General features: G+C 44.5%; 2 protein-coding genes across 2 annotated transcripts; one reads left to right on the top strand and one right to left on the bottom strand.

The window, feature by feature from the left end:
- The first annotated feature begins 17,096 nt into the window (after positions 1-17,096).
- Positions 17,097-62,345, top strand: GNB1L (G protein subunit beta 1 like). Its single transcript, XM_032230108.1, has 8 exons — positions 17,097-17,161; positions 38,359-38,465; positions 42,593-42,731; positions 44,560-44,688; positions 45,880-46,042; positions 50,262-50,360; positions 53,962-54,177; positions 62,010-62,345. The coding sequence occupies exons 3-8, from the start codon at positions 42,613-42,615 to the stop codon at positions 62,274-62,276; spliced, it is 993 nt and encodes a 330-aa protein (XP_032085999.1). The 5' UTR covers positions 17,097-17,161; positions 38,359-38,465; positions 42,593-42,612; the 3' UTR covers positions 62,277-62,345.
- A 15,213-nt stretch (positions 62,346-77,558) lies between these two features.
- Positions 77,559-120,938, bottom strand: TBX1 (T-box transcription factor 1). Its single transcript, XM_032229428.1, has 8 exons — positions 120,566-120,938; positions 120,349-120,487; positions 108,384-108,485; positions 102,158-102,329; positions 100,250-100,405; positions 90,991-91,058; positions 89,830-89,930; positions 77,559-78,630 (listed from the first exon to the last, which is right to left on the bottom strand). The coding sequence occupies exons 1-8, from the start codon at positions 120,936-120,938 to the stop codon at positions 78,188-78,190; spliced, it is 1,554 nt and encodes a 517-aa protein (XP_032085319.1). The 3' UTR covers positions 77,559-78,187.
- Between the last annotated feature and the right edge of the window lie 6,495 nt (positions 120,939-127,433).

Raw genomic sequence — 127,433 nt, 5'->3', positions numbered from 1 at the left:
AGCAACCAAGAGGATTAGGGGACTGGAGGCTAAACCATATGTAGAACGGTTGCAGGAACTGGGAATGTCTAGTTTAATGAAAAGAAGGACTAGGGGAGACATGATAGCAGTCTTCCACTATCACAGGGCTGCCATAAAGAAGAGGGAGTCAAGCTATTCTCCAAGGCACCTGAGGGCAGAACAAGAAGCAATGGGTGGAAACTAATCAAGGTGAGAAGCAACCTAAAACTAAGGAGAAATTTCCTGACAGTGAGAATTAAGCAGTGGAACGACTTGCCTCCAGAAGTTGTGAATGCTCCAACACTGGAAGTTTTAAAGAAGATGTTGGATAATCATGTGTCTGAAGTGGTATATGGTTTCCTGCCTAAACGGGCTGGACTAGAAGACCTCCAAAGTCCCTTCCGGCTCTGTTATTCTATTCTGTTTAATGCTTGTTCATCAACCTCCAGATTTATTTATTTCTTCAAGCATCTATTAGATAAGATATATAAGTATAAACATGTTTGAATACATGAAATGGACACGAATAAAAGAAAACATTGGGACAGGGACGGTAAGCATGTTTTTATGCACGTCCCTTACAGGCCTCTTAGGAATGGGGTGAGGTAGACAGTGTAAGGTTAAAGTTTTGGGGGCTTGGGGAAGAAACCACAGAGTCAGGTAGTTCATTCCAGGCATTGACCACTCTGTTGTTGAAGTCGTATTTTATGCAATCGAGTTTGGAGCGGTTTACCTTAAGTTTGTGTCTATTGTGTGCTGGTATGTTGCAGTTGAAGCTCAAGTAGTCATTGACAGGTAGGACAGTGTAGCAGGTAATTTTGTGTACTACACTTAGGTCAGACCGAAGGCGGTGTAATTCTAGGTTGTCTAAGCCCAAAATTTCGAGCCTTGTGACATAAGGGATTCTGTTGTGAGCTGAGGAATGGAGGACTCTTCTCATGAAATATCTCTGGACTCGCTCAATTGTATTAATGTCCGATATGCAGTGCGGACCAATGAGTTCAGGGGTGGGTTTCTCGCCCCGTTCCAACCAGATCGGTTGGAACAAGGCCGGCGGCGTCCTCACGCACGCACGCGGCGCGCGCGTGCATGCACGCGGCGTGCGCATGCGTATTAGCGTCTGCGCGATGCTCCAGCTGCTCCTGGAGGATCGCGCAGGCGTTCTGCGCATGCGTGGAAAGCGCGAAATTCAAAAAAACCGGGTAAGGAGCGGGCATGGGTGTGCGGGCGCGCGCGAGCGCGGGGGGGGCTTCGCCGTTCCCGGAAGTTACTTACTTCCGGGTTCGGCGACCAACCGGATCGCAGGGACCGGTGCGAACCGGTTGAAACCCAGCCCTGAATGAGTTGTATTCGAGAATTGGTCTAGCAAAGGTTTTGTATGCTCTGGTTAGCAGTACAGTGTTACCAAAGAAGAAACTACGCAAGATTAGGTTAACCACTCTTAGCTCCTTTTTGGCAATGTTGTTACAGTGGGCTCTGGCACTTAGATCGTGAGATATGAGTTGGGTTCCTCATCGTTTCCATGGTCATTTCGTTCCAACTTAGCAGAAGTCAGAACTCCCATGTTCCATAATCTCAGGAAGGAGCCCTCAAGCTTCCTTCCTTCCCTCAACTTCTTGTGGTGGGCTTTCCGAGCCACGCTAAAGGAAAAGTTTAGTTTAGTGGGTTTGGTTTGGCTCACAAAGTTCTCCAGATAAGTCATCCGTTGTTTCCAGGCAACTTCCGAATGTGGATGGTGTTATGGGGTTTGTGTGTGTGTGTGTGTGTGTGTGTGTGTGTGTGTGTGTGTGTTTTGGATCGGGCCAGCTGAGTCACTTCTTCCCAGCAATGGGACAATGGTTTGAAGCAACATGTTTTATGGTCCCGTGGTGCGTCATTTGTGCCTCTGGATGGAGAAACTTGCAATGAAGAAACTCTTCGTGTAGTTATGGAATCTGGGGTGGGGAAGAAAGGTTGGAGAACGAATTTGAAGGTTGAGGTATGTTAAGACAAAGCCAGGAACCGGAAAAATATTGTTGCTTGCGATGTTAGGGGGCCTTGCTTCAACCCATCACCGTTGCTAGTCTGTTCTCCTGATTTCTCTTAATTAGATGAAGAATTGACTACCCTAAGGGTGGTTTGGTTTGAGTTCAACTTTGGAAGCCATTGCCAGATACGCATCAAGACCTAAGCCAGTTTTTCTGCCTCTTACCTTGCGTCTTTGGCACACCCTACCTGCGCAGCACAAGAACAATTTAAAACATAAATTATGATTTTTAAGGCTTCCAAAGTATTGTGACAACAAATGGGAGGCTCAGGGATCTGACCACGGAGAGGGTGACATCTGGTGGTTTTGAAACGTTGCCCTAGCATTGCACCAGGGGCTCAGCTGAAGAATAGATCAATAGCACTTAAACTTATATACCGCTTCACAATGCTTTCCAGCCCTCTCTAAGCGGTTTACAGAGTCAGCATATTGCCCCCAACAATCTGGGTCCTCATTTTACCAAACTCAGAAGGACGGAAGGTTGAGTCAACCTTGAGCCGGTCGTGATCGAACCCCTGGCAGTGAGCGAGCCTGCAATGCTGTATTCTAACAGAGGGAGAGAGGGAGGGAGGGAGGGAGGGAAGGAAGGAAGGAAGGAATAGCAATAGCACTTAGATTTATAATACCGCTTTACAGTGCTTTTACAGCCCACTCTAAGCGGTTTACAGAGTCAGCCTCTTGCCCCCAACAATCTGGGTCCTCATTTTACCCACCTCGGAAGGATGGAAGGCTGAGTCAACCCTAAGCCCTGTCAGGATCAAACTCCTGGTGGTTGGCGAAATTAGCCTGCAGTACTGCGTTCTAATCACTATGCACCATGGATGGATGGATGGATGGATGGATGGATGGATGGATGGATGGATGGAATGGTGGGATTCAGCCAGTTCGCACCACTTTGGGAGAACTGATTGTTAACTTTCTGAGCAGTTTGGTGAACTGGTTGTTGGAAGAAATCATTAGGGCAGAAATGGTTGTTGAATTATTTGAATCCCACCATTGGATGGATGGATGGATGGATGGATGGATGGATGGATGGATGGATGGAAGAAAGGAAGGAGGGAGGGAGGGAGGGAAGGAAGGAAGGAATAGCAATAGCAGTTAAATTTGTATACCACTTCACAAGGCTTTACAGCCCTCTCTAAGTGGTTTTACAAAGTCAGCCTATTGCCCCCCAACAATCTGGATCCTCATTTTACCGACCTCAGATGAATGGAAGACTGAGTCAACCTTGATCCGGTGGGAATTGAACTGCCAAACTGCAGGCAACCGGCAAGCAGCAGAAGTAGCCTGCAGTCCTGTATTCTAACCACTGCACCACTGCGGATAACAAGAGTTTGGTGGGATTTTAGCCGGAAGCCCAAGTAGATTTTCTAAATAAAGAACAGACTTGTTGGTGATTTGTTCAGGGTCATTTTATAACCAAACCGATTCAATTGACTGGCTTTATTTGGATCTCCCCTGTCGTCGGCACTTCAACCCAAATGGAATCCGTTTAAATTGTTTGGCTGGAAAGATAATTGTAGCTCTGCGAGGCATTTTTCAGAGTTTGTACCCTTGGTTTGTATTCCGGATCTAAAAATACAGAGCTATTTTTCCATTCGAAGGGAGGGGGAAGGAAATGGCTATTGTTTTTTTCTCTCTCTCTCTCTCACCATCCGGGAGAAAAATATATCGATGTAATTCTCAGGAATGTGGTGCAGGATACTTTGCACTTATATTACAAGGTAGCTGGGGAGTTGTTAAAACATCTTGGACAACTTCTCTGCAGCTCTTCTGAAAAACTTCTGGCTTCTTGCACGGCTATGAAATCACAGGGGTAGGTTTGAATTTGCAATTGATAGGAAATTTCAGAAATATCTGGACAAGGCAAAGGGATCTGGCTGAAAACAGTGACACAACATTCAACAGAGTCGAATGCCTTGTTTTTTCACAGAGGGCAACGCAATCAAGAAGTTCTAGCAAGTTGTGCTAGAATCCTCATGCCCAAATCCTCAACAGTAATATTTCCAATTTATTTTGCGCTGGGGTCCTTGTTGCTCTCTGAGCTTAGTGGTTTTCTTTGCAGACGTTTCATTACCAGACTAGATAACATCGTCAGTGCCAGAAGGAAGTGGGGGTTAAAGGGCAAACCCCATTCTCTTCTAGCACTGATGATGTTACTTAGTTTGATGCTTTAGCCTGAAATCCCGGGTCCCGAGGAGTAAATTCATTGACTAAGGTGATTCCTTCCAACAGAGTGATTTTGTGATCCTTTTCTCTCTTTCTTTCCGTTCTTACCCGACCAAATGAGGGAGTCAGAAAACCTTGCTTAGCTCTTGTCTGAGTACTGATAGAGTTTTTTGAATTTAGTTGCAAGAGGTATGCAGAATTATTCCAAGGATTGGATGGAATCTAAAATCTTCCTTCCTTCTTTTTTTCCTTCCTTCTTTTGATCCTTCCTTCCACCTTCTATCTGTTCTTTTTCTTGATCCTTCCTTCCTTCTCAACTCTCCTTCCCTTGTTCCTTCCTCTGACAGTTCATCTTTTCTTTTTCTCCTTCCTTCCTTCCCTTCCTTCCTGCTGTTCTTTTCTCCTTCCTTCCTTCCATCCTTCTCTTCTTCTCTTGATCCTTCCTCTCACCGTCCGGCCTTCCTTTTTCTCCTTCCTTCCTTCCCTTCCTGCTGTTCTTTTCTCCTTCCTTCCATCCTTCTCTTCTTCTCTTGATCCGTCCTCTCACCATCCAGCCTTCCTTTTTTTCCTTCCTTTCCTTCCTTCCCTCTGTTATTTTCTTCTTCCTTCCTTCCAACCTTCTCTCCTCTTGATCCTTCGTCTGACCGTCCATCCTTTCTTTTTATAGCATAGCAATAGCAATAGCAGTAGACTTATATACCGCTTCATAGGCCTTTCAGGCCTCTCTAAGCGGTTTACAAAGAGTCAGCATATTGCCCCCAACAATCTGGGTCCTCATTTTACCCACCTCGGAAGGATGGAAGGCTGAGTCAACCCTGAGCCGGTGAGATTTGAACCGCTGACCTGCTGATCTAGCAGTAGCCTGCAGTGCTGCATTTAACCACTGCGCCACCTTGGCTCTTTTTTCCCCCTTCCTTTCCTCCCTCTGTTCTTTTCTCCTTCCTTCCATCCATCCTTCTTCCCTTGATCCTTCCTCTGATAGTCCATCTTTTCTTTTTCTCCTTCCTTCCCTCTGTTCTTTTCTCCTTCCTTCCATCCTTCTTTCCTTCCCTTGTTCCTTCTCTGACCATCCATCTTTTCTTTTTTCCCTCCCTCCCTCCCTTCCTGTCATGGTCTCTCTTGAATTAAATCAATTTTAATGAATAGAGTCCACTTTCCTAAAAATAGAACCCCATCAGGCCGAATTCAGCCCCTGTTGCCTTTATGACTAATATGTGTAGCCTATAATCAGGAGACCAATGGCTCCTTTCCCATCGAAAACATTTCATGAAAAGGCATAGGAGGTTTTTAATAAAGGTGCTGCCAATTTCCTTCTGATTTGTTTGCCATCATAGACTATTTCCTCCTAACTAAATTGCCATCTTTACCCCTACTTTCTTCCTACAATCCCTATCACAGTGGATCTTAAATTGAAGATAGTCACCTCCCAAGGGGATAATTTGACAATATCCTGGGGTTGATGGAGCAATTTGTAACTGCTTCTTTCTGAATTGATGTAAAGGCAGGTGTGAAAAACCCCTAAGGAGGCTGGGCGAAGACAGAGCCAAGGACCGGTCAGATAAGAGACAGAAGAGCCCACAGCTGCATAATGGGTGGGGCAAGAGAAGGGACCCTCCCTATTTCTCGGGATGTAAAGGAGAAAGCGTGAGAATTATACTTTCAAACTTGCAAGTTTCTGTCAATGTAGCTTCACAATCCAGTGGAATTAGCTTATCTGATCACGATTCCCATCTAGTTGACATCAGTCTTAACAAGTCTAAAAGTCTCGTGTTGTCTCTTATCTGACCGGTCCCTTGGCAATATCTCTTCTCCTCTGGTCTCCCAAAGTCTTTCTCACAGACCAATATAGTTGAAGATCTTGTTTGGGAGGGCTGGTGGTGTGTTAAGGCAACACATTCTGTGGGATTTTGGAGGATCAGGAGGGTGATAACATTATTCAACACAGGGAAAAGAGAGAAGTGGACCTAACAGTTGACAAATAGCTGCCCTGCATGTAAGTGGCTCAGTGGCTAAGATGCTGAGCTTGTCGATCAGAAAGGTCGGCAGTTCGGCGGGTCGAATCCCTAGCGCCGCATAATGGAGGGAGCTCCCGTGACTTGTCCCAGCTTCTGCCAACCTAGCAGTTGGAAAAGCATATGAAAAATGCAAGTAGAAAAATAGGGACCACTTTTGGTGGGAAGGGAACAGCATTCCGTGCGCCCTCTGAGTTTAGTCTTGCCGGCCACATGACCACAGAGACGTCTTCGGACAGCGCTGGCTCTTCGGCTTTGAAACGGAGACGAGCACTGCCCCCTAGATTCGGGAACGACTAGCACAGATGTGCGTGAGGGGCTAACCTGCATGTAATTTGCATGGCTCTTGGACAACTTGACGGGTACCTGGGTACTTGAGAGACCGCCTCCTGCCAATCACCTCCCAAAGACCTATTAGATCCCACAGACTAGGCCTCCTCCGAATCCCATCTGCCAGCCAATGTCGGCTGGCAACTCCCCGGGGGAGGGCCTTCTCTGTGGCTGCTCCGGCCCTCTGGAACGATCTCCCCGTTGAGATCCGGACCCTCACCTCCCTTCAGGCTTTCCGCAAAGCAACTAAGACCTGGCTGTTCTGGCAGACCTGGGGCTGTTGAATCTTCCAACCCCATCCGAGGTTACGACTGTTGCTGTATTTTTAAATTGTTTGTCTTTTTATTTTATTTTGTACCGCCCTTCCCCTTCAGATTGTTAGCCACCCTGAGTCTCTCGGGAATAGGGCGGCATACAAACTAAATAACCTTAAATAAACCTTAAACCATATTAAAATTGGCTTCCCACAATCCCTGCTTAATAGACATTTTGTGGGACACCTCAAACCTCTTGAAATATCAGAACAATTTCCCCTTGCTTTAGAGCAGGGTGTCCAACCTTCCAAACTTTAACATATGGGGGATTTTTAACTCTGGGAGTTGAACTCCACAAGTCTTAAAGCTGACAAGGTAGGCCATCCCTTCTTTAGGATATGTTTTGCTTGCTTAAACCCTTTGGTTTAAATGCAGCAAAACATTTCACTTAGAAAAGAAATTGCGTTGATCCCCCCTCCTTTGTTTACAAATTCGGAATCTTTAAGGGGGAAGAGGTGCTTAATTTGGGGCAACCTTGAGCTAGTATTGAGGCCCATTGCATGTTTTTCATTATAAGATCACAAAATTCACCAGATCATAAAAGACATTAAGCATTAAAAGAAGACAATAGCTACGTTTATTAGTGACTGGAAACCTTTCATAGACTTTTTGGATGAAATGAAAAAAAATTGAACGTATGATTTATGGTTCTGATGATTTGACAGATTGTGGAAAGAAAATAGTTACCTTGTAACCACAGAGTAAGAAGTAAATTATAATTGTGTTGATAGCTGCTGTAAATACTTATAACTTCTTGCATCTTTTTCCTTTCCTATTTTAATTATGTGTATTGTGCTTGTGTCCCCCTTTTCCCCTTCTGAGTTGTTCACCACCCTGAGTCCCTCCCGGAGAAGGGCGGCATACAATAAATTAAATCTTGAATCTTGAATCTTTCTTTGCTGTTTTCCTTTCTTGCTCTTTTAGCTTGTTCTTTGGTTGTTTTTCTTTTTCCTTTTCTTTTCTTCCTTTATATGGGTTTGAATAGAATAGAATAGAATAGAATAGAATAGGAATACACAGTTGGAAGGGACCTTGGGGTCTTCTAGTCCAATCCCCTGCTCAGGCAGGAAACCCTACACCACTTCAGACAATGGCAGTCCAATCTCTTCTTGAAAGACTCGTGATGCAGAAATTACCTACTTGGGCCATGAAACCCAAGAAAACCATGACAAGGAAAACCACCAAGCTCAGAGAGCACCAAGGACCCCACCATCCTCTTCTTCCTCCTCCCCCTTTTCCCCCTCCCCCTCTCTGCACACCTCACTCCCATTAGCGCTGATGATGTTCCCTAGTTGGGTTGTGAAACATCTGCAAGAAAACCACCAAGCTCAAAGAGCACCAAAGACCCCCTCATTTCAACCCTGAGCTGGGAATATTCTACTTTATGGGTGCCCTAAGCCTCTCTTCTCCATGTTCATGTCAAGAGCCACGAAAAACAGTTCGAAAACGCAATAAGGAAAAAACAGATGCTCTGAAGGTGACTAATTTGGCACCAGTTGCCAGATTCCGCCCTAATACCGGTATGAGAGAGGATGTGTTTTGTTACCTAAAGCTGTAATAATTTTAGTCTGCGAAAATGTCTGCCAATGTGTCACATAATGGCATTATTATTTCCTTGGCCATTGGCCAATAAACCGTATTATGATGTCTAGCTGAGATCAGCAGAATCTAGGCCAAAGATTAGCGGGGTCTCTACAAACACACACACACAAACACACACACACACACACAACACTAGAATAACAGCCTAATTAAAAGTCTATGGGTAAATGTTGCTTCTTCCGTTTATGCATGATCATCTCTGCCTTGCTGAAGGCTTGTAATTAAAGAGGAGAGAAAAAGACATTTGTTGTTGTTTTTTCACCCTAATCGTGCCGAAAGAATAAATGCCCTTAATGACAGATGAAGTGATTTTATTTTTTTAAATTTCTTTGCCATCTGTATTGTTCAGGATGTTATAAATATTGTCTTAGTCAAGTTGTTGAGGCTTTGTATCAAACTAAGGTACTACTTTCTCTCTTGTTCTAATGCTTAATTTATAGGTAGGTAGGTAGGTAGGTAGGTAGGTAGGTAGATAGATAGATAGATAGATAGATAGATAGATAGATAGATAGATAGATAGATAGATAGAATTATGTAGTTTTTTAAAAGGCAGATAAAAACTCATCCAAAGCCAACACAGTTCTAGGCTGCATAAACAGAGGGATAGAATCAAGATCACGTGAAGAGTTAATACCACTTTATAAGGCCTTGGTAAGGCCCCACTTGGAATACTGCATCCAGTTTTGGTCGCCACGATGTCAAAAAAGATGTGGAGACTCTAGAAAGAGTGCAGAGAAGAGCAAGAAAGAGGATTAGGGGACTGGAGGCTAAAACATACGAAGAACAGTTGCAGGAACTGGGTATGTCTAGTTTGATTAAAAGAAGGACTATGGAAAACATGATAGCAGTCTTCCAATATCTCAGGGGTTGCCCCAAAGAAGAGGAAGTCAAGCTATTCTCCAAAGCGCCTGAAGGCAGGACAAGAACCAATGGGTGGAAACTAATCAAGGAGAGAAGCAACTTAGAACTAAGGAGGAATTTCCTGACAGTGAGAATAATTAATCAGTGGAACAGCTTGCCCCCGGAAGTTGTGAATGCTCCAACACTGGAAGTTTTTAAGAAGAGATTGGACAACCATCTGTCTGAAGTGGTGTAGGGTTTCCTGCCTGAGCAGGGGATTGGGCTAGAAGACCCCCAAGGTCCCTTCCAATTGTGTCCCTTCTCCTGCTTGGGCTTGGACTAGATGACCTACAAGGTCTCTTCCAACTCTGTTAATCTGTCAATCAGTGGAAGAAGGAAGTGGGGTGTGTTGATAGGAGGAGGAAGGTGGAGGAGGAGGAGGAAGAAGATTGTGGAGTCCCTTGGTTCTATTTGAGCTTGGCTGTTTGCTTGTGGGCCTTTCATGACCCAAATAGGTAACATCATCAGTGCAAAACCCACTTCCCCCTAGCACTGATGATGCTACCTAGTTAGGTCATGAAACGTCTGCAGGAAAACAAGCAAGCTCAGAGAGTACCAAGGACCCCTCAAGCGTAGGGCAAACACTCAAAGCTCCAAATTCCATCCACATTTGCCTTTGACCATGATTCAAATGTAATCTCGCTCTTCTCGGGAATTAAACTGGGGTTTTGGAAGCTGAAAAAAAGTAAATAAATAGCACATACATAAGCACAACAGCGTGTCTTCCGTCCCTGTCCTACTGTCCCCATTTATTTGTACTCATTTCCTTTGTTCATGCCTATGTTTATACTTCTATCTGTTATCTTGTGCATGTTTGACAAACCAAATAAATAATAAATGAATAAAATAAATAGATAATGACCACACACCCAAAAATGCGGTACCTGAATCAGGACCCCAATTCAAATGAAGAAATATAACCTTGCTTTTCTCAGCAACTAAACTTTGGAAGGTGGAAAGAAGTAAGTACGGTACCTGGATCAAAGGGGGTTTGGGGCTCATTTTAGAAGCAGTGATGGATTTGCTACTAACGCTCCAGCTTTTTAATTTGAAGTTCAGCGTCCCCTTTCTTTCATGGCATATGGAGAAAACCTCCCACGTCCCTTTCTCAAATATTTCCATCCTTTCATGAGGATGGCCTTGAGGAAGCTGCTGATAGTGTTGTCTGCCTTTCCTCTTCTCCCATTAGGACATCAGACACTCCTTCTGCATGTGCTGAGATTCCACCATAAAAGGTCGTGTCACCTGCCTCTGCTCTCTTGTAAATCAAGGGCCTACGCCTGCTGTAAATCTTATCATCGCCTCCGTCTTATGAGCCGTCCTTCCGACTGGCAGTTCCAGTTTACGGCTCTCATGCTATGGCTGCAAAAATCAGGCCGGAAAAGGTTTGGAAGACACATTCATTTACTGCCTCTTGGAGATTGCTTATATAGGGGAGTCCTGTTCTGGTTCTCATATTAAGGATATTGTTTCCAACTCAGCATGTTGAAGACGTTTGTATTCTAAATCTGAGATAGATGGGTGGTTCAGAAATATAAGATTAGAAGATAGATAGATAGGTAGAGGGATAGGTAGGTAGGTAGGTAGATATATATGTAAATAGAGATTGATAAATAGATTAATAGAGATAGATAGATAAATAGATGATATTGATTAGATTAGATAGATAGATAGATAGATAGATAGATAGATAAATAGATGATATTGATTAGATTAGATAGATAGATAGATAGATAGATAGATAGATAAATAGATGATATTGATTAGATTAGATAGATAGATAGATAGATAGATAGATAGATATGGATGGATGGATGGATGGATAGATAGATAGATAGATAGATAGATAGATAGATAGATAGATAGATAGATAGATAGATATGTAGATAGAGATTGGTGGATAGATTAATAGAGATATAGATAGATCTAGATGATAGAGATAGATAGATGATAGATAGGTAGGTGGGTAGGTAGGTAGGTAGGTAGGTAGATAGATAGATAGATAGATAGATAGATAGATAGATAGATATGATGTAGATAGAGATTGGTGGGTAGATTAATAGAGATATAGATAGATCTAGATGATAGAGATAGATAGATGATAGGTAGGTAGGTAGGTAGGTAGGTAGGTAGGTAGGTAGACAGACAGATAGATAGATAGATGTATTAGGATAGATAGAGATGATGGATGGATGGTTGAATAGATAGAGGAATAGATAGATAGATAGATAGATAGATAGATAGATAGATAGATAGATAGATAGATATTGATGGATGGATGGATGGATGGATGGATGGATGGATGGATAGATAGATAGATATGATGTAGATAGAGATTGGTGGGTAGATTAATAGAGATATAGATAGATCTAGATGATAGAGATAGATAGATGATAGATAGGTAGGTAGGTAGATAGGTAGGTAGATAGGTAGACAGACAGACAGACAGACAGATAGATAGATGTATTAGGATAGATAGAGATGATGGATGGATGGTTGAATAGATAGAGGAATAGATAGATAGATGATAGATAGATAGATAGATAGATAGATAGATAGATAGATAGATAGATGATAGATAGATGGATAGGGAGAGAGATGATGTAGATAGAGATTGATTGATAAATAGAGATATAGATAGATATAGATGATAGGATAGATGATAGATGGATGGATGGATGGATGGATGGATGGATGGATGGATGGAGTGGATGGATGGATGATAGATGAATGGATGGATGGATAGATAGATGGATGGATGATGGATGAATGGATGGATGATAGAGGAATTAGGTTAGATGGATGGATGGATGGATGGATGATACAGTATTTAGACGTAATGATAGAGATGAATAAATAGAGATAGATTGATATAGATATACGGATATATAGATATTGATAGATGATACAGAGAGAGATTATATATACATATATACCGTTACATATAAACAGTATATACATACACGGAGGAGGGAGAGAGATGTTTTTCAAACTTGGCAATTTTAAAGATAGGTGAAGTCCACCTGCTAAGCTAAGGAATTCTGGGAGTGGAAGTCTACCTATTTTAAAGCCTGCTGGCTGAGGGATTCTAGGAGCGGAGGTCAACCCCATCTTGAAGTGGCCACGTTTGACGAACCGAAGTTAACTTTGGTTGTGTGAATCTCTTGTGTGAATGTTCCCACTGTGGTTTGAAGATCCATGAATTCATACTTCCTGCCCCATGTCAACTGTAGGTTATTCAGCTAAACAGACCATAATTTGGTACAGCAGGGAGTCCTGAGACTAGATTGGGGGGCAATTCCACAGCTTTGCCGGTGGCTGGCTTGGGAAACAAGCCATCACATTCCTCCACTTGTGACCTAACATTTGGGGTGTTGGCTGAAGATATTGGAAAATAAGCTGACCTATTTTCCAAAGCACCTGAGAACAGGACAAGAAGCAATGAAAGGAAACTAATCAAAGAGAGAAGCAACTGGAACTAAGTTGGAGCATCCACAACTCCTTCTTAGAAATAAGAAGAGATTGGACTCCCATTTGTCTGAAATGGTATAGGATTTCCTGGCTGAGCAGGGGGTTGGACTAGAAGACCTCCAAGGTCCCTCCCAATTCCGCTGTTCTGTTTTAGAGCAATATTCACTGCTAAAACCCCTCTACTTTTTTTGCAAACGGCGCATTCCTTCTTAGCCAGTGCTCATGTTTCAAAAACTTGCCCCTCCTGCATGCTCCTTCCTCCAGTGCTTCTGGTAAGGTTGTCCAATACTTGTGCCATTACAGAGCCACACAAATATGCTCGCTGTTTAATTTAGCTTTACCTGGGGAGTGGGCCTGAGCGAAGCTGTTTTAGGCTTGATGTAGCTTTAATCCTCACTCTCTAAAGAGGTTTAAGGCACTCCAGTTTCAGCTAATCCAGAAACCTAACCCCAAACTTTTGAAACCCTTCACGGGCCACCAGAGCAAGAGGCAAAGAGAAGAGCCTTTCCATGATTAAAATTATGAAAGGACACAGTGTGCTTTTCGGACCTAAAAGCTTTACTCCGTCCCCAATAAAGAAGATTTATTTTGCAGCCAGTCGGAGGATTTTGCTGACAATCTCTTGTCCGTGACGGATTGACTGTTTTGGAGTTGGGCAGGGGATGAGAAAAAGTTGCAAAAAAAAAAAAAAAAAAAAGAGAAAGAAAGAATATTTTTTTCTGAAAAGAGATCAGGATGGCAGGGGGGAAAAACCAAGCCAACAATGAAGTGAGTAGCATGTTCAGACCTTGTAAACAGTCTTTGCCAGCAAAACTGTGTTTTTTTTATATATTTATAAGGTAAAGGTTCCCCTTGTACATATATGCTAGTTGTTCCCGACTGTAGGGGGCAGTGCTCATCTCCATTTCAAAGCCGAAGAGCCAGCGCTGTCTGAAGATGTCTCCGTGGTTACGTGGCCGGCATGACTCAACACCGAAGGCGCACGGAACGCTGTTCCCTTCCCACCAAAGGTGGTCCCTATTTGTCTACTTGCATTTTTAACCTGCTTTTGAACTGCCAGGTTGGCAGAAGCTGGAACAAGTAACCGGAGCTCACTCAGTTATGCGGCACTAGGTATTCGAACTGCCAGACTGCCGACCTTTTGCTCAACAAACTCAGCATCTTAGCCACTGAGCCACCACATAGGTTTTTATAGATTCTTCCAATTGTCCACAAGGCCTCAGAGGCGTCTTTAGCCACGATTCTTAATCCTCGACGTACGGCCACCACTGAACCCACAGTATATGTTGCTAAACGAGACTGTTAAGTGAGGTTTGCCCCATTGTACAACCTTTCTTGCCACCGTTGTTAAGTGAATTGTTTTAATTTAGTAACGGCTGTAAAGTGACTCTGACTTCCCCATTGATTTTGCTTGTCAGAAGGTCGCAAAAAGACCCTAGGACACACCAACCGTCATAAAATGAGTCAGTTGCCAAGCATCTGAATTTTGTTCACATGTTCACAGGGATGCTGCAACCATTGTCCTTGGGAGAAGGGCGGCATATAAATCCAATAAACCTAAACCTAAACCATTGTAAGTGTGAAAAATGGTCATTAAGTCACTTTTTCCAGGGCTGTTACTTTGAAGGGTTGTTAAATGGTTGTAAGTCAAGAATCGGCTGTAATATTAATTTATGGGTGGGGGTGTGTGATGAAACAAAATGTCCTTCTGGGTTCGGTTCCAAGTGGGGAAAAAGACACTGGAGACATGGAGGCTGCTTGGAAAGATGGTTTATTGTTGGACAGGGCCACATGGCTTGAGCCCTGAACAGAAAAGGTGATCACATGCTTCAATGTTGGTGGAGAAGAAGAGAAGGGCTGAGGGAGGGGCTTGCTAGGCTTTTTATAACCTGTTCAGTCCCACCTCTCTGTTTCCTGTTCCTGTGTAAGAAATGTATTCTGATTGGTTGACAGACTCCCATGGGGCCATGCAGGGGCTACTCTCTAGGCTGTGTTTTGAATCCAGGTTTGGTTGAGTTCTCAGATGCCATATAGCGAGTTGGGTAAGGGGCCAATATTATCATGCTTTAATCCCATCCCCCCTGGAGCTGAAATGGAGAAGTCTTTATTATGTAAAGGGACTAGCTGGCCTTCTTAATAGCCCATTGACAAAGTGGGATGGGCAGGAAGCTACAGGAAGCTATTCTGTCTTTTAAAACATGTTTCTTTCTTTTCACATCCAGAGAATATTCTGACTTTTCAATATTTCCTAGGATATTTCATTTTTCTGGAGAGAGGGCTGGGTGATAACTTCCTACAGGGGAATGAGAAAAAATGACTAGTGATATATTGAAAATCCTGGCAGCAACTGGAAAAATAAAAAATGTAACTGGTTGCAATAATTTACTAAATATTTAGTAAATTTATTAAATTATTTAGTAAATTTACTAAATTATTTAGTAAATTATTTAGTGTGGGTCTTGCAAACAACCAAGACAAATAAACCAATGATCAATTCCATGAATGAGAGCAGAAATATGAAATTATTTGCAAGAAAGGAGTGTCTTTTGGGTTGTCATGAACCGGTGCTCTGAATACTATTCTTTATTCAGAAAAAAAAATAGCTTTGCTGAGGAGTTTGAATTAGGTTTTCCAGTGCTTGGCTTCTTTTCAGAACCAGCACAGAAGCCACAAATAGAACAGAATTCTTTATTGGCCAAGTGTGATTGGACACACAAGGAATTTGTCTTTGGTGCAGATGCTCTCAGTGTACATAAAAAGACAAGATACATTCGTCAAGAATCATCAGGTACCGCACTTAATGACAGTCATAGGGTACAAATAAGCAAGCAGGAAACAATCAATGTCAATATGAATGGAATGGAATAGAATAGAATAAGGAAAGAAGGAAGGAGAATAGAATGGAATGGAATAGAATATAAGAAGGAAAGAAGGAAAGAGAATAGAATGGAATAGAATAGACTTCTTTATTGACTAAGTATGTTTGGACGCAAGGAATTTGTCTTTGGTGCATAAGCTCTCAGTGTACATAAAAGAAAAAATACATTCATCAAGAATCATAAGGTACAATACTTAATGATAGTCATAAGGTACAATAAGCAGCCAGGAAACAATGTCAATATGAATAGAATAGAATAAGGAAGAAAGAAGGAGAATAGAATGGAATAGAATTCTTTATTGACAAGTATGTTTGGACACACAAGGAATTTGTCTTTGGTGCATATGTACATAAAAGACAAAATACATTCGTCAAGAATCATAAGGTACAGCATTTAATGAAAGTCATAGGGTACAGATAAGCAATCAGGAAACAATCAATATCAGTATAAATCATGAGGATAGAAGCAGCAAAGTTACAGTCCTGCAGTCATAAGTAGGAGATGGGTAATAGGAACGAAGACTAATAGTAATAGTAATGCAGCCTTAACTAATAGTTTGACAGTGTGGGAATTATTTGTTTAGCAGAGTGATGGCGTTTGGGGAAATACTGTCCTTGTGCCTAGTTGTTCTGTGCAGTGCTCTATAGTGTCTCATTCTGAGGGTGAGGGGTCTGTAGATATTTTCCCAGCCCTCTTTTTGACTCCTGCAGTGTGCAGGTCCTAAATGGAAGGCAGGTTGGTAGCCATTGTTTTTTTTCTGCAGTTCTAATTATCTTCTGAAGTCTATGTCTGTCTTGTTGGGTTGCAGAATATTGGCTGGGGATGATGGAAGATCATGGCTCGGCATATTTTGGAGAGGAACAGGTTAACCATATTGGAGATTGAACTCAGGAACATCTGGATGCAAAGCAATCCAAATCCAAACTCCTTAAGCCTGATGGGTTGGAAGTACTGCAGTTCCCAGTTCTCAGCTTGCACGTCAGTCCAGCACATGCAACGCTCTGCATCCGCTAGGGAACATCCTGGACTACAAATCCCATCAGTCTTCGACTGCTTTAAATCCCAAACCCCATGACCCGGAGGATACTATACATCAACTCTATGTATTTAATTGCAGCGGTCTTTGGGTTGATTTGCCTATCCCCAGCTAACCCCAGGGGTGGGGACGATGGGCAGTGTAGTAGCCCAGCGCCATAACGCAGGGCGCCGGGTTGGAGAACATCAAGGAGCGCATGCGCCGTAGAAGAAAAACGAAGCGCCGTGGATCCGCCGCTACCACGTGACGTGAGTTGGAGCTCTGGCACGCCATCGGCTCGGCGCTCGGCAAGCCATCCTGGCCGTTGGTACCGTACAAGCCTCTGCAAGCTGGGCAGACATCACTGGAGGAGTGCCGGAGAATCGATTCGCCCATGCTTGTTTGCCTCCAGTTTGCAAGGCAGGAAAGAGGCAGAATCTCAGGTTGGGGTGCTGTGGGGGGGCAATGGGGTCTGTTTTCTGCATACGGGGGTGCATTAAATGGGGGTGCATTAAATCAGCATTTCGCTGAAACATTTAAGGACTGGGCATAAGGACTCCAACGAGGGTGGGTGGGTGGAATAATGCAGTAATTTTTATTTCCCCCCCCCCCCAAAGATGCATTTTCTGCTACTCAGTCGGTTCAGAGTTCCTTTTGCACGAAGCAGGAGGTGTGGCGATGGAGTAGCTTGAAAACTCGTGTGAATCCTCCCTCCCTCTTTCTCTGTCTTCTTCCTTGGCCTCATTGTCCTTCCTCCTTTCCTCCCTCTCCCTTTTACCTCTTTCTCCTTCCTTCCCTCCTTCCTCTTTCTTTCCCCTCCCTCCCTACTTACTTATTTACTTCTTCCTTTTTCTCCCTTTTCTCCTTTCTTCCTCCCTTACCTATTTATTTCTTTCTTCCTCTCCCTTTCTCCTTCCTTCCTTCCTCTCCCCTTTCTCCTTTCTTCCTCCCTTAGTTATTTACTTCTTCCTTTCTCTTCCTTTTCCCTTCCTCTCCCTTTCCCCCTTTCTCTCTCCTTCCTTCCTTCTCCCCCTTTCCCCTTTTCTTTTTCTTTCTCCCTCCCTTTTCCCTTCTTTTCCCTTCCTTCTTTTCCCTTTCCTCTCTTCCTTTACTTATTCTCCTTCCTTTCCTATTTCTCCTTTCTTCTTCCCTCCCTCATTTACTTTTTTACTTCTTCCTTTCTCTCCCTTTTCTCTCTCTCTTCTTCCTTCCTTCTCTCCCTTTCTTTTCCTTTCCTTCCTTTTCCTTCCTACCTCCCTTCCTCTCCATTTCCCCCTTTTTCCTTTCTTTCTCCCTCCCTTACCCTATTTACTTCTCCTTCCTTTTTCTTCCTTTCCCCTTTTTCCTCCCTTCTTTCCTTGTTTTCTTCCTTCTTTCTTTTTCTTCTTTCCTTCTCTCTCTTCCCCCTTTTCTTCTCGCCTTCCCTCCCTTTTCCCTTTTCCCCTTTCCTTCCCTAATTCCTTTTCCCCTTTCTCTCTCCTTCCTGCCTCTCTCCCTTTCCCCCTTTCTTTTCCTCCCTCCCCTTTCCCTTTTCTCCTTCCTTCCTTCTTTCTTTTTCTTCTTTCCTTCCTTCTCTCCCTTCCTCCTTCCTTTCTTCCCTCCCTCCCATGTAGATTCAGGTCCTAATAGCAGAACTAACCTTTCTCACAGATGTAACAAGCTTGGCAAAACTTAATGCAGCCAAAATATTTTCCCAACCACATTCAAACAAACAATAATATTGGTAATTTGTATCCAGTACGTTGAGGCGTTTTACAGGACTGTGTTTATAAACCTGAAATTTGCTGCAGGGACTCTTGGTTAAACTTCCTTTTGGGTCCTCTCTGATTTTATTTGAATTTGGAAACATTTTAACCGATTCCTTTTGTGACTGGTTTTAAGTCTTGTTCTGAGGCCTAGCAGTCTCTCCTGTGCCATCCTCCTTTGCTCTTTGTGTAACTTCCCTTGTGTTTAGGAAAAAAAAACCATAGTTGCTAAATATGCAAAGAAGTTTCCAAATACAGGTAGTCCTCGGCTTACAACCATATTCGAGCACAAAAGTTCTGTTGTTAAGTGAGACATTTGTTAAGTGAGCTCTTCCTCATTTTACAACCTTTCTTGCCACAGCTGTTAAGTGAACCACTGCAGTTGATAAGTTAGTAACACGGATGTGAAATGAATCTGGCTTCCCCATTAACTTTGCTTGTCGGTGTTGTGGCCGGCCAGCAGGCCTGGTGGCAGATTCGGACAGCGAGGAGGTTGGGGCAGAGCATGGGCCAGTCCTGGAGTCTGGGGAAGGCTCTGATGAGGGCTCTGTGTCGGAGGCAGAGAGGGGGCCAGGGCCGTCTGACAGTTATCAGCTGCCTTCGGAGTCAGACATCAGTAAGGCAGATGAACAGCTGGAGCCTGTTCCCAGTGTGCGCATGCACAGAGTTGCTAGACGAAGGGAACAGCTAAAGAACAGGGATCGACTTGGGAGTAAGGCCACAGGTGGACGATGAATGGCCCCTCCCAGAGGAAATAAAAGAGGAGCGAAAGGGGTGTGGAGTTTGCAGGAGACCATTAGTTCACTTCATTGGTTTGTGACCCTCCAAGACTCCTTGCCAAGTTTTGCAGATCTCGGTCTGGCAGCTCTCCAAGCCAGAGAAGGTCTGTGACTGTCAATCCTCCCTCGAAAGACTTTGCTGGATGTGAATGAGGAGAATTCACAGTAAATTAATAAAAGGGGTTTTTGTCGGGACCAGGAGTTTGCTTCATTCTCTCAGGAAGCCTCGGTCAGAACAGTCAGAAGGTTGCAAAAGGAGATCACGTAACTTTGGGACACATTAATGGTCATAAGTATGAGCCCGTTGCCAAGCCTTTGAAGATAGATGGAGAGGCTACAAAAGTCATAAGGGGGGGGGAACGATCCTCAGTCCCTTTTTTTCAGTGGTGGGTAACTTCGAACATTTACCAAACAGACTGTTGTCAATCAAGGCCTACCTGGGATAATCCAGAGGTTGTGTACGAAATGTTCCGCCTTGCTGAAGCAGAGGGACTATTTTATTATCTTTTCTTATTTCCCTGTGTGAAAAGCATAACATAATCCAGAAAATGCCGGGATGCATCTACCAGCAAGAGCTGAAGGTTGGGGCTCCTCTCCCTCCGACTTCAACACGACTTATGAGTTATTTGTAACAAGATGGCACTGACGCATCCCAGAACAAATCCCTTTGAGGGATTCCCAGCGTAGCATAACCACCAAAAATGCCTTAAAAAGTTGTGTCCTTGAACTCCAGCCACGTCTCATAAAGATGTAATTCATCCACAAGCACTGTGAGAGCCCCCTCCTCTCCCTAGGCGCAAACACACCGACCACCAGAGTGATGACGGCTACTGAGGCAATTAACCATATGTGTAAAATAACCGACCTTATCTGAAAGAAAAAACAGGGCTTCTCCAGATCAAAACAATGCAAATTTCTCTTATTATTTTTTCCTTCCTGCTAAAGGAGTGAAGTTGCTACAGAATTAAGTTTTTTGGGGGGGGGGGGCGGGGAAGAATTTGCACGCCTAAGTGGAGCCACAGAGTGGGGACTGAGATTGACGTCTGTCACTTTGATGATAGATGAACATGGTGACTTTTAAGAATTAACAGGCTGGGTTAGAGCGGGAGTGATTTGAGTTTCAAATTCCCATTTGGCCATAAAATATGCTGGATATCCCTGGATCAGGTGTACTGGCCTGGCTTGGTCTTTGGGCCAGATGTATGATCTGGTTTGGTTCTTGGGCCAGAGGTATGATCTGGTTTGGTTCTTGGGCCAGATGTATGGCCTGGTTTGGTTCTTGGGCCAGATGTGTGGTGTTGTTCTTGGGCCAGATGTGTGGTGTTCTTGGGCCAGATGTGTGGTGTGGTTCTTGGGCCAGATGTGTGGTCTGGTCTGGTTCTTGAACCAGATGTGTGGTGTGGTTCTTGGGCCAGATGTGTGGTTCTTGGTCAGATGTGTGGGGTGGTCTGGTTCTTGGGCCAGATGTGTGGTCTAGTTTGGTTCTTGGGCCAAATGTATGGCCCAGCCTGGTTCTTTGCCCAGATGTATGGCCCAGTCTGGTTCTTGGGCCAGATGCGTGGTCTGGTGTGGTTCTTGAGCCAGATGTATGATCTGGTGTGGTTCTTGGGCCAGATGTGTGGTGTGGTTCTTGGGCCAGATGTTTGATCTGGTCTAGTTCTTGGGCCAGATGTATGGTCTGGGTCTTGGGCCAGATGTATGGTCTGGGTCTTGAACCAGATGTGTGATCTGGTTCTTGGGCCAAATGTGTGATCTGGTGTGGTTCTTGGGCCAAATGTGTGGTGTGATTCTTGGGCCAGATGTTTGATCTGGTGTGGTTCTTGGGCCTGATGTGTGGTGTGGTTCTTGAGCCAACTGTGTGATCTGGTTCTTGGGCAAGATGTGTGGTGTGGTTCTTGGGCTAGATGTGTGGTGTGGTCTGGTTCTTGGGCCAGATGTATGATCTGGTCTGGTTCTTGAGCCAGATGTGTGATCTGGTCAGGTTCTTGGCCAGATGTGTGATCTGCTACGGTTCTTGGGCCAGATTGTGGTTTGTTCTTGGGCCAGATGTGTGGTCTGGTTTGGTTCTTGGGCCAAATGTATGGCCCAGTCTGGTTCTTTGCCCAGATGTATGGCCCAGTCTGGTTCTTTGCCCAGATGTATGGCCCAGTCTGGTTCTTTGCCCAGATGTATGGCCCAGTCTGGTTCTTGGGCCAGATGTATGGCCCAGTCTGGCTCTTGGGCCAGATATGTGGTCTGGTGTGGTTCTTGGGCCAGATGTATGGACCGGTCTGTCCCAAGTCGAGGACTACCTGTATTTTTATATAGATATTATGGGGGGAGGGAATCTTTCTGTGACCTCATCCCTGAAGAATGTACAGCTTTAAGTGATCTAATTATACTTGGCAAAAAATATTAGTATAGGGAAGAATATATATTTGCTAGACTTTGTAGGAATGTTGTCATTCAGTGTATGTACTAGTTTTCATGGTTTTAATCTTGGAAAGCATTGAAAAAGCTGACTTTTTCCTCTTCCTCCTCTCCCTTTCTAATCCGATGATGTTACCTAGTTGGGCCACGAAATATCTGCAAGAAAACAGCCAAGCTCAGAGAGCACCAAGGATCCCTCATTTGAAAGTGTAATTATGCTTTGATTGAATTGGTATTTCCCAGGAACAACAATAAAATTTCGTCCTTTCCAGCATTAAGAACAAAGCAAAGAAAGTAATCACTCTTTGATCATTACTGAAGTAATGAAACATGCTACCATTACATGACAAACTTTTGATTAGGCTTAATTTTCGGACTGTAAGATGCACTTTTTTGTCTCCCAAAAGAGGGTGAAAATGTCTGTGCATCTTATAGACCGAATATTGCTGAAGCCCCGCCCACCCACTGGTCTTTTGGGACCTTCGCAGGCCCCGTTTTGGGGGCTTTTTCAGGCCTTTTTTCAGCCTGTTTTGGAGGGTTTTTTTTTTTTTAAACAAGCTGAAAGAAGTCTCAAAATCTGGCCAAAAATAGCCTAAAAATGGGCTGGAGAAAGCCTCAAAAACAGGGCAAAAAGCCCCCCAAATGGGGAAAAAGCCTCGAAAAGGGGGCAAAAAAAGGCTCAAAAATGGGTAGAAAAAAGCCCCCCCAAAAGGCCAAAAATGAAGCGTGCAGAGGCCAAAAACCTTTTTAAAATTGTTTTCCTTTCTAAATTTAGGTCCGTCTTATAGTCAGGTGCGTCTCATAATCCCAAAAATACGGTATGCATAATTTTTTTATTGTATTATTTTTGATGCCCATGATATCCTACTGCCAACAGATGGTACCCAAGATTGAACATTGGGCACTATCTAACAAAAGGAAATTCAATGGTGAAAAGAGTAAGGTTCTACATTTAGACAAGAAAAACAAAATGCACAGGTACAGTATAGGTGGTACCTTGCTCAATAGTAGTAACTGTGAGAGGAATCTTGGAGCCCTAGTGGAGAACCATTTAAATAGGAGCCAGCTGTGTGCAGCAGCAGCTGCCAAAAAAGCCAACGCAGTTCTAGGCTGCATCAACAGAGGGATAGAATCAAGATCACATCAAGTGTTAATACCAATGTATAATGCCTTGGTAAGGCCACACTTGGAATACAGCATCCAGTTTTGGTCACCACAATGTAGAAAAGATGTGGAGACTCTAGAAAGAGTGCAGAGAAGAGCAACAAAGAGGATTAGGGGACTGGAGGCTAAAACATGAAGAACGGTTGCAGGAACTGGGTATGTCTAGTTTAATGAAAAGAAGGACTAGGGGAGACATGATAGCAGTCTTCCAATATCTCAGGGGTTGCCACAAAGAAGAGGGAGTCAAACTATTCTCCAAAGCACCTGAGGGTAGAACAAGAAGCAATGGGTGGAAACTAATCAAGGAGAGAAGCAACTTAGAACTGAGGAGAAATTTCCTGACAGTTAGAGCAATTAATCAGTGGAACAACTTGCCTCCAGAAGTTGTGAATGCCTCAACACCAGAAGTCTTTAAGAAGATGTTGGATAGCCATTTGTCTGGAACGGTATAGGGTTTCCTGCCTAGTTGGACTAGAAGACCTCTAAGGTCCCTTCCAACTCTGCTATTGTATTGTATTGTAGTCTCAGACCCAGTTTGTTCCTCCTGTTGTTTTAGTTGTGGTTGCTTGAAGCCAGAAGAATAATTACAGTTGGCTAGGTTCAAACAATGACACCAGGAAAGAAAGAGGACCCCCATACTACGCAAACATCTATTTGTGCAGTGATCCAGAAAAAGAAATAACTAGCATACAGATAGACCTTGACTTATGACTATCATTGAGCCCAACATTTCTGTTGCTGTGAGATATTTGTTAAGTGAATTTTGTCCTATTTTACGACCAGAGGTGGGTTTCACAGAAGTTTACCACCAATTTGCCTCGGATGTGCACTCTCACCTTCTGTGCCTGTGCATGCCCTTCCGCACATCTGCTTTACTCTCTCTCTCTCTCTCTCTCGGTTTGCACAGCATGCGCACATCTTCGAAAATGTGGCTAAATAGGACGGCGGGAGGGCATCGCTACCAGTTCACCCGAACCAGTCCAAACCGGCTGAATGCCACCTCTGTTTATGACCTTTCCTGCCACAGTTCTTCAGTGAATCCCTGCAGGCGTGAAGTTAGTAATCTGGTCGTTAAATGAATCCGGCTTCCTCATTGACTTCGCTTGTCAGATGGTCCTAAAAAGTGGGATCGCAGGAGCCCAGGATCACGTGCAAACATGTGACCGTCATAAATAGGAGCCAGGTCCAAAGCGGCCGAATTTTGACCCACGTGACTAGGGGGATGCTGCAACAGTCCTAAATGAGGAAATGGTCATAAGTGTGTGCATTGGTCATAAGTGTGAGAAACAGTCCTATGTCCCTTTTTTCAGTGAGATTGTAACTTCAAACAGTCACTAAACAAACTCTTGTAAATCAAGGACTATCCTGTATTTGACAGTGGATGCAAACACAGTGTTTCCCCAAAAATAAGACAGGGTCTTATTTTCTTTTGACCCCCGAAATAAGCGTTTGACCTTATTTTCGGAGAGGTCTTATTATTTTTGAGGTGCGGGAAGCGGCGTGCGTGATTACCTCAAGGCTGCTGCTGTGTTGCAATATTTTAGCCCATGCGCTCAAAAGCCCAATTGGGCTTATTATCCTTGGAGGTCTTATTTTCGGGGAAATAGGATAGCTTTATCCAAAGGATTCCGTATTTTCTGTTTGATTTCCAACCACAAAGGCTTGCTCTCTTGACTCTTACTGGTATTACAACATTACAGTATTACAATATTATTATTATATACTTTATTCATTAAACATGAAACTCAGCCATCTGAACATTCAAAAATGCATCGCAAATGACAGTGACTGGTGCAAATGGTGGATACGGGTTGCTGCCAGTGTCCTAGGTATCAACCAAGCACCTTCTTAAAATATAAGATGTTCCAAGTAGCACAGTTTTTTGCAGTTCCGCTGGTGTTATTGCAGGAAGGTGCAATTTGTTGATGTATCTTATAAAATTCTTGGGCATGGTGCCAAGTGCCCCGATGACAATGGGTATCACTGTTACATGCTTCATCCATTATTATTATTGTACAATTGTATCACAGCGGCCAGTTGTTTCGCCGGATTTGGCATTGGTTACTAGTCGGGCCCCACCCAGGGGCCTAGGACGTCGTAACGTATTTTCGTAATATGCGTGCAGATCCAAGCAGTGCGGCTTTTTGCATTTGACTGATGGTGATTTTGTCAATTTTTAACTGTTTTAAATGTAATTCCAGTGCTTTTGGAATAGCACCCAGTGTGCCAATTACCACTGGAATTACCACTGCTGGTTTGTGCCATAGTCGTTGAATTTCGATTTTTAAGTCCTGGTATCTTGCGATTTTTTTCATGTTCCTTCTCGGCGACCCTGCTATCACCTGGTATTGCGATGTCTATGATTGTGACCTTATTTTTCTCAACCAGTGTGATGTCTGGTGTATTATGCGCCAGTATTTTGTCGGTTTGTATACGGAAATCCCACAAGATCTTGACCATCTGATTTTCGGTGACTTTTTCAGGCTGATGTTCCCACCAGTTTGTTGCTGTTTTAATATTATAATTTTTGCACAAATTCCAATGGATCATTTGTGCTACTGAATTGTGCCGCAATTTATAATCAGTCTGCGTGATTTTTTTACAGCAGCTGAGTATGTGATCAACAGTTTCATCAGCTTCTTTGCAAAGTCTGCATTTGGCATCATCAGAGGATTTTCGATTTTGGCCTTAATGGCATTTGTGCGGATAGCTTGTTCTTGCGCAGCCAGGATTAGTGACTCTGTTTCTTTCTTTAATGTACCTGTTTTTAACCATAACCAAGTTTGTTCACTGTCCACTTTATCTTTTATTTTTTCCAGAAATTGACCATGCAGTGCTTTGTTCTGCCAACTCTCCATTCTTGATTTTATCACATCTTTTCTGTATTCTTGTTTTGTCTGTTGGGCCTTCAGTAGATTTTTGTTCTTTACTTCGATTAATAGATGTTCTTGAGTGTCTTTTAAATAATCAGCCAGTGCATGTTTTTCTTCTTCAACTGTTTGCTTCACTTGTAATAATCCTCTGCCACCTGATTTTCGGGGCAGATATAGTCTATCAGTATCACCACGTGGGTGTAAACTGTAGTGTATTGTCATTAGTTTCCTGGTTTTTCGGTCCAAAAGGTCCAAATCAGCTTGTGTCCAGTTAACTATGCCAGCTGTGTATCTTATAACTGGTATTGCCCAGGTATTTATGGCCTTGATTGTATTTCCACCATTCAATTTAGATTTTAAAATTTTCCTAACTCTGTTGGTGTACTCTCGCCTGACAATAGTTTTTACTCCTCCATGCTTGATGTTATCCAACTGCAGAATGCCTAAGTATTTGTAGGCTTCATTTTCTTTGCATTTAATTAGTTGGCCATTGGGCATTTCAATTCCCTCAGATGCAGTGATTTTGCCCCTTTTTATGGATACAGTGGCGCATTTTTCCATGCCAAACTGCATTGAAATATCGGTGCTGAATACTCGGACTGTATTTGTCAATGATTGGATTTCTATTTCTGACTTTCCATAGAGTTTCAAATCATCCATATATAGTAAATGCGAAATTTTTTCAGCTTTTTTGGCTGTTTGGTAGCCTAATTTCATTTTTTTTAAGATTACTGATAGTGGGATCATTGCGATGATGAAGAGAAGAGGTGAAAGTGAATCACCCTGGAAAATTCCTCGCTTGATATTAACCATTCCGTAGCTCTCATTCCCTACTGCCAACTCAGTTCTCCATTGTTTCATTGCCTTTTCAGTAAAGGATGTAATATTTTTGCTAATGCCAGTTGTTTCTAAGCATTTTATGATCCAACTATGTGGCAGTGAGTCAAATGCCTTTTTGTAATCAATCCAGACCATATTCAAGTTCGTTTTTCTGTTCTTACAATTTTCTAATATCATTTTATCAATTAGAAGCTGATCTTTTGTGCCCCTGCTCCTTCTTTTGTTGCCTTTTTGCTCTACTGGCAAGTTGTTGTTTGTTTCCAAATAATCCATCATGTTATCTGCAATAATGCCTGTGAGTAATTTGAAGGTTGTTGGTAAGCATGTTATTGGTCTATAGTTTTCAGGTGTTGTTCCTTTAGTTGGATCTTTCTGAATCAAGTATGTTTTTCCAGTTGTCAACCATTCATCAATTTGGCCCTTTTGTAAAATTTCATTCAGTTGCCTGGCCAATATTGCATGTAAACTGGTCAGATATTTGAGCCAGAAACCATGTAATTGGTCCTTTCCAGGTGATGTCCAATTCTTTACCTTTTTAACTCGATTTTTGATCATCTCAGTTGTTATTTCTAATACTTGCATTTGTTTGTTGCCAATGCTTTTCTCAAAGTCATGTATCCACTTTGCTTCCTTGTTGTAGTCCTTTGCATTTTCCCACAATTCTTTCCAGAATTCAACTGTGGCCTGCTTTTCTGGTTTTTTCACTTTTGGTGACACCATTCACATTAAGACTTTGATAAAAACGCCGTTGGTCTGATCGAAATTGCTGATTTTGTTTATATTGGATGATTCGTGCCTCATATCTTTCAATTTTTCTAGCTGTTGCTGTTATCTGCTGTTTTACAATCTCTACAGCTTCATTGATGTTTCTTGTATCCAATCTATATCTTCTGATTAGCCGATCTATGATTTTGTTGTTTTTAAGCCGTTGCTCATGCATGTTCTTTAAGTTACTAGCATCTGCCCTTAATTTTTTTATTTTTTGTTCTAGACGGATTTTCCACTTTGGCTTTGATGCTTTTTCTGTTGTGTGACTAGGTACTTTAATTTTAATGCCTAGTTCGTTAGTGACTATTACAGCTGCGCTGTACATTAACTGGTTTGTTTCCAAGATGGATCCCGGTTCAATTGTTGAAAACACTGCATTAACCATTTTCATGATAGGGGCCAAAATTTTCTTAGGCACAGTTTTTAGTGATGGTAAACGTTGCCTTTCCTCATTAAGCAGAAAATGCTCCATGATCTTATCCTTCAATTCTTTTTGTTTTTGAGTTAGTTCATCAGTTGGTTCAGTGATAACTGGTTCTAGTGGTGGTGATGTTATTTCCTCCCTGAGAGCTTCTTCTGGGAGTTCTACTATAGTGTCTTTAGTTGTGTCTTGAATATCAGTTATTTCCGCTTGTGATATTGTTTTTTGGGTTTTGCAATTTGCCTGAATTTCCTCATGTTCAACTTCACTAAACACTTTATTCCGTATAATAAATCGCCTTTGATCTGCTAGTCGTTGTTCACTAACATTTGAATCTGGATATTGTTGTTTCCATAATTCATACATTCGCTTTAAATATCCTCTTTTTTCTGGCTCTGAGTTGTAGTAACAGGCCATTATGGCACGGTTTTCATCTGCACTATATTTTTGTCGTTTTGTTGGCTGGTCCACTTGTAGCCCACTTGTCGACAGATGTCCAGGGACCCCAACATCCGCCGCGGCCCTTGTTAACCCGCGCGACGACCGATGCGGTATGGAATTCTTATTTGTTTTTTTCACCATATTGTATGGGTTGGCGGGGGTTTTTTTACGGGACCAGATGCCAACCTGACCCCAACCCTCCTCCTTTCTCATCCGGGCTTGGGACCGGCAACGGCGGAGTTGTTATTATTATTATTATTATTATTATTATTATTATTATTATTATTATTCTAATGGGTCTTTGTACCCACAAACGTTATTCTCGCACAAAATGCTTTGTACAGTTTTTGTGTTTCTTCCGCCGTGAATACAATAACCGAGATTAATCTTGCGGCTTGCTTCTCCCGTTGCACAACTGTGGGCGTGGAGGTGAATCTCTCTCTGGAATTCCCGCGCCCGGATCCGTCACGTTTGAAGCCGATGCTACAATTAAGCTGCCCAGATCCTTTGAAAGGCGGATACAAGAGAGCGGATTCAATGAAATTGAAGGTCGTCTCGGCCTGGGGAAGCCGTTGAAAGATACCTCGCCATGATACTCTTCCTGATTTAATAATGCCAATGAGAAACTGGCCCTCCGCAATAATTAGGACTAATTACGGAAGAGGTGTTGACAGAAGGGCTAAGGAGAAACAAACTGCCTTTATCCCTGTAGCTTAGAGTCGGATTACCTGGGGCTGGCCGTTATCTCTTTCTCAGAAAATAGACACTTCAGTCATTTGTTGAGCCTTCAAAGGCGAAGAGAGCTCCTGACAATATTCAGGATTTTGGGGACAGAGCTATGAAATAAGTCTTTGATTCTAAAAGGACGCCATTAATCCCCCTTCCCATCAAATTGTCCTAACTTTCGGTTTGTTCACGTTTTTGTTGGGTTTTTGTTTTAAGTTTGAATTACAGATGGAGAATCTGATTTGGAATTTTTGGGGAGGTAGCTTCTGTCTTCGCTGGTGACAATAGACATTCTTGTCTTTCTTTTTGGCCTCGTACGGGGGCAGGCATTGCAAAAAGTGTGTGTGTGTGTGTGTGTGTATTGAGAACTTTGGGTGTCTTTCGTCGCATGGAGCGGAATGAGCTGTCTGCTAGCCATTCAGGGAAGATGGAGAATTTGAGGGTTAGAAGAATGCTTGCATGGCACAGAAACGCAAACCACAATTATTCATTTAGGGGGTGGGATTTAGGATCTAAGCATTCGTTTTAGCGAGGGGTCCTTAGGTGCTCTCTGAGCTTGCTTGTTTTCTTGAAGACGTTTCATGACCCATCTAGGGAACATCATCAGTGCTTGCTTGTTTTCTTGCAGACATTTCATTACCAAACTAGGTAACATCATCACCGCACTGCACCGATGATGATGTTCCCGAATTGGGTCATGGAAACGTGTGCAAGAAAACAAGCAACCTCAGAGTGTCAGGCCTGCAGCCATCTTTTCTTTTGGGTCTTTGGCCTGCCACCCTTTCTCTTATTCTATACATTTTCTATTGTGGGAAAATGGGAGGAGGGGATTGTACGGAGTTAGATGCTATGTAGCCATAACAAAATTCTTTCTAGAAAGCCAAGATCATCCTTCGTACTTGCACCCTTGCACCCGACCGGAACTGGATGGGTGGAACTGCCAGCATGGCAGTGGAAGATTGGACCATGTGTTGGGCTTGTGGGTGCAAAATCATTAACTTCCAACTGGATAGTGAAAACCTGGAAACCTTCAGATTCGGGTTTTCCCAGCTGTGCCAACATGGCTCTCTTAATAAATTGGAACTTTGAGGACCCTTTTAACTTGGACTGATTTATTTTTGGATGCTATTTGGAACCCTGACACACACAAAGGACCCCACAGTCTGTCTTCCTTCCTTCCTTCCTTCCTTCCTTCCTTCCTTCCTTCCTTCCTTCCTTCCTTCCTTCCTTTCCAAAAACATAAATATTGCAGAATATACAGCCTCATGCAACATAACTAAACTCTCTTTCACGCTGAATAAACTAAATTATTAATGTATCTTAAATAGAAAACTATCTTTAAGTAGATTTTTATTCCAAAACATGTTATTGAAATAAGTTTAATTTTTAAAAAATTAAAAAATCAATTTAAATTTTTAAAAATCAATTTAAATTTTTTTAAAAATCCTATTTTTATCCACCCTGCCATGTAGTATGGCTGTAATATTGTTATTATTTATCCTTATTATCTTACTTACTCTCCCCCTTATTGGTATTATGCTTTTCCAAAGCCACATGAAGGCAGGATGAGAAGCAATGGGTGGAAACTAGTCAAGGAGAGAAGCAACCTAGAACTAAGGAGAAATTTCCTGACAGTGAGAACAATTAATCAGTGGAACAACTGGCCTCCAGAAGCTGTGAGTTATCCAACATTTAAGAAGAGATTGGACAACCATTTGTTTGAAATGGTGTAGGGTTTCCCGCTTGAGCAGGGGGTTAGACTAGAAGTCCTCCGAGATCTCTTCCAACTCTGTTTGTTATGTTACTCTGTTATTCTTATCCTGTTGCTTTGCATGATACACTGAGGGCTTCTGTATTGGAGACAAATTCCTTCTGTGTGTGATCATACTTGGCCAAATAAAGCATTCAATTCAATTCAACCTTCCTCTTTCTTTTGCTTTCTAACAGGTCTATTCTCAAGCAAAGCATTAGGGTGACAAATATTGAAGAACTTCCTGGTGCCTAAAAGTATTTTTGAAAAGCAATTGGGACACGGTGGCTTAGTGGCTAAGACACTGAGCTTGTCAATCAGAAAGGCTGGCAGTTTGAATCCCTAGCGCCGCATAATGGAGTGAGCTCCCGTTACTTGTCCCAGCTTCTGTCAACCTAGCAGTTCGAAAGCACGTGAAAAATACAAGTAGAAAAATAGGAACCACCTTTGGTTGGGAAGGGAACAGCATTTTGTGCACCTTCAGCATTGAGTCATGCTGGCCACATGACCACCGAGATGACTTCGGACAGCCCTGGCTCTTTGGCTTTGAAATGGAGATGAGCACCACCCCCTAGAGTTGGGAATGACTAGCACTTATGTGCGAGCGGAACCTTTATCTTTTAGGCTGGTATATATGTTAGTGTTTTGCTTTGCACCAACATCATTCATATTAATTTCTAAATTAAAAGTAGATTTGAAAACTAGTCTGGTGTGGCAAGGAAGTTGCAGGAACTCATGGAGGTTGCCCAAGCCCTGCCAATGTTGCAGTCAATCAAGACCTGTATGCCCCTTGGTCTGCTTGAAATGATATTGAAACTGGGTTGGATGTTATGGTTAACGCTTGGTTAACTACCAAGAGGTCCCATGGCTCTAAGCTCAACTGTCAAGTAAAGCAAACATTTCAGAACAATTGTGTTATCGTCCAGAAAACTGCACAATGACCTAGAGTTCAACATAAGGAATTCTTTTTCTAGTTCTGTGCTGGTTCACTGACCATAATAAAGAATAGAGATGGGTTGGCTTGGGTTGAGTTGATTGGGTTGGGTTGGTGTAAGAGCCACGATGGCAGCATGATGCCAGCTACCAGGAGTTTGGCCAATCAGTTCTCACGAACTCAAGGTTGACTCAAGGTTGCATCTTTCCAAGGTTGGTAAAATGACTGTTAGGGGTTAATAGGCTGACTCTGTAAACTGCTTAGAGAGGGCTGTAAAAGCACTATGGAGTGGTATATAAGTCTTAAGTGTTATCCTTCCTTCCTTCCTTCTTCCCTCCCTCCCTCCCTTCTTTCCAAGATCTACAGTGGTTAGAATTCAGTATGGCCTACTAACTCACTGCCCATTGCCAGTGGCTCAATCCTGACTGGCTCAAGGTTGACTCAGCCTTCCATCATTCTGAGGTCGAATTGGTAAAATGAGGACTCGGATTGTTTGGTGGGGGGGGGGGGCAAGATGCTGACTCTGTAAACTGCTTAGAGAGGGCTGTAAAGCGCTGAAGCGGTACGTAAGTCTAGGTGCTATTGCTTTTGGGTTGAGTTGTATTGTGTTGAGTTGGCTGTGTTGGATTAAATTGGGTAGGGTTGAGTTGTATTGGTTGACTTGTGTTGGATTGAGTTGGGTAGGATTGAGTTGGGTTGAATTGAATTGGGTAGGCTTGAACTGAGTTGTATTGGTTGGCTTGGCTTGGGTAGGATTGAGTTGGGTTGAACTAAATTGAGTAGGGTTGAACTGAGTTGTATTGGTTGGCTTGGATTGAGTTGGGTAGGATTGAGTTGAGATGGGTAGGATTGAGTTGGGTTGGGTTGAATTGAATTGGTTAGGTTGAACTGAGTTTTATTGGTTGGGTTGGGTTGAGTTGGGTTGAGTTGAGTTGATCTAGTTGGCTCTTGCTTGGTTGCAACTTTTTAATGACATTCTTGCCTGGAGTGTGATCATTTTAATGCAAAATATGTTCTCATTTGAAGTTTTGAAATGCTTTTTTAAGGCATGCTTCAATTTAAAGCAGTGTGGAATGTCTGTCGTGGATCATGTTCGATGGCCCCAGGGAGAGGAAAGGAAAGTAACAGAACAGACAAATAAATAAATGAAGTGTTGAAATGCGGTGAGTTGAGTTGTTGTGCAACCGAACTGCAATCAGCTTACCGTTTTTCTGGTGGGATGCCAGCAACATTTCTATAAACTTAGACCAAGACTACATTAATTAAAGAGTAATTAGAAAGGAATAAATCGAGTAATCAGGGGGGGAAAAGAGTTTGTCATGAGAAAAATATTTGTCTAAGATTAATTAAGTTTCAGAAGAAGAGTAGCTTCAAATTGCCCCAGTTTGGTATAAAGGGAGCCAGCGAGAGAATCAACCTCTCAAATGAGTTTATTTCAGGAAACGTCTGCTAAAATGGCTGGAAGGGGTTTAATTAAATCTTTGCTGTCTAAAGATATTAGCCAGATCTCACTGTTGGATATACGAGGCTTCTTCCTAATATATTTTCACTCTTAATTAAGGGAGTTGAGCTTCCTGATTTCTAGCTGACAGAAGACTTCAACGGGGAAACTTTATTTTTAAAAAAAATAACTTTTTCAGTGTTTCTTGGCTTGTCAATTTTCTGGTAGATTGCCGTGTTTCTCAAGTATAAGGTAAAGCTTCCCCTCGCACATATGTGCTAGTCGTTCCCGACTCTAGGGGGCGGTGATCATCTCCGTTTCAAAGCCAAAGAGCCAGGGTTGTCTGAAGACTTCTCCGTGGTCATGCGGCTGGCATGACTCAATGCCAAAGGCGCACGGAACGCTTTTACCTTCCCACCAAAGGTGGTTCCTATTTTTCTACTTGCATTTTTTACCTGCTTTCGAACTGCTAGGTTGGCAGCAGCTGGGACAAGTCACGGGAGCTCACTCCATTACGGGGCGCTAAGGTTTCGAACCGCCAAACTGCCGACCTTTCTGATCGACAAGCTCAGCATCTTAGCCACTGACCCACTGAGCCCTTTCTCAAGTATACCCATACAAAATTCTTCCTAAATGTGGACGGCCGCGAAGGGATCCACACGCAACCTTCCCCTGTCTCAGTCTCTACTTGGTGCAAGATTGGAAAAGGACTGACGTGATTCCCATCGTCAAAAAAGGAAGGAGAAAAAAGAAAACAGACCCAAGAAACTACAGACCAATCAGCCTAACCTCAATGGGGAGATACTGGAAAATAATAATATTTAAAAAAACTACAGATCCATGAACTTATAGAAACAAATAAAGTTTTCTTGCAGACATTTCATGAACCTAACTAGGTAACATCATCAGTGCTGCTGGTAGAAGGAGTGCTGTTTGCTGTCAGTTTATATTCTGGTGACTTGTCTATCTGGGTGATGGGGGGGTGTCTTTGAGTTACTTTCGTTGGGTTGTTTACTGATGGTTTTTGGCAGTTTCCTGATCGGGGTATTGTTTACTTGATTGTTGGTCTAAAGTTAGCCTTGGAGTTAATCTGTGCTGGTCTGAATGTTGGTTACTAATGGAGAGGTGCTGGAGTCTTTTTGTTCTCTTTTGGGCTGGTGGATTGTCTCTTTCGCATAGTCTATAGATGCTGTTCATGTCCATGTGTCTATTGTCAGCTGTTTTGTCCGAGTGCCAGGCTTCTAGAAATTCCCTGGCGTTTTTGGATTAGGATGCTCACATTTTCCCAATTGAACCTATGATTAAACCTCTTTATATGAGCCATGGTGGCACAGTGGTTAGAATGCAGCATTGCTGGCTAATTCTGCCACTGCCAGCAGTTCGATCCTTGCCAGCTCAAGTTTGACCCAGGCTTCCATCCTTCCGAGGTGGGTAAAATGTGGACCCTGATTGTTGGGGGCAAGAGGCTGACCTGTAAACCACTAAGAGAGGGCTGTAAAGCACTGTGAAGAGGTATATAAGTCTAAGTGTTATTGCTATTCTTCTTCCTTTTCATCCTCCTTTCTTCCTTCCCATTCTTCCTTTCTTTCCTTCCTTCTTTTCTTCCTTTTCTTTCTTTCCTTCCTTCCTTCCTTTCTTCCTTCCTTCCTGTTAGAATGAAGTATTGCAGGCTATTTCTGCCAACTGCCAGCAGTTTGATCCTTGCCAGCTCAAGGTGGACCCATCCTTCCATCCTTCCGAGGTGGGTAAAATGAGGACCCAGATTGTTGGGGGCAAGAGGCTGACTCTGTAAACCACTTAGAGAGGGCTGTAAAGCACTGTGAAGTGGTATATAAATCTAAGTGCTATTTGCTATTGTTCTTCCTTTTCATCCACCTTTCTTCCTTCACATTTTTTCTTCCTTTCCTTCCTTCCTTCCCCTTCCTTCCTTCCTTCCTTCGTGCGCAGTGGTTAGAATGCAGGATTGCAGGCTAACTCTACCCACTGACAGCAGTTTAATCCTGACCAGCTCAAGATTAACTCAGCCTTTCAGCCATCTTTCCGAGTTCAGTAAAATGAGGACCCAGATTGTTGGGGGCAACGTGACGACGCTGTAAACCACAGAGAGGGCTGTAAACGCCCTGTGAAGCGGTATATAACTCCAAGTGCTGTTGCCATTGCTATAAGTTGTGAAATTAAAGAATCTTCTCACTGCTTTCATTTCAACCCTGAGCTACCAAGATTCTCCTTTATCGGTACAAAATAAAGTTATAGCTAGTAGTAGCCAGCACGGGTTTGTTAAAAACAGATCGTGCCAAACCAGTTTTATTTCATTCTTTGACGGAGTCATCATCTTTTAACCACCCCATCATCCCTTGCGGAGTGGAATCTGGGCAGCTGATTGGAGCTGAAGGTTTATTGGCCGGATGCCCTTCCTGTCACCAATGCGGAGTTTTTGTTCAGCAGATACATTCTCATTGTGCCCAGAGAGAGAAATATCTGCCTCTTACCTAGGATCGAACTCCTGATTGAGACCATTCATTCTTTTGACAGAGTGCCTTCAGGAAATACCTCCGCTATTTCAAACGGCCAGAGATAATGCGGTCATCTCTGGTTTTTCTAAGTTAGATCCTCCCCTGCTTCAAAAATGCCCAACTTCCATTAAGTTCAAACTGATGTGCATTCTTGGCGAACTGGGGAGAAAGGGGAGGACCATCCAGAGCTTTTGATGTTGGGTTTTAGGCCATCTTCGGTTTCATGCTAGTGTTTTATCGGAGGAATTTATCGTACAATAGGGCAGCTGTCGGTTCCTCCTTTCGGATTTTCTTTTTTTTGCAGAATTGAGCCAGTGGCGCGCTTGCAAAGAAATGTCTCTTTGGCTCCAGCTGTTTTTTCATGCCTCATTTTAATGTTTAATGTGTTTTAAAGCAAAAAAAAAAAGAGAGAGAGAGAGCAAATGTGGACTTTTTCCTTCCCCTCCATTCTTCCTTCACCACTTTTTTTTTTCTGAATAGCCTCTGTTTTTCACAGCCTGTATTTTTGGTTCCTTGCGCTGGGGAGGGTCACGGAGCTGAAAACTGAAGGCAACTGTGTCCGATGGCTGGAAGGAAAGGGGGAGAAACCCCCTATTTTTGACACCTTGAGAATATTAGAATGATGAATGTTTATGTTACTCCATGGGTTGTTCGTATTGATTAATAGCTGCTTTTTTTTTTTCTTCTTCATTCCCAGTGACTCGTCTATATAAATGGCAATGAGATCCATATGCTTTCTCTCGGTGTCCGAAAAAATAATTACCATCACTCTTAGTTTTTGCCCCTTTTGCTGAATACGAGTTTTCGGGTGGAAAAATAGTTCCAGCCAAAGTTCACGACGGCCAGATGGAAGTGTTTGGAAATGAGCCCTCAAGATGCTGGCTCAGATTCCAGGTTTCTCTGGAAAGTTACATTAGATACAGCAGAATTTTACTTATGCAGGGCATTATCATCTCCAAGGAAAATACTCCTGACTTTGGGGTTATGCCAATGGTGGGTTGAGTGTAGGAGTTTTTGCGAGAAAAAAACAGTTAATAAAAGTCACTTAAAAGTGCGACTAAACTTTTAGCCTCTTTTTGTTGAAAGAATGGATGAGGAACATTGTTATGGCTCTGGAGCGTCCTTGGGTATATGCATTTGGATGTAGACTTATATACCGCTTTACAGCCCTCTCTAAATGGTTTACAGAGTCAGCCTCTTGCCCCCAACCATCTAGGTCCTCATTTTACCAATCTTGGAAGGACGGAAGGCTGAGTCACCTTGAGCCGGTCAGGATCCAACTGCTGGCAGTGGGCAGAGTTAGCTTTCAATACTGTATTCTAACCACTGACACGATGGATGGATGGATGGATGGATGGATGGATGGATGGATGGAAGGAAGGAAGGAAGGAATAGCACTTAGACTTATATACCGCTTTACAGTGCTTTCCAGCCCTCTCTAAGCGGTTTACAGAGTCAGCATATTCCCAACAATCTGGATCCTCATTTTACCCACCTCGGAAGGATGGAAGGCTGACTCAACCTTGAGCTGGTCAGGATCAAACTCTAAGCTGTGGGCAGAGTTAGCCTGCAATATTGCATTCTATTCACTGCACCACCATGGAAGGGAAGGAGGTACAATAGCACTTAGCCTTATATACTGCTTCACAGAGCTTTACAGCCCTCTCTAAGTGGTTTACAGAGCCAGCCTCTTGCCCCAACAATCTGGGTCCTCATTTTACCCACCTTGGAAGGACAGAAGGCTGAGTCGACCGTGAGCCTGGTGGGATTCGAACTGCCAAATTGCAGGCCACAGAAATAGCCTGCAGTACTACACTCTAACCACTGCTCCACTGCGGCTCTTGAATGAATCATTGCCTCTCTCTCACAGGCTATGTGGGGTGGGTTAGGGTTAGGGTGTTGTGTTTGTGTGTCTGTATTGTGTGTGTATGTGTGGGGTTCTTGATGCTCTCTGAGCTTCGTTGGGTTGGTTGGTTGGTAGTGCATTGATGGTGTTACTTAGCTGGTTCATGAAACGTCTGCAAAGAAACTCCCAAGCTCAGAGAACACCAAAGTATACAGAATAGCAGAGTTGGAAGGGACCTTAGAGGTCTTCTAGTCCAACCCCTGTTTTAGACAGGAAACCTACGCCACTTCAGACAAATGGTTATTCAATCTGTTCTTAAAGACTTCCAGTGTTGGAGCATTCACAACTTCTGGAGGCCAGTTGTTCCATTGATTAATTGTTCTCACTGTCAGGAAATTCCTCCTTAGTTCTAAGTTGCTTCTCTCCTTGATTAGTTTTCATCCATTGCTTCTTGTTCTGCCTTCAGATGCTTTGGAGAATAGCTTGGCTCCCTCTTCTTTGTGGCAGCCTCTGAGATATTGGAAGACTGCTATCATGTCTCCCCTAGTCCTTCTTTTAATCAAACTAGACATACCCAGTTCCTGCAACCGTTCTTCATATGTTTATCTAATCATCTTTGTTGCTCTTCTCTGCACTCTTTCTAGAGTCTACACAAGACTCACAGTCTACTTCTTCCTCCTTCTCTTCCTCCTCTCTACAAATCCCACTCCTAGCACTGAGAATGTTACCTTGTTGGGTCATGAAACGCGTGCAGGAAAACCACCAAGTTCAGAGAGCACCAAGGAGCCCACAGTTCAACTCTTGAGCTGTATTGTTTAGTGTGATCTTAAAGGATTTATTCTTGCTACTTCTGCCTTCTGATGGTGTTTAAAGTGGATAGAAAAATAATATATTTTTAGTCTGGGCTTCGAACACTGAGCTTATCGAAGGAAGCAAGAGAGGGGGGGAAATTGCATGGTCCTTTAACCCGCAATTTTGTTTTCATTTCAGACGTGAGATTGAAACGCAAGTGACAGGACTGGGAACAAGGGAGTTGCTGAATTCTGCTGGAATTTTTCCTGTGGGAATCAGGGAGCATTTTCCAAAAACTCCGGGAGGTAAGATTATTATTATTGTTGTTGTTGTTATTCGCAAGGTGACCTATCTGATGTCTGCGTATTTGGAGGGGATATGATGAATTAGAAAACGGACCTTTTTGGAGACCGTGTGTTGAAATAAAATGAGCGTTGGAATTTTGAACATGTCAGAATAATTTTTTTTAAAGCTACCCTTAGTTGGAGACATCCTGGTGAAACGCTTCTGTTTTTTCTGCTGATGCTTGGAATTGGGATATACAAACTTGCCAGGTTCCAGAATGAAATCAAATCAAACTTTAATGTCAATGCACAACATGTGTACAATGAAATTGAATGAGGCTTCCTTGTTGCAGTGCCCACCCCCCCCAAAAAAAGACTACATCTCAGTAACTCAATAAATAAAAGAAAAAGAAATCCTTAAATTCAAATAAATAATTAGCACACATTCTCATACACACATATGTATATAACATTATCACAGTGGCTCAGTGACTAATGCTGAGCTTGTCGATCAGAAAGGTTGGCAGTTTGGCGGTTCGAATCCTTATTGCTCTGTAACGGAGCGAGCTCCTGTTACTTGTCCCAGCTTCTGCCAACTTAGCAGTTCGAAAGTAGATAAAAATTGCAAGTAGAAAAATAAGAACTACCTTTGGTGGGAAGGGAACAGTGTTCTGTGTGTCTTCCGCGTTTAGTCATGCCGGCCATGTGACCATGGAGATGTCTACCTCTACCATCCCCTGGAGTCCATTGAAGCTCACGCCGACTGCTTCGGTGACTCCATCCAGCCACCTCCTTCTCTGCCATCCCCTTCTTCTTTTGCCCTCAATCTTTCCCAGCATTGGGCTCTTCTCCAGAGAGTCCTTCTCATTAGGTGGTCAAAGTATTTGAGTTTCCTCTTCAGGATCTGGCCTTCTAAAGAGCAGTCAGGGTGGATCTCCTCTAGGACTGACCGGTTGGATGGTCTTGCAGTCCAAGGGACTCGCAGGAGTCTTCTCCAGCACCAGAGTTCAAAGGCCTCCATTCTTTGGCGCTCAGACTTTCTTATGATTCAACTTTCACAGCCATACATTGCAACTGGGAAAACCACAACCTTGACTATACACACTTTATATATTTATATAAAGTGTGTGTGTGTATATATATAAATATATTAAAAAATTCAGTATAAACATACATATTTTATGGACTGTGTCAAGCCTTTTTTAAGTCACTTCAACAATAGTAATACAAATACATATGTATACTTCAAATCTTCAACAATATTGGTCTCTTTCCCTAATCCTTTATCATTTTTCCAATAGTTCATTTAAACATAAATAACATTTCTTTTTGCCCTATATTTATTATCCTCTGCTAAATAATATCATTTAATAGTTTTAAGAATTACTCATAATTCCACCATAACTTCAATGTCTCGAATGTGTAGGGTTGTTAATAATGCCAATTATTAACAATATTTAATCAATCCCGGGAATATATTTCAAACTCCCCATAATTTCTATTCCTTACTATTTTAAATTCACATTATTTAACACATTATTAATGTTATTAATACAATTACATGATCTAATCCTAAATTCCCACCTACTAATCTTTACTTATTGGGGTTATAACAAATATATATTGTCTATAAATGTATATATTATTATGCTACTATACGCACTTTTGCTGGCAGGGTGATGTCTCTGCTTTTTAGTATGTGGCAAACCCTCAAATACGGGAATGCTGTTATAATGTCACCGCTAGACTAGCCGTACCGAATTCCTGCAACCGTTCTTCACATGTTTTAGTCTCTATCTTACTTGCTCTTCTCTGCCCTTTTCCCCCAAGTCTCAACCTCTTTGGGAAAAGGACAGAGAAGAGCAACTAAGATGATTTAACTGGACAGATTTGATGGAGGGTGGTAACTCCCTCTTTTCCTGTGCCAAGCTTGCACCTTAGATAAGATCTTGTTCTGTGCCAGCTAAAAGATCCTCCCCAAATTCACACACCGCAGGTCTTATCCTTCCATCAGCAAAACTTCAATCAATCATTTGGGGAAGGAAGAACAAGAGTGATTAAAATTTCCCTGATCCTTCCAGATTGCCTTTAGGGTGTCTCTGGTGTGTTTATTGTTCTGCTTAGCCTGGAAAATATATATACACATACATTTTCCAGAATTTCTCGTTGGCTTCCAGGATGATTCCCTGTGGCGTGTTTCTGAATTAAGTCAGGGCACCATAGGTAGGGAGGAATGCCAGCATTTGGAAGTTCTTGAGAAGTTTGGCCTTTGTCTTGGTGGAGTTTGCGCCGTCTGGTGAATTTTGTACCAAGAACGAGCCGCGCTGAAGATCCCGAGGAGTTGAAAGTTACCCGAAGCAAATCAATCTTGAAGATCGTTCATCAGCATTGACAGGTGACATTCGGAAAGCTAACAACCCCAAGGGTGACATCAAAGCACGTCGGAGGAGGAATTGCCTTCCTGCCTTGCATGCAAACAATAAACCGGCATGTCAAATTTGTTGCTTAATGAGCATCTAGATGGAGTCAAGAGATGCAATCTGTTAAAATTAAAACTTCAGCTAATTGTTGATCTCACCCATCAATTGTAACTCAGGTTTCTCAGTCTGGTTCAGATGTCAACCGCAGGTAGAATGGAATAGAGTGGAGTCGAGTCGAGTAGAATATGGAATAGAATAGTATAGAATAGAATAGAATAGAATTAATGGAGTGGAGTGGAATAGAGAGAAAGAGGAGGAAAAGAAGGAGAAGAATAAGAATGAGAGAAGTGGAAGCAAAAGGAATAGAATATAGAATAGAATAGAGAATGGAATAGAATAGAATTAATGGAATGGAATTAGAATATAATGGAATAGAATACAAATAGAATCGAATTAAATAGGAGAAGGAGAAGAATGAAAGAAGTAGAAGCAAAAGGAATAAGAATAGAATAGAAGACTTTATTGTCACTTTAACTGTACACTAATTAGCATACATTAAAAAGAATTTTCGTTGCATTCAGCTCTCAAAAGATAACCATTATGCATCCATTCACATACACCCACATATTTGACTCAGAGAAACTTATCACAGCCTAGTTGGGATGCATACATATATATGGCCGAAAAAAATAATCCTTTGAGTTTACAAAATGGATGGAATAAGGAACAAAGCTGTCACAGAATCTAGTTGTTCTGCTAGAAATATTTCAAAACCTCCTCCCAGAGCAGAGCAAGAGAAACAGACCATGGGTGTGTGGGTGGGGTGTCTAACAATGCTTCACACTCTCAGCACATAGTGCTTATAAGCAGCATCCTGACTAATGGGAAGCAAGCTTCCTACAATCTTCTCTGCTGTCCTCACCACTCTCTGTAGGGACTTTCTATCTGAGGCACTGCAGCCACCAAACCAAACAGTGATGCAATTTGTTAATCATGCCTCTGTAAAAAAAAAAAATGGCCAGGACAGGAGAAAGATGTGCTCTCCTCATCTGACGTAGGAAATGCAAATGCTGGTTTGCACGTTTCACAAAAGAGATGAAGAGATCCAGTCAGATTATTAACTATTGTTACACACTCCTCACTTGCTGTTTTATGACTGTTCGAAGTTACGGCAGCGATAGGACAGGTGCTTTCTGGCCCGAAAGCACGCGCACACACACACACACACACACACACACACACACACACAGTTTTCATAAATAGTCACTCCCAAAATGGTCACATGACAACTGGGGGTTGGGCCACAGCTTCCTATAATCATGTGACCAATGGTTCACCATTTTTTGATAGTTCCCAGCCTATTTCTCCAGTTTTCTGCAGTTTGCCGTCAAGAAAAGACAATTGAAATGAATGCTTTTGCTTAAAAAACAGCGCAAAAAATATATATTGGAAAACTACTTTCGATGACATGAGTTCTTCGCCTAATGACTGCAATGACTTATGACTATAATTCCGGGCTCGGTTACACTCGTAACTTGAGGATTGCCTGTAGCATTGTCCAAACCTGTGCATTTTGGAAGAAATGCAAACGAAGTTGGGGAGGTTTTTAACTGTTGCCTGTTGAGATTTTCTTTTTCAAAGTTTTATTTATTGCAAGGCCACTGCTTGGTCAAGCAGCCTGGTTGAAGCAGCCTGTGCTTCTTTCTTTCTTTTCTTTTTCTTTTTCAGGAAGTTCTAATTGTGTGATCATGGCAGCTGCTCCTGTGCCAGATCCTGTCTACGTTTTACGAGGAGCAAACAGTGCCATTAATACACTGTGTTTTCAATGTTCAAACCCAGATCCAGGTTTTCCTATTCTTTACTCAGGGTGAGTAAAGAAAGAGCATGCAATTATCTGGCACTGATGACGTTACCTACCATATTTTTCGGACTATAAGATGCTTTGGAGTATAAGACGCACCTAGCTTTTGGGGAGGAAAACAAGGGGAAAAAATCTGCCTCTGCCTCCCAGCAATTTTCCTCCTTGCAGCAAACAGCAAACAGTACAGAAGATATACACTGTTTGTGGTGTTACATTTCAGGCTATACTTGTACAGATGCTGTTAAAATTGGTGTGACTTTCTGGAAGTATACATTATTGTCTACTATTTCAAAGAAGATACAATAGCACCGGGCCTCTTCAGATCAAGCATTTATTCTAAAAAGCTTCTTCATTTTGTTAAGTTGTCTAGAACAATAATAAAACAGTCTTTAAAAAATAAGTCTAATAATTTGAACATTCTATAGGCATTTATAGTTATTGACTTACCTCCTTGCAGCAAACAGCCTGATTAGCACAAAAAAAAAAAATCTGCCTCCCAGCAATTTGCCTTGTGGAGCAAACAAGTTTCACTTTCAATTTCAGTGTGGGCCTCCCGATCATCAGCTGTTTCAGGCTGCAGGGATTGCTGTAGCCTATTGCAGCCTCTGTAAACCCCATTTTCTGTTTGTTGCAAGGAGGAAAATTGCTGAGAGGCAGAGGCCAAAGGGTGATGGGTGGTGGGTGGGTTGGACTACATTCGGGGTATAAGACACACCCAAATTTTCACCCTTTTTTAGGGAGGAAAACGGTGCATCTTGTACTCTGAAAAATACAGTAGTTAGGGTAATGAAACATCTGCAAGAAAACAAGCTCAGAGAGCACCAAGGACCCTTCTCCCAACTGACTGCAAATACAGGGGGAAGGGGGCGCTATGGCCTAATGGTTAAAGACACTGGGCTTGTCACCTGGAGAGCTGACAGGTTCGAGACCCGAGCTTCATGCAAAGGGAGAAGTTTCTGTTCCCTGCTCCTCCTCACCCAGCAATTCGAAAGCATGCAAATGTGGGTAGATAAATAGGTACCACTTTGGTGGGAAGGTAGCAGCGTTCTGTTTGTCTTTGGCATAGTGCCATGTTGGCCACATGACCACGGAAATTGTCTTCGGACAACGCTGACTCTCTCTCTGCCAAGAAACGGAGCTGAGCACTGTGCCATAGGGTTAGACATGACCGGAACAGGGAAAAATCTTACAAATACAAAAATATGATATTTATACCGCCACTTACTGGGTTTTATTTTACAAGTTATCTCATTTAAGTGGCTTAAAATCTGTAACAGACCCACGGAAAAAGCAAAGGAACTAGAGGAGATGTTTCATTTTAATAAGAGATGTCATTATGTCATCTTTTTAGCTTCTGGCTTTTTTACAGCTGTGTGCAACAACTGTTGTATTAAACCAGGGGTCAGCAACCTGCGGCTCTGGAGCTGCATGTGGCTCTTTCATCCCTCTGCTGCAGCTCCCTGTCGCCAGTCGGCGCCCCAATTTTGAGATGAGCTTCCGGTTAAGGTGGGGAGGGGAGGAAGAAGGGCGCGCTAGGAGGAGACTCTGTGGGAAGGGGCGGGTTTTCTGTCAGCGCCACAATTGATAGGGCTTTCGGTTAAGGAAAAAGGTAGAGGAAAGAGGATGCAGCGCTAGGAAAAGACTCTATGGTGGGGGGAACTGGACTTCCGGTTGGCTCCAGAATTGAAGGGGGGGTAGGGGGGCGTGCGCGCTTCCGGTTAGGACCTTTGTGGCTCTTTTGAGTGTTTAAGGTTGCCGACCCCTGCATTAAATGCTGAAACAGAATGTCACAATCATGGTTAATTCTCCTTTCCCTTTTTTGGTTTTAAAACAGATCTTCTAACGGGCTGATCCATATCTGGAATCTGAAGACGCACCGAGTCTGTGACAGCCTGAATGGCCACGGTGGAAATTCAGTGTACTATGTGCAAACATTATCCAATAGAAAAAATGGACTTCTTACGTGAGTCTTTAACATTTAACAAGGCGTAATTCAAGTTTGGTGCCGTGGATTGCAAGTATAATCCTCGACTTACGACCACAGTTGAGCCTAAAATTTCTGTAGCTAAGCGAGCCAGTTGTTAAGTGAATTTTGCCCCATTTTGCGACCTTTCTGGCCACAGTCGTTAAGCGAATCTCTGCAGTTGTTAGGGTGGAAGCACATTTGTCAAGTGAATTTGGCTGCCCCATTGACTTTGCTTGTCAGAAGGTTGCGAAAGGGATCACATGACCTCGGGACACAGTGACCGTCATAAATATGAAACAGTTGTCAAGCATCTGAATATAAATCAGGTGACCACGGGAATACTGCAGTCGTTATAATAGTGAAAAACGGTCACTTTTTTCAGTGCTGTTGTAATATTATGAACAGTCACTAAATGAACTATTGTAAGTCAAGCACCACTGTTGTCCCGTCAGTGGCCAGCAGGATTGGCAGCAGATTCAGACTCTGAGGAGATTGGGGAGGAACATGGGCCAGTCCTGGAGTCTGGGGAAGGCTCTAAGGAGGGTTCTGTGTCGGAGGCAGAGAGGGGGCCAGGGCCATCTGTCAGTTATCAGCTGCCTTCAGAGTCAGACATCAGTGAGGTAGAAGAACAGCTGGAGCCTGTTCCCAGTGTGCACATGCGCAGAGTCGCCAGACGAAGGGAACAACTAAAGAACGGGTCGATTTGAGAGTAAGGCCACAGATGGATGGTGAATGGCCCCTCCCAGAGGAAATAAAAGAGGAGCGAAAGGGGAGTGGAGTTTGCAGGAGATCATTAGTTCATGCCTGCATTCTTGCCAAGTATAGCGGCCGATATTGGCCTGTCCACTCTCCAAGCCTGATAAAGGTCAATAATTATGAACTACCTTGAAAGATTGTGGGAGAGGAAAGACTTTGCTGGAGAGGAATTCACTGTCAATTAAATAAAAGGGGTTTATCGGGACGAGGACTCGGCTGCACACTGCTGGGAAGCCTAGCTCAGAACAAAAACCTTAGGTCACTTGTTGAGCTGGACATTTAAGGCAGAGTTGACTGGGAACGTGGAGTTTCATCAAGGAACTGCCACGAAACCGAATGGCCCTGGAGACATACGCTAAACAACTAAATAAACCCCCGGGGAAGCGAATGAATATTCTCCCCAGTGACATGTAACCATTTTGATTGTCAAAGTCAGGGCCGTGACCAGAATATCTGCCTGTGGGACTTATCCGAAGGAAGGAACATCGTCACGGAAAGCCTTCTCACGGAGAATGTTGGATTCTGCCGATGTTCCCTTTCTGAGGTGACAGAGAAACGGTCGCTCCTGGCCACGGCGTGGAAAGAGTTAGAAGAGGTAAGTCATTTCTCTAACACAGGGGTGTCAAACTCACAGCCCACAGGGTGCTTAGATCTGGCCCCTGAGGCAAACAGCAAAGGACAGCCCCACGGTGCCCCTGCTAGCGAAGATGGAGCTACGTTTTTGCCGGCGGAGAGCTGCAGGAGGGCCGCCGTCAGTGGTGGGATTCAAATAATTTAGCAACCAGTTCTCTGCCCTAATGACCAGCTGGGTAGGTGAGGCTCAGTGGTCATGTGACTAAGCGGGTGTGGTCAACTCAATGTCACTCACGTCAATGGGCGCTTCGCCTTAGCTGTGACAATGTAATAAGGATTAACCAGAGAGGCAGTTTCTGAAAGCAGGGCAATAAAGATTAGGCTAGAAACAACACCAGAATGTTTCCTTTCTGCTTTCCTTACAGAATTAGCCCTGTAAAGTGGAAAGAAACAAAAGGAGATTTCTTCCAACAATCGGTTCTCCGAACTGCTTAAAAAGTCAACAACTGGTTCTTCCGAATAGGTGCGAACTGGCTGAATCCCAGCACAGGCCACCGTGACCGAAAATGGGGCCTCGAGCTCCGTTTCCGCTGGCGGAGGGCTATCAAAACGGAACTCAAAACGAAAGGAGAAACGTTTCCCCTTTTGCATTTGAGCATGCAAAAAGGGACAGGAAAGGAGAAAGGGAAAGACGAAGGAAAGATGGGAAGAGAGCAAGGAAGGAAAAAGAAGGAGAGAAAGGAAGGAAGAAGAAAGGAGAATGAAGAGGGGAGGAAATAGAAGAAAAAGAAGGAAGGACAACACTGCTACGTCACGTGATTTTGATTCTGTGCCTCTGTTTAAACAGCCAAGGATTGCATTGGCTTTTTTGGCTGCCGCCGCACACGGCTAGCTTATGTCTAAGTGATAAACTAATAAAAAAATTTGGAACACAAAGAAGCTCCATAAGACCTGGAAACCTCCTTAAACCCTGAGCCAAAGCACTTTGAGGCTTATGATTAACACGAAGACTTAATATGTGTTTACACTTGGCGGTTACCCAAAATAGATTTTTTTCTCCCTTGAAGCAGGTTCTGTCTATGAATAATATTCAAACAGGCATTTATTTGTTCCCGATTGCCCTAAAACAGAAACACGCATTTCTCTTGCCAATTTTCCAGAAACATGTTTAAAATGCCTTAGAAATGTGCAGGGAAAAAAGAACACATTTTCTTGGGGTGACCTGTAGCCAAAGAAGAACCTTATTAACCCCAGGCAAAAGTTTTAAAAAAAAACCCACTTTTTTCCCCGGGGAAACCTTCTCCTTCTGGTTTTAAATTACATGCTAAGTAGGATATTATTTTCCCAAGGCCCGACGGCTACATGGGGAAAGATTCTGTCAATCTAGCCAAAGATGTTCATGCCACAACTTGTCCAATCTTGGAACAAGCAATACTGGTGTGTCAGACTGGGACTGGGACCATGTTGGAGGCCAATCCCAGTGAAGAGAAGTCCAACAGAAGACAAGGACCATGAGAAGTCTATGAAAAGGCAAGGTTTATGTTTGAGGCCAATCTCAGCCAAAAGAAGTCTCAAGAGACTTTTTGGTGGGCTGCTCACTCTCTCGTCGTCCTCCCTAGCTCAACTTATGGGCAAAAGAAAGGGGAGATGGGAATGCTAAGCATGTAGGTTCTTCAGCAGTGGTCCTTAAGCATGGCCACTTTAAGATGGATGGACTTCCGCTCACAGAATCCCCCAATCAGCATGGCTGGCGGGAGAATTCTGTGTGTTAAAATCCAAAGATTGTAAAGTAGGCAGGGTTGAGAGTTATTGCTTTTTAAAGGAAAGGGAAGTGAAGAAGGAAAGGAAAGGAGGGGAGGGGAAAAAGGAAGGGAAGGAAGGAAGGAAGGAAGGAAGGAAGGAAGGAAGGAAAGAAAGGAGAGGGAAAGGAAGGGAAGTAGGAAAAGAGACTTAGGAAGGAAAGAAAGGGGAAGGAAGGGGAAAGGAGAGGGGAGAGGAAGGGGAAGGAGAGGAAAGGAAAAGGAGGGGAGAGGACAGGGGAAGGGACGGAAAGGGAAAGGAGAGGAGGGAAGGAAAGAAAAGGGAAGGAAAGGGAAAGGAAAGGAAGAAAGTGAAAAAAGGAAGGGAAGGTAGGAAGGAGGGGGAAAGGAGAGAAAGGAAAGGAAGGGAAGGAAGAGGGAAAGAGAGAAGAAAAGGAAAGAAAGGGAAGGAAAGGGGTAAGAGGAAGGAAGGAAGGAATGAAAGAAGGGGAAAGAAAAGGAGAGAAGAGGGAGGGGAAAGGAAAGAAGGAAAGGAAGAAAGAAAGAGACAAAGAGATTTAAATGGATAATAAAAATAAATAAGCCAGCTTCTTCCCATATTCTTCTTTTCCAAAAAAAAAAAAAATGTACAGCAGGATCAGACAGCGCACTTCACAGTTGGTGCATCTCATCCAAAGTCCTCTGAATTTCAGCACATGCCTGAACTCCGCTGACTCTCTTGGTGGTACCCCAAAGCAGAGCCAAGCATGACTTATCGTATCTCTCCCAAGACCCATTCAGGTGTTTTCCCTGATTCAGCCCAGCTTGCTGTCCTTCGCGTTGAAAAATGTGTCAGCGTAAATTATAGATGTCGTGCGTCCTCTCCCCTACTGTGTCCCGTTCCCCCCCCCCCACCATGTACACACACACACTGCAGGAATTGAAATACAATCCACAAACTGTTCAAACTGTCATTGGAACAGCTTGGTCTCGTTTTTTTGTTCTCCCCGGGGGAGAGCTTCGGCACAAAGGCGCAGGGTTAGTTTTGAAGGTTAATTTTTAAGTGGTGTGTTGAATGCAACATGCTGGGTCGGCAAGGCCACCCTCCAGCTACTCGGTGTGCAGCCTCAAAAATGGCATTTCAACAAGCAAATTCATTTAATTTAATTTTATTTTTTTGTACAAGTGCATGAAGCTGGGAAGGAGGCCAAGGAGGAGGAAGGGAAAATAAAATCCGGGAGGTAGGAAAATATTGAAAGACTATTGAAAGAAATTAAATTTATCAACCCCTCACCCGTGGAGCTCCTCCTGTTAGGGGTAGCAAATGGGTTGTGTCAACGCATGGAGTCTTGTCGATGTTTCATTACCCAAGTAGGTAACATCATTGGTGCTAGAAAGAAGTGGGGTTTGCAGAGCGGAAGACGAGGAGGACTGTGGTGGTGTGGGAGAATATATGTCAGCGTTCCAAATATCATGCAGAATTAAATCAGAGTCCAAGGCAGAGCTATCCTTAAAGTTCCAATTTAATAAGATAGACGTGTTGACAACAAACTGTGGAATCCCAAATCTAAAAGCTTCCTGGGATTCCACCCAGTTGAAAGTTCATGATCTTATCCCCACACCCATAAATCCATCACATGGTCCAATCTTCTTCAGCCACGCTGGCATCTCCACCTAGCTGGTTCCGATCAGGTGCAGAGACAAAAGATGACCTTGGGCTTCTAGAAAGGAATGACAACAACACATTCCACAATTCTACTCCTTTCTATTCCTCCTTCCAATTACTACATTAATGAAACAGCATAATGAAATAATAGAGAGTGTGGCAGGCCAAAGATCCATGTAGTAATTGGGAGGGGGAATAGAAAGGTGTGTGTGTACACATACATACATATACATACATACAATATATATATATTTAGAGTCTGCCTTAGAGGCAATACAGCACAGACTCGATTCCCAGTAAGGGTATGGCTAGCTGATGAGAGCTAAATAGCTTGAAATAGATCTATACTAGTCTCCCTTTATTTATTTATCAGCACAAATTAAAAAAAACACACACATATATACATACATACATACATATAAATATATGTATATATACATATATATATACATACATACATACACAATACACACACACACATATATATATATACATACACATACTATATATATATACATACACACACACACACACGGCTGTGTGTTTTTGTGTGTTCCAGCATAACTCTGGAACGTCTCAAGGTCATTGGCATATGTTAGAATGAACTTTCGTTGCATTCAGCTCTCAAAGGGTCACCACCACCACCACCAATATACACTAGATAAACATGGCAAAATAATACATTCATACATACAAAATTATGCATGTACCCATATATATTATACATGGGCTTGTTTGCCCCCAACCTCTTGCAAATCAGTGAAAAAGATTTCACTTGTGATTTGGTTCCTTGGTGTCGGGCTGGTGACCAATTCTACTTGTTTCTTCAATATCAGATTTGCGTTCTCGAGATGCCGTCTAAGACATCCGTCTGTACCTTGAAGCCGGAGCCCGATGCCAAGCTGGGCATGCCCATGTCTCTGAAGATGTGGCAGGTAAGCCAACAGGAGCTAATTAGGAAACACTTTCCCTGCACAACGACCGGAAACGCATGAATCATCCTTTCCTACAAGAGTTATTTCTTTCGGGATTGTCCAAAGCCATCGGCTGCATGCAGTCCTTCAGAAGTTGTGGGAGCTTCATCCCTGGAGGCTTTCAAGAAGAGACTGAGCTGCCATCTGTCAGAGATGGTGTAGGGTCTCCTGCTTGGCTGGGGGGGGAGGGGGTTGGACTAGATGATCTACAAAGTCCCTTCCAACTCTGTTAATCTGAATCTATCTAAGATGATCAAAGGCCTGGAGGCTAAAACATACGACAAACAGTTGAAGGAACTGGGCATGGCTAGTCTAGTGAAGAGAAGGACCAGGGGAGACAGGAGAGCAGTCTTCCAATATTTAAGGGGCTGCCACAAAGAGGAGGGGGTCAAGCTATTTCCCAAAGCACCTGAAAGCCAAACAAGGAATAATGGATGGAAACTGACCAAGGAGAGATTCAACCTAGAAGTAAGGTGGGATTTTCTGACAGTGAGAACAATCAACCCATGGAACAGAAGTTGCTTTCAGAAGTTGTGGGAGCTTCATCCCTGGAGGCTTTCAGGAAGAGACTGGACTGCCATCTGTCATAAACGGTTTAAGGTCTCCTGCTTGGGGGGATGGGGGGGTTAGGCTAGATGACCTACAGGCCCCACCAATTCTGTTAATCTGTTCCCAGTCTCCCGAGTGCAAATGATCTCCTTTTGCGACCTTCCGTCGAGGAAAACCCATGGGTGGGGTGGGGGTGGGGGATTCACTTCACAACCGTGGGACTAACTTAACAACTGCAGTGATTCCCTTAACAACCCCGGCAAGGGGAAGGTGGTAAAACGGGGAAGCCAGACTCACTTAACCGTGGAAATTTGGGGCTCAGTTGCGATCTGAAGTCGAGGACCCCCTGTGTATAAATCACATCCTTCGCTGGAAATGTTTGTACATGTGTTTTCTTAAGAACAATCTTGGTTGCACAATATCGCCGTTCCCACCCTGTGGGAAAAAGAAGGAAGAAGGGAAGACGTGTGTGTGTGTGTGTGTGTGTGTGTGTGTGTTGCTTGTGTGTCTGTGCGCCCGCGCATATGCAAATTGAACCTCGCCCAGTTGGCCGGGAAAATGTGTGACTTGCCTCCGAGGAGTTGATCGGTATCGAGACGATAATAAAACATCCTCATGTAAAGCAGGGAAAATATCAGCCTGCCTGGAGCCCAAACAAACTGACAGAGCAGGCTACCCGAGGTGCTGCACAAGCCGTAAATCCATACACAAATGAAACAATTGCGCAATCGCACACCCATCAGCATGTTCTATAGCAATTAGGACCACCCAATCCAATCTGGGTCACTCACTGGGACCAGAGGTTTAGTCTTCCGAGCTTTTGGATTGGTGCTGGAGCCCATCCTCAGGGAATGTCCCTCTAGCAGAATGTGTGCTTTGGGCTATGCATCGTCTTGCTATTGTTGGCTGAGCAGGGACAAAAATAGCCAGGGAAAGGATTGAAGCGTGGGAAACGGGCCCAATGTCAATCTGGGAGTGCTGATCTACCAACAACTTATCAGGTGCTTAAGAGACTGAGGAGTTGGCCATCAACCCCCCAATCAACAAAAAGCCACAGACAACAAAGGTAAATATTCCCTTCGCACATATGTGCTGGTCGTTCCCGACTCTAGGGGGCAGTGCTCATCTCTGTTTCAAAGTTGAAGAGCCAGCGCTGTCCGAAGACATCTCTGTGGTCATGTGGCCGGCATGACTCAATGCCGAAGGCGCATGAAACGTTGTTACCTTCCCACCAAAGGTGGTTCCTCTATTTTTCTACTTGCATTTTTTACTTGCTTTTGAACTGCTAGGTTGGCAGAAGCTGGGACAAGTAACGGGAGCTCCCTCTGTTATGTGGCGCTAGGGATTCGACCCGCCGAACTTACGACCTTTTTGTTGGAAAAGCTCAGCGTCTTAGTCAGTGAGCCACTGCGTCTCTTTTACACACAACCAAGCACCACATAAATACTACACATGGAGTAACACAGCTCTGCTAGAGAGAAGTTCTCCGAGGATGGGCTCCGGCACGAGTCCGAAAGCTCGGAAGACTAAACCTCTGGTCCCGGTAACCGACCCAGATTGGCTCCTGCCATATTATCCTGGGATATGTATAGAGGTAGTCCTCGACTTATGACCACTATTGAGCCCCAAATGTGTCACTAAGTGAGACATTTATTAAGTGATTTTCCCTCCCTCCAGTTTTATGACTTTTCTTGCCAACATTCGTTAAGTAAATCCCTGCAGCTGTTAAATTAGAAAGACGGTTGTTAAGTGAATCTGGGCTCCCCCCCCCATTGACTTGGCTTGTCAGAAGGTCGCAAAAGAGGAACACATGACCCCTGGACATGCAACCGTCATAAATATGAAACAGTTGCCAAGTGCCTGAATTTTGATCACGTGCCATGGTTATAAGTATGAAATATGGTTGCGTGCCGGAACCCAGAAGAGCAATGGGCGACAGCTCGCGTAGCCGGAGAGATGTCTCTGTGTGGCACTTCTGTTCCGGATTCTGTTACTGCCTGACATGCTTTGGGCACGTGTGCGCTTAGCATGCGCATGTACAGTAGTAAAAAAATTGCTTCTGCACTGTCAGGGTTCCAAATAGCATCCAAAAGTAAATCAGAGTCCGAGGTAAAGTATTGCTCAAAGTTTTGATTTATTAAGAGAGCCATGTTGACACATCTGGGAAAACCTGAATCTGAAAGCTTCCCGGTTTTCCCCGCCCTGTTGAAAGTTCAAGATCTTGCCCCCACCCCACAAGCCCATCACATGGTCCAATCTCCCACTGCCACAATGACAGATTCCTCCCATCCAGTTCGGTCAGGTGCAGAGACAAAGGATGACCTTGGCTTTCTAGATGGAATTTTGTTTTGACTATACAGCATCTAACTCTGGACAATCCCCCCTCCCATTTTCCCACAATAGAAAAGGCATAGTGGAATAATAGACAGCATGGCAGGCCAAAGATCCAAGAGGAATATGGCTGCAGGCGCAGAAGCAAAAAACAAGATGGCGCTACCATAGGCTCCGCCAATAGAACCAGTTCAGGGGCATGGCCATCCGAGTTACTACCTACTAGTCCGAACCGGTAGGAAGCCACCTCTGGTGCCGTAGGTTTGCCCTCACAGTGCTAAACCATTAATTGTTCTGTTTAGTTTTACCGAATGCAGACTGGCCGAGTTGGAAGGGACCTCAGAGGTCTTCTAGTCTAACCCCTTGCTCAAGGAACAGACCATATACCATTCCATGGACAAATGGCTGTCCAATCTCTTCTTGAAAGCCTCCAGTGCCGTGGTAACTTTCAATTGTCACTAACCAAACCATTGTAAGTCAAGAACTATCTGTAGTCTGGGGGTCACCTCTTTAGCTGGACATTTAAGGCAAGAGTTGCGTTCAAGGAAAGCTCGACTAGGAACATGAAGTGTGAAAAACGGTCCTTGGTCAACTTTTTTCAAGTTGGTCACTAAAGGAACGGTCGTAAGTCGAGGATTGCCTGGAATTGCCTTCATTCTCTGTTTGCTGTCTCTTCTCTCAGCCCAACACCGGCTCGCATCCTCACCTCCTGGCCGGCTACGAGGACGGATCAGTGGTTCTGTGGAATGTGTCCATGGGGCGAATGCTGAGTCGGCTCATATGTCATAAGGAGCCTGTCATGAGTCTTGACTTCGATGCAGAGAAGACCAAGGGAGTGTCGGGCTCCTCGGAGAACAAGCTTTGCGTCTGGAGCCACACCAGACCGGAGAAGCTGGAGGTCAGTCTCATCGACCCTCCCTAAACCCGTCTCTTCATTATTATTATTTTTGCACGAACAGTTTCATAGACTTGCAAAAATATTTAGGCCCTGCCTAATTGCATTTGCCCAAAATTGGAAATCAAATAAGTTACCAACAGATGAAGAGAGAATTAAAAAAAAAATAGATTAGACTATGCAGAGATGAACAGGTTGACTTTGAAAATAAAGGATAAAGAAGAATCGGAGTACTTCAAGACATGGAGAAGATTTTATGACTAGAAAAAAGAAACTTAGAAAAGAAAGTAAGGGGAAGATACAGAACCCAGACAAAGCGGGGGGGGGGAAATAGGGGGGAAACAGAAAAGAAAATACTACATATACAAGTATATATTCAAGAGTGAGATGTAAAGGGGGAAAAACATAGGATAGATTAGCGAAGGTAAGGGAATAAGAAATGATACTAAATTATATTTGGGTTTGCGGAAATACCATCCCCAAGAAAACATAAACTGATATTTGAAAGAGAGACCTATAACAACAGAAAAAGAAAGGGAAAGAGGAGGGGAGGAAAAGGAGGGATGGAAGGAAGAGGTAAGGAGAGGAGGGTGGAAGGGAGAAAAAGAGAAGGAGAAAGGGTAGGAAGGGGAAGAGGAAGAGTAGGAGTAGGGGAGAGGTAAAGGAAGAAGGAAGGGGAAGGAGAGGAGGAAGGAAGGAAGTAGAGAAGAGAGGGAGGGAGAAAAGAAAGGGAAAATAAAGTGGTGTTACAACAGGAGGAAGGGATGGTAAATAAAGCAACCCAAATTGTATATTATAACCTTTTAAATGGAATAACAAATGTATAAGGATGACAAATGTAAAGAAGAAGAATAACTGTGAATGTATATCTATAATTGTATGTAAGAAAGGCCATCAGATAGGAGAAAACCCACTTAACGAATGTCTCGCTTAGCAACATAAATGTTGGGCTCAAATGCGGTCATAAGTCGAGGACTTGCCATTGCAATTGGCAATTTAATAAATTTGTATGCTGCCCAATCCCGTAGGACTCAGGGCGGCTTACAGAAGATAAAGGTAAAAGTTAAAAAGTAACGAGATACCCAGATAGCCTGCATATGATTCCCATTTTTGTCTGTGAAAGAAAAGGCCCAATATTTGAACTGTGAACAGTATATGGCTGTATATCGTGGGAAGCGGTGGCTCAGCAGCTAAGACGCTGAGCTTGTCGATCAGAGAGGTCAGCAGTTTGTAAGTTCGAATCCCTAGCGCCGCGTAACGGAGTGAGCTCCCGTGACTTGTCCCAGCTTCTGCCAACCTAGCAGTTGGAAAGCACATAAAAAATGCAAATAGAAAAACAGGAACCACCTTTGGTGGGAAGGGAATGGCGTTCCGTGCGCCTTCGGCGTTGAGTCATACCGGCCACATGACCACGGAGATGTCTTCGGACAGTGCTGGCTCTTCGGCTTTGAAACGGAGATGAGCAGCGCCCCCTAGATTCGGGAATGACTAGCACATATGTGCGAGGGGAACCTTTAGCTTTACAGTACATGACTGCTACATTTCTGGCTTGGGAGCCAGCCGGAGATTGAAACGGAAGAAAATGCACGCTCTTTTTAGCAAGCGCAATGCTCCTCCAGGGAGCAACATATTTAACTAGGGCTGTGCAGCTTCGAAAATAATTTAGGAAAAGATGTCGGAAAACTCATCCAAGTCTAGCGAGAACGCTGGAGAAGAGAAGGAAAAAAGATTTTGAGTTGTGATACCTAGCAAGGCCGTAAATAGAAAAGAGCATTGGGAACTGGGGTGATGGAAGGGAAGTTAGAAGATACGATTTACGATCATTCTTGAGTTCTAGGTTGGCTCCCAGTTCTCAAAAAAAATCTCTCCAAGTGGAAACGGCGTTTGTGTTTGGTGTCCCACGCAATTGAAAATCGGGAATCTGCTAATTTTGACAAGCCCCGCATGTCATCACCTTTCCTAATAATAAATTTGGGGTCGCATGCCAATCAAATTGCAGACAAAACAGGTTCTTGAGAAAGGCCAGGCGTTATTCTACTTGCAGCCATGTCTAGCCTTGCCAAAATATGGGGGGGAAATGAAAATTTGAGGGCCATAAAGATAAATCTATCCCATTTTCCAATTAGCCAATTGGAAACAGTAGCCAATTAGGATGGATTAAGGTTAACAAATTAAAGTCTTCTCCTCCTCTTTCTTCCTTCTCCTCCTCCTCCTTTTCTTCTTCTCTCTTCCTCCTCTTCCTCTCCTTTCTTTCTCTCCTCCTTTTCCTCCTCCTCCTTTTCCTTTTCTTTTCCTCCTTCTCCACTTCCCCCTCCTCTCTCTCTCCTCTTCTTCCTCTTCCTTCTTCTCTGCCTTGTCTTTCTCTCCTCCTCTTCCTCCTCTTCCTCTTTCTCATCCTTTCCTTCTTCTCTCTTATCCTCTTTCTCTCTTCCTCTTCTTCTCTGCCTTGTCTTTCTCTTCTCTTCCTCTTCTTTTCTTCCTCCTCTTCTTCCCCCTCTTTTTCCTCCTCCTTTTTCTCCTTTTCTCTTCTTCCTCTTCTCTTCTCCTCTTCCTCCTCTTTCTCTTCTTCTCTCCTCTTCCTCCTCTTCTCTTCCTTCTTCTCTGCCTTGTCTTTCTCTCCTCCTCTTCCTCCTCTTCCTCTTTCTCCTGCTTTCCTTCTCTCTTATCCTCTTTCTCTCTTCCTCTTCTTCTCTGCCTTGTCTTTCTCTTCTCTTCCTCTCCTTTTCTTCCTCCTCTTCCTCCCCCTCTTTTTCCTCCTCCTTTTTCTCCTTTTCTCTTCCTCCTCTTCTCTTCTCCTCTTCCTCCTCTTTCTCTTCTTCTCTCCTCTTCCTCCTCTTCTCTTCCTTCTTCTCTGCCTTGTCTTTCTCTCCTCCTCTTCCTCCTCTTCCTCTTTCTCCTCCTTCTCTCTTATCCTCTTTCTCTCTTCCTCTTCTTCTCTGCCTTGTCTTTCTCTTCTCTTCCTCTCCTTTTCTTCCTCCTCTTCCTCCCGCTCTTTTTCCTCCTTTTTCTCCTTTTCTCTTCCTCCTATTTTCTCCTCTTTCTCCTCTTTCTCTTCTTCTCTCCTCTTCTTCCTCTCCTCTTCCTTCTTCTCTGCCTTGTCTTTCTCTCCTCCTCTTCTTTCTCCCCCTTTCCTTCTCTCTTCTCCTCTTCCTCCTCTTCCTCTCCTCATCCTCTCTTTCTCTCCTCCTCCTCTTCTCCCTCTCCTCCTCCTCCTTCTCTGCCTTGTCTTTCTCTCCTCCTCTTCCTCCTCCTCCTCCTCCTCCTCCTCCTCCTCTTTGTCCAGACTATTATAAACCCCCATTAAATTCTTCCCTTCTATCCTTTTGAATTAATAATATAAACCAGATGGGACATTATGTGGACATTCCAAGCTCCTGAGATAACTATGGCACTCCACTGTCACTCCACTGCTTCTATAGCAGAATTTGTTTTCAGACGCTCTCATTCTATAATGAGCCATTTCAGGATGGCATGATGGAAGAGTGCTTGAGGTGGCCCAGTTCCATTGGGTAGATCAGGGATGTCTAACCTTTACAGCTTTAAGACCTCTGGACCTCAGTTCCCAGAATTCCCCAACCGGCCATTCTACGAGTTGAAGTCCACACATCTTACAGTGGCCAAGGTTGAGAAACGCTACTCTAGAGTTGGAAGAGATCTTGGAGGTCACCCTATCTTTCATACACTTGGCTGTCCAGGCTCCTCTGAAAAACCTCCAGTGATGAAGGATGCACAACTTCTGAAGACAACTTCTGTTCCACTGGTTAATTGTCCTCCCTGTTAGGGAGTTTCTCTTCAATTCCAGGCTGCTTCTCTCCTTGATTAGTTTCCATCCATTGTTTCTTGACATGGCTTCTGCTGCTTTGGAGAAGAATTTAATCCTCTTCTTTGTGGCAGCCCCTCAAATATTGGAACAGTGATATCATGTCCCTCTAGTCCTTTTTTTATTAAAGTTTTTTTTCCCATTTTCATAACTTATTATCACATGTATGCTATTGCATAACCAACATCATCTTGTATTATTAAATGTTTACATCCATTCATCCTACCAACAATTCCCCAAAACCAATTATTGGCTCTTCTGCTCTCCATAAACCATATTTGTACTTTATCATTTTCTTCTCCCTCTCTCCTCCCCCTCCTTACCTCCTTTCTTCCCTCTGCCCTTCCTCTCTCCTTCTCCTCCCTCCCCTTACCATTCCTTATTTCTCCTCCTCTTCCCCCCCCCTTGCTCTTTCTCCTATCCCTCTCTTCTTCCCTTTCTCCTCTACTTCCCACTCTTCATCTCATTTACTTGGTGTATTTGAGCTTCTAAGCAAGCTCCCTTTCATGTTGATGGTATTTATAATTCTTTTTCAATATGCATATTTAATTCTTCTCCTCTTTTTAGTGTAAAAAAAAAGTGATATAACAGAAAATTATACATATATAGTCATTGTACTTTTAACCCCCCCCCCCTCCCACACACACTCACAAACCTAATTTTGGTCGAGCTGTAGACCTGGTTACAATTCCCAGCTTTTCTCATCATTATCTTTATATAGTTATACATCCTTACATGCCCCCAATTTGTGATTCTGTCTTTTTATCACAATAGTTTCCCATTGTAGGTATATTTCATATTCCCTCTCCATTTTTCTATACCTTGAATTCAGTGGTGGGATTCAGCCAGTCCGCACCTATTCGGGAGAACCGGCTGGTAACTTTCTAAGCAGTTCAGAGAACCGATTGTTGGAAGAAATCTCCTTTTGTTTTTTTCCACTTTACAGGGCTAATCCTGTAAGGCAGGCAGGAAGGAAACATTCTAGTGTTGTTTCTAGCCTAATCTTTATTGATCTGCTTACAGAAACTGCCTCTTCGGTTAACCCTTATTCCATTGTCACAGCTACGGCGAAGCGCCCATCCACCTGAGTGACCTTGAGTTGGCCAAGCCCACCCAGTCACATGACCACCGAGCCCCACCTACCCAGATAGTCATTAGGACAGAGAACCGGTTGCTAAATTATTTGAATCCTACCACTGCTTGAATTAGATTACCCTTAGTTATCTCTAGATGACAATCTTTGTTCTTCAGTGTTCATTACACTTCCCTTAATGTATTATATAAAGTAACAGGCGGTAAACATCTCACTTTGTTCATCATCTTAAAGGTTCTATATATGTACATGTTTCATAGATTTTTGACCCATGCTTAATTGCCCTTCTATTTCATATTCACTCAATTCGCAACTCAATTTAATTATCATGCTTAAAAGGTAAATCACAAACCTCTGCTTTACAAGCTCCCCATATCAATTTCATATTTATCCATACTCCATATATTTTAACTTCTATTTAGTTATCTTTCCATTATTATGTTCAACCGGAGAGCAACTCCATTTTATTATCATATTTAGGAATAAAACCCTTATCTTAACTTTATATTTTCCCATATAGTAGTTTCTAATTATCTGACTTTTTTCCTGGTAAGTCTTTTGTCCCACTTCTCTGTTCCCGTCTTCTCCCTTTTCTTTATTTTAACACATCCACTCCCTTCAATTTTCCCCAGGTGACCAAAGGAATAATTTATATTCCCCTTTGTTGGGGGATAACCTCCTGCTTCAATTTTCCTTATACCACTAACAGCCTCCGAGACTACTTTTGTCAGCTTTCTTTTCCCTTTTGTTAGGACGCCTCCCCTTTTCACAATTTTCCCTACACCATTGCCGGGACCAAAGGAGTTTTTTGTCTGCTTTTTATTTTCCTCCGCTTCTATCCCTTCAATGTCTCGCTCCCCTTCTTTTTTGAGTTCTTCTATAGCTATCTGCTTCTCTGGATTAAAAATTCTAATTAGGCTTGATTTTACTGATTTATGTATATTCTTTAAAATCCGACATAGTTCTTCAAATTCCCAGTTTTCCATGATGTCCAGTTCCAAAGTTACACTTAATTATACAGGTATGCAGTTCTTGTTTCAGAGTTCTGTTCCACCTTAAGTTTGTCAGCTTCAATTGCTGTGGGGAGAAACGATGGCAGCCATCTTTGTCTTTTGTTCTACCTTAATGTCCAGATCAAAATTTCAGTTAGTTATACAAATCCCATTTCGAGACTCTGGACCACCTTAAATTCAAACCGGAAGAGAAGCTGGGGCCATCTTACTCTTTTGCCAAGCGAAAAGAAGGAAGAAGAAGAAGAAGAAGAAAGCAAAACAAAACAAAAACCCTTCGTATTTCCCAGTTTGGATTCCATTATTATTCTATTGTTATTCTTTCCCTTACCGGGTCCGGTCTCTTGTAGTTGCTCACAATATATCACTTGAAACAGGCTTGCAATCAACTAGATTTCAGTATTTTCCTTTGCCTCCTACTTTTCAAGGTTCTGATTTATGGCAGTTGGTTAATTAAAACTTCCCGCACAGTCAAAATTAGGTTATCAGTTATGAGTAAGAAGAAGTGCTTCTTTCTTTTTCTTTTTCGGAGTTAAGATTTATCAATTGGAAAAAGTTCAAACAGAATAAATCTTCCAAAGTGTTTCTTTTTCAAATCCAAAACCAAGTTTAAACTTTATGTTTGAGTGGGTTTATCATTTCTCTGCTTTCTCCTTGTTGTCCAAAATCGTTTCGAGTAAATAACTTTTGGAGGGGCTGGTGTTTCAACCCTCCATTTTCCCTTTCTTTCGTTCTTTCTTTCTTTTTGGAAAAGTCCCAATATTGACCACCAATATTATTTACGTTCTCAAGATTTCTTTGCCTTTTCCAGATTTGATTTATGGCTGTGGTTAGATAAAACTATCTTACCGGCCGTTCATCTCTCCGAACCCTCCTGTTCCTTTTGCTTTGACAAGAAGTTCAGCCGTCTTGTCAGCCATATTTATAGTCTGTCGCCCCGACTCCAATTCAAAAGACAAATCTCCGACCTGCGAGGGATCTGTTGCCTCCCCCTGGGTCTAATGAGATGCTGTCCTTTTCGCCCCCCCCCCCCTCTCCAGGGGAGGTTCTGGTCCAAATGGACCTTGGTTGGTTTGTCATACAGGGTTCATGTGGGGCTCTTGAGAGCCCACACACCCTAACTGTCCAGCTGAAGAACTTCCTGTTGACTCCTAGTCCTTCTTTTCTATAGACTAGCCAAACCCAAATCCTGCAACTGTTCTTCGCTGACTGTAAACCGCTTAGAGAGGGCTGGAAAGCACTGTGAAGCGATATATAAAACACTAGTTATTGCTAGTGTCCTTCCTTCCATCCCTCCTCCTCTCCATCCTTCCTTCCATTCTTCCTTCCCTCCCTCCCTCCCTCTATGGTGCCCAGTAGTTAGATTGCAGTACTGCAGGCTGACTCGGCCCACTGCCAGCAGTTCGATCCTGACTGGCTCAAGGTTGACTCAGCCTTTCCATCCTTCCTGGGTGGGTAAAAGGAGGACCCAGATTGTTTGGGGGCAATAGGCAGACACTGTAAAATGCTATAAATTGGAACAGTGCTATCATGTCTCCCCTAGTTCTTCTTTTCTCTAGACCAGCCCTATCCAATTCCTGCAACCATCCTTCATATGTTTTATTCTCCAGGCCCTTCATCATCTTAGCTGCTCTTCTAAACCACAGGTAGAATTTGGGTCATTAAACGCAGAAGACAATTGCAAGAAGCCTCTCTAAGTATGTTTGTAGCTTACAAGTCATGTCATAGTGTCAAAATATTGATAGGGAGGGAAATGTCAGGAAGTGGAGGATAAACATGACCTCATTTCTCCATTATTTGGGGAGAAATGAGGTCATCTTTATCTGAGTGTTTCTTTTGTTTTTCCTTTGACCGCAGAAATAAACTTTTGCCATGCTCAACTTTCCACATCTGATTTTTTTTCACCCCACAGCTTCAACAAACGTACCAGCTGACCAACCCAGGGATCTCCGAGGTGAGACTACGTCAAGACAAGAAGATCTTGGCAACAGCCGGTTGGGATCACCGCATCCGTCTCTTTGGCTGGAAGAAGCTTAAGCCGTTAGCTGTCTTAGACTACCACACATCAACCGTCCATTGTGTAGCCTTCTCAGATCACAACCAGCCCGGTGAGAGGCTAATGGCAGCTGGCTCTAAGGATCACCGTATCAGTGTCTGGTCATTATATAATCAGACATGAAAGGAGGACTGGAGAAGACCGACATTTGTGGAGCTCCAAAATGAGAGAGAACCAGTGACTGTCCTACAGGATGGAAGGAGAACATCAATCAATCATTGTCCTAAAGAATAGAAGAAGAACAGTTGATGCCCTACAGGATGGAAGGAGAACATCAACCAGTTGATGTCCTACAGGATGGAAGGAGAACATCAACCAGTTGATGTCCTACAGGATGGAAGGAGAACATCAACCAGTCGATGTCCTACGGGATGGAAGGAGAACATCAACCAGTCGATGTCCTACGGGATGGAAGGAGAACATCAACCAGTCGATGTCCTACAGGATGGAAGGAGAACATCAACCAGTCAATGAAAAAAAAGAAAAGGAATGAAAAGGGACTTAATAGCTGCCAGAAAGGATCCAGAAGGAAAGCTGATGACAGCTCAGTTGCCGGATAATAAAACTTCCCTCCTGCTTGGGCCGGGGGTTGGACTACATGACCTCCAAGGTCCCTTCCAATTCTATTAATCTGCAAACTCTGATGCCACAATTAGAGGAGACCCACCCAGTTTCCAAATTGTCTGGCAATTATCCGGGATATTTATCAGGATGAAAAGGATAGGTTATCTCAAACTCTTCTGATATTTCCTTCTCCTTTCGTGGCCCATTCCTCTTCATTTGTGACCGACAATTAGTTGCATCCAAAATCTCCTTTCTCCATCCACCCAGCCCCCTCCCTCCTTCCACTCCACTTAGAACAACACTGAAAAAAGTGACTTTCACACTTAACAATCATTGCAACATCCGTGTGGTCACATCAAATCGACACAACGGCATGGAATTGTTAAGGCAACATGTTGTGCATGGAATTAGCCTGAATTTTTAAAAATATCAAGGCGAAGCTGAACAGGGTTGTAAAGAAAGCATTTATTTAACCCCCTCCCAGAAACCGAAAGGTTAAAAAAAAACACAGTTTCAGCATTTCTGTTGAGAGAAACCTCAAATGCAGGCAAGTTTGAAACCGTCTGAGCAAGTATTCCCTGCTTTTAAAATATGCTCTGTTGACCGTTCACTGTGAATGGGTATGTTCTTATTTGATCATTGTCTGTTGGGGGGGGGGCGTACAGGGAGTCCTCGACTTAACGACCGCAGTTGAGCCCAAAATTGCTGAGACCCAGGGCCGGATTTAGATGAAAAGAGGCCCTAGGCTATTCCACTTATGAGGCCCTTTCACTTCCCATTTTTAAGTTTGTAAATTACATGAGAGACAATAAAATACATCATTACTGTGATATATCAATATATATCAATATATATCAATATATATCAATATATATAGCTGGACTCCCGATGGAGGGCGGCTCTCCTCTGCGGCAAAGGCAGCGAGGTTAGCCGCCTCCCCTGCTGTGCTCAGCTGCCCAGCTCGGCCCCCTCGCCCTCACCTGCTGGGCCACTGGTGGGCTCCGCGTCGACAGGGCGGCTACTGGGAGCGGCCGCGCCTCTCGCCCGACCGCCGGTGCCGGGAACGTGGGCGGATTCCCCAACTGCCGCGGCGCTGGAACGATCTTAACCAATACATTTTTATGTTTGTTTATTAGTCATATGCGTAGAATTTCTCCTTATTTTCGGTTCAGTGTTTTAGTGTTCACTGTTTTTAGAATAGTGTAATTTTAATTTTGCTAACAATTTGAATGTAGGCCCCTCTTGATCTTGAGGCCCTAGGCTGAAGCCTAGTTAGCCTATAGGAAAATCCAGCCCTGGTGAGACCATTGTTGTGTGAATTTTGCCCCCTTTCTACGACCTTTCTTGCCACCGTGGTTAAGCGGTTAATTAAATCTCTGCAGTTGTTAAGTTAGTGCAGGGGTCAGCAACCTGTGGCTCTTTCATCCCTCTGCTGCGGCTCCGTCTCCCAAAATATGTGTCACAACCGCCAATATGCAACACTTGCCAGCAGGCAATTTACTGAGTATTTTGACCCCCCAGTAGGCCAACCATGGATAAATCCAAGAAAGGAAAAGTTTCAGAAGAAAACATAACCTTTAATTCAACTACATATGCTAGTTTTGTGGCCGCTCAGGAAATAGTCAGGCACGAGAATACTGAATCCAGTTTTGGTCGCCACGATGTAGAAAAGATGTGGAGACTCTAGAAAGAGTGCAGAGAAGAGCAACAAAGATGATTAGGGGACTGGAGGCTAAAACATATGAAGAACGGTTGCAGGAACAGGGTATGTCTAGTCTAATGAAAAGAAGGACTAGGGGAGACATGATAGCAGTCTTCCAATATCTCAGGGGTTGCCCCAAAGAAGAGGGAGTCAAGCTATTCTCCAAAGCACCTGAGGGTAGAACAAGAAGCAATGGGTGGAAACTAATCAAGGAGAGAAGCAACTTAGAACTGAGGAGAAATTTCCTGACAGTTAGAACAATTAATCAGTGGAACAGAATTTGCCTCCAGAAGTTGTGAATGCCCCAACACTGGAAGTCTTTAAGAAGATGTTGGATAACCATTTGTCTGAAATGGTGTCTAGGCAGGGGGTTGGACTAGATGACCTCCAAGATCCCTTCCAACTGTCATTCTGCACTAGCTGACCATATCTTTCCTCCATCTGGAGATTTATCTAGATCAGGATAATTTCACCCACAATTTGGCCCTTCAAAGTCTTCAAAGTAAACATTGAAACCAATACATTCATACAGTCTCTCTTGACACACACACACACACACACACACACACACACAAACAGAAAAAGAGACAGAGAGAGAGAGAGAGAGAAAGAGAGGAAAAGTCTTTAAGAAGATGTTGGGTAGCCATTTGTCTGAAACAGTATAGGGTATCCTGCCTAGGCAGGGGGTTGGACTAGAAGACCTCCAAGGTCCCTTCCAACTCTGCTATTGCATTTGTATTGTATTGAGAAGGGTTTTTGTGGCTCCCGGTGTTTTCTTTTCTGTGGGAAACGGATCCAAATGGTTCTTTGAGTGTTTAACGGTTTCCGACCTCTCAGTTAGTGACACAGTTGTTAAGTGAATCTGGCTTCCTCATTGACTTCACTGGTCGTAAAAGGGACATGACACCCCCCCCCCCCCCGGACTCTGCCACCATCACAAACATGAATCAGTTGGCAAGCTTCTGAATTTTGATGGCTTGACCATGAGGCATGCTGCAACAATCATAAATGTGAAAAACTAAGACATTTTTTAGAGTGCCACCATAACTTCAAACGGTGAGTAAGTGAATAGCCGTAAGTGGAGGACTACCTGTCGTAGAGTCGTGGCTTGCAGTTTCAAGGAAGATCTCCCATCCTGTGGCTCATTGGGGTTTATGAGATTCCTAACGGATCACCCAGTCACCCACCGAGCTGAACCCTCTAGGAAAACTGGAGTAAAGCAGCCGCCTTCGAAGCCAGCCAGATCTATTTCACCCCCCATCAATCACACGAGTAAAAATTGAAATTAGGTTGCTACCATCCCAACTGTGAGATTTTCCGTACATTACAATGCCAAATTCCCCCCTAATGAATGGCACCATCAGGGATCAAGCCCAGACGGCCTCACACAGCAGCCTAGATTTGAAGAACGGGGGTGAATTTTCAGTGCATTTGCAGAGGGTGAACTTCGATAAATCTCGCTATCTAAAAGGATCTTCTAAAAAGGGGCATTTATTAACTGGATGAAGAAAAAAAGAATATTTATCTATATCATCTATCTACGGTATGTATCATCTATCTAATTAGCTAGCTCTCTCTCTATCTGACTATCCGTGTCTTATCAACGAGTGGAAACTAATCAAAGAGAGAAGCAACTTAGAACTGAGGAGGAATTTCCTGACAGTGAGAACAATTAATCGGTGGAACAGAAGTTGCCTCCAGAAATTGTGAACGCCCCAACACTGGAAATCTTTAAGAAGATGTTGGATAGCCATTTGTCTGGAACGGTATAGGGTTTCCTGCCTAGGCAGGGGGTTGGACTAGAAGACCTCCAAGGTCCCTTCCAACTCTGTTATTCTATCTACCTACCTACATACCTCTATCTCTGTCTATCTGTGTGTCTGTCTCCCCCCCTTTCATCTATCTTATCTATTTTATCTTATCTATCCATCAATCCGTCTATCTACCTACTTACCTTTATCTCTGTCTGTGTGTCTGTCTCCCTCTCATCTATCTATCTTATCTATTTTATCTTATCTATCTATCTATCCATCTGTCTGTCTGTCTTTCCAACTATCTCATCTATCTACCTCTATCTGTCTGTGTGTCTGTCTCCCCCACTCTCATCTATCTTATCTATTTTATCTTATCTATCCATCAATCCGTCCGTCTGTCTATCTATCTACCTACCTACTTACCTCTATCTCTGTCTTTCTGTGCATCTGTATCTATCTGTCTTATCTATTTTATCTATCCATCTGTCTGTCTGTCTCCAACTATCTCATCTATCTACCTACCTCTGTCTGTGTGTCTGTCTCTCTCCCCACTCTCATCTATCTGTCTTATCTATTTTATCTTATCCATTCATCTATCTGTCTCTCCAACTCTCGTCTGTCTGTCTCTCCCAACTACCTCATCTATCTATCCTATTCTATCATCTATCTCGATCCATCCCTACCTAAAACCAGGGAAAGAGCAGCAGAAGAAAAAAAAGAATATGATCTTTTAACATTCATGCTCTTTACATGCTCTTTTCCTGTTTTTGGCGTGTGCTTTTCAGGCAGGGATGGATGGATAGAGACATTAGGTGAATTGCACCACCCAGAACCTATGAGTGGCTACAACAAATGGGCATAAATAACTGTCTGGCGTCTTAACAGCTTGAATGCCACCAAATAAACCTTGATATTTCGATCATGCATTGAAACGGCTCCCTATTTTTTTTCAGCCAAGCATGTTATAAAAACGTTCGGGGGGGGGGGATAAAGGTTCAGGCATGTTAAAGACAGGAATGCTGTCACACTGGTCTCTTACAGAGGGTGCAAACACCACCACCTGCCCCAAGAAACAAAAGAAACACCATCGGTCCTTTTGCAAGACGGAAGAAGAAGAAGGAGGCACACTTCTATTCTGCGGTTGCAGGGGGAAAAACCAACAACTTCTGGATTGTGAGTGTATATCTCAGCGCCAATCATTTAGCTCAGTGCATTGTGGTAAACCAATTATTATTATTATTAACAATTAGCGCTAACAAATCTGGCTTCCCTCTGATGAGGGAGAGTATTGTAAAGCGGCTTTGAAATAATAAAATTAGGGCTCGGTAGAAAACAGAGCCAAGTCAGCTGAATGCAAAGATTCAAAGAACTGTGTTTCTACTGAACCATTAGGACTATAAGTCAGTGATGGGGAACCTTTTTGGCACCCAGTGCTTCCCAAACCGGAACGCCCGTGCGCATGTGTGCGCGCAGAAGCAAGACTAGTTGGCCAGCATGCGCATGCCTGGTTTTTTTGGCCATTTCCAACAGGTTTTTTGGGCGGTTTTCAGGCTGTGTGTCAGCATTTTTGGACTGTGTTTCAGGCTGTTTTGGGGGCCATTTTCAGGCCGTTTTCTGAGGCATTTCGGGTCCATTTTCAGGCCGTTTTTTCAGGCCGTTTTCCAGACATTTTGGGCTGTTTTCAGGCCGGTTTTTGGACCATTTTCAGGCTGTTTTGGGGGGCATTTTTCAGTCCATTTTTCAGCCATTTGTGGGCCATTTTTAGGCCGTTTTCAGGTGTTTTGGGGGGGCATTTTTCAGCCATTTGTGGGCTGTTTTCAGGCCATTTTTTGGCCATTTGGGGGCGTTTTCAGGCTGTTTTCTGGACCATTTTCAGGCCATTTTGGGGCCATTTTCTGAGCCTTTTTGAGTCCATTTTCAGGCCATTTTCCAGGCATTTTGGGCTGTTTTCAGGACATTTTTGGACCATTTTCAGGCTGTTGGGGGGGGGGCATTTTTTGAGCCATTTTCAGGGCATTTTTCAGACATTTGTGGGCTGTTTTCAGGTGGTTTTCTGGGCTATTTTTCAGCCATTTTTGGGCTGTTTTCAGGCCATTTTTGGCCATTTGGGGGGCATTTCTAGGCCGTTTTTCAGGCTGTTTTCTGGGCCGTTTTCAGGCCATTTTCCAGCCATTTTGGGTGTGTTTTAGGCTGTTTTTCAGGCTGTTTTCTGGGCCGTTTTCTGAGGCTTTTTTGGTCCATTTTCAGGCCATTTTGTGGGCCATTTTCCAGCCATTTTGGGCTGTTTTCAGGCCATTTTTGGGCCATTTTCAGGATGTTTGGGGGGGCATTTTTCGAGCTGTTTTCAGGCCATTTTCCAGCCATTTTGGGGGTGTTTTAGGCTGTTTTCAGACTGTTTTCAGGTTGTTTGGGGGTCATTTTCTGGCGTTCCGGTGCCCGCAAAGACCAGCTGGTGACGGGGTACATGCCCACAGAGAAGGCTCCGCATTCCACAGGTTTGCCATCACGGATAGAGGTAATCCTTCACTTACGGCCACAATTGGGCCCAAAATTTCCCTTGCTGAGACATTTGTGAATTTTGAATTTTGCCTCGTGACCTTTCCTCAGTTTTTAAGGGAGTCACTGCAGTGGTTGAGTCAGCAACATGGTCGTTAAGTGAGTCTGGCTTCCCCATTGATTTTTTTGCTTGTCAGGAGGTTGCAAAAGGGGGTCAAATGACCCCGGGGCGCTGCGAGCATCACAAATAGAAACGGTTGTAAGTCACGATTTCATACCAGCTGCAGTGCGTCATTTGATCTTGTTTGGATTGCCCCGAAGACAGGTGAATCCTGAAGAGGAGGGGCACCAGCCAAATTAAAAACTCAAGACATTGGGGCCTGGTTTTCAAAGCCCCCCCTCCCTCCCCCATTGGCATTTTTAAGGCTTGTTGAAACTTCTCTGCTTTCCTTCTCATTGGGCCTTTTTGGAAGAAGGAAGGAAGAGAATCCGTGACTTGAAATAATGAACTTGACTCTCATTTCACACCTCGTGCTGATCCAGGGCTTGTAAACCATGATTGAGTGGATGGACAATTGGGTGAGCTCATACAGCACCATCAAGCTAAGCCAGGAGTCTCCAAACCTGGCAGCTTTAAGGCTTGTAGGCTTCAACTCCCAGAGTTCTTCAGCCAGTTGTGGACTCCAACTCCCAGAATTCCTCAGGGGTCTCCAAACCTGGCAATTTTAAGACTTCTGGACTTCAACTCCCAGAATTCTTCAGCCAGTTGTGGACTCCAACACCCAGAATTCCTCAGGGGTCTCCAAACCTGGCAATTTTAAGACTTCTGGACTTCAACTCCCAGAATTCTTCAGCCAGTTGTGGACTCCAACTCCCAGAATTCCTCAGGGGTCTCCAAACCTAGCAACTTTAAGACTTGTGGACTTCAACATGGCTAGCTGAGGAATTCTAGGAGTTGAAGTCCACAAGTCTTAAACGTTGCCAGGTTTTGAGACTCCTGATGTCAACCCTAGTTGGCCTGCAATGCTTGGCTGGGACACCACAGCAATCCTCCAAGGCCTACAAACAGGATGGTGCAACTTATACAACACCCAAGCTAAGTCTCAACCACATACTAAGATACATAAATCTACCCTACATCCCTTCCTTCCTACCTACCTACCTATTTACCTACAATCCCATCTATCAACTTATCAACTGGTCTCCATCACCTCCTACCTCCATGTTCTGCTCAGCTTGGACTCCTGCAGCTCAATCAAAGAGTTGGTCTCCTAAAACTGAAAACCTTTCAACCTAGATTCTTAAGCCACCACCCTGAGCAGATTGTTAGAGATCTTGTAGCGATTGCTCTACTCTTGAGACTCTTACTCCCTAGTAGGCTTTTATTTTTGAGGAGTCCTGCTCTTGGTTCCTTAAATAGGTAATTTCTATGGTCAGTAGATGGCAGCATCTACCTCCCCGTGTTGGATTCTCAAACTAACTGGACTTCATATTGATGGATACTTAGATGGAAGACTACCACCTCTGGAGTTTAATTGTGACCGCAGCTAGCTAACCTTGGTTGAACTCAGAAGGTAAGTGTGTCCAGTCCTGGCTGATGTTTTGGATGGAGGACAACTAAGAAATCTTTTGAGTCGCAGATCCGAATGCAAAGTTGGAAAAAGGCAGTAGAAATCCATGTTTATATTCCAATCAAGAATATTTACACCGTAGTTGGATGTCCCCAGGATATCACCTGCAGTTTAGGAAGACTTCATCTTATATGGTTGATAGTTGGCCGCGGTTCTAATTTTGGCACTAGACCTGCGCAGGCAGTCTGCTCCCTTGGACAACATAGGTTGTCCTCAGTTTCCATTGCTAAGGTGGTTGTTGAGTGAGTCATGCCTGATTTTATGAATTTTCCCCCATGGTTATTAAGTGAACCACCACAGTTAAGTAACTCATGCAATTGTTAAACGAATCCAGCTTCCTTCGTTGACATTGTCAGAAGGCAGCTGGGAAAATCATCCATGGCAATCACATGTCCTCGGGATACAACAATTAACACAGTTGGAAGGGACCTTGTAGCTCCTGCCCAAGCAGGAGACCTACACCATTTCTGACAAATGGCAGTCCAGTCTCTTCTTGAAAGCCTCCAGTGATGAAGCTCCCACAACTTCTGAAGGCAACTTCTGTTCCATCGGTTGATGGTTCTCACTGTCAGAAAATGTCTCCTTATTTCCAGGTTGAATCTCTTGGTCAGGTTCCATCCATTATTCCTTGTCTGGCCTTGGAAAATAGCTTGACCCACCCCCCTATCTCTAGCAGCCCCTCAAATATTGGAAGATTGCTATCATGTCTCCCCTGGTCCTTCTCTTCACTAGACTAGCCCAGTTCATCACATATTTTAGCATTCATCCCCCTAATCATCCTGGTTGCTCTCCTCTGCCCTCTTTCTAGAGTGTCAACATATTTTTCGTAGTGTGGTGACCAAAACTGGATGCAGTACTCTAGGTGTGGTCTTACTAAGGCTTTACAAAGTGGTATTAGTATCTCCCTTGATCTTGATTGAATCCCTCTGTTAATGCAACTCTATCTATGCTGCAATCATCATAAATTCATATTGGTTGCCAAGCACCCAGATTTTCCTTATGTAACCTTAGGGATGTTGTGATAGCTATGAATACGAGGACCGGTTGAAAATAGCTTTTTCCAGGGCCGTCGTAATTTGGAAGAGTCACTAAGCGAATTGTAATCAGTCCAGGGCTTCCTGCAGGTGTGCATGCATGTAACCAACATGCTTCTTGGAAAACATTGCGTGTTTGCCTATTTTACAGCTGCCCTTCACGTCAAGAGCTTTTATATTTAATATCTGGTCTGCCTTCATCTCCCTGGAACACTTAAATAAATAAATAAATAAACAAACAAACAAACAAACCTCCCCTGGATCATTTTCACAACAGACTTGTAGAGTTTGGCTGAGAATTTTATTTTCCCCATCATTTTGCTATTTCTTTCCTTTTTTTTTTAAGCCAGAACACTTTTTACAGTTTGATCTGATCCCTTTAAGATCAAGTTGCTTTCAAGCATGAAACGTCCTTGCTGGGAAAAACTTCTGTCTGGTATACAGATTAGGCAGGGAGATTTCTCTCTCTCGCTCTCTGTCTTTCTCTTTCTCTCACTTTCTCACTCTCTTTCTCTCTCTCTTTCTCTGTTTCTGATTCTCTTTTTCTTTCTCTCTGTCTCTCTTTCTCTCAATTTCTCTTTGTGTCTCTTTCAATTTCTCTCTCTGTTTCTTTTTTTCCGTTCTCTCTCTCTGTCTCTTTGTCTCTTTTTCTCTTTCTCTCTCACTGTCTCTCTCTGTCTGTCTCTCTCTCTCTGCCTTTCTCTGTGTCTCTTTCTCAATTTCTCTTTCTCTCTGTTTCTCTCTGAGTTTCTCTCTGTCTCTTTCTTTGTTTTTCTTTCTCTTTTTCTCTCCTCTGTCTCTTTCTCTCTCTGTCTCTTTCTCACTCACTGTCTTTCTGTCTGTCTCTTTCTCTCTGTCTTTCTCTCTCAATTTCTCTTTCTCTCTTTCTGTCTTTCTCTCTTTCATTTCTTTGTTTCTCTCTCTCTCTCCGTCTCTCTCTCTGTCTGTTTTGAAGAATGTACGATTCCATTTTTTCTCTCTCTCTCTTTTGGTTTCTGTGCATACAGTCATCAGGAAATCCTGTACCTAGAATATGGGGGCTTGTCATACATTTTTTTAAAAAACCCGGGTCCTTATCCACAGCTAATCTCTTCAAAGTATGCATTTAATGGGAAAAATGTGCACTCTGCATTGTCCTCCTTTTAATGTGAGTCTTTCTTTGCAAAGCTCGCCTCTCATTTCCCATGTGGGTAAGGAAAAGGCGCCCATTTATCTTCATTTAGTCACAGATCGCTCAGCCAAGCCCGGTGCTGTCTGTGCCAAACAAATGTGACATATACAAACCATTGGGATGTCATAGGCTAGGAGATGAAATCCCAGAGGTTTATTTCCCAAACATCTGTGTCTTGTTTCGTACCCCCACTTCAAGGCTTGTGCAGGTTCTCACTGGCTGCGTGCTCAGGTTGTTTCTCCATGTACGTGAAACCATCAAGAGAATATAGACTACGAAAAGGAGACTTCATGAATTGTTTACCCCCAGCATTTTAGTTTTTTCTTGTCTCTCTCTTTCTCTCTTTCTCTCTCTCTCCCACACACTCTCTGTCTGTCCCTCTCTCTCCCTCTTTCTCTCTCTCTCTCACACACTCTCTCTCTTTCTCTCACTCTATCTCCCTCTCTTTCTCTCACTCTCTGTCTATCTTTCTCTTTCTCTCTCTTTCTCTCTTTCTGAGCCGAGGTGGCGCAGTGGTTAGAGTGCAGTACTGCAGCCACTTCAGCTGACTGTTATCTGCAGTTCGGCAGTTCAAATCTCACCGGCTCAGGGTTGACTCAGCCTTCCATCCTTCCGAGGTGGGTAAAATGAGGACCCAGACTGTGGGGGCAATATGTTGACTCTGTAAACCGCTTAAAGAGGGCTGAAAGCCCTATGAAGCGGTATATAAGTCTAACTGCTATTGCTATTGCTATTTCTCACTCACTCTGTCTATCTTTCTTTTTCTCTCTCTTTCTCTCCCTCCCTCTCTCTCTCTCGCTCTCTCTCTCGCTCTGTATCAAGAGAGACTGTATGAATGTATTGGTTTCAATGTTTACTTTGAAGACTTTGAAGGGCCAAATTGTGGGAGAAATTATCCCGATCTAGATAAATCTCCAGATGGAGGAAAGATATGGTCAGCTAGTGCAGAATGACAGAGTTGGGACCTTTGAGATCTTCTAGTCCAACCCCCTGCCTAGGCAGGAAACCCTATACCGTTCCAGACAAATGGTTGTCCACTCTCTTCTTAAAGACTTCCAGTGTTAGGGCATTCACAACTTCTGGAGGCAAGCTTGTTCCACTGATTAATTGTTCTCACCGTCAGGAAATTCCTCCTCAGTTCTAAGTTGCTTCTCTCCTTGATTAGTTGCCACCCATTGCTTCTTGTTCTGCCTTCAGGTGCTTTGGAGAATAGCTTGCCTCCCTCTTCTTTGTGGCAGCCCCTGAGATATTGGTAGACTGCTATCATGTCACCCCTGGTCCTTCTTTTCATTAAACTAGACATACCCAGTTCCTGCAACCGTTCTTCATATGTTTTAGTCTCCAGTCCCCTAATCATCTTGGTGGCTCTTCTCTGCACTTTTTCTCTAAAGCAAAGGATCACTTGGAATGTGATAGGCAGTCTCAATTCGTTCTATAAAATATAAAATAAATTACAAGAACTCCAGGCTGATTTTTGCGCCCAGAAACCCCCACGTGGACAAAAGAAAAACGAGATAAATCAAAACAAAACTCAGAGAAATACTGTTTATAAATGTTACTGCCTGCCATCTTCCCTCCTCCCGCTCCCCCAGTGTTATCTACACATATCTACAAATATCTACAAATTATCTACACATTTTGCAGATATGATTCTTTGGTTTGCCCCCCTGGTTTTCCCACTCTTTCTCTTTACACAGCAACTATAAAAGCAAAAAAAAAAAGAACCATCAGGAACTGCATACGTAATCACTTTGGGGCAGAGGGGGAAAGGGAATAATATAATATCAATAAATATACCAATGTCACAATAGGTTTTTGACTCAAATCTTTGGCACTGATCCGTTCCGAGAGACAGAAATGCTTCCACAATGTTTGAGATCACAAAGCAGAACACCCCCCTCGCAAGAAAAACCCAAGAGAAAAGATTTCTCAACTTTTCTCAAAGTTACAATGCACGCAAGGCAGCCGAATTCTTCCCAATGGATTTTACATACATTTTTCCAAGAATCCTACAGCGAAATTTGTTTTAAAAAAAAAAACACCAAATTTTTCATTTTGTACCGTACGGTTTTTTTTTGGGGGGGGGGGGGGATGGCATGAAGTTTGACGGGCACTGCGTTTTTCTGCTTTTTGCCACTAGCTAAACCGAATAAAACAATGCAAAAAAATGTACAAAGGCTACAGCTGGTTTGTGCCCGCACCTGTCCTGAAGTCTACCCAAAATATATCACGCCTGGCTGCTGATATTATCCTGGGATTTTAAGCTTCTCCGTTTGGGGGGGGGGGGGGTTGGAGGCAAGAAATAGCGAGGTGAACAAGAAGCTGCAGACTCTGGAATTAAAAGCCCAGAGAAAGGAAGTTGGATTTTTCCAGAGCTGGGTAAGTTTAGTCTGGGGTGTCAGCATGGCAAGAGGAAGGCATGCAAAACGAACGCCTTGTTTAAAAAGAAAAAGCAGAAGGATTCACCCACAGGAAGAATCGGGTTGATTTGTGGCAGTGTCGTGAGGACGGAGATAATGGAAGTGGTGGGCAGCTTTGGCCTTCGGTGGCTCCAACCACCAACCCATCTTGGAAGTGGGATTTCTCGTCCTGTGGTTTCTGCACCAAGACAAAAGACTGAACAGGGAGTGTGTGTGTGTGTGTGTGTGTGTGTGTGTGTGAGTGATGAGCGGTTTGGATTGTGATGCCTCTTCCCACCCACCCAACTGCCCCTAACTTGGCCAACTTTCCCTTAAGAGGACAATTCTGCTCATCCTTGTGAATGGAAGATAGTCCTGGAAAAATCCAAAGAAAACATCAAGATAAAAGACTGAACAGTGTGTGTGTGTGTGTGTGTGTGTGTGTGTGTGTGTGTTTGTGTGTGTCTGTAGGATGAGCAGTTTGGATTGTGACCCCCCCTCCCTCTTCCCACCCAAGATCTCAGTTCCAGTCCAAAGACTCATTCCAAAAAATGACATCGCTTTTATTCCAGCTTGTGGATAGCGGGGGCTGGACTAGAAGACCTCCAAGGTCGCCTTGTCCCAACACTTCTGTAGAGGGCGAGGAGGGGGGGGGCGCTTACGGATTCTAAACGGCGCGTCTCAAGCCTCCTGCCGAAAAATAAATAAATAAATAAAGACCCCTGCCTGGACCTTCTCAAAGGCTCTCCTGCTGTGACCCCCCCCTTTCTCTCTGCCGTCTGTCAGAAATGGGCGTAGGGTCTCCTGCTTGGGGGTGCGGGTTGGACTAGATGACCTCCAAGGTCCCTTCTAAATCTGTTCATCTGTAAATCTGCTTCTGGGGGAGAGGGATGTTGTTGGGGAAGGGAGATTTAATTTCATTTTTTTTCCATCGTCCCTAATGCACTCTTGGGATGGGGGAATACAGATAGTCCTCGGCTTACAGCCACTATTGGGCCCCAAATTTCTGTCGCCAAGTGAGGCAGTTGCAAAGTGAGGTTTCCCCCCACCCCCATTTTATGCCCTTCCTTGCCACAGTGGTTGGGTAAGCGAATCGCGGCAATTGTTATGCTAGGGATATGGTTGTTAAGTGAATCTGGCAACCGCATTGATTGTCCTCGTCAAAAAGGTCCCAAAAAGGGATCACGGGTCACTGCAAACCGTCATTAATACGAGTCCATTCCGAGCATCTGAATTTTGATCGCTTGACCGTGGGGATGATGCAACGGTCATAGGTGTGAAAAACGGCCACAAGCAGGGGTGGGATTGTACCGGTAGCTCTGACAATCAGCTGGGCCCGGCCCTCTGCCCACCTCTGTGCTTTACTGACACACCCTGTTTCCCCGAAAATAAGACCTCCCCGTATAATAAGCCCAATCGAGCTTTTCAGCGCATGCGCTAAAATAGGCTCCTCCCCTGAAAATAAGCCCTCCCTGAAAATATCGCAACATAGCAGCCACCATGAGGTGATGACACTGGTGCCTCCTGCACCTCAAAAATAATAAGACCTCCCCGAAAATAAGGCCAAGCACTTATTTCGGGGGTCAAAAGAAAATAAGATCCTGTCTTATTTTCGGGGAAACACGGTAGATCTTCCCACCTGATTCACGGCGAAACATGCAATCTCCAGACTGGTTTTTTAACCGGTAGGATCCCATCACTGGACTCACAAGCCACTTTTTTCCACTACGAATGGGGACTTAACAAACAGTTGTTAAGCCGAGGACTACCTGTCTTCGTGAAACCCATGATCCTGGGTAGGTGGAGTTGGCCGGGCTTCCCAGATGCCTTGTTAGTGACAATGAGAATTCCAGAACTCAAGGACACGGTTGGCTTGGCACCGGCCCGAAACAGAGGCATGGATCAGGAGAGGTGGTGTGGCAGGGGACCAAGAGATACCACTGTCGGCATCTCAGTGCCCACCCTGCCCAATGCCAGTCATGTGCTAAGCACACATGCTTGTGTGTGACAACTGGGTTAAAGTCAGGAGACACCGCATGCTCTGACAATCGTCAGCTGTGCCCGTCACTCAGAAAGGCCGAAGAAACTCTTCCCAGGATTGTCGACTTGGTCGGGGGGTTAAGGAGACATGCAGGAAGCTGCCTTGTCCCAGCACACAGGTAGTCCTCAACTTACAACCAGAAATGAGCCCCAGATTTCTGTTGCTAAGTGAGATCGTTGTTAAATGGAACGGCTTTTGCCTTCGGAAGTTGTGGGAGCTTCATCATTGGAAGCTTTCAAGGAGAGACTGGGCTGCCCTCTGTGGGAAATGGTGTTGTGGTCTCCTGCGTGGGTGGGGGTGGGGTTGGACTAGATGACCTCCAAGGTCCCTTCCAACTCTGTTAATTTGCAAATCATGCTTCCCCTCCATTAACTTTGCTTGTTAGAAGCTGCCTGGGAAGGGTAAAAGTTCCCCTCGCACACATGTGCTAGTCATTCCCGACTCTCTGTTTCTAAGCCGAAGAGCCAGCACTGTCCGAAGACGTCTCCGTGGTCATGTGCACCACTTGCATTTTTACGTGATTTTGAACTGCTTGGTTGGCAGAAGCTGGGAGCTCACTCCATTAAGCAGCGCTAGGGATTCGAACCACCAATCTGCTGACCTTTCTGATCGACAAGCTCAGCATTTTAACCACTAAGCCACCGCAGGTTACCAATGCCCATCCCTTGACAATGCAATGGTCACAAATACGTGCCAGTTGCCATGCGGCCAAATTTTGACCCCCGTGACTACGGGGTTGTTAGATGGCCGGAAGTCACCTTTTTCTCAGGGCCGTAGCAACTTTGAAAAGTCACCAAGGGAGAATGGTTGTAAGTCAAGGACTACCTGTATATATGCATCAGTGCCAGGAAATGACACCAGGACACTAGGTGGGTTACACAACGGAGACAGGAGCTGCCCCTTTGGTGGGTCAAGGGGAAGGCTGAGGAGAGGAGAAACTACCCTTCCAGCCCCACAGCCGGCGACGTAAAACAAGTCCCATCCCTTTACCAAAAGGGCCCAAACGCCAGCTGAAGATCACATCCCTGGATGGAAAGAGACAACATGAATCTTGAACGGCATGTCAACCTGGCGGAAGGATGGTGCGAGGAAGAAAACCGTGTGCACAAGGGACGATGGCGGGTTCACCCCACCCCACCCCGAATTCGACACAAACAGGAACACTCTTCCCAAACGTTACTGAGCAATTCACACCATGCAAAGAGTCGGTCCGAGCTCGGCGAGGAGCTTGCGTCAGAGGCGTTATCTCGGTCCGTAGTCATAGGTTGCGGGAGCACCGGCGGTGGAGTACATGTTGGCAGCTGCGGCGGCTGCAGCGGCAGCAGCCGCAGCAGCTGGATTCATGTGGTGATGGTGGTGATGGTGATAACTGTGTCCTCGGATACCGGGCAAGGGGTAGGGGGCTGGCCGGCTCTTGGCCCCTAGGTAATGGTCGTAAGCGGAGACGGGATGTTTGTACGGATGGTGATGGAGAGGTTCCGAAGCAGAGGGATCCAGCCGTAACTCGTGATGGGGGGGACTAGGCCGACTTCCAGCTGGAGTAGGGAGTGGGACCAATCCGCCTCCACCGGGAACCGGGAGTGCCGGACTTAACACCCGAGACATGAGCTGCTGATGAGTTGGATCGGCGTGGAGGGGTGTCCCAGTCGCCGTTTCCCGTTCGTATTCCCGTCGACTGTCCATATCTGCAGGACATGATAGAACAGGAAAGATGAGCAGGGGAGAAAGTATAAGAAGGGATCAGCTCAGTGTGACATCTCCAATAGCAATAGCAATAGCAGTTAGACTTATATACCGCTTCATAGGGCTTCCAGCCCTCTCTAAGCGGTTTACAGAGTCAGCATATTGCCCCCAACAACAATCCGGGTCCTCATTTTACCCACCTCGGAAGGATGGAAGGCTGAGTCAACCCTGAGCCGGTGAGATTTGAACAGCCGAACTGCCGAACTAGCAGTCAGCTGAAGTAGCCTGCAGTACTGCACTTTAACCACTGCGCCACCTCATCTCCAGGACTCTAGGTAGTGGCCTCTGCAGTATAAATGTGTAGGACAGGGGCTCTGGCAACTTGGTGGGTTTAAGACTTGTGGACTTCAACTCCCAGAATTCCCCAGCTTTGCTGAAATATCTTCGAATAAAATAACAGTTGGAAGGGACCTTGGAGGTCTTCTAGTCCAACCTCCTGCTTAGTCAGGAAACCCTACACCACTTCAGACAAATGGTTATCCAACATCTTCTTAAAAACCTCCTGTGTTGGAGCATTCACAACTTCTGGAGGCCAGTTATTCCATTGATTAATTATTCTGTCAGGAAATTTCTCCTTAGTTTTAAGTTGGTTCTCCCCTTGATTAGTTTCCACCCATTGCCTTGTGGTCTTTTGGAGAATAGCTTGGCTCCCTCTTCTTTGTGGCAACCCCTGAGATTTTGGACCACTGCTATCATGTCTCCCCTAGTCCTTCTTTTCATCAAACTAGACATACCCAATTTTGTTGTATAATGACAATAAAGGCTATATTACCCAGTTCCAGCAACCGTTCTTTATATGTTTTAGCCTCCAGTCCCCTAATCATCTTTGTTGCTCTTCTCTGCACTCTTTTTAGAGTCTCCACATATATTTTTTTTACTCTAATTGGCCATCTTTGGCCTGATCCAGCAAGGATGATTCTTAATGATAATTTTGGGCATTGTGTTAAGCCATAATCCAAATTCATTCCGCATGTTGTGTAAATCCAGGTAATGATCTGAAATAGGCTATTCCGTTCTATATCCTATTTTGTTTGTCGGATATTACTTTAATGCATTGTTTCATAACCTCAGCAAATTTAAGATATGTGAACTTCAAGTGCCAGAATTCTTCTCCACACAGTGTGGCTGACTGGGGAATTCTGGGAGTTGATGTCTACATGTCTTAAAGTTGCTAGATTTGGAGGCCCCTGGTGTAGGAAGATGAGCAGGCTGAGATGGAGGGTAGGGTTAAATGCCTCATTAGTTTGGAATCATTGTGCAGTCACAAGAGACTCAAGTAAGATTCTACATTTAGGCAAGAAAAACCAAATGCACAGGTACGGTATAGGTGGTACTTGGCTCAATAGTAGTAACTGTGAGAGGGATCTTGGAGGCCTAGTGGACAACCATTTAAATATGAGCCACCCATGTGCAGCAGCTGCCAAAAAACCCAACACCGTTCTAGGCTGCATTAACAGAGGGATAGAATCAAGATCACGTAAAGTGTTAATACCACTTTATAATGTCTTGGTAAGGCCACCCTTGGAATACGGCATTCAGTTTTGGTCTCCCTGATGTAAAAAAGATGTGGAGACTCTAGAAAGAGTGCAGAGAAGAGCAACAAAGAGGATTAGGGAACTGGAGGCTAAACATACGAAGAACGGTTGCAGGAACTGAGTATGTCTAGTTTAATGAAAATAAGGACTAGGGGAGACAGGATAGCAGTTTTCCGATATCTCAGGGGCTGCCCCAAAGAAGAGGGAGTCAAGCTATTCTCCAAGGCACCTGAGGGTAGGATAAGAAGCAATGGGTGGCAACTAATCAAGGAGAGAAGCAACTTAGAACTGAGGATAAATTTCCTGACAGTTAGAACAATTCATCAGTGAAAAAACTGGCCTCCAGAAATTGTGAATGCTCCAACACTGGAGGTTTTTAAGAAGAGATTGGACAGTTATTTATCTGAAGTGGTGTAGGGTTTCCTGCCTAAGCAGGGAGTTGGACTAGAAGACCTCCAAGGTCCCTTCCAACTCTGCTATTCTATTCTATTCTATTCTATTCTATTCTACTCTACTCTACTCTACTCTACTCTACTCTACTCTACTCTACTCTACTCTACTCTACTCTACTCTGTTCTATTAAGTCCAGCATCCTGTGGATTTCACCCACTCTTATATACCACCAGTTTAGCTTGACCATTAGTAGACCAGACTCTTGTGTATAGGTGTCAAGAATAAACTTCTAGTATTTTGAACTCAACTTCTGTTTCTGGTTATTTGTGCTTGACAAAATATGAAACGCTACAAAGCTGGATGGTGCACACTGACAAATAGGGCTACAGAGAGAACTGGTTCCATCTACTCATCTGAAACTCCATTTTAAAAATGCACACACCACCCCAATATTTTGGTTCCTTTGCTCCTTTGGAAGAGAGTACAAACAAGTTGGTCTTCCAGATGTTGCTAGAGAGGACACCATTCATGTTGACAACGGCTGTTCTTCACTTGTTCTTCAGCTACATCTAAATGTTCGCCCTTCGAGGAAGGCAAGAAACACAACCAAGTGTATTAGCTCTATACTGGTAGTCCTCGACTTACAACACTTGATTTAGTGACTGTTCAGAGTTACAACAGCACTGAAAAAAGTGACTTATGACCATTTATCACCCTTACGACCATTGCAATATCCCCGTGGTCACGGTTTTACATTCAGACGCTTTGGCAACTGGTTCATATTTATGACAGTGATCCCCTTTTGCAACCTTCTCGCCAGCGAAATCAAAGGGGAATCCAGATTCACTTAACAACCGTATTGCTCACTTAACAACTGCAGTGATTCAGTTAACAACTGTGGCCAGAAAGGTCGTGACATGGCGCAAAACTCACTTGGCCACCGTCTCAATAGCATCAGAAATTTTGTGCTCAGTTGTAGCCCTTATTGCAACACTAACAGAACCTTGTAAGATTGAAAATATCCCCCCCCCCAAGTCTCCTTCTCTTCTACTCTCCGGGAAACTAGGGAGGGTCCCTTCTGAATTTTTTTCCCACACCCTCTCTCCTTCTGTGGGCTAGGAAATCTTGTCCATGCTGTTTGTTCAGTCTGCCGCTCTTCCTCCTCCCTCAAGGTCATTCTCACATACCATTCTCTCTAGATAGCTGCAAGTTCCCCTTCACCTAAGCTTAGGAATTTCTTGGCGTGTTTCCAGACTTCCCCGGGTAAACCAGACAGGAAACTTGTCTCGATGAACTTAAAACTTCCATTTGATGGTAAAGTTACATTAACGGCATCGCTCAGGGCCCAGAGGTACAAATTGCCTGAGCAATGAAGGTGGGTCCTTCCTCAATTTCTTCCTCGGGTTGTTAATCCACTGCGGTGGGGGTGGGGACTGTTGCTCTTGTCTGATTGTGTCCTAGGCAGCATCTTTTCCCTTTCGTCCCCCAAGGTCACCCACATATTCCATTACATCATAGCAGTGGTGGGATTCAAATAATTTAACAACCGGTTCTCTGCCTTAATGATTTCTTCCAACAACCAGTTCACCAAACTGCTCAGAAAGTTAAGAACCAGTTTTCTTGAAGTGGTGCGAACTGGCTGAATTCCACTACTGCATCATAGCCATAGATCATTTTCATTCTCGCCCCATTCCTGCTCTCCTGATGCTGCAGAGTGAAAGCACGAAACATACTTTCCAACAGAAGTGTAAAGGTGTAGGGATCGGGATCCCTATGCGAGGACAGGTGCAGTGCCCAGGTGTTTCCCTTCATTAGGTCCAGCATCTCTGGCTACACCGCAGAGAACAGGATCAAACTACACAACTTAGGGCTAACGTTCTACCTTCTGGATTGGGGACAGGGGTGGGATTGAAAAATGTTAGCAACCGGTTCCCTGCCGAGTTGCTGGGTGGGCGTGGCCTACTTGGCCTTCTGCACCATGGGAGGGGGACATTCTCACCCTCCGCAGGCTCCGGAGACTTTCCCTGAGCCTCTGGGAGGGTGAAAACCGCCTCCCCTGGGCTCCAGAGGCCAGAAACAGGCCCATTTTTGGACTTACGGTACTTATGGTTGACGTGTTTTTCACCCTCCCCAGGCTCCAGAGGATTTCCCTGAGCCTCTAGGGGGGCAAAAACTGCAGGCCTTCTGGAGGTCGTAAACCGGCCCATTTCTGTACTTCCAGGAGGCCCGTTTTTCGCCCTCCAAGAGCCTCCGCATGGGCTCTGCACTTACTTGGCATAATGAATGGGCCACGTGGAGATTCCTGGGTGGGGTGGGCAGGGCCAGCCGGTGTTTGCAACAACCGGTTCGGCGAACCGCATGCAAAATTAACCTCCGGTTCACCCAAACCTGTGCAAACTGGCTGAATCCCACCCCTGATTGTAGAATTCTACATTCAATGTAGAACTGAGTGTTGACACCAATTGTGTTAGGAATATAATCTAATGGTTGGGTTGGCAATATATAAATCATGTAACAATACTATACCTGTTTCTTTAAATCATACTGTAAAATGTGATTGGTTGCTGTTTTCCTCAATCGGCCATAAGAGGGAGCCAGAATGATGTTAGCTCTCTGTTAGATGCTGGGCTGATCTGATCTCAGTGTTTTTGGAAACTGGCTGTTAGAAAGTGCCGTGAGCTATTGTAAGTTTTGCAACTGCTAGCAAACTTTGAGTACTGAACTGATTATATGATACTGGACTATGTTATTTGGATTGTCCCTTAACTGAAAGACGTGGATGACTGACTGTCTTATCCGTGTGTGACTTGGACTGTTTGATGGACTCTGATACCTCTATTTCCACAAAAGTAAAAGCCTATTTAAACTGCAGTGTCTCTGTATGCTGATTTGTGTCTTCTCCAACAACACTCTCACAACGCTTCTCTGAATGCACTCGCTCTCCCAATGAGGAGCTTACCTAACAAATTCTACCTTCTATATTCTACATTGACCAAGATCTACTCTTTGGTCCCCCCCCCCCCTTCTGTCATTCGATTTGTTTTGTGGATGGTTCTGGGAGATAGATTCCAGTCTTTAAAAGGCTTCTAGGTTGTCCTCACCGTAGAAATTCAGAAAGGGGGGGGGAATAAGTGGCAGGCCAAAGATCCAAAAGGAATATTCCTTTTGAAAAACTCCTTTCTAGAAAGCCAAGGTCATCCTTTGTTCTCTGCACCTCTGCACCTGACCGGAACTGGAGGGGTGGAAACTGCCAGCATGGCAATGGAAGATTGGACCATGGGATGGGCTTGTGGTGTGGACTTTCAACTGGGTGGAGAAACCCGGGAAGCTTTCAGATTCGGGTTTTCCCAGATGTACCAACACGGCTCTCTTAATAAATTGGAACTTTGAGCAATACTTTGCCTTGGACTCTGATTTAATTTTGGATGCTATTTGGAACCCCGACATGATTTTTTACCACCACGAGGACGAGGTTCAAAGGACCGTCTGACCCTATTTCACCAAGATGGGAATTGCTAACCTAAGTAACTGTAGCCCTTCGGTGTTTTTTGGCCATGGAGCTATCTTTGTCTTTTGATGCAAAGATGGAACTATCTCAGATGCTTTAATTCAGATGCAAGACCTTCTGATGGGTGGTGATCCATAAAGGGGGAGCTTAAGATATTAAACTGCTTGGTTTTTAAGCTGCCTCAGGACACTTCGGAGTTATAATGTCCCAACAAATCAAGAGAATATTGGATCTGATCTTTTTGCTGAAATTTAAAATTTAATGAAAAGAAGGACTAGAGGGACATGATAGCAGTGTTCCAATATTTGAGGGGCTGCCACAGAGGTGGGTATTCAGCAGGTTCTGACCAGTTCTGGAGAACTGGTAGCGAAAATTTTGAGTAGTTCGGAGAACCGGTAAATACCACTTCTGGCTGGCCCCGCCCCCATGTATTCTCTGCCTCCCGAGTCCCAGCTGATGGGGAGGAAATGGGGATTTTGCAGGAACCTTCCCCTGCCACGCCCGCCAAGCCATGACACGCCCACAGAACAAGTAGTAAAACATTTTGAATCCCACCACTGGGCAGCCCAGTGGTGGGATTCAAGCTATTCTCCAAAGCACTTCAAGAGGGAGTCAAGCTATTCTCCAAAGCACTTGAGGGCAGGACAAGAAGCAATGGATGGAAACTAATCAAGGAGAGAAGCAACCTGGAACTAAGGAGAAATTTCCTGACAGTCAGAACAATTAATGAGTGGAACAGAAGTTGCCTCCAGAAGTTGTGAATGCTCCAACACTGGAGGTCTTTAAGAAGATGTTGGCTAGCCATTTGTCTGAAGTGGTGTAGGGTTTCCTGCCTAAGCAGGGGGTTGGACTAGAAGACTTCCAAGGTCCCTTCCAACTCTGTCATTGACCATATCTTTCCTCCATCTGGAGATTTATCTAGATCAAGATAATTTCACCCACATTTTGGCCCTTCAAAGTCTTCAAAGTAAACCTTGAAACCAATACATTCATACAGTCTCTCTTGATAAGAGAGAGAGACAGAGAGAGTGAGAGAGAGAAAGAGAGAGAGCAGAGATTGGACAACGATTTGTTTGAAATGGTATAGGGCTTCCTGCCTGAGCCAGGGGTTGGACTAGAAGACCTCCAAGGTCCCTTCCAACTCTGTTGTTCTTTTTTTTTAAATGTCTTCTGCTGTGAAGTCACCTGGAGATTTAGAAATACGTTTTCTCCCCCACCTCCACAAGAAGACTATTCCATGAAAAGCCACCGCAATGTTTTCTCCAGAAGAAGGAAACAAAAGGAGACTTCTAGGTTTGTGTGTGTGTGTGTTTGTGAGTGCCTGTGTAGGTGTGTACAATGTGACTACTTTTCTAACCGACTGTCTGACGTGAACCGAGAAGAGAGGAAGAATGCAGAAATATCCCAAAGTTTAGGTTTCCTTCCTTCCTTCTTTCTTTCTTTCTTTCTTTCTTTCTTTCTTTCTTTCTTTCTTTCTTTCTTTCTTTCTTTTCTTTCTTTTTTTTCCCTTTTCTTTTTTTTAAAAAAGACGAAGTGTTTAACATTCTGTTCAGCAAAAGATCTCAGCTCCTGAGACAAGGCATTTTGACTTTGATAAATCGAGTGGAGTTGAGTGACACGTTTGCACACGCCTGAAATTTTTGCAATTGTATAACACTAAACAAATACAGGCTACTCCCCCCCCCATTTTTCTTCTTTATTTTAATAGGCTCGGAGTGCGCTTTTTAGAAAGGGCCTCTCGTTCTTTTTCTTCTCCTGCCCAAACTGTTTATTCTGCGTAATGGAAATGGAATCAGTGAGAAAGCTTAAATAGGTATCTGGGACAGGTTTTGGAGGAGGTTAAAGGCAATTACTGGGTATTGTGGGTTCTTTCTTTCTTTCTTTCTTTCTTTCTTTCTTTCTTTCTTTCTTTTCTTCCTTCCTTCCCTTTTTTCCTTCCTTCCTACTTCCTTCCTTTTTGCAACTACTCCTATTTCTCTTTTTGTTGGCTTGTTCAAGAAAACTGCTTATGTTATATAGCTCTCGAAGTTGTTTACAGGGCAAATTAACAATAAAAAGATACATGAGGGAAAAATGAGTCATATTTAATGTGAAGTGGTTGTAAGTTTACACAGGAGGCCAAAAAAAAAATTAAATCCTTCAGCGGGTTGCATCAAAGCCCCAAACATTTAATTCAATTAAAGTTCGGATTGAAATTCCAACTATACTTGTATATACATTGGAATATCAAGTTAATTTTCCTTTTAGGATTAATGGGGGGAAATAGATCTGGCTGGGTTCAAAGCTGGCTGCTTTATTCCTTGACGTACAACTATTCACTTAAGGACCGTTTGAAGTTACAACAGCACTCTAAAAAGTGACTGGGATCCGTTTTCCACACTTATGACCGTTGCCGCATGCCTGAGGCCAAAATTGTGATCAAAACTGGCAACTGGCTCATATTTATGATAGCTGCAGTGTCCCAGGATGATATGGTCCCTGTTTTGTGGGTCAATTGATATATTTATTAACTTAACAACTGCAGGGATTCGATCAACAACTTTGGCACAAAAGGCTGCAATGTGGGGGGGGGGGGAACCCACTTAGCATCCGTGTCACTTAGCAGAAGAAATGATGGGCTCATATGTCATCATAAGTTGAGGACTACCTGTATTATTAAATTGTAGCTTAATAGCTTTATAGCTTAATAAAGGTTCCCCTTGCACATACAGTGCTAGTGGTTCCCGACTCAAGGGGGCGGTGCTCATCTCCGTTTCAAAGCCAAAGAGCCAGCGCTGTCAGAAGGTGTCTCTGTGGTCATGTGGCCGGCATGACTCAATACCAAAGGCGCATGGAATGTTATCTTCCCACCAAAGATGGTTCCTATTTTTCTACTTGCATTTTTACATGCTTTCGAACTGCTAGATTTGCAGAAGCTGGGACAAGTAACAGGAGCGCATTCCGTTACGTGGAGCAAGGGATTCGAACTGCCGACCTTTCTGATCAACAAGCTCAGCGTCTGAGCCACTGAGCCCCCGCGTCACTTGGCAAATAGTACAGGACAATAAAAACGAGGACAAATAGGCTGAAAAACAGCTTCTATCCCAGAGCAGTAACTATATTGAATTCTACTGTATAGTGCAATATTAATGCAACGTCAGGGGTTTTCAATTCAATTGTGTAGTATGTGATAGGTGTGTGTGTGTCTGTGTGTGTGTGTGTGTTTTAATGTATAAAGTACATTGAAGATGGCATTTAATTTCGTTGTCTGAGATGCAATGACAATAAACTTCCTGACAGTGAGAACAGCCAATTGATGGAACAGAAGCTGCCTTCGGAAGTTTGTAGGAGCTTCATCACTGGAGGCTTTTAAGAAGAGACTGGACTGCCATTTGTCAGAAATGGTGTAGGGTCTCCTGCTTGATTCAGATTCAGATTAACAGAGTTGGAAGGGACCGTGAAGGCCATCTAGTCCAACCCCACTGCCCAAGCAGGAGACCCTGCACCATTTCTGACAGAGGGCAGTCCATTCTCTTCTTTAAAGCAGGGGGGGTTGGACTAGATGACTTACAAGGTCCCTTCCGACTGTTAATCTGTTAAACTCTATTTCCCGAACGACACTATTAAAAATTCTGCCTTTTCCCAAAAATAAACAAGATCCAGAATGTTTCAGCGGACGAGCCGAACAGCCCCTGTTCAATTTCACGCTCTTATTCCTCCAAAACTTTATTCTTTATACCAGGGACAACAATGTTTGCTTGTAGGGACCTGTTTTTTTGTGGGGGTTTTTTCCAGGTAGACTCAGAGTTACTAGATGGAGATACAGCTAGTAGTTGGATCAATGTTGCTCTCCCCACCCCCACCCTCCACCCCGCAAGTCAAACCTCCTATTTACAAAGCTGCCTGTCTGGGGAATTAAGTCCTTTTGATGGGTTTGCAAGGGGATGCATTAAGAGCAAACTTCCCCCACCTCCCCGAAAGAATAACCAGATCGGCCAGGGAAAGCACAATACAAGAAGATCAGCCACTAAGAGCCCCATAAAGAAGAGCGAACTTCCATCTCTAAATCCTGGTTAGACGTCCCACTCTTTGTGAGCAAAATGTTTTTCTTGTAATCCTCTAAAGCAGGCTGGCCAATTGCCAAGCGCTGTGTCTTAACTAGTTAGCAGATCTGGCGTCACACCATTAAGCCCCAAGGGCGCAATGGCGGAGGCCGAGAATGGAGAGCGAAATCCTGCAGGGGAGGGCTGAGGTGGACTCTACAGGGGTCAGTCTTATGGCTCCATCCACACCACGGATGGGGCTGGTTTCGTAGAACTGAGGGCACCATAATGCCGCTGTCAAGGTCAAGGAGCGTGGCCTGAAATCCAGGTGAACGTTGGCATGGGTTGAGTTTGATAGTTTTAAAATGATGGTATGGGGCTTTTAGTTTTTGATTGGGAGCTGCCCAGAGTTGGATGGGCAGATATATACATGTTTTAAATAAATGGATAGATGATAGATGATAGATAGATAGATAGATAGATAGATAGATAGATAGATAGATAGATAGATAGATAGGAGATAGATGATAGATAGGTAGATGATAGATAGATAGATAGATAGATAGATAGATAGATAGATAGATAGATAGATAGATAGGAGAAATAAGAGATAAGAGAGATATGAGATGATAGATAGAGATGATTGATAGATAGATAGATAGATAGATAGATAGATAGATAGATAGATAGATAGATAGATAGACAGACAGACAGACAGACAGACATAGAAATAGAGATAGATATATAGATAAGAGATAGATATAAGATGATAGATAAATAGATAGATGATGATGATGATAGAAAGATAGATAGAAAGATAGATAGATAGATGATGATTGATAGATAGATAACTACAGAAATAAAAGATAAGAGAGATATAAGATGATATAGATAGATAGATAGATAGATAGATAGATAGATAGATAGATAGATAAGAGAAAGATATGATGATAAAGATAGATGATAGATGAGATAGATAGATAGATAACTAGAGAAATAAGAGAAATAAGAGATATAAAATGATAGAGATAGATAGATAGATAGATAGATAGATAGATAGATAGATAGATAGATAGATAGATAGATAGATAGATAGATAGATGATAGATAGACAGACAGATACATAGAGATAGAAATAGAGATAGATATATAGATAGATAAGAGATAGATATAAGATGATAGATAAATAGATAGATGATGATGATAATAGAAAGATAGATAGATAGATAGATAGATAGATAGAAGATAGATAGATAGATAGATAGATAGATAGATAGATAGATAGATAGATAGATAGGAGATAGATATAAGATGATAAATAAATAAAGATAGATAGATAGATAGATAGATAGATAGATAGATAGATAGATAGACAGACAGACAGACAGACAGACAGACAGGCAGATAGACAGACAGACAGACGGATGAGATGGATATAAGATGATAGATAAAGATAGATGAGATAGTTAGATGGATGGATGGATGGATGGATGGATGGATGGATGGATGGATGGATGGATGGATGGATAGATATAGAGATAAACCATTAGATGATTGGGGGGGGGTGATGAACAGGAAATTAGCCATAAGGAAATGACAATGCTCCCCCTTTGGGGCTACTGTTTTCCTGTACAGCTGGGACTATCACAGGCTCAGAGCTCAGGTGAGAAATTATGGACTTACCTTTGTCAGTTCCATTTTGGTGCACTGGGGAAGACACAGGATTTCTCGACCGGGCGAAGGCGCTCATAAGAGGTAGGGCTCCTGGTCGGTGATTCCTAGGCCTGTTATCGGATGGGGAGAAAAATCAGAACACTGTTCTACTCTGATTGAACAAAGGGAAGATATCTACTCATCTCTCACTTCAAGCTTGTTGGAAAAGGATGCGCTAGTTTTGTATGAATTGTATTTTTGTAGGAGCAGATTAAGTCATATTTGAGTCAAGCCTGGGATGGACCAATTAATTAATTTATTAGTTAATTAATTGGAGGACAATTGATCAGTGGGCAGCTTCTCTTTAGTTGTGGGTGCTCCTTCACTGGAGGTTTTTAAGAAGAAATTGGACAGCCATTTGTCTGGAATTGTATAGGGTCTCCTACTTGAGCAGCGGGGTAAACTAGAAGAGCTCTGTTGTGGCCCACCAGTGGCCAGTGGAGCTGGCAGCAGAGTCGGACAGTGAGGAGGTTGGGGAGGAACATGGGCCAGTCCTGGAGTCTGGAAAAGGCTCTGATGCGGGCTCTGTGTCGGAGGCAGAGTGGGGGCCAAGGCCGTCTGGCAATTCTCAGCTGCCTTCGGAGCTAGACAGCAGTGAGGCAGAGGAACAATGGGAGCCTGTTCCCAGTGTGCGCATGTGCAGAGCTGCCAGAAGAAAAGAACAGCTCAGAAAGCAGAGTCAACTTGGGAGTAAAGTCACAGGTGGAAGGTGAATGGCCCCTCCCAGAGGAAATAAAAGAGGAACGAAAGGGGAGGGGGCTTTTGCAGGAAACAACTCGTTCGTTCATTCGTTTCAGGAGTGTGAAGATCTGTCCGTGAATCTCAGAGACTCTGTGCCCAGTCTTTCCTTGCACAGCGCCTTATTTGGAAAATATTGTCAGGGCAGCTTTCCAAGCTAGATAAGGTCTGTGGTCATAAATCCACCTTTGAAGGACTGTTTGCCAGGCCTTTGCTGAATGGGAATGAGGGGAATTCACATTCGTTTAATAAAAGGGCTTTTGTTGAGACCAGGAATCTGCTTCGTGCTTTTTGGGGAGGCCGAGGTCAGAACAACCTCCAAGGTCCCTTCCATTTGCCATTCTTTATTCTATTCAACATTGTACAAGGGAAAAACAAATTAAACAAGCTTACCAGTCTTCAGGATCGCAATCCCGGAATCCTTTTGCAAATGGATTGCTGGCAATCTTAAGCTGGGTTATCTGAAGGAGAGAATTGGGAAAATGGATTTAGAGTCATTTTACGACTTCCGCGCCGCATGTTGTGAAGTGAATCCCTGCGGTTGTGAAGTTAGCAACACTGTCGTTAAGTGAATCTGGCTTCCCCCATTGATTTTGCTTGTCGGAAGGTCACAAAAGGAAATTACGTGACCCAGGGCACCGCAACCATCATAAACATGAGTCAATTGCCAAGAGTCTGAATTTTGACCACATGACCACTGGGAGGTCGTAAGTGTGGGAAATGGTCCTAAGTCACTTTTTTCAGTGCTATTGCTATTCCTTCCATCTTTCCTTCCTTCCTTCCACCTATCCACCCACCCACCCATGATGCACAGTGGTTAGAATACAGTATTGCAAACTAACTCTGCCCACAGCCAGGAGTTTGATCCTGACCAGCTCAAAGGTTGTTTCACCCTTCCCTCCTTCCAAGGTTGGTAAAATGAGGACCCAAATTGTTGGGGGCAAGAGGTTGACTTTGTAAACCCCTTAGAGAGGGCTGTAAAGCAAAGTGAAGAGGTATATAAGTTTGCTATTGCTCTTCCTTCCCCCTTCCTTCCTTCCATCCATCCATCCATCATCCATCCATCCATTCATCCATCCATCTATCCATCCATCCATGGTGCACAGTGGTTAGAATTCAGTATTTCAGGCTAACTCTGCCCACAGCCAGGAGTTCGATCCTGACCAGCTCAAAGGTTGTTTCCGCCTTCCCTCCTTCCAAGGTTGGTAAAATGAGGACCCAGATTGTTGGGGGCAAGAGGCTGACTCTGTAAACTCCTTAGAGAGGGCCGTAAAGCACTGTAAAGCAGTATATAAGTCTAAGTGCTATTGCTATTGCTCTTTTAAGTCTAACTCTCAGCACCCGGACAGAGGCATTTTTAAAGCTTCAGATCCGTTTTGAAAAGCACATATTATCTGCAAAAATATCCCCAGACCATCCCTGCGGAGAATTTATTTCATGCACGGGGAGGTGGGGGAAGAGTGAAGGGGGAAAGGGACATCCCCTCCCCCCTTCCCTCTTCCTTTATAACCCCTTTATATTTAAACAAATCCAGGGACAAAGTATCATGATTGTGAGTTTCCGGAATGGGTTGAAAAACAAACTTTAAGCCCCTCGGTGACAGTTCAACCTTTCGAGGTCAAAGTGATAGAAAGCAGAAGAGAAAATAAGCAGCTGTTCTAAGCGATCAGGGAGATGCCAGCCTGGAAAAGGCTTCTTAAAGGCACAGCTGCCCTCGAGCCTTGATTCCATCGTTCCCCGTTTTCTTTGTGTTCTATCACGGCTCCTTCCCTCCTCCTCCTCCTCCTCCTCTTCCCCCTCCTTCACCGATTATGTGGGGGAGGAATTCTCCTCTTCCACCTCCATTGTTGCAATACAATCTTCTCCTTTATGAAAAGAAATATCCTTCTCCTCTTCCTTCTCCATTATTCTGAAAACATCTTCTTCTCCTTCTCTTCCTCCTCCTTCTCCTTCTCCTCTTCCTCTCCTTCTCTTCCTCCTCTTCCTCCTCCTCTTCCTCTTCTTGCTTCTCCTCTGCCTTCTCCTCCTCCATTATTATAAAAATATCTCCTCCTCCTCTTTGTCCATTATTATGAAAACATCTTCTCATCTGTCTCTTCCTCCTCCTCCTCCTCCTCTACCTCCTCCCTCCTCCTTCTTCTATACCTCTCCTTCTCCTTTCCTCCCTCTCTTCCTTCTCCTTCTCCCCCCTCTTCTCCTTCTCCTCCTCCATTATTCTGAAGTCTCCTCCTTTTCCTTCTCATTCTCTCCTCCTCTTTCTCCTTTAATATGAAAACATCTCCTCCTCCTCCGTCTCTTCCTCCTCCTTCTTCATCCTTTTCTTCCTTTTCCTCTTCCTCTTCCTTCTCCTCATTGTCCATTATTTTGAAAACATCTCCTTCTCTTCCTCCTTCTCCTCCTTTTCAAAAAACATGGCTACCAGTTTTCTTATATTTAGCAGGAAAAGGCACACCTTCCTTCACTTGGAAATGGTATGTTGGAGGTGTCCTCCTACAGATCGGATTCAAGGAGAGTATGCTCCCACCGAAGCAAGAGACTTGTGGTCTACCAGGAGGAAGCAGGGGATTAGTGGCAATCTCCCCCTCCCCACGAGGCGCTTCTGAACACATTAACTCCCTACCTCTCCCCCAGGCATCTTCCAAATCAAGCACAGCCCCCAAGATTTCTTTTCTATTTCTTCTGGGTAATGTTCTGAGTGTGTTTTTGCATTTCCACCCTAATGGGCAGCTCTGGGATTTATTGGTGGTCTCCCATCCTACTTCATCCCTGCTTTTGAACAACCCACTGCAAGTCAGGTCAGTGCTGCCCCCTCCTGGGAGGATTTTGACATGCAGGGCTAATTGGGGGGCCATCATTGGTTCTTTATAAGAGGGGGGGGGAATCTGAAGGGACCTTTGATTCCATAGACACTTAGGAGATTTAAGATTCCAGCTGACCAATTTGAATTGATGTCTTTTCAGCCTCCTGCATACAAAACATCATAATTTGTGACCTAAGAAAACATTTACATAGCTCAGAGCCTAGTGGTTAAAGCATCAGCCTAGAAACCAGGAGCCAGTGAGTTCTAGTCCTGCCTTAGGCATGAAAGCTAAATGAGTGACTTTGAGCCAGTCACCAAGAGATGGTGAGTTCTAGTCCTGCCTTAGGCATGAAAGCTGATTGTGTCAGGCCTGCAGCCATCTTTTCTGTTGAATCTTTGGCCTGCCACACTTTCTGTTATTCTGCTATGCATTTTCTATGGTGGGAAAATGGGAGAGGGGATTGTATGGAGTTAGGTGCTATGTAGTCAAAACAAAATTCCTTTCTAGAAAACCAAGGTCATCCTTTGTCTTTACACCTCTGCACCTGACCGGAACTGGATAGGTGGAACTGCCAGCATGGCAGTGGAAGATTGGACCATATGATGGACTTGTGGATATGGGGGCAAGATCATGAACTCTCAACTGGGTGGGGAAAACCCAGGAACCTCAGATTTGGGTTTCCCCAGATGTGCCAACATGTCTCTCTCAATAAATTGGAATTTTGACCAATACTTTGCCTGGACTCTGATATACTTTTGGATGCTATTTGGATCCCTGACAGATTGAGTGACTCTGAGCCAATCACGAGGAGTTGGTGAGTTCTAGTTCCACCTTAGGCATGAAAGCTGACTGGGTGACTTTCGGGCCAGTCCCTCTCTTTCAGTCCAATCCACCTCGCAGGGCTATTCTGGTGGGGAAAATAGGAGGAGGAAAGTCTGCTGCTGTGGCCTAGAGGTGAAGCTCTTGCCTCACAATCAAGAGTTCAATCCTAGGGAGAGGCAGATGTAGGGTCTCCTGCTTGGGCAGGGGGCTGGACTAGATGACCTCTGTTAATCTCTGTGTTGGATATGTTCATCACCTTGAGTTATTTGTGAAACTAATAAAGGCAGGATACAAATAAAATAAAGCAGAATAAATAATACCCCTCTATTCCATGCACACACCACCAAAGCAAAAATATTCTGGTCCATCATTCAGAAATGAAGTGGACTTTGGCCCATCGGCAAAACAATATTGGGCAAAGGTATAAGGGTGGCTAGAAGAGATGACAACACAACATCTAAAACCAGAACGGTATACTATCAGGGAAATACAATAAAAGAATCATATAGTTAATGTTACATGTAATAACAGCAACTAGGATTACATAGGCACAAAATTGGAAAAAGGGAAGTATACCTACAGATGAAATGGTAATAAAGAAAATATTATGTGCTGGACAGGTTAAGGATGGAACTTAAAGATAAAGGGGAAACAGAATATTACTCAACGTGTGACTTATTGTATAAATGGCTAGATAACAGGTGCAGAGTTTAGAAACTTAATAATGAAAGAAGATCAACAAACTAGAAATACACACACACACACACACACACACACACACACACACACACATATATATATATATATATATATATATATATATATATATGAATATATACTGTAAACAATGTTAATATCAGACGGTAAGTGACTTGATTAAAATGTATAGAATGTGAAATAAGTAGAACATTATTGTAAACTATGAAAATAAGGGATATAACTATGATGTACAATATTATGTACTTAAAAGAGATTATGCTGTAGGACTATGACTATAATGGTTATGATCAGGGTGTTTAATACTATGTATATTTAAACAGGCAGTGCACTGCTGTTGCAAAACTGGAAATGTGATGTAGAATAAAGGAAAACGCACAATATTTTTTTTTTAAAGCAATGAAGTGGACTTTTCAATATTATTCTAACACAGTCTGCTCACACAAACCAATCTCCAACGTTATTAACATTATCCAACGTTATTTTTTTCCCCTCTTGGTGTGTGTGAATTGTGTCGGTGAGGAAGGAGAAGGGATGGGAGCTGCCTACGGTTCCACCGATAATACGGGAAGATCAGTTTAACCCAAGTCGTGCTGTTTTGCCAATTTTGAGGAGGGGGGAGCAGGGAAAGTAGAGATCTGTACTTCACTAGAATCAGGCCTCCCAGGGTGATCAAATTCCTTCAGAAAGCCATCAACGGATTTAGCAGATGAAATGCTTAAGGAGAAGCAGAGGAAGCAGATAATTCTTCAGACAGTCTGCGGGACTTGCTGGAGATGCAAAAAATGTACATTATTTGGCTACAGAATAGCTGTGCAGAAAAGAGCGAGTCTCCTTAACAAGCCTCCCAGAAGGGACTTTCAGAGTTGTGAACATGGTTTCTCAGCAATGGTGACGTTAAGAGGTGTGGAATTCAACTCTCAGGATTCCTCAGATGGGTGGACTTCAACTCCCAGAGTTCCCCAGCCAGATTGCTTTAAGATATATAGACTTCAAGTCCCAGAACTCTTAATCCAGCAAATTTTAAAATATATGGACTTCAACTCCCAGAATATACTAATCCAGCAACCATTAAAATATATGGGCTTCAACTCCCAGAATTTTTAATCCATCATGCCTTAAGATATTATATGGACTTCAGCTCCCAGAATTCCCTAGCCAACATGCTTTAAGATATATGGACTTCAACTCCCAGAACTATTAATCCAGCAAGTTTTAAAATATATGGACTTCAACTCCCAGAATGTTTAATCCAGCATGCTTTAAAATATACAGGCTTCAACTCCCAGAATATCTTAATCCAACAAGCATTAAGATATATGGGCTTCAACTCCCAGAATTTTTAATCCAGCATGCTTTAAAATATTATATGACTTCAGCTCCCAGAATTGCCCAGCCAGCAAGTTTTAAAATATATGGACATCAACTCCCAGAATTTTTAATCCAGCATGCTTTAAAATATATGGGCTTCAACTCCCAGAATTTTTAATCCAGCATGCTTTAAGATATTATATGGACTTCAGCTCCCAGAATTGCCCAGTCAGCAAGTTTTAAAATATGTGGATTTCAAGTCCCAGAATATCTTAATTCAGCAAGCATTAAAATATATTGACTTCAACTCCTAGAATTTTTAATCCAGCATGCTTTAAAATATATGACTTCAACTCCCAGAATATCTTAATTCAGCAAGCATTAAAATATATGGGCTTCAACTTCCAGAATTTTTAATCCAGTATGCTTTAAGATATTATATGGATTTCAGAATTCCCCAGCCAGCATGCTTTAAGATATATGGACCTCAGCTCCCAGAATTCATAATCCAGCGTGATGGACTTCAATTCCCAGAATTCCCCAGTCAGCCTGCTTTAAAATGTGCGAACGTCAACTCCCAGAATTCCCCAGCTGTCAGCATCAGTAGGAAACTCTGAGAGCTGGCTGGGAAAATTCCTCCTGCTCACTGAGGAATTCTGGGATTTGAAGTACATACACCTTAACATCACCAAGGTTGAGGACCCCTGGTTTAGAAACTGGCCTTCTTTACACCAGGCTAACTCCAATCCAGTTCAAGCTGAGACTCAACAATGGAAATCAAAGTTTAGTGGGTGCACTGAGAATTCAAACCCTCCCAGACATGACTGTGGGCAGCTATGTTTCTTTGCAATCTATTCTTCCATGGACAAGCCATTTGAAGATAAGAATTTTAATGCTGTGTGTTTCAGGATTGAATTCAAGGCTTTACCCGAAACAGAAATCTTGGGAACTAGGCAGTGGAGAAGGGTAGAGGTGGGAGAAATGCTCAGATTGAACAGCCAAGAAGCAGATGTAGAAAGAGATAAAGAGATCTTAGAGAGGAATATGGGAGACAAGTCAAAAAGAAAAAAAAAGCATAGCAATTAAAGTATTGAAGTGGACAAGAGATGATGGATAGATGGCTTTACGTTTTTCAGGTTGTTTTGATTTTTTTCTTCTCTCTCTTCTTTCTTTTTTGCAGGTAGGTGAAATGATTAGAAGTTCAATAGGATAGAAAGAAAATGTTTTTTTAACGAAAGATGACCCGATTAAAAGTTAGAAAAAGAGATAGAAATAAGAGAAAAGGGGAATATTAGCGTATATACTTTTATGTAATGAAATAAGAGCATTAATCAAATAGTGACAGATTGCAACTGTATATAAATATGTATTACTATTAGAAATCCATAAGGTGGTTGAAAGTAATAACTGTGACTAATGCAATTAGTTTCATTTGTATTGGAATGCAAACCCAGGTGCCACACTGTTCTCTCATTTGTACGTTTGTAAAAAATAAAGTAAAATAAAAAGGTTTTGTTTTTTTAAAAGGTAGCAAAAGTGGATCACAAAACCTCACAACATTGCGACCGTCATAAATAGGAGGCCGTTGCCAAGCGTTTGAATTTTGATCACGTGACCACGGGGAGGTGCCGATGGTTGTAAGCGTGTAAAACGGTCCTAAGTCACTTTTTTCCCAGCGGCGTTTGTCGCTTTGAATCGTCACTAAGCGAACTGTGGTAACTTGGGAACTATCTGTACCCTACTTGGCTTCAAGAGAAGGGGGAGATCTCCAAAGCCTCCAAAAATGTTTTGTTTTACACCAAAGAAGCCCCCCCTTCTCTCCCCCCCTTTCTGATTGATTTGAAGCATTCAAAGTCGCCTCCGAATTGGGCTTTGCCAATTTCATGGGGTCTTCTCTGTAGAGACGCATTTCCCATCTAGTCTCCTGGCACAGATAATATGGGGTGGGGTCTCTTTTTTTGCCCCATTAGACACAAGCAATCCATAACCTTTGGAGCCTGGTGATAAAAGGACTTCCAGGCTCCATGGGCACATTCTGGGCACAGAGATCTCCCAGATGTATAAACAGATGCAGTGAAGGGGTGTTTTTATCCCCAGCTGCAACTTCACACAATTTCTTCTCTGTTGGGGCACTGTAATTGTGTGCCTGGGAAGCTGGTAATAGCAAAACTGTTCACACACACACACCTGGTTTCTGGGTCACCAGCTGCATAGGAATCCCATGTAATGGTGAGGGGCAGTGATGGTTTTTATTTTCCTGGATCACCGCAGATGGGAACCGCAGCCAAGAAAGTAAAAGATGCTTGCTCCTGGGGAGGAAAGCGATGGCAACTCTAGACAGCAGACTAAAAAGAAGAGATATCACCCTGCCAACAAAAGTGCATCTAGTCAAGGCTGTGGTTTTCCCAGTTGCAATGGATGGCTTTGAAGGTTGGACCATAAGGAAGGCTGAGTGCCAAAGAATGGAGACCTTTCAACTCTGGTGCTGGAGAAGACTCCTGCATTGAGTCCCTTGGACTGCAAGGCCATCCAACCGGTCAGTCCTAGAGGAGATCAACCCTGACTCCTCTTTGGAAGGCCAGATCCTGAAGAGGAAACTCAAAGACTTTGGCCGTCTAATGAGAAGGAAGAAAGACTCCCTGGAGAAGAGCCTCATGCTGGGAACGATGGAGGGCAAAAGAAGAAGGGGACAACAGAGAAGGAGGTGGCTGGATGGAGTCACTGTAGCAGTTGAAGTGAGCTTAAATGGACCAGAGGATGGTAGAGGACAGGAAGGCCCGGAGGAATGTTGTCCAAGGGGTCGTGATGGGTTGGACACGACTTCGCAACTAAGAACAACACCACAAAGAAGAGGGGGGTCAATTTATTTTCCAAATCACCAGAAAGCAAGATGAGAAACAACGGATGGAAACTAATCAAGGAGAGAAGCAACCTGGAATTAAGGAGAAATTTCCTAACAGTGAGAATAGCAATAGCAATAGCAGTTAGACTTATATACTGCTTCATAGGGCTTTCAGCCCTCTCTAAGCGGTTTACAGAGTCAGCATATTGCCCCCAACAACAATCCGGGTCCTCAATAACTAACTATGGAATGGGTTGCCTTTAGAAGTTGTGGGTGCTTCCATCCCTGGAAGTTTTTAAGAAGAGACTGGACTTGTCTGAAATTGTATAGGATCTCCTGCTTGAGCAGGGGGTTGGACTAGAAGACCTCCCAGGTCCCTTCCAGCTCTCTTCTTATTGATTGAACTAAGGGCTAGTTTGCTATATATTTTTTCACAAATGCAATAAAAGGAAGGATCATCAATTGTGGATCTCGCTAACATATTTTGCGGCGACCTTTCCTACTTCTCTCTAGCTCTCCAAGTGCCTTCAAACAATGCAGATGTAATGTATTCCGGTGGCTGGATGGAGTCACCGAAGCAGTCGGCGTGAGCTTCAATGGACTCCAGAGGATGGTAGAGGACAGGAAGGCCTGGAGGAACGTTGTCCCTGAGGTCGCGATGGGTTGGACATGACTTCGCAACTAACAACAATGAGGATATTTGCAAATAAAACTACTTATTTTCCCGCCTGACATCTTTGGCATCCTAAACTTGTGTCTTTCTTTCCTCTGCCAAGATGGGGGAACGAACCCCATCTAAACCCCGCAGAGTTGCTAAAACCGGAGCCTGATTTGAATCTGCAAGTTTTTGCATCGCAAACTACCTTCATTCTTCCCTCCAGGCCTTCAAATGTGAGACTAAATCGCCTCCTTTAAGAGCTGTTGCACCAATTTTTCTCCCCCACCAAAACAAGCAAAAGTTGGTTGATTGACTGCACCCAACCACCTCCTTACCTTCTCTTTTCCGGCTCTTCATCCATCATGTCACTAGATGGAGATGTGTGCTGGACAGGAGAAGGTGACTTTTTAAGGGGAGGGGGAGGGGCGGGGGGTTAGTTGGTTGGTTGATAAATGACGCCTGGGAAAGCCTGGGTCTCCTTAATGAATTCCAGATACTCACCCGATGGTTTTGATAGGCCGTGACGGCGGTGAATCGGGTCTCCTCGAAGACAAAGGTCTTAAAGTTCTCCTCGGCGTACTTCTCGCTGTCTTTTCGTGGGTCCACGTAGACCACGTGGAAACGGGGCTGGTATCTGTGCATGGAGTTCAAAATGATCTGAATGACAAAACGAGCAAGGGGAAATCGTATAACTGGTCCGTTCGGCCACACCGAGGTGGTAGCGACAAGAGAGAGAGAAAAAAAAGAAAGAGACGGAGACAGAGACATATATATATATAGAGAGAGAGAGATGGAGAGAGACAGAGTGAGACACAGAGAGAGACACAGAGAGAAAGAGAGAGAGAGAGACAGACAGTGATGGAGAGAGACAGAGTGAGACAGACAGAGAGAGAGAGAGACAGAGACAGAGGCGGAGAGAGAGATGGAGAGAGACAGAGAGAGAGACAAAGAGAGAGAGACAGAGGCAGAGAGAGAGATGAGACAGAGTGAGACACAGAGACAGAGAGAGAGGTGGAGAGAGACACAGAGTGAGACAGAGAGAGAAAGAGAGAGACAGACAGCGATGGAAAGAGACAGAATGAGACAGACAGACAGAGAGAGACAGAGGCAGAGAGAGAGAGAGAGACGGAGACGCACAGAGTGAGACAGAGACAAACAGAGAGAGGCAGGCGGAGAGAGATGAAGTGAGACAGACAGAGAGAGAGAGAGAGAGAGAGACAGAGACAGAGAAAGACAGAGGCAGACAGAGAGACAGAGAGAGAGGGTGAAACAGAGGCAGAGAGAGAGAGACAGAGGCGGAGAGAGACGGAGAGAGACAGAGAAAGAGACAGAGAGAGAGAGACAGAGAGTGAGACAGAGAGTGAGACAGAGACAGACAGAGAGATACAGAGTGAGTCAGAAACAGAGATAGAGAGACAGGCGGAGAGAGACAGAGGCGGAGAGAGACAGAGAGAGACAGAGTGAGACAGAGACAGGTAGAGAGATAGAGACACAGAGAGATACAGAGAGAGAGACAGACAGACAGAGACAGACAGACGGAAAGAGACAGACGGAAAGAGAGAAAACACCCCACACAATGTTCAGGTTAAAAGAGGCCACTTCAAAGGCAGTTCTTTCTCCCCTCAACTTGGCAAGAAGGTGATGGCTGAGTTGTCCACCATGTTGGCTGGGGATGATGGGGGTTGTTGTGTCCCGCAGCTGTCGAGTAGGGTTTCTCAGCCTTGATGGCTTGAAGATGTATGGATTTCAGCTCACAGAATTCTGGAAGCTGACCTCCACGCCTCTTAATGACACCAAGGTTAGAAAATCCCACTCAAGAACTTTGCAGCTGCATGACACCACAAGCCCAGGGGTGGGATTGCACCTGTTTGGGCAAACAGGATGTTAATTTTGCATCCGGTTTGCCGAACCGGTTGTTGCAAGGACAGGCTGGTTAATATCTTGTCCTGCCTTCAGGGGCTTTGGAGAATAGCTTGACTCCCTCTTCTTTGTGGCACCCCTGAGATATTGGAAGGCTGCTATCATGCCTCCCCTAGTCCTTCTTTTCATTGAACTAGACATACCCAGTTCCTGCAACTGTTCTTCATATGTTTTAGCCTCCAGTTCCCTAATCATCTTTGTTGCTCTTCTCTGCACTCTTTCTAGAGTCTCCGCATCTTTTCTACATCGTGGCGACCAAAACTGAATGCAGGATTCCAAGTGTGGGCTTACCAAGGCCTTATAAAGTGGTATTAACACTTCACGTGATATTAATTCTATCCCTCTGCAGCCGAGAACCGTGTTGGCTTTTAAATTAATTAAATTAAATAAATAAATGGAGATGGTGGTAGGTGTTAATGATGATATTCACCTCCTCACCCCCTCCTCCCTAGCTGCCCCTGGTTCTCCCTTCCCCAGAGAACCACTTACATGCCCGTTGTCATCCAATAAATTGTTCGTCAGCTTCAATTTATCAAAGGACACGATTTGCTTCATCCACTGAGCTCCCCTTGCCGGGGAATCCGGGTGGTAGTGCACTCTCCCAGGCGTGGCAGGGTCGGCTTTGCCAGCGACGAGCCAGGAGGAGCTGTGAAAGGCATACCTGCAAGGAGCAAGAAAAGCCAGGAATTGATTTGACTCACAATGCTTGGAAAGGAGACCACCAGGAAATCCCAGATTTGCTTGGGAGAGGGGCGGGGAACCCCAAACATTTGGCAGATGTAGGAGATGCCCAGGCTCATCTCTTATCCCCTGCTCATTCTTCCTCCCGGCAAGAATTCACTTAGCAACCATGTTACTAACTTTTTTTTAGTGCTGTTGTTAACTTTGGACAGTCACTAAATGAACTGTTGTAAGCCAAGGACTACCTGTATAAAGATTTACTGGAAGATTAAGCTCTCTAGAAGAATCTGGCTTCAAAATCAAAATTCAAAAAAATGGCTTCAAAATCTAAGGGACTTGTTTGGGCAAAACTCAGGAGTACTTTTTCGTGCGGCTGTTGATAAAAATAGGATTGCCAACATGATTGCCAGCATCCAATAACAGATATGGGGAGGAAGAGAAAGAGGAGGAAGAGGAGGAGGAGGGGGAGAGGAGGAAGAGGAGGAGGAGGAGAGAAGGAGGAGGGGGGAGAAGGAGGAGAGGAGGAGGAAGAGGAGGAGGAGAAGAGAAGGAGGAGGAGGGGAGGAGGAGGAGGGGAGGAGGAGGAGGAGGAGAAGAAGAAGAAGAAGAAGAAGAAGAACAACAACAACAACAACAGAAATTGAGTTGTGAGTCACAAAGCAATATTCCCTTTGAATTAAGGATGTAATATTTTCTCTTTTCCCCCCTTTTCTCTAAAGCATAAGGGGGGAGGGGGGAGGAGGAGGAGGAGGAGAAGAAGAAGAAGAACAACAACAACAACAATAACAACAACAACAACAACAACAGAAATTGAGTTGTGAGTAACAAAGCAATATTCCCTTTGAATTAAGAAGAAGAAGAATCTGGCCAACTGGCCATTAAGGGAAATGAGTGGGGGATAAGAGAAACATTCGAAGTGAGCTGCAGTTAGATCTCTAGTGGGCGCCCAGAGACTCGTGACTTATGACGCGTTTGACCCCTCCCTTGGGCTCAGCCTGGTCATTTCCTACAGCAGCCCAGATATGACGTAAACCCAAACGCTGGGTTAAAAAGGCCGCACTGTGGTTATTGCATGAAGAAGCCACCACGGGACAGCTGCCTCGGCATCCCGGGGTTGGACGCCAAGGAGATCCTGGACTTCTCCATCAAGGGTGTCTTGAAAAAGCAGGTTTCGGATGAAGGGTGGTGGCTCCCAATGAAGGCTGAACAGAAACAAACGCAGAATCGAGCAAGAAGGGAGGTGGGGCGCCTGGGGCAAAAATCCTCCTTCTTGCATGCAATAGATCCCGTTTCTTTTGGCAAGCAAACATTTTTGAAGCCCTCCGGGAAGCTGCTGAGATATTTACCTCCTTGCCGGCGTGCAAGCAAGGAGCTTGGAGGGGACTGTAAAGGGAAGGGGGGCAGAGGAAGGGGAGAGTAACATCCTAACGGGGGTCCTCCGGGCGATGAGGTCATTACGGTACCCATGAGATCATTAGGGATGATCTTTTTATCCATCCCCCCCTAATGTTGAGTGGTCAAGGTGGGTGGTGGGAAACAGACAGTAATTACCTGTGCTCTTGGTTTATAATTCATTTAAGGTAAAGGTAAAGGTAAAAGTTCTCCTCGCAGATATGTGCTAGTCATTCCCGACTCTAGGGGGCGGGAATGAGCCAAGGTGGCGCAGTGGTTAAATGCAGCACTGCAGGCTACTGCTAGATCAGCAGGTCAGCGGTTCATATCTCACCGGCTCAGGGTTGACTCAGCCTTCCATCCTTCCGAGGTGGGTAAAATGAGGACCCAGATTGTTGGGGGCAATATGCTGACTCTCTGTAAACCGCTTAGAGAGGCCTGAAAGGCCTATGAAGCGGTATATAAGTCTACTGCTATTACTGCTATTGCTCATCTCCGTTCCAAAACTGAAGAGCCAGCACTGTCTGAAGACGTCTCCGTGGTCATGTGGTTGGCATGACTCAATGCCGAAGGTGCACAGAACGCTGTTCCCTTCCCACCAAAGGTGGTCCCTATTTTTCTACTTGCATTTTTTTACATGCTTTCGAACTGCTAGGTTGGCAGAAGCTGGGACAAGTCACGGGAGCTCACTCAGTTATGCAGCACTAGGGATTAGAACCGTTGAACTGCTGACCTTTCTGATCGACAAGCTCAGCATCTTAACCACTGAGCCACCGCGTCCCTTTTAATTCATTTAAGTTCATTTAATTGTTGTTCATCTTCATAAGGCTTTTCATGGTTTTATATTGATGCTTTTAAACTACTGTAAGCAGCTCGGAGTCACTTTGGAGAGTGAGATGGACGACATACAATGCTTAATCCAGCTGCACTGGCTGCCTATTGGACTCTGGACGAGTTTCAAGGTGCTAGTCGTTACTTTTAAAGCCCTACATGGTATCGGACCTGGGTACTTGAGAGACCGCCTCCTGCCAATTACCTCCCTACGACCAATTAGATCCCACGGATTAGGCCTCCTCCGGATACCATCAGCTAGCCAGTGTCGACTGGCGACTCCCCGGGGGAGGGCCCTTTCTGCGGCTGCTCCGGCCCTCTGGAACGATCTCCCCATGGAGATTCGGACCCTCACCACCCTTCAGGCTTTCCGCAAAGCCGCCAAGACCTGGCTGTTCCGGCAGGCCTGGGGCTGATGAGTTCCCAGCCCCACTTGAATTGCTGCGTCTGTTGGATAGTTTTAAATTGTCTCTGTTTTCTGTTTTTGTCTTGTGTGTTTTGTATGGCCCCTTCCCCATGTGTTTGTTCGCCGCCCTGAGTCCCTCCGGGAATAGGGTGGCATAGAAGTTCAATAAATTGAATTGAATTGAATTAATCAATAAACAAACATACAAATGCTAGCATTGTTCCAGAGAGAATTGTATATGTGTGTGCACACATGTGTGTGTGTATTTGAGCAAGGAAGGTGGGAGGTGGTCTCCTGGTTGTACAAGAAGCGATACCGACAGATTTCCCCAAACAACTGGGGGGGGGGGGATTCTACCCGCAGGACAATTCTATGAATATTCTCCTCTTTTCATATAGATTTTGGCTGGAGTTCTCAGTCAAGCAGGTCAGTGAAAGAGGTGATGGATGTCTTCACAGGACACATGAAACCCAAATGACATTTGACAGTCTGGGGGTCGTGTGAAACCTGCATGTTTGGCGAGCTTAAGGAATGAGATATGCCCGAAAAAGTAGTTGAAGTTCATAGCTAGGATAAGAATGATGTGTGAATGTGAATATGAATGAACATTCCCCAACTGAATACTCCCACATAATGCTGGGAATTATGGGAACTGGAGTCCAGCACATGTGGAGAGTGTATAGTTGGTAGGTAAAGTGGGAGGAAGGGAAAGAGGGAGGGAGGAGAGAAAGAAAGAAAAAGGAAGGAAGGAAGGAAGGAAGGAGAAAAAGGAAGGAAGGAGAAAGAAAAAGAGAGAGAGAGAAAGAAATAAAAAAGAGAGAAACTAGAAAGGCAGAGAAATAAAGTAACAAGAAAGAAAAAGAAAGAGAAGGAGGGAGGGAGGAGGGGGAGAGAGAAAGAAAGTTAGAAAGAGAAAGAAATAAGAAAGAGAGAAACAAGAAGGAAAAAGAAACAGAAGGAGGGAGGGAGGAGGGGGAGAGAGAAAGAAAGTTAGAAAGAAAGAAATAAGAGAGAAAGAAATAAGAAAGAGAGAAACAAGAAAGAAAAAGAAAGAGAAATGGAGGGAAGCAGGGAGGGAGGGAGGAGGGAGAGAAAGAGAGAAAGAAATAAAAAAGAGAGAAGGAAAGAAAGAAAGAAAAACAAGAAAGAAAAAAGAAAGAGAAGGAGGGAGGGAAGGACGGAGGGAGGAGAGAAAAGAAAGAAAAGAAATAAGAAAGACAGAAAGAGAGAAAGAAAGAGAGAAACAAGAAAAAAAGAGAGAAAGAGATAATCTCTTTCTCTTAAGGAAGAGAAAGGAAAGATTTCTACTAAACCTGTTTTAAAAATGGCTCAAAGGCATTCTTGCTTTTAAACCGAGAACAAAATTGGAGATAATCACTGACAAATGACTGAAGCCTCAAAGCAAAATAATGATTCACATAAAAAAGCAACAAATTTGAGATTTAGCTCCCTGCTCCTAAATTGCAGCTTCTTGGCAAGAAGGAAAAGGGCAAGCAAGACAGTTTGTTTTAGACTAGCTTCTAGCTTTGGAGAGAGAAAGAGAGGGGGGGGGAGAGGGAGAGACAGAAATGCCTGGGAGGAGCTGAGCATGGAAGAACAAAGTAGGGGACCAGGTGGGGGTTGGGGGGTGGAGGGATGAGAGGGAGGAGGGCCACTGGGGGAGGATTATGCCACCCCGTGAAGCCCCCTCCCCACTGAAAAGCATAATTAATCAACCCTTCCCATGCTTGTCTGCTAGAAATGAATTTTCCTCTTGTTTCCCAAAAGTCAATTTTTGCTCCTCCCCCTATGTAAAGGTAAAGGTTCTTCTCGCACATATGTGCTAGTCGTTCCCAACTCTAGTGGGCGGTGCTCATCTCCGTTTTAAAGAGCTTGTTAGGAATATAATCTAACGGTTGGGTTGGCAATATATAAATCATGTAACAATGTTGTACCTGTTTCTTTAAATCATACTGTAAAATGTGATTGGTTGCTGTTTTCCTCAATCGGCCATAAGAGGGAGCCAGAATGACTGTTAGCTCTCTGTTTTGTTAGATGCTGGGCTGATCTGATCTGAGTGTTTTAGAAGCTGGCTTTTAGAAAGTAAGCCGTAAGCTATTGTAAGTTTTGCAACTGCTAGCAAACTTTGAGTACCGGACTGTTCGTATGATACTGGACTATGTTATTTGGATTGTCCCTTAACTGAAAGACGTTGATGATTGACTGTCTTATCCGTGTATGACTTGGACTGTTTGATGGACTCTGATATCTCTATTTCCACGAAAGTAAAAGCCTATTTAAACTGCAGTGTCTCTGTATGCTGGTTTGTGTGTTCTCCAACACAACTCTCACAATGTTTCTCTGAACGCACTCATTCTCCCAACGGGAAGCTTACCTAACAGAGCCAGTGCTGTCCGAAGATGTCTCCATGGTCATGTAGCTGGCATAACTAAACGCCGAAGGCGCACGGAACGTTGTTCCCTTCCCACGAAAGGTGGTTCCTATTTTTCTACTTGCATTTTTTACATGCTTTTGAACTGCTAGGTTGGCAGAAATTGGGACAAGTAATGGGAGCTCCCTCCGTTACGCGGCACTAAGGATTCGAACCGCTGAACTGCTGACCTTTCTGATCGACAAGCTCAGCGTCTGAGCCACTGAGCCATTGCGTCCCTATCCTGTATTAGTTTTTGCAAATAAGTCCAAGGCAGTGAACATAATCAACACACCTTCTCCCTCCTATTTTCCCTACGAACCCTGTAAGGGGGGTTTTGCTGAGAGAGAGGGACTGGCCCCAAGTCATCCAGTTAGCTTTCATGCCTAAAATAGGACTGGAACTCACCATCACCTGGTGATTGGCCCCAAGTCACCCAGTTGGTTTTCATGCCTATGGCAGGACTAGAATTCACTATTGCCTAGTGATTGGCCCAAAGTCACCCAGTTGGCTTTCACGCCTGAGGCAGGACTAGAACTCATCATCGCCTGGTGATTGGCTCAAAGTCACCTAGCTGGCTTTCATGCCTGAGGCAGGACTAGAACTCACCATCTCCTTTTGATTGGCCCAAAAGGCATCTAGCTGGCTTTCATGCCTAAGTTGAAACTAGAACTCCCAGCCTCCAAGTTTCTGGCCCGCTGCCGTAACCACTTAGAACAAACTGTCCTTCACAATTCTGTAAAATCAATACTGAATCCTCCAAGGAAAATTCTGCCTTGGTGGGGAATTTGCACACACTCACACACTCCCAGCAATAGCAGAAAGGTCTCACAGCCCAGGAATCTAGTTGCAACTTGTGATTTCCATCCTCCTTCTGTTCCTTACAAGATACTCAGCTGCCTACTAGGAGGTCAACTTCATTCAAGGCATGGCAGCAACCTCTGGAGAGCTCTTCGCGCCCCAGAGAAGACATTTGAAACAGGACTAATACTTGCCGATAGCGTTTGTCGTCCACTGGGACAAAGTCCATCAGGAGCATATAGTCTGCCATGGGATCCATCCCAAAAATTTTCACCTGGAATGTGGGGAACATTCTCCTGTGGAAGAAAAAGAAGGAGACAGCTGAGAAGGATGGGTGAACATCTGGCAAAGCCCCATCCTGACCTCTGCCTGAGGACAGATTTCCAAAGAAAAGGGAATTGAGGTGGCATTGAGCAATTGGAAAACCCTCTAGCAAGATGGTTAGATTAACAGATTAACAGAGTTGGAAGGGACCTTGTAGGTCATCTAGTCCAACCCCAACCCCTACCCAAGCTCCGTTTCAAAGCCCAAGAGCCAGCGCTGTCCGAAGACGTCTCTGTGGTCATGTGGCCAGCATGACTAAACACCAAAGGTGGACAGAACAGTTACCTTCCCACCAAAGGTGGTCCCTATTTTTCTACTTGCATTTTTTATGTCCTTTCCAACTGCTAGGTTGGCAGAAGCTGGGACAAGTCACGGGAGCTCACTCCGTTATGCGTCGCTGGGGATTCAAACCACCCAACTGCCGACCTTTCTGATCGACAAGCTCAGCAAGAGCCAGACCCACTCCCTTCTAGCACTGATGATGTTACTTAGTTGGGTAATGAAATGTTTGCAAGAAAACCACCAAGTTCAGACAGCACCAAGGCCCCCACAATTCTCTCACTGCTTAATTCTGCACGTAATATCTTTGGGGAAAGAATTCCGGCCAGAATCTGGTCAGGATCTGCATTGCAGACCAGGATAAAGGCTGCAGTACAAAATGTGGTTGCCCACCACCGATAAAGAACCAACTTTAAGTTCCCAAGTTTAAACTCTTGGCTTCATCCTCCTGGCCTTCTGAGTTAGCGAATCTCCTTTTGACATTTTTGGAAGGAGCTAAAATAAATCCATAAAGGCATTCTCACTAACAGCATGGCAATCCCTGTTGCTCATCCCTTCCCACCGACAAAGAGAAAAGCAGTGTTGGAAAATGAACCCCGCTGAAAAAATCCACACAATGGTATTAGTAAAGTTGCTCATCACAATTCAACGCAAGGCCAAACTTGGTCTGATTTGCTTTTTGCATTTCTTTGGTGCATCTGAAGTTTGAAAATTCTGGAATGCTTTTTTTTTTTTAAAGGCAACGAGCTCAGTTTTGCAAAGCCAGAACAACTTCCCAGGTAGCATATATGTTCACGAATGAATAAATTCCATCATTAAACCCATGGGACTCCTTCCACAGAAACCCTCTCTCTCCCTCCCTCCCTCTTAGACAGATTCAGATTTACGGAGTTGGACGGGACCTTGTAGGTCATCTAGTCCAACCCCTCATCCAAGCAGGAGACCCTACACCATTTCTGACCGATGGCAGTCCAGTCTCTTCTTGAAAGCCTCCAGGGATGAAGCTCCCACAACTTCCAAAGGCAACTTCTGTTCTACTGGTTGATTGTTCTCACTCGCTCTCAATGGAAGAATTTAAAGCGGGAGAGAGTTACCAAGTCAGCCTGTCTAGGCCTGGCAATCATTCCCCCACCCCCCACCCCAACTGGGGCAAGGGGACAGGTGGTTTTGGGGGAGAGGAATGCCTGTGCGAGTCAAATAAATAATATAACATTTTCTCATCCCCTTAAAAGCGAGGTTGATGCAAAGGCATTCAGGTAGGTTAGATTAATTCATTTCCCAATAGACCAGTTATCATTAAAACATACATGTAGGCCTGGCCTTACGACAGCTAATTTAGTGACTGTTGGAAGTTACAACACACTGAAAAATATGACCATATTTCCGTAGTTGCAACCTTTGCCGCATTCCCATCCAAATTCAGCTGCTTGGCAACGGGTGTCTTAATTTACAGATGCCTTCAACACTTTCCCTGCTCCGGGTTTATGTTAACGTAAGTGTAAAATCATGGCACACGCCCTACAAACGTTTCCTTCCAAACACGAGGTGTGTTGCCATATTCTGAGGCTCCTGGCAAGCCGATATTGAAAGCTGGATGGAAAAAAGAAAGGCAGTTTTTTTAAAAGAACTTTCCTTTCCAAATTCAACAAGACAATTTGTGGGCAAGATTCCATGCAGGGAAGAAATATTTTTGTTTCCCCTGAAACTCAGCTGAAGGAGAAGTGAAAGCATGCTGAACTGGATGCATGCAACTTTTAACCGGTTCCAAAGAGCGAAAGGAGTTGCAATCACACTGGTGTCACCACAAACAAACAAACACACAAACACACACACACATACACACACAAACCCAGGATCATTTGAGGTCACTTTGAATAGACTTCTTGGAACACTTTCTCTCCCCCCCCCCCCCAATGCTCTCTCACAATTGCCCAAACTCCAACCCTCAGCCAGGCGGGGAGGATGGGTGTTGTAGTCCAAGCATTGTGCAGACCACCAGAATTGGTCTTCCCTCTTTCCCTGCTGCTGTTCTCCCTGGTCTGGATCAACTTGAGAGAGAGGAAAGGTGGGTGAGAGGGAGAGAAACAAAGGTGGGGGGGATTTTAGTACCTGTGTCCTGTGTCCTTTCTGAACACATTGTCTTCCCCTAATTATTTGTGCACTTATTCTGATGTAATGATAATGAAAATAATCTAGGTGGCTACTGCAAATTTATAGGATGGGGAGAAGGAGGAAGAGACGAAGAAGAAAAAGAAGAGGAGGAGGAGAGTAGGAGGAGGAGAAAAAGAAAAAGAGGAGGAGGAAAAGGAGGAGAGGAGGGGGAGGAGAAAAAGAAAAAGAAGAAAAGGAGGAGGAGGAGAAATTGAGTTGTGACTCACAAAGCAACATTCCCTTTGAATTAAGGATGTAATATTTTCTCTTCCCCCCCCCCTTTTCTCTAAAGGATAAGGGAGGAGGAGGAGGAGGAGGAGGAGGAGGAGGAGGAGAAGAAGAAGAAGAAGAAGAAGAAGAAGAAGAAGAAGAAGAAGAAGAAGAAGAAGAAGAAGAAATAATTGAGTTGTAACTCACAAAGCAATATTCCCTTTGAATTAAGGGTGTAATCTTTTCTCTTTCCCCCCCCTTTTCTCTAAAGGATAAGGGAGGAGGAGGAGGAGGAGGAGGAGGAGGAGGAGGAGGAGGAGGAGGAGGAGGATTTTAAGATCCACCACCCACATGATATATTTACATTTTGCTCTTAATTTTACCGCCAGGAGGGAGCAGGGCCGGCTCCTAGGCCAAGCCCCCTCAGATCAACCCGAGGGCTTCTATTGACAAAGGAACCCGAGAAGACGAGGCCGTTTAAAAATTCATCGGCGCGTCCTTCTTCCAGCCCGCAGCGAAAGCGATCTGAATTTGTTTCCATTCCGACGCTCCCTTTTTCGCAGCTTTCTGACTCCCGTCTTGAGGCGGATGGTCCAATTCTCTTTTTGTTGCGTTTTTCTTCTAAACGAGAGTCCCCTCCTTTCCTCCCCGAGGTTAAATCAGGGGTTTAAAACCCCAAACTTTTTAATTAGCTCGTCCTGACCCCTCTTCGGGACGGTTCACTGGCCCGCAAACATGGACGATATGAAAATAATTTCATAAATACGATTTGAACTAATAAGGCTGAGGATAATAAAGGGGGAAATAAGAGGAGGAAGGCGTAGTAGGCGAGTGATTGATAAAAAGGAATAAAGTCGGGATATGACTATATAAAATAAGTAATCTAAACATTCTGGCTTGCTGTACAATCACCAATAAGGATACTAATAAGTCGAGTCCTTAGACTTCAATTATTTTTATTTTAAAATATTTATTTGTTTGCTTTATTTGCTAATTTATTTATTTGCTTATTTATTTATTTGCTTATTTATTTATTCGCTTATTTATTTATTTGCTGGTGCAATGAGAGAGAGCTTATGCACCGGAGACAAATTCCTTGTGTGTTCAACCACATTTGGCCAATGATGAATTCTATTCTATTCTATTTAAAATATTTATTTTTTAAAAACAGTTTTCACCAGCCTTTCTCTGTAATTCTAATCGTAGATTGCCCATCATAATAATAAATACGACAGCGTAATAACACAATGCAAAGTAATATCATACAACAGAATACCTGACGATATAATTTGGTAATATAATATTTGATAACAATGACATCTGATAATGTAATATTTGATCATGAAAGATCCAGCAAAAGGGATTTTGAAACAGCTGACTTCCTGCAAGACCTTTAACACCCTCAATCAGCCACAGGTACCTATCACAGGTCCTTAGGAAGCCAAACCTAGTCTGAACATCTGGCCGACTGTTTTTCACCCCTCAAGGATCAACAATGAGCATTTTGAAGGATTCTGTTTTAAAGACAGCAACAGTTTGGCCTGGTTTGCTTTTGTGTGTCTGTGTGTGTCTGTCTGTCTGTTTAAAGAATTTGATCCATTTTTTGAACCGGGCCTTTGGCAAAATTTGTCAACTACTACTGACTTCTTCAGCTTCAACCTCAATAACACACGGGCAAACAATAGATACAAAACTCAAGGTCAACCGCTCCAAACCCGATTGCAGAAAATACAACTTCAGCAACAACGGCTGGAATGCTCTACCTGACTCCGTTGTTACATCCCCAAACCCCCACAGCTTCAACCTTAAACTGTCTACCGTTGACCTCACCCCATTTCTAAGAGGTCCATAAAGGGGGTGTGCATAAGCGCACCAGTGTGCCTTCCATCCCTGTCCTACCATCCTCATTTATTTGTACTCATTTCCTGTGTTCATGTCCATGTTTATATTTATACCTGTTATCTTTTGCATGTTTGGGAAACTAAATAAAATAAAATAAATAAAAGGAATCACTTGAACGTGTGATCAGTTAGGAAGCACCCTTACGCAGAGCTGTCTTAATGCATGGGTCTGATGGGCCCTAGCCAGTGGGTCCCACGAGCATAGGGGCCCCATGCTAATCTGTGTATGTTAACCCTTTAATGCACCCAGTGTCATATAAATACAGCAACATATTTATTACATTTCACTGCATTTTTAAAAAAAAAAATACTAACATGCAAGTTATCTGTTTCATTTTATCTACCGTTTACATTTTTTAATTCCCTTGTCTGGGTGGGGGCAGTACAGTGATTTGCTGGGGGAGGGCATAATGTTGTTAAGAAGATGGCCCTGCCTTTAAGAAATTGCAAACGGTAATTTAAAAAAAATTAGACTGTGCAGAAATGAACAGATTAACGTTGGCAATTAAAGAGAAGGAAGAACCAGAGCATTATAAGATATGGGGATGTTTTTAATCACTGGATAGAAAACGAATATAGACAAAAAGAAACAGAAAATTGCATAATTTGGAAAAGAAGGTAGAATTATAGGGGAGGAGTTGAATTAAAAGGCAATTGGAATGTAAAGGTAAAGGTAAGATAAAAACAGATTAAAAATGATTTAGCTGTTAAATACGATGACTCGAAGATTGTACCTAGGTGACACACTGTAAGATTAACGATGTAAAAGTGGTTATGGAAAAATAAAAATAAAAAATTCACCCCAAAGAAAAGAAATCGCAAACGACACAATCAGTTTGAAATCAACCTTACAAATTTTGCGGAGTCTCTCTCCCCCACTCCCCGAAGCTGGGAAAAAAAAACCCGCGAGGAGGTCTTGGGAAACGCCCCTCCCCGCTCGAAAGGGCAAAGAGCGCTTGGAGTTCGTTTCCCCGCAAAAGTCTGCGAGGGGAGACTGACGATTTAAGAAACACGAACTATATAAAATGCAATAAATAAACGGGCTGGGCCTTCTTGCGAGAAAATGACACTTTTTTTCGGCGAGATTTTTATATTGTTATTATTATTCTCTTGGGGTGACTTTGAAAGCGCTTTTGTGAGACAGACGGTTACCCACGTAGGATAAATTAATAGAAACAAATAAATAAATAAACCTCCTGCATATTTTAAACCGGGGGTTGGGCTCCAAGATCGCCCCCGCCCCAAGATTTATTTATCAGAAAAGGGGGTGCACGGTTAAAACAAGGGAAGATCATTCCAGGGGAGACGTATAGTTAATGTTTTAGTTTAAATAACGACCCGACGATTCGTGTTCATTTCCTGACCGTTCATGAATATTGATCCTGTCGAGAATCGGGTTTCTGATAAAGCGAAGCCCAGCATCGCTTTAGGATTTGCACCCGTGACCGAATCGCTTCTCGTCCTTTTGCGAAAAGAGACTCCCGCCCCGACCCCTTTTTTAATGCATGCAGAAAATTTTAGAGCATCGTTTTCAAAATTCTGAGCCCCCTTCCCGAGCGGGGCTGAGGGGACGGGACGGAGAAAGAGAGCACTGGGTTCCCCCTTTAGCTTTGAAAATCCTCCAAAGACGAATTCCTGTGGAAGAGCTTCAAGCTATTCCGTGGGTTTAGAAGGCGAGACAGAAGAAAAAAATTCTATCGGGGAAATGACTTATTTGACGCCGGTGGATCAGGCCCATTGGTGTTCCTTCCAACTGACTTGTCTCTCCCTCTCCCTCCCCCCTCTCTTTCTCTGTCTCTCTATCTCTGTGTGTCTCTCTCCCTCTCCCCCATCCTCTCTCACACATAACCCAGCCGGGGAAAACCTTGAGAAGATGGGGAGGAGGGAGGCAGCAGGAGATGTGGAAATGTTGCCCAACTCTTAAAAAGTTCTTACAAGCTGGAGTAACTGTATTCCAGCTTACTGTGGCCTCTAAAGCTGAAATGAAATGAAACAGTTGCCTTATCTATTTATTATTAAACAAATTTATATACCGCCCAACTTACACATAGTTGACACCAGGCTGATTCATAGAAAATTCACATAAACACTGTCTATTTCTGTCTCTATACTTTTCTTTGTCTTTCTCTCTTTGTGTGTGTCTCTGTGTCTTTGTATGTCTTTGTCTCGCTCCGCTCCGTCTCTATCTGTCTGTCTGTCTGTCTGTCTGTCTGTCGCTCACTCGCTCTCGTACACAGACACATGGAAATGTTCCTCTTGTGAATCTAGGGTAAAACCTGAAATAATTCCTCCTTGGTGTCTCACCAATACATTGTGAGATTGAATGTTACAAATTGCAGGGCCCCAAATTTGGGGCATTAGGGGTGTTGGAATGTATAGTCTGCCAGGTTGGAAGAAAGCTGGAAATGGGAAGGGAGGGAGGCATTGTACCAAGCCAGGGTTACTTTTTAACCTTGGTCTCTTCACTAAGATGAATTGGGTACAGCTAGCGTGTGTGTCGTCCAGCCAGCAAAAAAAGAGAAAAATTATTGCTTACCGCAATCGTGGCTGCAAAAATCAGAACACCTTCTAGAGGGCAGCAGGATGGATCCAATGGGTCCGGTCTGTGCTGCCCTCTAGGGATGGTCCCTTGTGTTGCTAGAGTCAGAAATGGGGAAATTGTAACCCTGGGGTGCCCGTGGCTTTGCATGTTGGGTAATCCAAATCCTTATTGTTGGTAAATTTTAGTTTATGACTGGGTACATCCATCCACCCCAACTCTGATTTATTCCAGAAACCATATTTTTAAGGACACCTTAAATCCATGCAGCACCCCTACCCAGGCTTCCTTTTGGGGTTTCTGTAAAGAACAGTAGTGAAATAACCCCCTTTAAAAAAAATCCAAGGAAGACCCATGTGGAAGCAGAAATAGAGAATTTATCTAGACGCGCCTCTCCTCCTAAAATAAAATAAAAGAACAAATTCTAAAATATGTGGAAAATTCCCTGATTGGGGGCTTCGCCTACTGGTAGATCTCCATCGTTGAATCAGCCGGAAAACTACATCCAAAAAAGCTGACTTTGGGAAGCCAGGAAAACATTTTATTTTGCGCTCCTTTTTCACCGAGACCAACGAAAAAAAACTTTTTAACCGAGACCAACGAATAAAAAAACACACCGCAAAGAAAGCGCCCCGGCGCGCTTCAGTTGCAATCCTTCCTTTCCAACCCCAGAAAAAAAAGGCCACGCGTATTCTTCCACACGTTTCATTCATTGCCCAAACCAGGTTAGTTTGGGTCATTAAACGTCTGCAAGAAAACCAGCAAGCTCCGAGGGCACCAAGGAGCCCTCGCGTCAATCCTTGAGCTACAAATGTTATCCTTTATTTTAGTACAAGCCCACGCGGCCACAAAACCATTAGGCGTAAAAGAATCGGCCCGGATCTCCACTTTAATTCCAGATTGATCAGATTTTTCCCCCTTCAAATGAAGGGAAAATAAAGGCATGAACAGAGAAGAGAGGTTTTTTTTTTAAATTTCTATCCCCCCACAGCAAAGTTCGGGTAGCAACAAGATCGGTTGGGTTTCAACTCAGTCCTTCCCGTCCCTTCCTTTCCTTTCCTTTCCTCTCCTCTCTCTTCCCTTCCCTTCCCTTCCCTTCCTTTGCTTTCCTTTTTACTCTCCTTTCCTCTGCTTTCCTTTCCAGGCATTTTCGGAGGAAATTTTTCTGCTCCCCTCTCCCCAGCTCTCAAGAGGCCTATAGACCGATTATTTTAAGATGTTGGCTGCCAACAGGTTGCCTTCTATTAGAAAGGCAAGCTTAAATTTTCAGTTGCCTTCCAGGGTTAGCCATTTATTTTACACCCTTTGGCCAAAGCCGTGTTCCAAACAGATCGCCTTCTATTAGGAAAGCATGCCCAGAGTTACATTTGAAGGGCTTTCCATCCGTTTACCCAAAGCCGCGTTCTCGTTTTTTAGAATCTCGTTTTTAATAAAGCCTCAAAGCGGCTCCTGTCCTAATGGGGAGCGTCGCTCAGCCACGTTTGGTGAACGGGAAGGAATTAACAGAGCAAAAACGTTTCAAGGAAAGCATGGACGGAGACAATCCAAATAGCAATAATTTTTTTTCGCGGGGGGAGGGAAAGAATGAATAATGTGCGCGCCGCGCGGGTATATGCCCGTGTGCACGCACAAATTCTGCACTCGCGTATTAATTCTGCATTCGCGTATTCTTTTAACATTTAGATACAGCCGCATGCTTTCACGCACACCGTTTAAAATGTACACGCACACACACAAAGATATGTATGCACGCTTTTATACACACACACACAATACTCGCGTAAAACCCACAGGAGCACACATCCTGTTTTACATTGTGTGTGTGTATGTATACACACATACACATATACATATACACATACACGCATACACATATATGCTTCCTTATATTTATACCCACACATATACAGACACTTATTTTAAATGTGTACTTATATATACACACACATATTCTTTTGTGTCTCACACACACACATGTACTAAATGTCAGGTTTCGAACACTACGATATCAATTACGTAAAATGCTGGGATTGGTGGCCATTTTCTTCTCAATCCTTTTCTTTCTTCGACCTTAGCAGCGACCGACCGTTCCTAACTACAGCAACGTTTTCTCTTGCGCTGGGGGAAGGGGGTGGGAGATATTAATTAATTAAGCAGATTGCGACTGGTCCTAGGGCCCCTGGCTTTGGATCCCCCTCCTGGGCTGAGGATTGGAAGGCTTCAAGGCCAGCGCTACCGCCACGGCTACCGCAAGCGTCTCCGGAAAGGACGGGAAAAGTTTTGCAAAAGTTTTGCAAAGAGGCAGGAACGTAAGCGGCGAGTGAGTCACGGAATCTGTGGCTTGTTGGTTTATTTCACCCACCCACCCCCCTTCCCCGCCCTGGATTTCATTGTTAATGTTGCCTCCTCCTTCTCCACCCCCCCCCTTTTTTTTTTTTGCTAAAAACGGGGATGATTCTGCTGGGGAGTTTTGCGTGGCTAAGAACCGAAGCGGCCCAACCAGTTGGGGACAATGCCGTCCGGTCAATTCATCTGCGCTCCGGCTTTTTCAATGAAGCTCCATTCGAGGAAGGAAGGAAGGAAGGAAGGAAGGGAGGGAGGGAGGGAGGGAGGGAGGGAGGGAGGAAGGGAGGAAGGGAGGAAGGAAGGAAACGGAGGGGAAGAAAAGGAAAGGAAGGAAAGGAAAGAAGGGAGGGAGGAAGAAAAGGAAGGAAGAAAGGGAAGGGAGGGAGGGAGGAAAGGGGGAGGGAGGAAAGGAAGGGAGGGAGGGGAAAGAAAAGAGGGAAAGGAAGGAAGGAAAGGGGGGAGGGAGGGAAGGAAATGGAGAGGAAGAAAAGGAAAGGAAGGGAGGAAAGAAGGGAGGGAGGGAGGGGAAAGAAAGGAGGGAAGGGAAGGAAGGATGGATGGAAGGAAAAGAAACGAAGGAAAGGAGGGAGGGAGGGAGGGAAGGAAGTTTTTTTTAGAGTTTTATTGAACACTTATAGGCCGCCCTTTTCCCTGAGGGGACTCAGGGCGGCTTACAATAATGAGGGAGGGGAGTGCAAGACAAGACATAAAAGAAAATGTGAGTAAAAATAATTAACAATAAAAGCACAACATTCACTCGGCAGAAGGAAGGAAGATAGGAAGGAAGGAAGGAAGGAAGGAAGGAAGGAAGGAAGGAAGGAAGGAAGGAAGGAAGGAAGGAAGGAAGGAAGGGGCTGGGACGGGGCACCGAATCTAAAATCCTGAGCCCCCTTGAACTTCAGAGAGATTCATTCAAAGCCCCGCTTCCAACTCCCCCCCCCCACCCCGCAGAATAAACTACAAGTGAAAATTTGCCCCGGTGAGTTTAAAAATACGCCGCCCTACACTTTCCTCCAAGGCCGACCCTCTAGATGTGTCCGCGGCAACTCCCATCCTCCCCAGCCAGAGGGAAAGCGAAGGGCGGCATGCATGCACGCTGGAGGCGGCGAGGCCCTTGGACGCGGCGAGTTAGTAGGGCTAAAAACGGGTTTTTGCAACCGGAGGTTCCGGAGATATTTCCCCTGCCCGTAATGAACCGATCACTTATCGCTATGAGTCAACGCAGCTAATTATTCCTCTTCTGATTACCGACCCCGGCTTCGGTTACATTTTTTCATTTCCTGCAAACTACGCAGACCCGCCTTCGGTCTCGTATGTGTGTGTGTGTGTGTGTGTGTGTTTGTGTGTGTGTTTGTGTGTGTGTGTGTGTGCGTCCCCGAAAGGTGATTTTTGCTTCAGCTTGTACCTACAGCCGGACCCGAGTTTAAGGAAAACAAAAAGTGGCCTTAGGGACAGAAAAGTGGCCGGACATATGCTGAGCCGGAGGGAAATCGTTGCCGTTAAAGTAGGAGAGGCCTAAGGAGGTAGGAAAAAGCATGCGAGATCGGGCATCGGCTAGGAATCAACTTTTCAATGTTTCTTGCATTAATAAAATCACATTTTTTCACTCTCTTCTCTCTCTTTCTTCTCTTTGTCTTCTCTCTTTCTCTCCTCTCTCTTTCTCCTCTCTCTCTCCTCTCTCTTTCTCTTCTCTCTCTCTCTCCTCTCTCTTTCTCTCTCTCCTCTCTCTCCTCTCCTCTCTCTCCACTCTCTTTCTCTTCTTTCTCTCTCTTTCTCTTCTCTCTCTCTTTCTCCTCTCTCTTTCTCTCCTCTCTCTTTCTCTTCTCTCTCTCCTCTCTTCTTTTTTCTCTTCTTTTTCTCCTCTCTCTCCCCTCTCTTTCTCTCCCCTCTCTTTCTCTCCTTTCTCTTTCTCTCCTTTCTCTCTCTTTCTCTTCTCGTGTGTGTGTGTGTGTGTGTGTGTGTGTTTCCAGTCATTCTACAAAGGACGGTCGGCTGCATCTCACCCCCACTTTCTTCGGGAGCAAAAGCAGCGGAGGATTACACAGTAAGGCGAACTCCACCAGCATTTAGCATCCAAACGTCCCCCCCACCAGCAAATTAAACGCGGCACCCCTAACAGCCTTTTCCGCCTGCCCCCCACCTGCAGCCCCCCCCCCCAATTCCTGGGAAAGACGCGCAAAGCCGGTCGAGTCCTCGCAAGAGAGCGCGCGCAAGGCGGGCAACCCTCGGCTGCCCCAAAACGATCCCTTTGCCGCACAAGCGGCGCAGCGAGGCCTGGGAACCGAGCAAGGAGCAAAGCTGAGTCGCCTCCCCCGCTCCAAACGCCAGGGAAGTAGAGCCCCCTCCCCACGCAACCCACCCAACGCATCTGTTTTAGAGAGACCCGCGGGGGGGGGGGGAGCTTCTAACCTGCCGGCTTTGGTGACGATCATTTCGGTCCCCAGTTGGTTGAATTCGTCCCACAGCGCTTTCATCTCCAACTGGACGCTGACGTTGGCCACTTTGGGGTTCTTCTTGACCGGAGCCTTGGTCGAGGCCGAGCCCGATCCTCCAGAGCCGGACCCCGATCCGCTGCTTCCTCCTCCACCACCACCGCCTCCTCCTCCTCCACCACCACCACCACCACCTCCGCCGCCGCCGCCGCCTTCGGGAGCCTCGGAGCCCACCGGGGGTGGAGGGTTGTTGCCCGCCGCTCCGGGCGCGAAGGAGTAGCCGCCGTGTTGCGCCTGGCCGTGGTGGTGGTGTGGCGGCTGGTGATGGTGCTGCTGCTGGGCCGGAGGGTGGTGAGGCGGCGGAGGCGGCTGGCCCGAGCAGGGCTCGTAGTGCGGCGGCTCATGCTGGCCGTAGGTCTCTCCGGCCGGGGAAGGCGGGAGGTGGGGGTAGCCCGCCGCGGCGGCCGCGGCCGAGTTGAGGCTGCTCAGGCTGTTGGCGGTGAAAGCTGCAACATCGCAAAAATGGGAGAGCTGCGTCAGCCACGGGCTGGAGACGGCTGAGATCATTCCAGGCAGACGGCGAGGAAGAGCCAGAGGGAGAGAGGGAGAAAGAGAGAGAGTGTGAGCAGCGGAGGAGGAGGAGGAGGAAGAGCAGCAGGAGGAGAAGGAGGGCGGAGAGGGCACCCAAGCGCCGCCGGCCGGCCTGGCTCCCTCGCTTGCCCGCCTGCCTTCCCTCCCTCCCTCCCGCTGGCCTCTGGGCCGCCCCGTCGCGGCCCGCCTCCACTTATAGCACCCCGAACCGCCAAGCCAGCCACTCTGCCGGCCGGCCAGCGGCGTGCGCGCCTCGGGAGGGCGCCTGGAACGCGCGAGAAAGCGGTCCGGGGCGCGTCCCTCGCGGCCGCCTCTTGCGCTCCACCGGCCCCCGCTTTTGCGCTCGGCCAAGTTCGAGCCTGGAGCGCGCACGTCCCACGCGCGCGCTCCCCCTTCTCCACACCCCCCTCCCTTCCTCCTCCTTCTCCTTTCTCCCCCGCCCCCTTAGAGACCAAAGCCTGCAGCAAAAGTTAAGGATGGGGAGGAAAGATCTGCCCTTCCCTACTTCCAACCGGAGCTAAACCAGTTCGTGCGCGCAGTCAAGGCTGGGTTTGCGCTCTACTTTCTTCCTTTTCTCCGCCCAACCGGGGTTTGGCCAGCCGAGGCGCGCTCCCTCCTGCTTCCAGTTGCGCGCGGGGAAGGGGAGGGCACGGCGGCGCACGCCTTTTGCCTCTTCCAGGGAGCGCGCACCGCGGCTCTTGGCTGGTTTCCTTTCCCTGCGAGCGCCCAGCATGGAGCTTCTCCGCCCCTCTCCTCTCCTTTTCTCCCCAGCCTGGAGTGGAGGCAGGCGACGAGGCAGCCAACAATGTGCTCGCAGCCGCCGCCGGGAGAGGCTTGTCCCCGTCGGCCCCCCTCCAAACCTTGTTCGCCTCTCTTTTCTCTCGGGCTTGGCTGCGAGGCTGCCTCGCCGGGTGTCCTCGAGGCCGCCGCCAAACCGGTTCTGGTGTGATTTTCGCTTTCCTCCCCGCCTTCCCTCGAGATAAGACGGAGGGGGAAGGGGGGGTAGCCAGCCACCTTTGCAGGTAAACTTCCCCCCCTCCGGGAATGTTTGACAAGGAGAGCAATTTCAGTCTCGGGAGAAAAGAAGTGGAGTGGGTTGGTTTCTAATATTCCTTTCCATATATATATATGGAAATCCCTACGTTTGTGTGCCTGCGTGTGTGTGTGTGTGTGTATGTGTGTGTGTGTGTATGTACACACTCCCGTTCGCCCTTCCTGCCGGAGGAATTTGGCTTCCACCAGCAAGAAGTAGGAGCGGGGGGGGGGCGCTTATCCAGCAACCCCTTCACACCTTCCTCGTCCTCATCTTCCCCACGGGCTGCCACTCTAACCCTGCGCGCTTGGGTTAAAGACCCAGCGAGGTCCCCCTCCGAAAGGGGTCTGAACAGATTCAGAGGGGAGCCCCATTCTGAGAAGACACCCCACTTCCCCCGCGCCCCCCAGCCGGCGTTTAAGCTCCGGGCAAGCTCTAACCGGGGCGATCGGAAGCTTGGATGGAATGCGGGGCGAAACGCCTTCCCTCTGGAAGGCCAGACTCCAGCGGAATTTGGATGGGATTTATTCTCGTTCTGGGGGTGGTGGTTATTTTTTTAAAGTTCGCCTTTGGAGATTTGCGGCGAGAGGGGAGGACGCGCGAGCCATCCTCCGTTTTATTTTAATGTCAGATGCCATTGAAAGACAAGGCATTTGGGGAGGGGGCCGAGGAAACGAGCCAAGCATTTTTCCATACACCCCTCCAGCTCCCCTCGTCTCTCCCCTCACACCCCCGTTCAATAATTTCCTACAACGGTTTCCCCTCGAAAGCCCTTGAAACCGGCTCGACGAGAGGGGGCGATTTGACATCAGCGGAGGTGAAGGCGCCATAATTTTCTTCCCTTCCCGCAGTTAAGCTTTCTGATACCGTCACTATTTATTATGCGAGAAGATAATAAATTATGCGATTATGCGATAAATAAGCTATTTATTATGCGACAGAGGGTGATGGATTTTATTTTTTATTGTTGATGAATTAATTGGGTGTCGACTTTTAGGATTATTTTTAATAGTACGGTATATACAGTAAGATAGATAGATAGATAGATAGATAGATAGATAGATAGATAGATAGATAGATAGATAGATAGATAGATAGATAGATAGATATTGATTAGGTATGCAGAGAGAGAAAAAATAAATTAGACAGAGATGATAGATAGATAGATAGATAGATAGATAGATAGATAGATAGATAGATAGATAGATAGATAGATAGATAGATATTAGGTATGGAGAGAGAGAGATGTAGAATAGAATAATACAATATAGGACAGTATAGGAAATTTCCTTTTCTTTTTGGGAACATTCTGAATATCTTAAGGTCAATTATTAAATTTTAAAATTATTAAATTAAATTAAATGGAGAGCAATATAGAGGAATTTAGAGGAGGGAGAGAGTCAAACAAACAGAAAGAGACAGAGAGAGAGAGAAATAGAGGAATTTAGAGAGAAAGAGATAGAGACAGACAAAGGCGGAGAGAGAAATAGAGGAAGAGAGAGAGAGAGAAATTTAGAGAGAGAGGGGGGGATTTAGAGAGAGAAGGAAAGAAAGAGAGGAAATTAGAGAGAGAGATACAGAGAGACAGAGAGAAAATGAAGAATTTAGACAGTAAGACAGAGAGAGAGGAATTTAGAGAAAGAGAGACAGAGAGAAAGAGACAGAGAGAAAGAAAGAGAGGAATTTAGATAGAGAGAGATAGATGGATGGATGGGTGGGTGGGTGGGTGGATGAATTAGGATAAACTAACAGATAATAGAGGTTTGTGCGTGTATCCATTAGTGTGTCTGTGGTATGTGTGAGAGAGAGAGGGGGGTAGGCATTTTTTTCCTGAACATTTTAACATTTTAAACAATCTCGACCATCCGCAAAATCCTCTAGAAAGAAGCGGATAAAATTCAGGCGAAGCTCCCGTTGTTTATTTTCCCTTCCCACCCTCCATTCTTCCAAACGCCCCACCGCCATTCTCTGCCCTCACTCGGTTAGGAGGGATTCCCCGGCGCCTAATGTGCGGGGTATTTTTCTTCGTTTGATAGCTACAGCCTCTCGACCTCCATCGCAAATATTTGGGACAAATATTTAGGTCAAAAAACCCTGCGGGTTTCTCTGCTGTGCTCCAGTTCAGAGAAATATTTTGGTTTTTCCAAGGCCTGGGTCAGCCGTCAAGGGGAGACCGCTTTCTTTGACCTGCAGCTCTCAAGTGGACCCACAACGTTATTTTACACGTGTTGCTTCTTGTAATATATATTGTCTGAATGACGGTGTCCTTCCTTCCCATTTTATTTCTTTTCATCTCTTCTGCACTGTGTAAACCGTGAACTACTCCCTTATTTATATCCTGCCTTTACTATGTTTACTAATAAGGCGGTGAACACCACACCTTCCTCCTACTTTCCCCCAACAACAACCCTGTGAGGGAGGTTGGGCTGAGAGAGAAGGACTGGTCCGAAGGCACCCGAGTGGCTTGCATGGCAAAGGTGGGATTAGAACTCACCGTCTCCTGGTGATTGGCCCAAAGTCTCCCAGCTGGCTTTCGTTGCTAAGAAGGAACTAGAACTCACAGTCTCCTGGTGATTGGCCCAAAGTCACCCAGTTGACTTTCATAGCTAAGAAGGGACTAGAACTCACTGTCTCCTGGTGATTGGCCCAAAGTCACCCAGGTGGCTTTTGTGGCTAAGAAGGGTCTAGAATTCACAATTTCCCCTTCCTTCTTATTCACTTGAACGTATTTTTTTTAAAGTCTTCCTAAGTCACCGCACACTTTTCAAGGAGAACTATATTAAAATTTATTTTCGGGAAATAAACCGTGCCTCGGTGGAGCTTATATGTGAGGTTTTTGGCGACTGCTTCGGTTGTGACAAGCGTTAGCCCAAAGCGCTGGGCTAAATTAATTAAATCGTGGCTTATTCAAACCAGCGTTTTAGGTGGGCAGGTCCAGGCACGCGAAAATAACCGCAAAGCTTGGCACGCTGAGCTAAAATGTATATTAAAAAAAAAAAAAAACCTGTGGTTCGGGGGTCTGTAAGAACAAGGCTGGCACGAACACAAGCATTGCTAACCAGGTTTGCGTACTAATTAAGTCTGAAACCCGATTTTGTGGGCAATTAATGCCAGGGAGTTAGAACGTGCCAGTTAGAGACCCATCTGTGATTTAGAGAGCCACCTGTGGATCTCTAAACCCAGCCTAAGATAAACGCACAGAAGTTTATTTTATTTTATTTTATTTTGTCATTTTCGCCTTTCTTAAAAGAAATAGTCCCTTTAAAAAGGGGGAGAAACGGATCACACCATCCGGCTGAAGAGCAAAATCTTTGCGATTATTCTTGCCAGATTTTGATAAGCTTTGATTAATAAACTTGTTTTAGCAGCTCACCGATTTCAAGGAGTCTAGACTAGGGTTTGGTCCCACCTTAAGCTACCTTACAGTTCGGGAGTTCTCAAAACAGGACCCGAAGCATATCGTGTGAATCCAGGGACAGATTCCTGTATCCCTGCCTCTGACACGCTGCGAACCACAACCACCCTCCCCTCTCCACGCAGACCTACAGACGCGTGAGTTTGCCCTACAGCTCGTGGCGAGCTCGCTAATTGACAAGAAGCTGTCATTAAAAGAGTAACAGCTTCTGCTAGCTTTATTCCCTTCAGTCTTGAGCTCATCGTAGCTTCTGGGTTGCTTTCCCTCCACCCGTGGAGAGGCTCCCGAGGAGAAAAATATTCATGTTTGCACCCCAGTTAGATACCTGCTTCCTTTCGGAAGGTGTCCAGTGGAGAATTTACTCCACGGAAACGAAGGAATATACGATATAAAGGTTTCTATTCCGAGGGCACGATTACTTAGAGATAACGCGGTACTCAAGAGTTAACTAAAGGTTTACTCAGAGAATCAGCAGGACTTACCCAGCAGACTTCTGGTCACCCAACTAGCCTGAGCCGACTTTTTATAGGCTGACCCAACACACCGACCCGTAAACTAAGCCGTAGCAATGGTTGACCACGCTGAACCGAGGTTTAAACTGAGCTGCTTGTGTGAATGCAGCCGCGGCTGGGTCTGGTGTCCGGGTGGGCTGATTTGACGAGTCCTAAAAGAGGCCCAGGCCCCATAGACCTGTCAACAAAACCGTGGGGGATCGATGGGGCAGCGAGGGAGGGGAGACGTCGCCCCCCCACCCCCAACCGTTTCAAGCCCAGCTTTTCTAGATGCCTGAAGTCTGAGGACGCGGAGAGGCAACCCGGGATTCATCCGAAAACAAGCCAATTTTGGCTTCTTAGTTAGCTACTTTGCCTGGGTGCCGGCGGCCTGAAGTTTCGGATTCAGGGCTTACAGCCAACTGATCTTTCAGGGGTGTCCCTTACGGATGTCGTGTCTTTGAGACCACACAACTGCGGTGGAACAGGGAGAAGGAGGAGGAGGAGGAGGAGGAGGAGAAAGGAAGGAAGGAAAGAAAGAAAGAAAGAAAGAAGGAGTGAGGAAAAGAAGAAGAAGAGGAAGGAAGGAAAGAAAGAAGGAAGGAAAGAAGGAAGGAAGAAGAAACAAGAAGAAGAGGAGGAGGAAGGAAGGAAGGAAGGAAGGAAGGAAGGAAGGAAGGAAGGAAGAAGAATTATACAATCTTAGTAAATAGTTTGACAGTGTTGTGGGAATTAGTTGTTTAGCAGAGTGATGGCATGGTGGGGGGAACTATCTGTGTATCTAGTTGTTCTGGCGTGCAATAAAGAAGGAGGGGGGAAAGGGAAGAAGACGCCAGATTCGGGGTCCCACGACCTTCCACAAAGGCCGCCCAAGCCTTGGTCGTAGGTGTCCCGACTCCTCTTGGATTTCAGCTCCAGCCGAAGGGCCCGCAGCCGAGGACACCGTAAGGGCGCCGCGCTGGGGAAGATCGCCTTGGCTGGCTGGACAGCTGGCGCTGGCGCCCTTCAGTCAGGATCCCTGCGCCCCCGTCCCGTATCGCGTTGGGCTTGGAGGTCAGGAGCCCCCTATTCTGAGAGCCCCCCTCCCCTTCAGTTCAACCGCAAGGCGGGGTGGTGGTGTTTCTTTTCCAGAAGCGAAGGGCAGCCTTAGGAACGGAGGGGAGCGTCTTTAACCAGAGGTAGGGTTAGGTTCTTATTTGAGTTAAGCGAAAGGGCAGGCAGATTTAAGGACGGGTGGGTTAAGGAGGGGGGGTTGTCCCCCGTTCAATCCCCTTCGTCCGAATCTCGGCGGGGGAGGGGGGTCCCCAGAGGGGCGGCGGAGAGCAAAAAAAGCCCCGGAGCTTAGACTCGGCAGTGATTTTCCTTTTTGCCTCCTTACCTTCCATGTCTCGGGTGACAGCGCTGAAATGCATCCTTCTCCGGGTGGCGACGGCGGCGGCGGGGGGGTGGTAAGCTTTGCGAAGGCTCCCGCCGGCGAAGGCGGTGCCGGGTTGACAGTCCAGCGCAGGTTCTTCCTCCTCCTCCCCCTCCTC

The sequence above is a fragment of the Thamnophis elegans genome, chromosome 13 (genome assembly GCF_009769535.1).
Source record: "Thamnophis elegans isolate rThaEle1 chromosome 13, rThaEle1.pri, whole genome shotgun sequence".
In the NCBI taxonomy this organism is placed as follows: Eukaryota; Metazoa; Chordata; class Lepidosauria; order Squamata; family Colubridae; genus Thamnophis; species Thamnophis elegans.
This window is presented reverse-complemented; position numbering and strand designations above follow the sequence as displayed.

Excerpts from the sequence above, each read along its gene's own strand:
- GNB1L (XM_032230108.1), top strand. The coding sequence starts at position 42,613 with ATGGCAGCTGCTCCTGTGCCAGATCCTGTCTACGTTTTACGAGGAGCA. Across the intron at positions 44,689-45,879 it reads AGAAAAAATGGACTTCTTAC|TCAGGGCCGTGACCAGAATA; the intron begins GTGAGTCTTTAA and ends TGATTGTCAAAG. Across the intron at positions 54,178-62,009 it reads CCAGACCGGAGAAGCTGGAG|CTTCAACAAACGTACCAGCT; the intron begins GTCAGTCTCATC and ends TTCACCCCACAG.
- TBX1 (XM_032229428.1), bottom strand. The coding sequence starts at position 120,938 with ATGATCTCAGCCGTCTCCAGCCCGTGGCTGACGCAGCTCTCCCATTTT. Across the intron at positions 102,330-108,383 it reads GTGGACGACAAACGCTATCG|GTATGCCTTTCACAGCTCCT; the intron begins GCAAGTATTAGT and ends TGCTCCTTGCAG. Across the intron at positions 100,406-102,157 it reads TATTGGATGACAACGGGCAT|ATCATTTTGAACTCCATGCA; the intron begins GTAAGTGGTTCT and ends TTTGTCATTCAG.